The sequence below is a fragment of the Dermacentor andersoni genome, chromosome 10 (genome assembly GCF_023375885.2).
Source record: "Dermacentor andersoni chromosome 10, qqDerAnde1_hic_scaffold, whole genome shotgun sequence".
In the NCBI taxonomy this organism is placed as follows: domain Eukaryota; kingdom Metazoa; phylum Arthropoda; class Arachnida; order Ixodida; family Ixodidae; genus Dermacentor; species Dermacentor andersoni.
This window is the reverse complement of record NC_092823.1, coordinates 54277242-54401443: the sequence shown is the minus strand read 5'-3', so window position 1 is coordinate 54401443 and position 124202 is coordinate 54277242. Positions and strand designations below refer to the sequence as shown.

Sequence of the window (124202 nt, the reverse complement as noted above, 5' to 3'; positions counted from 1 at the left end):
CCGATATCGCGGTTCTTTAAACAGCATCCATTAGACCATTCAACGCGGACAAATTTGATATGTCAATTAGTATCTTACATGGATTTGTTACCTTATGTACAAGGGTTCTGCAAAAGCCGTATTTCCATAATACTTATTTATTTTTTAGATTCATGTGTAAGATATCTTGTCCGCTGTAGATGTACTACTAGATGCAATTCACAGAATTGTGATATCAATTTTCATTGCTGATTTACAGAGTTGTAAACTTCATTGTTTAGTTTTCTGAAAATGTTTATTCTTGCCGCTTTTCAATAAAGTATTGACGACCTAAATCGAAAATTCGAAACAAACAGTCACTAGAATTTAAGTTTTTCTTTTAAATGCGATAAACTTCGTCAAATTCGAATTCTCCTTCTACATGTATTTAGAAGGAGCATCCGATCTAAAGATTCCTCTTAAGGATGAGGCCGAGCTGCAACGTCAGCCTCCCCCCCCCCCCCCCCCCCCCGAACGAAATTTCTGGCTACGCCACTGTGTGTAAGGGTGCTGCTGCGAACGACGAGGTCCTTTTGATGAGCAGTCTTACAGACCGCTTGCGTAACCAAGTAGAAAACAAGTGGAAAGCCGCTTTCAGCATAAATTGCCTTGGTAGAACGACCAAGGATGGAATACCGTGCGTTGCGTGCAAATATTTGAGAAAAGCGCTTCTGAACCGCCGGTCACGTCTCCTAAGTCGGAAGTCGCCAAAATGTGCGCCTAAGAAAACATCGCAGAAGTTGCAAGCATGCACGCGCAAGAACAAACGCCTTACATCAAAAATAACGAAGCTCAGCGAAGATCTCAGTAAGATGAAAGCCGACAGTGCTGCGACCAAAGAAGAAGTGCTTGCCGAGAAGATTAAGCATCTCTCATCGAAGCAGCAGCTTGCTGCTCGGCAGTGTTTTGAAGCTTCAAAGAGGAAAAGTCCACGTGGGATGATCTACGAGAAAGAGTGGATTTTGGAGTGCGTACTACTTCAAATGTTTGAAGTAGTACGTAGTACTTTGCGTAGCCCAAAACTTTACAAATATATGCGAAAGCAAGCAATTCTAACCCTGCCAAGTGAAACGACTATAAGGAAATACACAGCTGAATACAGGGGTGGTTATGGGTTTAATGAACAAATGCTGATCGCACTAAAAAAGAAAACGGTGCCACTAGATGAACTTCACAGGCATGGAGGCATTATCATTGATGAAATGAAGCTCTCCGAGCACCTTTCAGTGACCACAGGAGGAAAAATTGAAGGTTTTGTCGACCTTGGAGCGTGCACACCTGAGGACCAAAAGACCTTGCCATGCAATCATGGCCTTGTTGTAATGTTTGTGCCCCTTGTAGGCAATTGGACGCAGGTGCTTGGTGTCTTTGGTAGCCACGAGAATGTCAAGGGTGAATTGCTTGCGAAAATTGTACTGGAGGCCACAGTACTCGCAGAAAAAGCTGGGCTTCTTATCGACTATATAACGTGTGATGCAGCCTCTTGGAATAGGAAGATGTGGAGTTTTTAATGTAAAGGCATCAATGAAAGAAGTTATCTGCAAGAAGCAACACCCAGTTGACAGTAGCCGGTTCCTTTATTATTTTTCTGACTTCCCTCATCTTGTCAAGAATATTCGCAACCGGCTTCTAGGCACGACTTTCAAGACAACTGATGGACAGGTGTCCATACAGTTTGTGAAGGAAGCCCTCACACTTGACAACAGTGCACTTGCATTGAGGGCAATGCCTGGTATATCAAGTGTTCATGTTGCACCGAACAACATGAAAAAATGAGCTTTTCAGCTCTTTGGACAGGGACCTCTACAAGCATTCTTTCTTTATCAGACACAACTGGAAAGAAGCTGTGGCAGCATAGAAGCTACTGCAAAATTCTTTTCAAGAATGAAGTCGCTGATTGCTGTAATGACTTCTAGGTATCCAGCAGAAGCTCTAGCACCCAATTCTACCAGCGTACAAAAGATCCAAGATATGCTTGAATTTCTGAACACATGGGAGCGTCACACTGACAAGAGGCATTTTCTCAGTGACTCAACTGCAGAAGGACTAAGGGTAACACTGACAAGTACGCTCGAGCTTCTTGACTACTTGAACAAAAAAGTGGGATTAAAATATTTGCTAACTTCAAGGCTTAGTCAGGATAAAGTTAAGAACTTTTTCGGTATAGTGAGACTTTCATCGGGCTGCAACAGTCATCCAACGCCGCAGCAGTTTCTACTGACTGTTCATTGTCTTTCTTTTTACAACTTGGCACGAAGCGTCACGGGCAGCAATGTGGAGGATGATGTGATCAACTCTCTTCTTGAGGCAACCGACAGAGAAGAGGGTACCACTAAGGGAAAGTTTTTGGAAACAGTGAAGTTGTACACAGATGAAAATACAGAGGTTCTGACTACATCTTTGCCAGCAGAAACTGATGAACATGTGTATCATGTGAAGAGAAGCGAGTCAAGGTTAATATATTGCATTTCAGGCTATGTGGCAAAAAAATGCGTGCTATCCGACCAAATGTCCTGATTGCATTGCCAGCTTCTTGCTGCCAACTGAGCAAGGGCACTTGTTGGCTTTTTCTGCATTTGTGCAGTTCAAACATCAGCGTGGTTTGTTGTACCCTTCAGTTGAACTTTTTACATTTATTACACGCCTAGAGGATGTTTTCACTAGTTGTTTCTCTACTAATAAGGTGCACAGTGAGAGTGCAATGGATATCCTGGAGATTATTCATTCTGCCAGGCCCTTGAGTATTGGTTGCAAAGCGCATGCAGAATGCTTGACACCCGTGTTGTCGGCTTTTATGTCACAACCAGCTCCACTTTTTTGTAAAGGGGCTGAACAAAGCCAGTACCTCCAAGCGGAAGTCATCTAAGCACTTGAAGTTAAGCAGGCTGAATTGATTGCATGTTAAACCATTAATTTGACTGGTATGCCGGCATTCCTGAATGATAGCTGCAGTTTAATTAACCTTTGTATTGTGTGTACAGCACAGCTGCTTATCTCTATTGTGAATTTCTTTAAATCCTTCAGTGGGTGTCGCTTTTTATATATTTGTACTTATTAACCATGGCATTGCTAAACATGTTTATTTCTATTGCGAATTTTTGCATTAAGTTCTCAATTTTGTCATACCATGGAAAACCTCTTAATGCATTTCTAATATCACTGTATGTTTGTGTATGTTAGTAACTTCTGCATTGTCTTGACCTGGAACATTTTGTGTATTTGTGTTGTGCATTCTAATAGTACGTGAATTCTTGGCATCCTCATGCCACGGAAGTGCGCAATAAAACTTTGAAGATAATCATTATCTGTTGCAGTTTTTTTATTTATTTCGTCTCATCTATTTATACCAGTAAACACTGCGCACTGCGTGTACCGTCATTTGCAATCGGTGCAAGCAAGCATCTTTGCATCGCGGTTTTGGCCAAAATAGAGAAAGAGTAAACTTCGAACGCTAGATAAATTCGTTTCGCTTAACGGGCGCGTCCTGGGTGCGAATGAATGAAAGAAGTTGCGGAAGTAGCCTTTAGAGTCCACATGCCGCGTAGGCTTCGACGCGCCTCCCCGTAGTCGCCGATCACAGCGCCGCCGCTACTTTCGCCGCCGCGATAGTCGCCCAAGGAGCGCGGTCGTTCTACTGGCTATTCTAGTACATTCTAGTACACTGTAGCAGAGTTGCGCGTAGGTCCGCCATCTTGCCTGGGAAGCAACCAAATCTATGCGGCGAAGCCGCACTCCGTTTTTGCAGGCGGCATGCCTACCATATCGTCGATCGACCGTGGGCGGTTTTGCATCGCTTTTGGACTGCTTTTCCGCCTAATCGCAAACAAAGCACATCGAAACAGCTGGCTGCATAAGATCGTCAAGAAAAAGGCGCCGAGATCGGTCTCCACCGAAGTTTAGGCCTAGCGTATCCGCCGAGTCCGTCTGCACGCTCTCGGCGCGCCTAGGCTCAGGAATCAAGAATGTTTACAGTGCCAGCACAAGTAGCGATAAGCGCCGATGTGACGCGTCATAAACACAGGTATATGTGCTGTCCCCGAAGGTTCCCGGCACTAGCCTGCATTTCTGTGACGAAGATATACAACGAGACACACGTGTCGACTGAAAGGCATCACTGAACTAAGAAAACGTTGCATATCCTTCGCGTGAAGAACAAGAAACAGCTATCCAAATCAGTAGTAACAGCCCATACAGTTTCCCGGGTCGGCGGTTCATTTAGGACTGTGTTTTCGCAAGGGAAAATCGATGTTGTGGCACTTCCGAGCATGCTACTGAATACGGACAGCAAAATTTTCTTTGTGGTACAGGCGTGAGTTTTAGTTGCTGGGCGATAGCGCATCTACCATGACTGAGCGAGACATCTCTGTGAAACTAAACTGTTTCTAGATCCTAGACATGGCAAATTATCCACTCATGTTCGCTTCCTGGCGTGGTGTAGTGGTAAATTACCGGGCTTGGGGTCTGCAGGTCCGACGATCGAATCGTGGTCGGACCTTTTCTTTTTTTATTGCACCAAAACGCTCTCCGTTGCTTTCTGTATTCCAAAAAAAACAAAAAAAAAAAAAACATGCGGTGTCTAGGCACCACGTATTTAACGCGCTAGAGCTATTTTTGGAACCAGTGCCCAGCGCCTCCGAGTACGCCGCGCCTGCCCAGCGCTAGGGTGACTACCAGCGCCCCAGCATCCAGCGCGCGGCACTGGGCCCATAATCCGGCGCTGCACTGAACACTGGATAATGGGTACTGGGTTTTGCATTAGGGATACCTGCTTATGTGCCAAAGCTCTCAACGTGTAGGCAGTCTAAAATATTACTGATGAATCAATTACCAACCATTAGTATTCGACACTGGTACCCCATATATTAGACTTGCTGTAGAAACGTACTGACCTACTACTAGCAGGCACTGAATATCAGTCACACTTGCAAGTGCCACTTCATTATGTGCCTTTTGACTGCAGGGATTCCAAAGCTAACCTTCTGTGGGAGTGTAGTGAAAGTTTTTCTCTCACAGGATTGACATAGCTACACTGACATAACTACATAGCCAGCTCTCCGCAGCTAGCCCGCACGCGAACAGCGAACGCCAAGATCGGCCGGATTCGCTTTGAATTTGACTGCTAGAATAGAACTGGCAGAACTTTCTAAGTTAATCAACAAGCGTAAGACAGCGGACATAAGGAACTATAATATGGATAGAATTGAACAGGCTCTCAGGAACGGAGGAAGCCTAAAAGCAGTGAAGAAGAAACTAGGAATAGACAAGAATCAGATGTGTGCGTTAAGAGACAAAGCCGGTAATATCGTTACTAATATGGATGAGATAGTTCAAGTGGCTGAAGAGTTTTATAGAGATTTATTACAGTACCAGTAACAGCCACGACGATAAGGTGAGAGAGAATAGGCTAGAGGAACTTGAAATCCCACAAGTAACACCGGAAGAGGTAAAGAACGCCTTGGGAGCTATGGAAAGGGGGAAGGCAGCTGGGGAGGATCAGGTAACAGCAGATTTGTTGAAGGATGGTGGGAACACTGTCCTAGAAAGATTGGCCGCCCTATATACACAATGCCTCATGACCTCGAACGTACCGGAATCTTGGAAGAACGCTAACATAATCCTAATCCATAAGAAAGGGGACGCCAAAGACTTGAAAAATTATAGACCGATCAGCTTACTGTCCGTTGCCTACAAAGTATTTACTAAGGTAATTGAAAATAGAATCAGGAATACCTTAGATTTCTGTCAACCAAAGGACCAGGCAGGATTCCGTAAAGGCTACTCAACAATAGACCATATTCACACTATCAATCAGGTGATAGAGAAATGTGCGGAATATAACCAACCCTTATATATAGCCTTCATTGATTACGAAAAAGCATTTGATTCATTCGAAACCTCAGCAGTCATGAAGGCACTACGGAATCAGGGTGTAGATGAGCCATATGTAAAGATACTGGAAGATATCTATAGCGGTTCCACAGCCACCGTAATCCTCCACAAAAAAAAGCAACAAAATGCCAATAAAGAAAGGCGTCAGACAGGGAGATACGATATCTCCAATGCTATTCACAGCATGTTTACAGGAGGTATTCAGAGATCTGGAGTGGGAAGAATTGGGGATAAAAGTTGATGGAGAATACCTTAGCAACTTGCGATTCGCTGATGATATTGCCTTGCTTAGTAACTCAGGAGACCAATTGCAATGCATGCTTACTGACCTGGAGAGGCAAAGCAGAAAGGTGCATGGGTCTGAAAATTAATCTACAGAAAACTAAAGTAATGTTTAACAGTCTCGGAAGAGGACAGCAGTTTACGATAGGTAGCGAGGCACTGGAAGTGGTAAGGGAATACATCTACTTAGGGCAGGTAGTGACCACGGATCCGGATCATGAGAATGAAATAACCAGAAGAATGAGAATGGGCTGGGGTGCGTTTGGCAGGCATTCTCAAATCATGAACAGCAGGTTGCCACTATCCCTCAAGAGGAAAGTGTATAACAGCTGTGTCTTACCAGTACTCACCTACGGGGCAGAAACCTGGAGGCTTACGAAAAGGGTTCTGCTGAAATTGAGGACGACGCAACGAGCTATGGAAAGAAGAATGATAGGTGTAACGTTAAGGGGTAAGAAAAGAGCAGATTGGGTGAGGGAACAAACGCGGGTAAATGACATCTTAGTTGAAATCAAGAAAAAGAAATGGGCATGGGCCGGGCATGTAATGAGGAGGCAAGATAACCGATGGTCATTAAGGGTTACGGACTGGATTCCAAGGGAAGGGAAGCGTAGTAGGGGGCGGCAGAAAGTTAGGTGGGCGGATGACATTAAGACGTTTGCAGGGACAACATGGCCACAATTAGTACATGACCGGGGTAGTTGGAGAAATATGGGAGAGGCCTTTGCCCTGCAGTGGGCGTAACTAGGCTGATGATGATGATGATGAACTTGTGTCAATCCAGTTGGCTGCAGCGGCGGCGTCGTGAAATACAAAAATTGGCCCGAGCATCTACTTCTCCGCAATGCACGGTTGCTTGACTACCACGTGACGACGCTCTGCCAATAGAGGCGCTAGCGGCGTGATAAAACAGACGCGCCACTCTGCTACCTTTGGTAGCATATACAGTAACTCTAGTGTTGTTCATGGCGTTGCTCCGGCTATCGGGCCGATCGGGCCAGCTCTCCTCTCTTGTTTACGTTTTTCGCGAGACCACGCCGCTGCGCGCAACCGGGCTTCCCGGACACGCTGCCCGCGTCCCGGACACGCGCGCTCCGCAGCAATACTAAACAATCGTTAGCACGTTAGCATGATTCCGCCAAAGAGGGCAAAATTTCCCGCGGATATTCCTTCGTCCGTTGCTATTGCCGTGGCGCGGCACATTGCGTACAGCGTTGCACGCACGTTCATTTCACGACCTTTAGTTCCTCCTGTCCCACCGGCCACAGCAACATCCGGTAGAGCACGTTCCAGATAACGCAGCGCAACAAAACACGGAGACCAACGCAAACCTGCCCGCACGGCGCCTTTGCCACGGTACGAAACCTACGGAGCAATACGTGTGAGCGCACAGAACATGCAGGTCATGAACGGCGTGCGTGTTATCAGCACGACAGAACATTCTCCGTGCACAGGAAAGTAACGAGCGCAGCGTTTTCGAGAAAGGAAATGCGGGCAAGACAGATGAGGATTATTCACTCTAAAAGAAAATTACACCCTTTGGCTTGTATCTTGCCACACAACAATAAACGTCATCTATCTTGTCCGCATTTCCTTTCTTTAGCGCTGCGAGCCCGGTACTTTCCAGCAACGAACGGCATGCACGTTATCAGCATGACAGGGCGTTCTCGACAGGAAAGTAACGAGCGCAGCGTTTTCAAGAAAGGAAATGCGGGCAAGACAGATGACGATATCGTTGTGTAGCAAAAATACATTCCAAAGGGTGTAAACTTTTTTGTAGAGTGTAGGCGAAGTTAACCCTTTGGGGTGTATCTCTGCTACACAACAATAATCGTCATCTGCCTTGCTTGCGTTTTCTTTCTTGAAAACGCCGCGCCTGCTACTTTCCTGTCAGGAATGCTATGCCATGCTGATAACGCGCATGCCGCCCGTTACTGGGAAGTACCGGGCTCGCTACGTTAGAGAAAGGAAATGCGGACAAGACAGATGACGATTATTGTTGTGGCAAAAGGGTGCAATCTTGCTCAAGAGTGTTGTGGGGTAAATATACACCCCAAAGGACAAACTTTTTAGAGTGTAATGTGTTGCAGTGTTGCCCTACCCCCTTCATATGTACTTCTCATGATTCGCCAATTCGTTTGTCGCACTGATTTATTTGTGTATTAAATTTTATTGCATAATTTTATATACCTAGAGCTCCCTTCATTTTTCCGTATCTCCTCCGCTCATGTAATACCCCTTCAAGGGCTTTTAGGTGAACTATGAAATAAATAAATAAATAAGGAAAGAAAAATATTTGCATTTATGAATAGCGAAATATGTTCGAACTGTGATTCGGAAGTTCCGAATATTCGCACACCCCCGTGTAGTTGTGCAAAGTCATGGCAACTTTCCCATATTATGGGAAGAACTAGGAGTCCCAAGGAAAAAAAGGAAATGTACTTTATGGCAATGCGAAACATGGAAAACTTTGGTGTGGTCTACAACATTGTTTTATTTCGTATTTCGCCAGGGGGTGTTCGCATGAAAAACTGGCCGCCCACGATAGCGGTCAGCTAGTCTTATACACCCCTGGCACGCGCAGGCCTCGGCGAGCCCCAACCCACCGACCAGTATGGGTTCAAGCTTTGATGTCCACGTTGCCGCTTTTGGTGTCCTGGAGGCGCCGCCAGTAATGCGAAATAATGACACGTTGCTTCAATTAGTAAAAAAAATACGGTTGAATCAACATGATTACGTGCTGTTGTGATCGGCCTGTGGGGGCTGGCGATCTTCGGAGAAGCGACCTCCGAACCTTTCTCAGCCCACTGCGACGACTCGCTTTGTAAAGACAACAATGTGCCTCCTCGACAGCCCAACGGCGCCGACATGTCTAGCCACGTTCGGTGGACCGAATATTAGTCGATTCACAGTCGCCTTCACGGTTTTCTTGGAGCAAGAGCTCCTGGAAAGGGGTGTCTTGCGGTGCTTTCTCACAGGCCCCAGAGGTCGACACAGTCAATGGACAGACGCGGCGGCTAGCTGCGGGGTCAGCTCTGAGATCAAGAGGCGCCTGTTTGGGTCAGGTGTATCAACCCGTCTACAAGAGCCCTCTCACCTCGGTGTGTTCAGTGAAACCAAAATGCAGAAGTGAGTGTGAACCCTCCCCCCCAAAGGCAGGTCGACTATGATGACTCTCCCATTGGACGAAGGTTGAACGGCGGTTTTCCCTCACCTAGGGATCTAGTGAGGACAAAGTGTTTTTAAGCAGCCGTTGTCAGCTCTTCAGTGTGCTTTCTTTCTTTTTCAGTCATGCTTGACTGATGAAATGTAACGTTCTCCACCCTTCATGTAGATTTTGTAAATAAAACCCATATTCCTCGTTCTCGGTGAGAACAAGTCCCTCCCTTCAACAAGTCCTTAGCGTGGATGAGTCGGATGACAGCATGGGCCAGCTACCGCTTATTTCATGCCCGACCCCAACTCTTACACTGCCAACTTGCTACGCTAAGTTTAGCACTACCACGCCCCACGACTTCTGCCGGCACGCCTAGGGACAAACACATACAACATGCACTACGAAACTCCTCCGTAGTGCCTAGGCAGAGTCATATAATCAAGGAGCAAAAGTCCCCACATTTCCTCTCTCGCAATCGGTCTTACTCGCGCATGTGCGCACACGTCCGGCGTCTCCACAAGTGCTACGCCTCGCTGTACCTACTAACAATTGTAAATACGCAATCCGGAGCGTCCGCTGTTCTTGAAGAGTCTTTTCATCGGCAAAAGCAATGAGGTGTGCAACAGATGTGGACAAAGTGTGTGGAGTCTGAGAATTTCACTCTTCAAAAGTCTTCAGAACTTTACCGCAAAAGTCTGCGGTAGAGGTCATTTCACTGCTGAACCCTTTTTAATCATGAAACTTCACTGCCAACTGAAGTGAAACTTGGCAATAAATTGTTGAAGCGAAGCAGAGTGAGCGGGGCTTCACTAAAGACTCAAGTTGTATCCGACTATAGCAGCGTTCCTTGAATTAGCTGTGGAAGAATTATAGAGTAATATACATTTGCCGAACAATCGCAGTTCTTTGAATCCCTCGTTTACTGCTCTACCAAGTGCCGAAACCAATTTGAATTGTTATTTGGGAAGTTGCATAACAATGTGTGGCTGCCAGTCCCTTCCAACCGCGTAGAGCGCAGGACGCTGCGGTTCTAGACATACTGTGCCCACTGCGAAAGGTTAGAAAAACACCCACATAAGCACAGCAGAGAAGTGGCTACGTCAGGCGGTTTGATAACTGCAGAAGCATCATTCAGAACACACGGAATTGTTCTCCACTTCCGGTGGCGTTCTCTCTACTTTCTTTTTAAATAAAAAGATGTTGATTCCCAAATATTTTCACAAACAACGGTTAAATTTGTTCATTTTTGCTTTTCCTTCCTGTTTGCCTGTTGCCTTGGCTCTCTCCCTTAGTAGATAGCTTAATTTCTCAACTCCTTGCGACTCTTGTTACCAGTTGCCAATTTTGCACGAAAAGTGCTGTACAATTAGGGAAAAACCAGACGAGGTAACGGGTGACATGTCATATTGCCTATAGGTTTAAGGGTTATTGCAGGGTTTGATGATGGACACTGTTTCGCATTATTTTATTTTCCATCTTATCTAACCCTTATCGCGGGTATATGGTTCTGGGTATCTGCCAGCGTCGCGGTGAGCACTCGAGGAAATAATGAAGCAAAACGAAAAGTTAAGCGCAACTGGCGTTTTCTCCAGCTGCGACTCATTCTACGAGCATATAGACCAGCTGACTAAGAACCGAATCTTTTTCCTGGTCCCCCTGGATCAGTCTAAACAAGGAAGGTTGAACTAATGAAGCAACAGCGATGCGCATGACCGTTGAATAGATGGTGACAACTGAATGCATCTCGTGCAGATCGCGCGGGCACCGAATGTACGAGAAAACTGGCTTTCACACCCCAAGAGACGCCGATAACGACCGCCATCCAAAAGGAGTGAAAGAGTCAGCAAAATGTTGACTTCTGAATAGCTTTCAAGTCTCAACATTGATTTGGCGGCGGTTTAGGAATGTGTGAGGAGTGGTGGGGAGCTACGCCGCTTGATGTCAAAAGGAAGGGGGGGGGGGGGGGTGCCCGGGCCCCCCTCTGGGTACGTGCCTGCACTAGCCTATTGAATTCAAGTCGTCCCGACATGCCTAAACGTTCATGCACACTATTTTGCATAGTTTCAAAATGTGAGCACCCTGCGCAAGCGTAAGGCCAGCTTTGGCTGCACTTGTGGTAGCCAGCTACTAGGACCGTTGCAAAGATGGACATTCCCTCGGTTTCCTGCTAGCGGCCGTAAAATGGGCCTTCTGATGATCACAGGACATCCAAAACTAAATGTTGCAAGGAGTTTCAGCAAAGCTGGGTGGTTGGTCATTTGTTAAATGGCTGACTTGCTCCAATGAAAGATGTCTACCGAAGCTTCATTCTACCTTTTCTTTTTTTGCCATCCACGAGAGTTTGGCAGCCTGGGTACCAAAAACTGAACAAAAGCTTTAGTTTTCGTGGCGAAGTATGATCATTGAAACATGTTAATGGGTAGAGGAAAGTTCTAGAGCTCATTACGGATAGCTTGTTGCATTAAGAGAACAAAATGTTAGCCAACGTGAAATGCAGCCAAGAACGTTTTGTCCGAGGTTAATTTAGAAAAGAAACGTCCCATCCAGCCACTGGACATTGTGAAATATTACATACCCTGCCACCATATGTGGCACTCAGTCATGTCGGGTGTTTGTTAGTATTGGATGCGCCTTATTTTCCTTTTATGTCAGTTTGAAAGGGATTGCTTATAACTATAGATGCTCTGCATCTTTAGGAACAGGTATACATCGAACGAGACTTTTCGACCAAACCTTGCAGTCCCGAAAGAGTCGAATTAACAGAAGTCGGCTGTATCGTAATCAAAGTACATATCACCTACCATGATGGCGCTGTGACCGTGCCGTGGCCTCCATGATCAGCTGCCGGAGCTGATTGCGGAGGCCATGGACCGTGCTATAGAGCACCACGTCACGAGTTCGATTTCTAGCCACGGAGGCCGGATTTCGATGGGGATGAAAAGCAAGACCTCTCGTGTACTTTTATTGAGGTGCACCACAATAAAGAACTCCAGGTGGTCAAACTTAATCTGGAGTGCTTTACTGCGGCGTCCCTTGTGGGCCGATACGCTGCTTTGGGACGTTAAATTCCATAAATGAATCAAATATGGCTACGAGTGCTTAGCAAGCGGATCTGCCTAGATCAGCTTGCTTTAAACACGAAAAAAAAAAAGTTCACAGTTCTTTATTCCAGAAACAAAGCAATATATCCAAGTGAAATAACTTCGTCTACATGTTACATTCAGATCATGCCCCGATATCCGAGTACCGTATCGGAGACAAGTAAACCATCCGACGGGTGACCATTCTAACGGTTATCCTACCTAGAACGTCCCAAAGCTATTGCATCTGCACTTTTTCAGTCCCACACAACTATAGTTGCACTCGCAGAAGCTTTGCGTTTCAGCTTCACCGTGAAGAAATGATGTTTTCTCATATCGTCAAATTATAATGCACAGCTGTCATGTCTATACAGCTCATGTGTGCATCGTATTTTGTGCACTTCCTGATGCAATTACGTGGACACTTGGGAAGCGGCAAGCGGGTGGCAAATCTTTGCCGTGCATGGTTCACATTTGTTTCGCCACTGCAGTGGAAAGCAGTCGCTTTTACCCACATCCATCTAGTCTGTGTAGGCCGACATCAGCTGGATTGAGTTGACTGCGATGTCCACAGCAAAGGACTGCAAAATTAGTGGTTTTATCTACTCATATGCATGCACTGCTTTACAAAGTCTTTGAACAAAGACGGGAGTTCCCAAAGGGAGCCAAAAAAGCATTTGAAGTTGAGAAGGTACAGGTAATCAGACCTCCTCTGCATGTGGTGAAAAAACACGCAAAGGGAAATGTGTGATTGAAAAACATGTTTTTCAACTTCCTTAACATGTATTGAGTGTACATATAGATTAGAGGATACAGTATAAAGGAGAGAGCTAAAAAAATTATAAATTAAGATGTTCAGTGCATCCTTTGGCTAAGCATTGCCTTTTCTACAGTAAAATATAAGGTCTCCAAGGAAAAGGGACATAAAGAGAAAATTAAATCTAATTGCCTTGAGCACTTCACACTGAACAAAACTTTGTGAGAGAGAAACAATGAGAGCGAAAAATAAACACACTACACTTGAACCATTACTTGGTAAAAAAGAGAATATTAAGTAGTTTACACTTCAAACAAATCTCACTGAAGGAGACAAAAGACACTCGAAACACAGTTTTACTTTGCGCTCACGTAAATGGACTAATGGTGAACCGTGTTAAAACTGGTCGATGCTGAGAAACATTTAGTTATAAGAAATTAAGCACCACACACCAGTTTTTTGCATACCAGTGTTTATTGTTTATGTTAAAGGGACACTAAAGTGAAAAATGATTTCTTCTGCATCAGTAAATTACCTTTCTACAACACCAAAAACACCACTCTTAAACGATAAGACATTTGGTAAGCCAGAAAAACCGCAAGAATGAAATACGGGTGGCGACGCCTATTTAAGTTCCCGCACCTGGTGGCTGCGGCGTCATGAATTTTTATGGCATCTTCTAGGGCCTACTAATTATATATAGCGGTACATATTGACTACATTGTGTTCTAAAGGAACCAAATATTAAACATGGTAAGTTTCGGGAACCTTTACTAAGCCAAAGCTGCCCAAATGCGAAAACATACTTTGGAATCCCTGACGTCACGCTGGCGTACCGGCGCTGGGGTTTCGGCGCGAAATTCAAATACTGATACTTGGACCTTCATTTTCTCATCTCATAAACCAACTATCTTTTTGAAATGACTGCCTGCGTGGTTCTGGAACAATGCTTCATTAGACTAAACTGATTTATTGTTTCGCTTTAGTGTCCCTTTAAGTAGTGCCATTTAAAATTTCTAACGCATGCTTATCAACAAAATGACTAGTTCATGTCCTGCCATTCCACAACATGGACACGGCATGCAATTATTGGAAGCAAGGTGAAAGTAACCACATGCAGCCCTATGCAATATCAGCGGGCGCCGGTGCCGTTGGCACCTGTTGCACATCCAGTGCCATCTACCAGGGCCACCATCTTTCATCGCAACTTTGTGCAGCCCTCCACTCTCGTCTGTCACACATCCCTCTAGCCACCACAACATGTATTCGTCTGATATTCATGCTTGTGGATTCAGACATTCTTGTGGCTTTGTTTATAAGGCTTTATATGCCTTCACTGTCGTAAATTGCAGAGCAATCTATACTCTATCTCGGGAGACCCCGCGAACACAAATAATCGCTACTAACTGCAAAAACTGAACTTGTCAAGGTGGCCAAATCGAAACCCACAAGTGTCTGAAGGCACTGGCTTGCCTGCGATAAATTCACAACGGCGTTTCATATCAGTTGCCGATGTGTGCGTTCGTGGCGTAACGGTTTCAACATCGGCATTCTGTGCTAGAGGTCCCGTGTTCGAATCCTACTGTCGGACAATTTTAATAATTACTGATTTAGTACGCAGTACATTGTTGAATATGATGAGTTTACATAGCCAAGAAGCCGTTTTAAGCCAGAAGGACAAAGTTTATGAAAGTCCACATACTTCCCATAATTCCCGTGCTGGTTCAACCAGCAGCTCCCGTATACATTAGTGCCCCAAGTTCCCTCTAGTAATTATTGCATAGACCTCTATTGCCTTTCATCCCATGCATCGCAATTCAGTTGTTGCGGGTGTTTTTAAACCGCAGTCTTGGCATTTGAAAAACAGCTATTCTGCCACCTAATATGCACGAGTCTCGAATTAATCAGCTTCTGTCACCATCGATATCACTGTTGCCAGCATCCATGCACAGTAAGAGACTTTGAGATAGAAATATAAAAAAAAATGTCTAGGCATTTCCTGGATGAACTGCAGGTACAGATGATTCAGATGGTAGGCATTCTATCACGCCAAAGGAGAATGCTTGAAAATCGATTGTCAGTGTCTCTAAACTTGTGGGACAGCGTGAGGAAAGCACTTTTTCTTTACTGTAACCCATAGTTTTCTCATGCCCCCATGGACCCCTGCAAAGGTGAAACAGCCTGGTCTCAATTCCCACTCCAGAACATTTAACACCTCCTTGCTCTATGGTATGGTATGAAGAACTTTATTTAGGTCCTCAGGGATCAGTCTGGGACTGATGCGGGCCGCTCCCACGTCGGTACAGAAAGGCCGAGCCCCTTTGCCATCACACGGGCCCTCTGGACAGCCCTGAGTTGGTCCGCCAGCACTTCACTGTGCAGCATCCGCTGCCACCACTGTTCACCTCGAGAACCATCACCGGCCAACGCCAAGCAGCGCCACAGCATGTGTTGTAAATCGAGCAAACCCCCACACTTACAATAGACTGAAACCCCGCAGTCCGGATTAATTTTATTCATGATGACCGGGTTAGGGTACGTTCGTGTCTGCAGAAGCCTTAATGTAACCGCCTGCGGCCTATTTAATTTAGGATGTGGCAGCGGGAATGCCCTGCGCCTTAAGTAATAGTGCTTGGTGATTTCGTTGTAGGTTAACAGTTGGTCCCTGTACTCAGGAGCGGGAGAGGAAAAATAAGAAAAATTGACTACTGTGAAGGGACATGCACCAAATTAAAATATGGGCTTCAACATGCTAAAACTGCACAGTAAGCTACAAGGGATGTCATGGTAGAGGGCTGTGGATTAATTTCAGCCACATGGTGTTCTTTAGTGTTCACCCAAAGCATGTTACACAATTCTTGCATTCTGCCCTCATCGAAATCCGGCTAGGAATTGACTTGGGGGGGCATGGTGCTCAGCAGCATGTCAGACACCAAGCCACAAAGGTGTGTGAAGAGACGGCCGTCTTTGTATAGGATGGATAGAATTTTATTTGGCCTAAATATTACCACTCTTCAAGAACGCCAAGGTACATCCCCAGCCTCACTTTGCATTCCTGTAAATCAGGCGATATGTGTTAAAGAAACACATCCCAAGAGTGGCAACGGCCATTACCATAGTGAACTTATACAAGATCTCGTCGGCAATGCCCCTCTTCAGGTAGACTGGCACACCGTCGTCAGCCTGCAATAAAAAAAAAGAGGAGGGAGGAATTTTTAGTTTGCCACAGCCTTGTATTCATTGACAGGCTTCAATTAACACAGTGCAGCAGTGTTGCCCCTTACCTCAAGGTACGGCAATAATGCTCCTTGGCTATTTGAGCAACTAGGATGAACTATATACTTAAACAACTTGAACAAAAAGAATTTTTTACACCATGGGGGGGGGGGGGGGGATTGTGCATTAATGTTGACCATTTGGGGTTCTTTTAACGTGCACATAATGCATGGCACCCATACATTTTTGCATTACAGTCCCCCCAGAATGCGGTTGCCGCAATGAAATCCGCAATATCGAGCTCCGCAGCATGACACCACAGCCCGTAATCTATCATGGTGCGTAACAATAGAACTAAAAAAATGCACATTCCTTTCAATGCACCTGGTTACAAAAGCTTCGTTCAGAAATCGCAGTGGAGTGCCAGTGATGTTCAATTACCAGTTCAATTGAGTGGCAATGCTGTACGTACAGTTGAACCTTGTTCGGTTGAATCAGACACAGAAATACTTGCATTATATGCAATATTCGTCAGAGGCATATATTCATTACACAGCTACGTTACACTGATATCAGTGAGAAATATTGTTACGTGTAGCTGGAGCCCAATACTATATACAATTTATTTACAGGGAAGCTAATGGAAGGCCAAAATGGCGACGCTATATCAAGCGGGCCCACGTCGTCTTCTTCCTCCTCAGTGCAGCCTCACTGTGGCGGCTGTTCCGTAGCATCACCCCCGGCGGTAGAAGTGCCATCCCGGTGCTTAATCTACACATCCGCAGTGAAAGGTGCCTGGTATCGCTTTAGTCTCGCCACGTGAACGATGTCACTTGCAGCCGACGATGACGCTGACAGGTCGGTGGGGATAACTTCATACGTGACATCGGTCACTTGTCGCACCACACGGTATGGGCCAGTGTAGCGCGACAGCAGCTTTTCTGAAAGGCCCACACGTCGAATGGGTGACCAGAGAAGCACCAGAGAACCCGGAGTAAAGTGAACGTCGCGATGGTGGCAATCATAGAGGCGTCTGTGATGCTTCTGTGAGGCCGGGCGAGCTGGCGCGCGTGGTCGGCGTGTGCGATCGCGTCGCGGGCGTATTCAGTGGTTGAACGCGTGGCCGAGAGCAACAAAGTGTCCAAGGGCAACGTGGGTTCTCGGCCATATGGGAGATAGAATGGTGAATAGCCGGCGGTGTCGTGACGCGATGAATTATACGCGAACGTCACATATGGTAAGTGAAGATCGCAGTCGTGGTGGTCAGTCACAACGTACTTTGAAAGCATGTCGGTGATGGTCCGGTTGAGGCGCTCCGTGAGGCCGTTGGTCTGTGGGTGGTAGGACGTGCTGAACTTGTGCTTTGTCGAGCAGGAGCGGAGGATGTCCTCGACGACTGCCGACAGAAAGCTGCGGCCACGGTCAGTGAGTAATTGGCACGGAGCACCATGCACTAAAATGATGTCATAGAGCAGAAAATCAGCAACGTCAGTAGCACAACTTGTCGGAAGGGCTCTGGTGATTGCGTACCGCGTCACATAATCAGTAGCAACGGCGACCCATTTATTTCCGGAGCCTGAGAGAGCAAACGGTCCAAGAAAGTCTAGACCAACACGGAAAAAGGGTTCCGGTGGGATGTCGATCGGCTGGAGACATCCAGCTGGAAGTGTGGAGGGCTTCTTCCGGCGCTGACAGGGCTCACAAGCGGCAACGTAGCGCCGCACGAAGCAGGCGAGACCCGGCCAAAAGAATCGACGGCATACACGGTCGTATGTGCGTGAGACGCCCAAGTGTCCAGCCAAGGGAGCGTCGTGAAGTTGTTGGAGGACAGTCAAACGCAGGTGTGACAGAATTACGAGCAGAAGGTCAAGGCCGTGTGGCTCGAGATTGCGGCGGTATAATGTCCCCTCCTTAAGGAGAAACATCTGGGGAGAGGCGTCGCCAGGCGTTGACTCCAGATGGTCGATGAGGGCTCGTAATGAAGGATCGCGGCGTTGCTCGTTGCCGATTTCAAGCAACTGGGAGACAGAGAAAACGCAAGCGATGGCGTCCGCATCAGCCGGTTCGTCGACGGGGCAGCGGGACAAACAATCGGCATCCCGGTGCAAGCGTCCCGTTTTATATACCACGGAGAAGGTATATTCTTGCAGGCGTAATGCCCAGCGAGCGAGTCGTCCCGTGGGGTCCTTGAGTGAGAATAGCCAGCAGAGTGCGTGGTGATCAGTGATGACACAGAAGGGGCGTCCGTACAAATATGGACGAAACTTCGCAACAGCCCACACAAGAGCGAGGCACTCGCCCTCTGTGATTCAATAATTGCGCTCAGCGGGTGATAGAAGTCGGCTGGCATAGGCTATAATGCGGTCATGTCCACGCTGGCGTTGTGCTAACACTGCTCCTATGCCATGAACACTGGCATCAGTTCGAACTTCCGTTGAGGCAGATGGGTCAAAGTGGGCCAGAATTGGAGGCGTGGTAAGGAGAGTAGTGAGCTGCGAAAAAGATGCGGCATGGTCAGGTCCCCAAGAAAATAGGGCGTCTTTCTTCAAGAGGTCGGTAAGGGGACATGCGATAGTCGCAAAATCCTTCACAAAGTGTCGGAAATATGAGCACAGCCCTACGAAACTATGAACGTCCTTGGTAGACTTCGGAACAGAGAAGTTCGTAACGGCGCGAATTTTGTCCGGATCAGGTCGCACGCCTCTGGCATCCACGAGGTGTCCAAGGATGGCAATTTGGCGGCGAGCGAAGTGACATTTTGACGAGTTCAACTGGAGACCGGCGCGGCGAAACACGTCAAGAATCGCTGAAAGACGGTCTAGATGCGTGTCAAATGTGGGCGAATAAACGATGACGTCGTCCAGATAGTACAAACAGGTGGACCACTTGAACCCCTGAAGCAAAGAGTCCATCATTCGTTTGGAGGTGGCGGGGGCGTTGCAGAGACCGAAAGGCATCACCTTGAACTGATAAAGGCCGTCAGGGGTAATAAATGCAGTCCTCTCTCGGTCCATGTCGTTGACGGATATCTGCCAGTAGCCGGACCGTAAGTCGATAGAAGACAAATGGGTGGTACCGTACAAGCAGTCTAGAGCGTCATCAATATGTGGCAAAGGGTACACGTCCTTTTTTGTGATTTTGTTCAGGAGGCGATAATCTACACAAAAACGCCACGTTCCATCCTTCTTTTTGACAAGTACGACGGGAGAAGCCCAGGTACTACAGGAAGGCTCGATAATGTCCTTTGCAAGCATCTTTTTGACTTCCTGTTGGATAACAGCTCGTTCAGACGCAGAAACACGATATGGACGTCGGTGAATAGGGTTCGCATCGCCAGTGTTTATGCGATGGGTCACGACGGACGTTTGACCTAAGGGTCGATTGTCAAAGTAAAGAATGTCGCGATAGCCGTCAAGAACGCGGCAAAGGGCTTCAGCTTGAACAGGTGTAAGGTCAGAGGAAACCATCTTCTCAATGTCGACGTCAGTACCGTGCGATGACGTCACGGTATGGGCTGAGCTGTGACGATCTTCCACTGTGAATGGCTCAATCTCATCATCCTGCAAAGTGCTAATTATAGCCAATGAAATCCCCTGAGGCAGAACTTGCGCGGTCAGCGTGAAATTGACAAGGGGAAGGCAGGTGCGGTTGCCAGTTAATTGTCAGCACAGTGTGCGGCACGGTAACACCATGTGTAAGTATAACTGCCGGAATTGGTGCAACCACGTAATTACTGTCAGGTACAGCTGGTGAGGACAAGTCGACATGTGTCACAGATTGAGGCGGTAGGCGAATAAAATCCATGCAGCTCAAACGGCTTGGAGACGGGTCCACGGGGTCGGCAAGAAGAGGCAAGTCAAGGCGAAGTGAGCCGGCCGAACAGTCAATGAGGGCCGAATGATTGGCAAGGAAATCCAGACCGAGAATGAGGTCGTGAGGGCAATGCTCGATGACGGTCAAGAGAACGACGGTTTGTCTCTCAGCAATGGTGAGTCGCGCAGAGCACATGCCAACAATAGCGTACAAATCGTACAACAATTGTACAAATCGGTTCGGGGCGGGCGTCAGAACTTTCTTGAGCCGACGGCTAAAAGCAGCACTCATAATGGACACATGCGCCCCAGTGTCACTCAATGCGCACACAGGAACATTGTCGACGAGAACGTCCAAAAGATTCTTGTTCGTGAGTAAGGCGAAGCGAGGATTTCGTGCCAATGTCATCTTTGCAGCTTCACCTTCAGAAGCTGCACTGTCTAGTTTTCTGGTCGGAGGTGTGGCGAGTAGGTCGGAGAAGGAGCACGGCGTGACGGGGGCAAACGAGATTGACGACGGGAAGGAGAAGGCGAGCGGGAGTAGCGGGGTCGTGTCAGAGGTGTCGCAGGGTCAGATGATGGAGCGGGCATAGAAGGGGCGAAGGAATAGGACGCGCTAGACGGGCGAGGGTGGTAATCAGGAGAATAGCGCATCGGAGAAGTCCAGCGGCTGCGGCAGTGGCGAGCGACATGTCCAATGCGTCGGCAATTAAAACAGATCGGCCTGTCGTCCACTGTTCGCCATTCGGAGGGGTTGCGCTGTCCGTAAGAGGAGTAACAAGAGCGCGGTGGGGATGTGCGGGGAGAAAGAGCTTCCGAGCGTATGGAACGAATGGATTGCAGGCCGACGGACAATTCTTGACGGACGACGGCCTGGATCAAGGAGATTGTCACCGGAGAATGACCAGGTGACGGGAATGAAGGGGCCGCCGGTTGTGCCGCTTCGACCTCACGACGAATGATGCGGGTCAAGTTGTCACGTCGCGACGGCTGCTGGAAGAGGTTGTCACAGGATGACGTAGCAGCTGTGTTGGGAAGTCGCGTTATGTGCTGGGATACCCGGCTGCTTTTAGCATGCTCAAGACTCCTGGAGGATTGCATCGATGCTGGTGACGTTCGTAAGCACCAGTAAATTGAAGGCATCGTCAGCAATGCCTTTGAGGACGCGATTAACCTTATCATCCTCAGACATGGTCCGGTCAGCCTTGGCACAAAGGGCCAAGATGTCGAGAATGTATGACACGTAGGACTCGGTCGACGTCTGTACACGTGTGGCAAGGGCTTTCTTGGCATTGACTTGGCGACCGAAAGGATTGCCAAAAAGGTCGCGGAGCTTCTCTTTAAAGAGATCCCAGCTCGAGATCTGTTCGCGAGTCTGGAACCATGCAAGTGGAGCTCCGTCGAGGTAGAAAAGAACGTCCGCAAGCATAATAGTCTGATCCCACCAGTGACTGGCGCTGACACGTTCGTATAAGCGGAGCCAGTTGTCAACATTAGGATTGCCGACTCCGTTGAAAACACCAGGATCTCTAGGGGGGGAAACGGCGACGTAGGTCGGGGCTGCAGGCGGAGATGGTTGCGTAGATGAAGTGCCGCCAGCAGGAGCCAAAGTTGCACTGTCGCCGCTGCGACCGCTGTGAAGCTCCATGACGGGTACGGGGAACGTCCACCTCCACCAAATTAACGTTACGTGTAGCTGGAGCCCAATACTATATACAATTTATTTACAGGGAAGCTAACGGAAGGCCAAAATGGCGACGCTATATCAAGCGGGCTCACGTCTTCTTCCCAGGGTGTCTACCAAGTTGTCATTTCCAAATTCCCTGAGTTTTCCAGGTTCTTCCCCGAGTGCCTTTGCAAAATTCCCTGAGTGATGCAGAACTATGTTTTATGTCAAGACGGGCTGGAACCATATCGCCCGATGCTGTCACTCTTTAGTAAACATATGAAGATTAAAAAAAAAAAAAAATCGACTTAGTCCAATTTGAATACTAAGGAGTAGTGTTTATGTTATTCAAAAAAAGAATAGAAGGGAGGGGTTAGTAAAATGCACAGCAAATAAAATGTCTTTGAAACAAATTGCAAATCGAGTCAGACATTCTCAAATACAAATAAAAAGGAGATGCATGCAGAAGCAAATATTTTCAAATATGAGCTATTTATACCAATTGATAGCAAGCTCAGTGGTATGAGGCCCGAATTTTGTCACAATTGAGAGTCTCTCTCAACAGCTCATAAGTCAACCTCAACTGTCCTGACATACTCTCAGCCCGCGCACGACGCCTCAGTATTGTGTTTCACTGCTTTAAAGAGTTTATTTTGGTTTGTATGAGGGACACCTGCATCTCGGCATCTGCCAAGAGTGTTTTTGAGCTCAGGCTCCTTGAAAGAAGTGCTTGCATACTTCATTCCTCAATGCGTCGGTCCTTTCTGTTCCCGTGCTACTTTTGTCGCGCGTTCGCACTGCGGACCATTTGAAGCATACTCTTGGTCAGTTTACAGTCAACGTCCAATTCTTCAGACCCCCTAGGGGCCGCGAAAACTTCCGAAAAATCAGGCAGTTCGAAAAAATAAATGCGTCTTTTACTTCCCTTAAAGGGCCCCTGAAACGGTTCGGACAAATTTTGTAGACGCGTAGGGTACAGTTTAAGTAGGACATTCGCACCACAATTTAAGTGAAGCGTTACGTATTAATGGAGCTACAAGCGATTAGAAGTTACTCTCCTCCCTAGCCATGCTTTTCCTCCTCAACTCGTTCGCCGAGCGAGCGGGACTAAGCTCCGCCTTCAATGGTTCGGCGTCACGATGCGACGTCACATCGTCCACTTCCGGTTGCTTTGGAGCCCGCCCCCGCCCGCGCGAGACCTCTCCGCTAGCCGCTTGGCCGTCGACCCCAAGCGGAGCTATCTAAGCAGCGTGCGTTGCGAGCAATCTGTCGTAGCGCCGAACGTGTCTGGTATTCCGGTAACCACAGGCAAGCTGATCATTTCGGCAAATGACTGCAGGCATAAACTCAAGCTGACGAAGGAACTGTAGCGTAGACGTACCTGAGCGGCCTGATCGGTCTGCACGGTGCAGACACTTGTTGGCGTAGCGCTTAACCAGCCAAACAAAGCGCTAATATTGCTCTAACCAAGTGCAAAACATTTTAAACATTTATAAAAACAACGTGTTGATGATTACACTCCTGCGAAAAATACACACCAGCAGCAAAGAAGAATACACTTCGTTGCTGCTACTGTGTATGGTTGAGCTCTGTGCCACCAGGTGGCTGCACCGTGCAGACCATTCACATTTGCCCTTCTGCTCATCTCATGGCTCGTCCCGTTACGGCACAGTCGAGCGGCCAGACCCTCTCCCCTTGCGCTTGCCCTAATACCGGACTCGCGAAACGCTATTGCGTTAGTAATCTTCCGGTGTAAAGTGACGGCCACAAACGCGCAAATCCTGGCGCCGATCGGATAGCGGCTGTCCGATGCGCAGCAGCCAGTTCGCTCGTACGCTGCCTTGCAGAGGGACACAATGTCACAGCTTGACATATTGCCAGTCGCTACTTTTGCAGTCCACAAGGCAACAAAGTCGAATCATAGTGCTCGCGAAAAGACAGACCGACTCTGACCGCGGAGCTCTCGTCAAAATGGGGTACGTTGTATACAAGCAGACGACCATTGCTGTTTGCCGGAAGTGCTTGGGTGTACTAAAAAATTGTTCTTGTGCAATTCTCTTTATGTTACTTTCTTTCTATAAAAACAAATTAACTAACATTCCAACTATTACGAAGATCATTTGTTTACCATAAAGTTGGAAAAATTATCGATAACGTGCCCTGATCAGCCGATCGGATTGCTCGCCCCACTGACGTCATGTGGGTGATTTCAGTCATATGGGTAGGGGCGGCTTAAAATTCCGCCGAGCAGTGCGCTGCGATCGGCAGCGATGTGCATATTTAAAACCTTAAAATAAATTACACGCTATACGCGGAGCACTTAGATATGTCAATTAATGATCAGAAGGACCTACTCTAACGACTCAGTACGTTTGTAGAAAATTGTCAAAAGCGTTTCAGGGTCCCTTTAAGGGCTCAAATAGATAGAGGCACGTCTGGAAAAGCTCTGAATGCCTGTCAGTACACTCATTAGGCATAGTGGTGCTCCTACTGTGACAGGAGAGGGCGGGTGCACGCGTGTAAAATTAAGGAATACATACTGCGTCCCGTGACAATTGCCCCTTCCTACGCTTGTTAAGCTTCACCGCGTCACGCGACTGTGCTGAGGCGAAACTAACTTTCAGGAACCAGCATTATGGAATGCGCCGTGCTTTCCGAGCTTCGAAGCCAAAATTATTGTTGACAGCGGAGAAATGAAGAAACACGGCACCGAACGGCAAGAAGCTTAATAGCGAACGTCGAAGCAGCTAGGCGTAGCCTTGCCGCAGTGGTGGCTTTACGGCTTCCAGCGGATCTGCATGCGATAGCGCCGGTTCGAGGCGGCGAGGTAATCAAAATGACAGCGGTGGTGGATTTGATTAATGCCGTTTCGGACCTGCGGTCATGCAGGACGTCCGGAAAATGGGACGGCAAAGAGTTCCTGCGTCCGAAATTTCAGACGTTCTCATACTTTGACTCTATGGGGTACGTGGTGGCGCCGCGAAGCCGTCCAAATTATCGGGAATCCGGAAAGTCGGTCGTTGACTCTACACTGGCAACTCCTCCAGCCGACGACAGGACGTCAAAAACGATTCGTTACGATTCCTGTCTGTTACTCAAGCCAGAATTACCGCGACTTTCGACCCTTTCAATAAAATTACAGCTAATTTTCCCTGATAGAGGCACAAATTCCCTGAGTTTTTCCAGACTACTAAAAATCCCTGAGAATTCCCGGTTCCAGGTTTTCCCGCCTCACTGTGGCGGCTGTTCCGTAGCAATATTTTAGATTTACTTTGTTTTATCGGATAATTCATTACATCGAACTGCACTGTCTTCATCCGATACGAATTGTTGAGTTAAGGGATGCTCCAGAATACTGGGGTTAACATTACTGAATTGATGCCTTTTATATGAGAACATCTATGCATTTAGAAGGATAAGAAGCACAACTTCGCGGCTATTTTTGGTTTATTTGCCCAACAGTATCGATCAGTGGATCGACCTTCTGAAGCTCGTGAAGAAGGTCGGTCCATTGACCAAAAATGATGGGAAAACACATTGAAAATAACTGCAAAGTTGTGCTTCTCATCCCCATGTATGTATGTGTGTGTATGTGTACACACACACACACACACACACACACACACATATATATATATATATATATATATATATATATGTATATATATATATATCTTATTTGGCCGGAATGCTACGTTGACCTTGGACACGTTGGTGTCTTCCTCTGCATGCCTCCCTAACAAGTATGCTTGAGGGGCTATTGCCCGCGCCGACCATGTAAGCCAAGTTGCCCACGCTCGATTTTGCGAGTCGCAGATCTGCCAGAAATTTCAGTACAATAGCCATCACAGGACTACCCAATTTGCCCCTGGGTCCCTTGCCCTCCTCTGGTCTGCAACAAGCCATCGGGCTTTCTGAAAAGTATGCCACCAAGTGGCCGTCATAACGTACAAAATCGCTCCATTGTCTTGATCCCCATCGGCTCAACCCTGCAATGACATCGTGCATGTTGTCTGCATGAAGCCTTATGTCCCAGGCACTGATTAACCTTGCGTGTAGTGGATTTTGTGTACGAGTCCTGACTGCTGCCAAAGTATGCTATGGCAAGTAGATTCTCCCACTTGTTTGCGCAGGATTTCACCTAGCACATTTGATGACGGGAAGGTACGCATGCATTATAAGCAGCTCTGTATGCATTATAACCACTGTACAGTGGAGGTAGTGCGAAGCTTTGCGGAATGTGGTTGTGGAAGAGCCTTCTCCTGATGGATCCGCCATATCTTCAAGACAAAATGGATTGCCCCCATGCATGTCTTACGTAGCTTTAGAGACTGTCCTTTTAATACAAAAATGCAACATGACTGACGGTACAATAAATATAAGTATGATTATGATGACCTGCTAGAATATCTACAAAGAAACAACCTACCACCTTGCCTTTCTTGCAATGAAAAGTCCACTACCTTGGAATAAAGTTGCATAAATTTAACATTTTATCAGCAGTCCTTAATTTGTGCTCCTCATCATGAAAACTTGTATGCTTAATAGCTGTTGTGCTTACAAAGCTTCCTTTTCTTTTTTTCTCTGCACTGGATCAAGTTATGTGTGAGTTCTCTGTCTGGTCTTCATTCCTGTTGACATGTTTACCTGAACTACTCTTTCATCTCATATACCTCCACTGTTTTAGCATTATGTGCTCGCAGACTTAACACACAACTATGCAATTGCCTGAAACTGATTGTCAAAGTACCGTATCTGCTAAATTGGCAACTTCGTTAGTCATAAATTGGCGCCCATTGATGTACACCGGTGCACCAAGACATGGGCTGTTTTCATATTGGTTAATACTTGTTACAGACATTGTTTTATGAACAATTGGTGTTCTCCCGTTACTGCAATGCACTCTAGACGAATTCTACGGTTCTGGAATGGATGAATAAAACTAACACAAAACTGCTTCTGTAGCTCCTTGATTTGGGCCAGTGTCCTGTACTTCCTAGCGGGGGCTACCGCCGTCGTCTTCAACTGAGGGGCCCGTCGGGCAACAGTCGTCAGGGTCTGTAAAAGAAACATTCACGTGAGATGATTCGTAGGAAACATCTGCACTGAATCCACGCAATGAAAAGATACTGCGCGCGCGAAGTTGACGTTCCTTCACGTCTCCAACGTTCATCAAGCCGTACTATCACCATACGACACAGCTGGCACGAGATCACACGGCTTCAATCCAATGCGCTAGAGAAACTGCCTTCACAGAGACCGAAAGCGGTCACCACCGCCTACAATGGCGGAGAGAGTGGATACGAAAGGGCGTGAAAAACTACTGAAAAAGCCTACTTGAGTCCATTACAGGGGAAAGTACAATTGCGAGTATGTAGTTCACATGAGGACGCAAAATAGAAAACAAATGCCAGAAATGAACAGCACGAGCGGCTACTACGAAGGCAACATGTCCGATTCTACGCAATGCGGTGGTCGGTCACAACGACGCGCTCAGTACGGAAAGCACAACTTATTTATCAAGTACGAGAGGCTATTGGTCGTTATAGACACTTGATACTTACGCGGGCGACGTTCATGGCAGCTGTAGTACTTTGAAGGAACGATTTACAGCACAATTAGTCCTCAGGGAGAACGTCCTCGGTGCCCTCAGAGCGGAGAAAACCGGGAGAACTGACGCGACACCAACGGCAGGTAAGCTAGACACAAAGAACGAAAACCAAGAAAGGAAGCGACATAGACTCAGACCAAAAAACTATTAAATTTTAGGGAACAAAATTAGTCGTGTACCTCAGCCGTGGGGGCTTGTTGACTTCTTTTGGGAGGTTTACGGAAAGAAAATCCTTCGGTTTTTTTTTTTCGGCATTTAGCGCAATGTCAAAAGGCGTCCAAACACATTGGGCGAGGGTCGATCGTCGCTCTCTCGCTCGCTCATTGCGAATCGCTGCGGCTGGGGGTTTCCATCATTCGCGTCGTCGCAACTGATTGTGAATATACCCAGCGGCGATCAGAGCGAGCCCCGCCGCCTCGGCCACAAGTCCGCCTATGCGATGACAGAAACAGTGAATTCCACAGCGCTTGTACGCTCAAGCAATGGCCAAGTTTCGAACCAAGCGCAAGATGAGGTGAGCGACTCCTCTTACGACTCCGGTCTCCCTTTCGCCCCCTCCTCATGTAGTGTTTTTTTTTTTTCTTCTGTCTTTTAATCCGCGGCGGTTCGCCGTGTCGGTCAACTTTCGATTTCCTGTGATCTGTGCACGTCGCATTGCGCGGATACCGGGCCCGTTTGTAACGAGAATGAATTGCACGGTTTTTCCAAAACCAGCGCTGTTCTCTGAACTCTACTGTGTCGTCTGACTTTGCCGTAGTGCTGGAGCGGAATCGGCCGAGGGAAATTCCGCTTCTGCAGGCAATAGTCAAGTGCTCGCTCCAATTCTGTTCGGCAGGTGTTTCATTTCCTGCGTTTATACAGTGGAGCACGCTGTACCTGGTGTTGAGTAAACGTGAGACGGGGCATGCCCCATGGGATGGTTTCGAAAGTGCAAGTGGTACTGGCCCATTCATTAGTCACAATAGGGAAAAAAGAAAAAGGAGCGTCGCTTGCAATAATGTCTAGTATTTCTGGTAGCGTGAAGTATAACTTGGCGGGAAGAGGAAGAATCACGTTTTCGCTTGAACACGCAGTCGTCGCAATGTCCGAGGTTAAGTCAAGGCCTTTAGAAATATCCGTGCACGCACCGCGTGACTCCGTTTGAATTTTTTTTTCTTCGAGATATTTCGTTTTGCTTCCCAGGCGCGACGCGCCATTAGTGTACTGCTAGGGCTGTAAGCTGCGCAGTCTGTATCGGCATCATAAAAAGAAAAATGACCTGCTGAGATAAAAACGCGTGGTAACTTCGTGACCTTCGTACCCGGTCTCATTTTCATTGATTATCGTTGTCTGTGAGCGGTAGTTCGTTGCGCCCAACCGTACACGGTGAGTCGGCGCGTTTAAACAGTTAAAAAAAAATCGTAATAATAAAGTGAAGTTGTGCAGCACATGACCGTGCTACAGTCGGCGCCGCAGGTGTTGGCTTAAAGCGCAGCGCCAGGGAAAAAAAACATGGGGCAATGGCTGTGACGTCACGAAGAGCGGGACGCATAGTGGTGGCACGTTGCCGTTTCCTCACGCGCCACTGTTCAAGGCCGCATCTTTCAAGTGGTGTACTCTGTGGAGAGTTTACCATCACTGGGAAAGTCCTGTGGATATGTCAGTTTTGTAGCTTCTGTGGTTGCATGTCCGACACAATGCGACCATAGGAGTTAAGGCCGGAGCTCACACGAGATGGAACCCTTGCTTTCGGCAAGCACACATCATTTGGAAATTGGAAATATTTGTGTGGAAAGCAGCACAGGTGCTTGGCTTCTGTTAGTGTCCTTTTCTAAGGTGGTTGGCAGTTACTATGAAAGATCTGCTCTGCTGAACAAAGTTACCATAAACATGAACAGGTAAGTACTTAATCTTTGGTAGTGAAGTACAGGAAAAGCTGGCTTGCAACACCCTATGTTGGCACTGCTGTAATTTATTGAGCCCAAGCTTAGGTAACTGGCCGTTAGCGTGCCATTTACACATCTCAAGGTGTTTAGCCACTCCAGGCAAAGTCAAATTATTGTGTTATTATCCACTCTGGCACCAAATTTAGGTCTATCATATGAAAGTTAAATCTCGTGTCATGAGGCATTGTTAATTGCAGTGGGAAAAGTTAGCACGAACGTTTCTGGGTGCCATTTTATTGCTCCGTGACCGATGACGGATAAGAAGATGTGGATAAGAATGCAAAATGGAGTGCAGTTTGCATACAACAAAATTTAACACTATTTGTAGCATGCCGGGGAGTCGTGGTGAGGGGTTGGGGCGCTGCACCGTTCTTGAAGTGCCACCTGTTCGACAGCAGTACGAAAGATTTCTGCAGCCTTGAAGAGAATAGTTCAGATCGTGCATTGCAGAGATTGAAGGATCGAATCCGGGTATGGAAGCCACATCTGGATGGGGGTATAATCCAAGAACACTCATGAGCTTGCACTTGGCCGCATGTCAAACAAGCCTATCTAGGAGTTCAAAAATTATTTGTAGTCTTCGTAGATGTGCCATTGACACCATCACTGGATGTTGATGCTAAAGCTGCTTGCATGTCCCTCACTTGTCGGTGAAAGAATTAGTCGTTTTGTTGGTGATGGATGATCGCGTAATGCGTAGCCCATGAAAGAGAGTTAAAATGATTGCTCTTGTGTGATTTGAAATTATTTGCTCTTGTTTGATAAATGTTGTATCACATTTCTGTCTTCTGTAGGCCCCAGCAAACAACAATGAAAACCAGGAGAACATTGAGCAGGCACCCCAGCAGCAGCCAGCCTTCTCCTATTGGTCAGTCTTCAAGGGCCTGCTGTTTCGGGCAGCCATCATATACTTCATGACCAGCTGGTTTCGTGGCCAGCCAGCCAATCAGAATGCAGGCGGCGGGAGCGGCGCTCAGGGAGTTACGCCTGCATCATCTAATCTCTACCCAAATGGAACGGTCATGGTGAGAGCTCTCGGATAAATCTAGCCAAATATATTCGTGTGAAATTAGTTTTAGAGGGGCCCTGAAACACTTTTTGAACATAGTAAGAAAACGCTGCTGATCTATCGTAGAGGCTGCTGTGAACATGTGAGCCAAATGTTACTGCACTGCACGCAGCAGGAAATTTACAGTATTGTGTCAAAACAGCGAAAAATTGCTTGCTCTCGCTTCCTCAATGAAATTGTGTAGCGTCACCATAAGGCAGCTGGACCCACCAACGCTATTGGCTGATTTCGTGATCGCAAGAGCATTCTCACTAATGCATAACTGCTAATTTTTAGTTAAACATATGAAACACATATATATGGCCTGGGATCTCAGAAAGACAGAGAAATAATTTCAATCTTTGCACTCCAGGCCTACAGAGGAAAATTGCGCGTAGTTGTGTCTGCTGCGTCTGGCCACCATGAGGTGTCGCAACGAGCCTTATCGCTGCCTCAACAGTCAACCTTTGGGCGGGATTTTGCCTTCTCGGCTTCCCCACCATCTAGCTTCCAGCCTGCTAGCGGGTATGAAAAGAGAGAGAAAGCCAGCTATCAGTGCGATAACTGCACCTGTAGAAGTATTTTTCAAATGTTTGCAGCATGACATTCGTGAGACAATGTCCTTTAATAGTGAGGCCGTTCATTGGTTAGGTAGAAAAGTGTTTCAGGGCCCCTTAATTAATCATATCATAAGAAGCCAACAAACACTGACACCAAGGACAACATAGGGGAAATTACTTGTGCTTAATAAATGAAATAACGAAACGATAACTTAATGGGGGCTCCATAATGTTAGTTTTAGGGCCCCTTAATGGAACAGTAAATCAGTTACGACTGGTAAAGTGCTTTTTAAAGACTGTATCATCATTATTTTGGTGGAAAAATGGTGGCATATTGCTAGATAAACAGAAAGCTGGAACTTCCTTTGTTATATTTTTTTTTTTGAGCGGTCACTTCTGCACTAGTGCAGCAGTGTGATTTTACGGATTTCAAGGTATTTTCAAGTGTTCTGACCATGTTTTTGATACAGAAAAAGTTCTCAAAACTTCTTAGGTCAGTGTTTAATTCCTTTAGAATGTAATTTAGCCCTTCTTTACTGCTAACCAATAAATTAGACCCAGGTGGGTGCTGTCAAAGTCCTCGACATCACTGCAAGATGGTGTGGAAACATTAGCATTGCATCGCCATTCACCTCATTTTGATGCCTCTTTTGGCTTACCCAGCGTCCTGTCATGGTTAGAAGGGCCGTTTTATGTAACTGCAGTTTACTAATACAGGTTAGCTTGATGTTCCTCTTTAGTGTCCCTTCGAAGATGCTTTCAGGAATAGTTTGTAAAACTGAATTTGCTTAGCCCATTCACTACAAAAGGCTGCGGATCACTGGTGCATGGGGAGTTTGATTTTTCAGTAGAGGCAGACATTGAATTATTCCAGATTGCTTGATTATTACCATTTTAGAGACTGCATGAGGTTTATGTCGTGCCAAAAGAGGACTTGGTTGCAGAGAAAAGTGCGACTGAAGGGGCCGCACCATTGTTATGCTGCTAAACTCACTCGCGATGAATGCATAGGGCTTCACATTAGATATCGTATTTGCGTGAATATAACACTAGTTTCTTCTCTATCTTTTTTTTCAAAATTTCTGGCTGCAGTCACGCCTCGTGTTGTACGTATTCGAGTTCGTGAAACAAACATAATGCACTGCTTTTGTTTTAATCTCACTCACTTGCGGTGCCCTCTGTTCCCACCGTCACTTTGCCTCTAGCAAGAGCGGTGAGCTGGAAGTTGCCACGGTGCATTTTGCCCCGTCTTTCTTCGTTCGATTTAGAACGCTGTTAGCGCTGCACCAGTGTGGTTGCAGCGTATTACAATTGCAGGCGTGAGCAAGACGGTAGGCACGTGTTGTACAAGTGTGTCAAGCCAGCAGTCAACCGTGCAATCCGTGAAAGGGTTTGCCGTGTGTGATTGTGTCCCGGACTTTTCAGGAGTGCTGTTAGTCAAATAACCTTGGAGGGCGTTATAAAGGACAACGCTGTTCTCGCCGACAGTGACTTAAGACGTCGGCACTTGTCCTTGCACTTTATTTTGTGACGCCAGTTCGCAGTAACGATGAATAAAGCCGCATCCACTTTTATGCATCACTTCCGTTCTTTTTTTGTCTGTGTGTGTTATAATCGTGATATACTCTTTTTCTGAGAGTCAGAATTTCCCCCTGCGTGTTTCCCTAGGGGCAAATCCCTAGGGAAACATTTCCCTAGGGGCGAATCTGTCAATAGGTACTGTCCACGTGTGCCGTTTGTACAGTTTCTCAGCCATTGTGAGAATAAATGATGGTGCATGCATTTGACCGTGCTGGCGATGCAACGAAGGCGCACGGCTTGTGTGGCACACAAGCGAGAGTGTGGTGGCTTGCGTTTCTTTCTTTTTTCTTTCTTTTTTTTTTGTTTCGAGGATTTCGCACTCCTTTGCCTTTTGGCGTAGACACCCAGTAGCCAGGTTCAATTGTTATAACCAATTATGCAGCGTGGGAACTTTATAGTAAGTGGTTTAAAATCCACAGGACACACAAAAAGTTTACTGTGCCACAACTTCTCATTGTTACATCCCATATACTGTTAAAATGAGCATTGAAGTGGGTTCAACTGTGTAACGAACACATCTCAAAAGCTTAAGCTCATCATAGACCAGTTTGTGTCGGATTACCTCATATAGTAAACTATATTTAGTGCATAAGCCTGTTTGTTATAAACTTATAACCATATTCCACTTAGAGCCCTTGTGGGGCAAAGGGGTTACCAGGAATATAACTTTTTGTAAACTTGCATACAATCAATCCTTCTACCCCCAAATGCCGAAAAAATGTACGAAGTTTCCCAAATTTTTTTTCTACGTCGCTCTGATTCTGGAAACGTATTACTTGGTTGGTTTTTAGTTGGAATTAACATCAAAATGTAAAAAAAAAAAAAGGATGCTCTTGGGGGCAGCTTTCTCTCAATGCCGACCTTAACACTTGTCATTGGCAGTGGGAGCAGCACAACATCGGGCTGAATGAGTGTGATTTGTTATTGGTGATATTGATGCAACCTCCCATGATGATTACAGCTCGGGATTAGGGGTTAAAGGGTTCATTCTGGCTTGTGTGTCAACACTCAACTTTTCAGCACATTTTGTGGACACAAAACAGTGCCATCTGGACAATGCTTTTGTCAGTGTATATTTTTTTTTCCGTCGTTATTAACTCTCACAGTGCTTGTTGTTGGACAAGCGTTGCATGAGCAGTTTTTATAACCCGTAGCTATATTTTAGAGTGTGCAGCTTGGAACTTATAGTTTCGTTTTTGTCCATTCCTCCCTAAACTGCTTGATTGCAGGACATGTATGTGTACATCGCGGAGGACTCAACCTTTAACCGATTTGATGACCCAGAAGCCCTAGTGTGGAAAGAGCCAGGCATCGTTTATGGCGACTGGTATGGAGGACCCAACGGGGACTCCATTTACACCAAGGACACGAGATTTAGGCCGTCAGAGGCAAGTTACCTGCCTTTTAATTTCACTTATTTTTCTGCAATTCTAGACGCAGCCTTATGTCTACAGCTCTCACTGCGTCCTGGTGTTATACCATTCCTTCTTTCTTTCTTTCTTTCTTGCTTCCTTCTAAGAGACTTTCAAAGAATATGACAAACCAGTTCTGCAAAAGCCCTCAAGGTGCAGGAATATTTGTGAAATGGAAAATTGTCATTCACAGGACCAGGTTGAAATTTTATTCAACTGCAGAGCTTCCTTCCTGAGAAACCCTAAATCAACTTTTTTTTTGCGGCTTTACGCTACTGTCAGATGGATGACGCTTTTTCTTTTTGTGAGATTTTCAAAGAATTGCTTGTGGCAGGTTGCTCAATTTTAGCTCTCCACGTGCATAGCCGGAAGAGATGGACATTATTTGTATGACAAATTGTTATGCTCAGTTAGGCAATTAAGAGTTCTGCTGAATAACTGTTCAACTTAAGGCGCATATCGCACTTCAGAACTGAAGCTGGATGGTAATGAAGTTCAAGTTTGTTTAACAAAGATCCCATGACTGGCAGAAGCTTGAGATGTTCACTGCCGAAATGCTCTGCGTAATATAGTGGTGTCTGAGATAAAGGAATGCTAAAGAAAATTTTATACATAATTAATTTGCTTTGAAATATTTGTATCCAACCAAACATAAAATTTGACTCAATTCAGTTTGCTTCCTGTCATGTTTATGCTGTCATAGGGTTTTCTTTATTCATTTTTTGAGTTGAGGCTACCCTCTCACATAGCTGTTATTCGACAAGAGGTAGGTGAAAGGAGTCATAACTTTATTTTATCTGCATTTCAGAGAGTGAAAAACAACGGTACGATCTTTCTGCACGTATTCTTCGTATTAAACGGCTACTCACCCGATCCCAAGGCAGGGAAGGACTACTCCCAGATGCATACAGTCTATCGCAAAAAGCGTAAGTGTACAGATCTACAAACTTACCGTCCAAGTGAATGCAAATAATGACTTGTTTTGGTGCTCAGATAACCATACTCAAAGGCTATTATTGGTTGCTTGTGGCTCGTCAAGTTTAACCAATATACTTAAACAGAGGCTGTAAAATGAATTTTTTGTTGTTTGCATTATTTCTACCTAATTTTACATCCACTGTCTGACAATCTTAAGTTGAAAATTGTTGGTTCATAAGGGTAATTCCATCAACTTGTCTAGGCATTAGAAAATCAGTATTGGAGCCACCATTTATTCATTTTAACTTAACATGGGGTCACATGGTAGGTTATACCTGGTTCCATATGGGTAGTAAACACTCTGTCATCTGAATTGATTTCATGTGAATTAATTTTCATCACAAATTTTTAATTACTCTTAACAATTGTCATTGCCCTATGTTACTCACACAGAAAACTACGTATTTTGCAACGTATAGGGAAAAAGAAAGACAAGCAAGCAAAAAACCCTTCATAGAAACTGTGCTGCTTGGTAAAATAGCTCATGTCCCTTTTCATAACTTGTTCCTCCTGTTAGTACTCAGCCTCCCTCCCACTTCAGGTAGGGAGTTCAGTTTGGTTTTTTTATTAGCTTGCTCGCTATCTCAACTGCAACAATTCACATTCAGAAGTGAGACTGGCCCAGTGACTTGAAACTTGCATCAAGCATTGGACCACATACCAACTATGGCAGAAACAAGGCAGCCTTGTGTAATTGGTTGCCCTGGCTAAACAACTGGTTCTTCTGCGCTTATACAGACGATCCCAGATATATGAACAAGGACGTATGGAATTACTGGCGACATAGAACAGTTGCCACGTCCTGTTGGAAATTCCATGCAGGAGTATAGTGCTGTTTTACGCACGTACCAAACTCCCGTTCACTGCTGAACCTCGCCCCGGCAAGTGCGCCTAGTAATGGGGCTGAGATCACTTCTTGCATCATCGGAAATATTCAGTGCCGATGAAATGGCAGCCGTTTCGGCAGGTGCTGTCAAATAGACAAATTTGAAAGGCAGTAGATGCCACGGAGGAAAAAATCAGCAAGGTGTGCGTCTCAGTTTTGCTCACTGCAAGTGTGGCTGACTTGCGCAAACTGCTGCCGTTCGTTGTCGGCAAAGAGAAGGTCGCCGTGCCGCTTCAAGAATGCGAAAAAGCATCCTGTTCCGGTATGCGTCCCACAACATAGTGTGGATGACACTGAATTTTTAAAACTGAGTGTCTCCACGCACGTGGTGCTGAACTGGAAATGTCAGCATCACTGGGTTTGTCTTCTTGTAGACCTGGTGTCTCCACACATGGCGTTTTAGCGTTCCGCAAGCAGGCGAAAGAGCGGTTTTGATTTCGTAGCGTCAGGTGGTTCCTTTGTTCTCACCACTGAGGAAAGCTACATTTTTCATCTGGCATCAGCACAGATGTTAGGATCGCCTGATTTATCTTGCACAAAACAGACAGTAACTCTTCCCAAACATTATGTTATGAAAATGCAGCTTGAAACGTCACAGCTGTGTGAAATTTTAGTTGAAAAATTGAGCAACTTATGTGGAAAAAGTGTGTATGTGCGAATTTCTTATTTACGCAACACTGTACATTGTACAGTACTCTGCATAGGCTGTACTTGGTTGTGCACTGAGTGAAGGGTCAAAGGTTAGTGAGGCGATTCGAGTGATGTAAATTTTAGCCCACGGGTCATGTATTGGGACTGGGGTGTGTGAACATTCTAAACTTTTGGCTAATGAATTAAATAGTCCCTGTTCGTAAAAGCGAATATTTTTTTTTTGGATAGTTGTTGAAGATTTCAAAACCTCAACTGTGCACAATCAAACATGGAATTGGAGCAAATGTACGACACCTGTCATCCCCGTGGGCATAGTACAGGCACAAAACGAGAACTTGTGCAGTGGAGCAGGCTATGTCACTCGGGGAGCCAGACATCACCGGCTCTGCCGCGATAATTTGCAATTTCCAAAGAGTCCTTTGCAAACAAACTGCTTACTTGTTCCTAATGCTTCATTTGTGCTCTTAAGAAACGCTTCATAACGTACAGTGTGTTGCCTGAACCTCGCTAATGTTAACGACTACTAGAATGTGAACATAATTTTATATTAATTGTGAAAATGGCTCTTCACAATTCAGAAGTATTCAATATTCGATTCAGTTTCAAAATTTACCACTACGTATTAGCACACGCCTAACTGGGACCTCCTTCAGCTCGTAAAAGTTTGGGTCTTCCGCCAAGACTGTTGGCGCTGCATAAATTTTCTACCATGCGGATGCGTGACCCCGTGCCCTGCCTGCAAGGTCTCCTGAATTTTTCGTACTGTTCACAAATGTGGGCTTGTTTTACGATTTTTACTGATGTTGCATAATATTTATTAAAAATATTTTTTTGATGAAAGCACTTTGCTTTTCAGTCTCTGAACCTAGGGTTGATAGCCTTATGCAATGGGGGTACTTGCTTCAAGCAAGTTCATACAGAAAATTACTGAAGCAGGCGATATCGGCAACATCTGAGTTGCGGAAAAAGCCGCTGTGATCAAAAAGCGATGTGTGACTTATTGGTATTGTGTCCGTCAGATTTCACAGATTTTAACGTTTACAGGTCGGCAGGCATGCCGTACTGTGATTTGCTTTTTTTTTCCTTTTTCCGGACTGCGTGCTCATCCATTGTTTTTTTCTGTTCTCTTTTGTTCCTAGAGTTAAACAAGTACAAGAAGTTGCGGTACAAGCGCACCCAAAACTTGCTCACTGGTGAGACGGCTGCGACACCAGAAATGATAGAGGTGCGTGCCGAACTTACACCGTCTCAGTGCAGTCTTTCAGCATGTGGTAAGTGTGCTGAAGACAAAAAAGAAAAAAAAAAGCATTTCAGGGCAGTGGCAGCACATAAAAAACAGTCTGGACTGTGGGGTTTTATTTGGGCCACACCTGCAAAGGAAAAGCCAAGCACGTTTAAAACGGATGTTACTGCCGCACAACATTTATTTGTTATTGCCTTGGAGCAAGCAGTTAACCACACCACGTTGCATTGGCCTTTATATGCAGGGTCCTTTGTTTCCAAATTTTATCATTTTTTTTTAAAGTATGGGGGTTTGAATCAGGTGTTCTTTTTTACGAGGAAAAACCGTGTAGAAATTGCAGTTTTTATTATCTAGCAGACAAAGTCTGGGATATTTCTGCTGCGAATGTATGTGAATCCTCATTGGAAGGCATTATTTACCATTTTTAAAGCAACCACGAAAACAAAGAAATAGAGTTGTGGATGGCAGTTCCTTGTTTACGTTGCTCTCTCAATTTTTTTTAAACGAAGGATGAGAAAGCCCAAAGCACACAGGCATGCAAAGCACGCCTGTGTGATGCTTCTTCCTTATCTTGCAAGCCATTCTTCATGTACATAATCATTTGTATTTTGAGCAATTGTATGTCCACCCTACACTTGTTGGGCCTCTGAATGTGCCTTGGGGTCTTGATTTCAATGTTCCAGTAATCACGACTGGTGTTAGTGCCACAAACCTCCCCACTTCGCGTAGACACTGCGGCTCTGTCATCAATGCCTTTAGACTCCTGTATTTACTATTTACTTGTTTGCCGTCTCTGGTGATTTCTTGATGTCCTCACCTGTCTGTTGCAGAAAGCTGAGGCCATGAAAGAAGAAATCTTGTCCCACTGGCACCCAAACCTGACCATAAACATCATAGACGACCACACTCCGTGGACACAGGGCCAAGTGCCGATGCCCGTCGATCAGTGTGAGTTGAATCCGTCTGCCCGATGATGGTAATGCGCTTGAAATGCGATGGAATCGCAAGTTAGGCGAATTGGGATGTGTCTGCATAAAATCCGTGCTCTGTTTATAAACATAGCAGGTAATAATATGAAGGCTAGAGGGACTTCTTTCAATTCGCATGTGTGACCCAAAAAATTAGTGTCGCCTATGGAAAAAGGATATAGGCACACATGTTGTAATTTCATCGTAAAGTTAAGTCTAATACTTTTATGTCACAAAATATAGTGTAATTATTTTATAGACAGCATTGGGAGATTCGGGACGCGATCAGAGATCGTTGTTTGAAATGCGCGTTCAATTTGCATTCAGTTTTGCCTCGCGCAATTGGCCTAGGCCAATCTCTTGATTTAGTGTCTTCTTTCTCTATTCCTTGCCATTTCGCTTTTTACTTTTCCTGTTACTTTGGAATGCATTGGCTGGAGATAACTTGCTTACCACCAGAAAGAGTTGCATAGATCAACGATTTTCTGTGCAGCTCAGGCACTATATTGCATTATGCTCACAAGATACAGAATGACAGCCAATCAGGAAGGTATCACTTATTCATGTTCTAGTCACCAAAAGTGTCCCTGCAACATTTCTTGGACTGCAGAAACAATGAAAACCTGTGTTTAATGAAATCGTCAGTTTAACGAAGTTTTCAGCTTCAAGTGTGCTGTTGTATGAAGGTCTGAACATGTCATAGTACAGTTGAACCAACTTATAACGATACCGGTTTTAACAATATATCGGTTATAACAATGAGAAGCTGCTGCACCGTCAACTTTTGTATGTTTCCCGTGGTGAAATAACCCGCTTACTACAATGCCCAGATGCCGCATTATCAGTTATAATGATGAAGTGTGGCTGCTGGGTGTCCGAGCCGAAAGGTAGTGAAATGCGAAATCCTTGAAAAGAAAATGAGAAATTCAAGCCGCTGCATGATGGGCCGCTGCTCCAACAGCCACCGCACGCTCATTTTCCAGCCATCTCCGCGCGGCTCTCTCCCGTCGCCCTACCACCCCTCCGAACACGAATGGGCTGCGCCCATAGCTCTACGTCGCCCCACCCTTCGAAACATGAATGGACCACGCCAACTGCACCGCAAGCAGATTGCTCGAACTTTGATCACTGGCTCCTCATTCAGTGCAGTTCTGTGAACAGCTTAATCGGTCGCATTCGTCTTTGTTGGTTGCGTCGAAGTCGTTCCTGGCCATGCGGTGTATCAGCTTCGCTTGACTCGCCGCCGAAACAGAAGATGGCTGATCCGCCCACTGATCATCGGCAATGCACGACGTTGCTAGTGAAAAGAAAATGCACAGCTATGGATTTGAAAACAAAGTGCTTCTAACCGATATGGCGATCGTCGCGAACATGCTTGCATAAGATAGCGACGGCAACAACGGAAGTGATGACGCGGTAGGGCAGGCTGCCTCAACATTGTCCTCACAGGAGGCCCGGCAGATGATTCAGGCCATCCGGGGCTTCGTTTTCCCGAGGAACCTTCCGCTGCACTATGTGGAGCACCTGGATGCCTTGGAGAAGGATGTCAGCTAGCTTCGCGTAAAGCATGCATGGCTGATGGAGATGGGCTTTTCTCATGCAAACCAGTGAGAAGTACATGGCGAGATGCTTGTGGTGATCTCTCCTCAGCGTTTCTTCTGGATTTCTCAAGCTGTCAGGCTGCCGCGGCAGCCTTCCCGCAATTTTTAGAGGGCCCCTTTTGGGGCCATCAAAGCAATGCCTCGGCGGTGCTCGCATATCGCTTGCCATTCGCGACCCCTCTTTGCAGTTGTTATAGCAGCGCCATTCTTTAACGCTGACAGTTGAGGCTTGTTACACGTGATCGGAGCACACAGGAAGCAGTTAAATGAGTGAACACAATCAGCAGCCAAGCGGTGGAAGGCAGTGTGTAGAGGCACTGGCCTCGCCACCGATATAGTTTTCTCACATCAGCTCTGCCATTTTTTCATGCAACCCGGTTATAACAATTATCGGTTATAACAGTGGAATTTTCGTTGCAATGGAATATTGTTATAAGTGGGTTCGGCTGTATGTCTATGCCTGTAAATGAAAATTTGGGGTCATTAGGTACAATAATGAGAGCGGAAAGGCAGCGTAGCGTCTGAGAGAAAGTTCGTGCTAGTGAAATTTATTCTAGAGAATTATGAGTGCAATTTTGGTGGAAGACAGTAGAAAGTTCAATGACCTTAGGGGTGACATTACTTCGTCATTTCACTGTATCGCAACAACGCAGTTACATTTGGTAGTCTCGTGTACAAGTTATGACAGTAAGTGATTCAGTTGGCATTTTACAGTATGACATGGTACTTACAACAGTACTAAAAAAAATAATGATTAGCTGCGAACTTTATCTACTTTCAGATGTAGAGTTTGAACCTACCACGGGAAAGTATTACCCCATTGTGTATCTGAATGACTACTGGAACCTTGTTCGAGACTACCAGGCCATCAACGACACCACAGAGTGAGTTCCAGAGATTTCAAAACTGATAAAAGCAAGAAGCCTCAGGCTAGAAATGTAGCATGTTGGAGAGTTCGCATGTGCGAAATGTGTTGTTATTACCTGCTAGTTCAGAAATACGAGGCTGGAATGCCATTACAGCTGAACTTATCAGAAATAACAAAAGTGAATCTAAAATTTGGTTGGCCATGATTTATTTCAGGGATAATTCTGCTGCTATAAAACGGAAAAGCATGATCCGTGAAAATACTAATTGCAGGAAAGTGAATACAGTAGAACCTCGTTCACACGCATTGGAAAAAAAAAAGCGCGAGAAAAGATGCACTAACTGGGAAAGCGTTTGATCTGAAGTTGCTGAAAAGTGTGACTCTCAATTCCAGTTGACATTTACGTATTGCGAAGCGCTGCACAGATTGTTGGAGCACGAGATGTTGCATGCGCTCAAGCTGGTGGGACCCATGCGACCCAAGATGCGCTTTGTCGTTTTTGTGGCTTCTGCAAGCTTGAGATTGTGCTCCTCGAATTTTGTCCGGGTCAGCAGCTTCTTCGAGTGGGGTGTATTGGCGGGAAGTATTAATGTGTCCACTCAGGAGCAGATTGTTGCAGCACGAGACTTCGACGCACGTCAAGATGGTGGAGCCTGAGCTACCTGTGACGCACGTCATTTTCTTATTGCTTAGGGTTTTAAGATGGTGACGAGAAACTGAAACGAAATCAAGCTGGCGGACGCCGCCAGAATACGATGCCACCAGACCGGTGCATGAAACTCACTTCATGCCACCTGTAGCAAGGAATGGCAGTGTTTTTGGGTTATTGACTAATAAAACTGTGCAGTAGTCTTCCAACAGCGCTGTATGCCCTGTACACTGTGTAACAGATGAGCAAAGCTGCTTGTCATAGTAGGGTTGGCGGCGATAGCTGAGAATGCGACATGCGATGACCTAGTAGGAGACTTGCTGGTACTGAGTGCTTGCCAGCGCTTTCACGAGATGGGCGGATGAGTATTGCGGGGAAGCTGCTGCAGCAGGTGGCTACTGTTCTCGGTTGTGCCCGCCTTGCGCTTTCTTTTTTTGCTTACATGGTAGCTAGAGGCCGGGCAACATATCATATAATCGCAGTTTGGCAATGCACTGAACGTTCGTGGTGAAAGACTGTTTTCCAGGAACGCATGAGCCAGTAAAGAAGCAGTGTAAAATTTGTGTAATATTGGGTCATTTTTTATGTTCTCGATTGCGAGTGTTGTCGGTGAGAAACCATAACTAACGAGATCGTATCAACAAGGTTCTGCTGTATCTTTTTGTGTGTGCGTGTGATCCAAAACAGTAGCTTATTGGCTGGGGCTTTGCGCTGCTAAGCTTGAGGTCGTGGGTTCGACCCCGGTGGTGGCGGCCATATCTCGATGGGGACGAAATGTAAAAATGGTTGTGTACTTTGATTAAAGTCCACGTTTAAGAACCTCCGTGGGTCAGAATTATTCCAGAGTCACCCACTATGGTGTGCCTTGCAATGAGACTGTGGTTTCGGCACATGAAACCCCAGAATATAGCCTAAAGATTAACTTTTTTTTTGCTGGGTATTTTGGCAGTAAGAATGCCAAACACTTGCTTGAAATGCCACATTCTCGATGCATGTATGCGTCTTGGTTTGGCTGGCCTGCAGCCAGCAAGTCAATCTGCCACCCCAGTGGGATCACACCGATTGTACAGTTGCGTGTTAACGGCAGCGCAAAGCATGTGCTTGTAATTTAGCGTTGTTCTTGTGCTGTGTATTAGCACTGGAAGTTGCCACTGGGGGATCAGAGTTGGCAGGAGATTCTTTGCTGACCCGTTTGAGGCATGAGGCTTGCATTCCTTTCGCAATGGACCCGATCATAATTTTTTCCCCGATCAGCATGTATGCTTTAAAATACAGGATCAAAGAACACTGCACCTTTGTCCTCTCACGCTGCAGGCTTCACTCTGTCCTCTGTGTGCAGGTGGCTTGACCTTCAGCTGACCTTCCAGCCACTGAGCATGTTCCGGTGGCAGCTGTATGTGGCGCAGGGCATGCGGTCGCTTTCCTTCTTTGGCCAGGACCTGATGGAGGAGTCGGAGGAGGACAAGGACTCGCTCAAGGAGGCCTTCCTCGAGACTTCGCCCTACCTTCTGGCCATCACGGTGGTCGTCTCGCTGCTGCACAGCGTGTTCGAGTTCCTGGCCTTCAAGAGCGGTGAGCGGCAGCTTATGTTGATTGTGATTGATTCATGGGCTTTAATGTCCTGAATGCAGAACTGGGGCTACGGGAGACGCTGTAGCGGAACACACTGCACCAGTTTTGTGTGCCTGGGGTTCTTTATGGTGTGTCCTAAGACAGACAGCTCCACAGACAACTGCGATTCCATGGTCCGTCCAGCTGAGAATAGCATCCAGACAACGGACGAGGCGAGCAGGTGACAAAGCCGAAAAGATGTTGTTACTCTCTACCCCACACTTTCCGCGAATGCTTGCAATGGACTGATTTTAGAGATAGCGCCAAGACGGAGGTTGTGAAAAATGGATGGTTAGCTGCCTTGGCTGCTGTTTTTTCCCACTTGGACAATCGCGAGTATTGGTTACCTTGAAAATAGTCTGTTGGTAAAAATGCAGCACTTGTTGCCCGACATGGAAAGCACTCTAGGCTGAATCCACATTGTTTCACTGCCAGAATCTGGATGTGAGAAATAGTTTGGCATTTTCTGTCTATGCGCATTGTGGACAAGGTGCTGTCAACAGCAAGTGATGACATGTCGTCACGTGATGCGCCTTCCAGCATGGAAAATGCAGACTAGTTCCATCATGTAGGTACACTCTGGCGGCATCGTATTTCGGCGTAGCCCACGAGCTCGCTTTCGTTTGTTTCCTGTTGCTGTCCTTAAACACTGATCTGGGCCTCGCTGATCTGGCGAGGCCCGCGGCTTGGGCCTCGCCAGATCAGCAGGCCTCAGCGTCTTGTCTCGTGCTGCAATGATTCACTCAGTGCTTCGGATTACATAGATGTCTACTACAGTTGAGCCTGTAAATTTTTTTGTGTGATTTTAGATCATACATTATTCCGGATTTTACGTCTTTCTTTTTTTTCACGTCCTTTTTTTGTTCAAAACTTGTTAACGAGGTTCTACTGTACTACGCCGAAAAAGGAACCCTTTGATTGATTGCAAGAAATTTCTTGAAATTTGTTAGAGAATAAGGGAAATGTTTCTGCAAGAAAGGTATTAGGAGATTGTAGTTCAGTGCTTGTTACAGCATTGAACAAAAGAATAAACTAATCTCATAGAACTTGTTGTTGAGCTAATTAGTTTACACTTGCAGGTTGAACAAGCGCACACCTTAGGACAAGGAAGCAGGCACAAGACAAGTGCTGTGTGTGCACTTAATAAACCTGCAAGAAACAAATTATAAAGCGCAACCAATGCAGAGCCATTGGGCTGCTGAATGTCTTGTTGCTATAACATGTCACTGTCACAAGCATTTTCTTTTTCAATTCTGGGGTTTTATTTGCCAAAATCGCAAAATGTCATGAGGCATACCACAGTGAGGTGCTCTGGATTAATTTCGACTACCTCGGGGTTCTCTATGGTACACTCAATGCACGGTTCACGTGCGTTTTTGCATATCATCCTCATCGGGATGTGACCACTTGCCCGGGATCGAACCCGCGAATGTGATTAACATGTTGCTATAGTAACCTTATTGTTATGATAACCTGATATTTAGCTTGAAGCCAGGAAGAGAATCGGCTGCTGCTGACGGCAGCAGCAAGGTTCTTGCTTAGTGGCCCCATACGTTAAGAATTGATGCTGTATTTTTCAGAACATGCTTAAAGTGTGCTAAGTGTGTGTTACTAGTTCACCGTAGTACATTTTCATCATTTGCAAAGTGGACGTGCACTTCCGCTTTAGTTTTAATCACTTTTAGTATTGAGAGAGCTGAACTGGCCGCCATGGTGATAGCACAGTGGACTTTACGAGCTGTAGGACTTCACACTTTTTGTTTAGACTTTCTCGCACATTTTCTCACATAGACATCCAGTTCTGGCGCAACCGCAAGAGCCTGGAGGGCCTGTCGGTGCGTTCGGTGTTCTTCAACGTGTTCCAGTCGACTGTGGTGCTCCTCTACATCCTGGACAATGACACCAACACCCTCGTGCGGCTCTCGGTGTTTGTCGGCCTGCTCATAGACATTTGGAAGATACACAAGGTGAGCACGATGTTGACCACATGCGTAACAAACGCAGTGCTATCTTCTAACTGATGTTTATTGAAAAATTAACAAAATACTGTCTAACGACTTTGTAACAAAGTGCATGGGACATCGTATTGCTACCAACAGAGCAAGCTAAGCATGTCCAGCAGAAGAAAACCCGAATTTACACGATACTTAGCCCAACAATGTTGCTAATTTTCTTTTCGGGACCCACCGCGGTAATCCAGTGACTATGGTGTCACGCTGCTGAGTTCGAGGTTCACAGGTTTGATCCCACCTGTGGCAGCTGCACTTTAATGGCAGCGAAACGCTAAATAACCCCAGGTGGTCAAAATTAATCTGGAGTCCTCCACTACAGAGCCATGCAAGCTGCACCTTGAAAGCAATGAGTATTCTTATCGCCTCCCTTCTGAAAATTCTTAGTTTGGGTGTGGGTCATTATCACTGCTTCCTTCCTTGTCCTTTGCCTCTTTCCAGTCGTGGATGGTGTCGACAATGTTGAAGGTTGCCAGTTTCGAGCATATTGTGTGCATACGTTTATGGGGGAAAGGGGGGGTGGTATATTAGCTAGTGTGAAATACGAGCCCTTCCGCGTAGTCATTGTTGTCATTCCCTATGTGCGCTGCAGCTCAGTGATGGCTGTGGATTGCAGATTCGATGCCACTACATCCATCTGGTGTAAAGTAACAAATCAGCCATTGGAAATTTCTAAGTTCCTTCTTTGTGATTTTGTTGTAGTAGTGCATCATTGTAGGAGTGTTTACAATACATATGAAAGATATAATTTGCTCGGGACATGTGGAGTAGATTGTTATATAGACTATTTTGTTGCAGAGGCAGTTGTTGCAGTGGCGTTTGACTGTATGCACTGACAAAAAAAAAATATCGGGCAAACTGTGCAAAAAAACAGAATCAGCGATCAAACAACCTTGCTCAATGTTTTTTTTTGTCTATGTAATCAGTTAACGTTTCAATAAATGTCATTTGGAAGTCAGCGCCGTGTTTGTTGTATGCATCCCTTTCACTATTTCTGCCCCAGCTTTAATGTGCATTGGAGAGTTTAAGCTGAAAATGGCATTTCTGAAAGTGATTGATCCAGGTTGTAGCGCCAGTCTCACTTTCTCTTTAAAAGGTGGTTTGCAATGTTTTGATTGCAACAAACTTGTTTGCAGGTGGTGAACATTACAGTGGACAGAGAAAACAAGCTTTTTGGAATGTTTCCGCGGATTCACATGACCGACAAGTGCACCTACGTGGAATCCTCAACGCGAGAGTATGACATGGTCAGTATCGTCACCGTGGGTGCTGCAAACGCGCATTCCAAGTCTGAAACCAGCAGTATTGTTTACAGTTGAAATTTGTTGTAATGAAGTAGAATAGAGGAAGCAAACATATTCGTCTTGTATGATACTTGTCAGAAAAGTAGCTCCTAAGGTTGGTGTAAGTATTGCTTATGTCACACACTATCTGTGTTTTCTTCTTTCATCCGCATTAATGAAGATTTCATGCAACACTGTGGCTTGGGCGTGCCCTTCTCTCTAGGATGTTTCTATTGAAGGGCCCCTCACTAGGTTTGAGCATTGCAAACAGACAAGTGCAATGCGTAGACCTTGTGCTGACAGTTGTGCCTGTAAAGTGTCAAACCACTCCATGGTGCGAGAACAGGTCAAATTTATCATGGTTGCCTGTGTGCTAGGCTTGTGTGATTATTTCACATTTTTGAATGTTCGATTGAATATTATGCTATTCGATATTCGCTTTGGCTCCAATTTCAGTATTTGAAATGAATGAATTACATAATTTTCCGCTGATTAAGCTGCTCCCCCCCCAATTACAACACCCTGGAAAGAAAAAGAAAGACCGCACATATAACCCGTTGCAATAACTGCAGAAAACCCAAATTTTCGCAAAATGTCTCCATTCATGGATGCATGAATTGTCTGCATTGTTCTCAAACGATGTAAATAAGCCTTTTTCTTTTTTAACAGGTGGATTCCACGCAGCCTTTCTATTTCACCTTGTTTAAAAATGAGAAGATATTCAGTTCGATACTTCGAGCTTGTTCTCCTCAAATATTCAAATTTAATTTGATAGGAGATTTCGGTGTTTATTCCCACCCCCCCTGGGTTACACCCGTTCAACCCGTGACTTACCCACCACAGGTGGCGTTCAAGTACCTGTCCTGGGCGCTGTTTCCCCTGTTGGCAGCCTACTGCGTCTACTCGCTGATGTACCTCGAGCACAAGAGCTGGTACTCCTGGGTGCTCGGTGCCATGTACGGCTTCCTGCTTACCTTCGGTGAGTGCGGCGCGGTGCGCCATCATCTGCGAGGTACTGCGGCTCAGTGGCTAAGATGAAAACCAGTGAGGAAGACTCTCGCACAAGATACGAGAAGTCAACTCGCCCAGCAAGAGGCACTTGCCGAGTCAAGCCCAGTCACTGAGAGACTGTACCTCGTTTCACAGTGACTGTGGCATGATGCAACATTTTGGTGGGGTGGAATGCAAAAGTCTTCGTGTACCGAGCTTTTCATGCTCGTTAAACCTTTTGAGGGTCACATTTTTTTCGCAAAGAAGTGTCCCCCCGGGGCAACATTTTTTAATTGCAGATTTAAATTCTTCAGAGCAACTTGTTTCGACAAGAGAAGCCCCGAATTTTTAGGTGACAATAATGTGATGAACATTCTTTTAATAGTTGAAGTTTAACACATAGTTCATTCTTGAATTCGTGAATAAACTACCATAATTACTTTTTACAAATGGGATAACATTCATACATCTTATCTGTATGGTTCAAATAGGTTTGACATAATTGGGACTCGTATCCTGAAACATTCCATTAAATTTTTAAATATTTGTCATGCGTCGGGCCAAGGGTGCCATCCCAGCAATAACAACGCTGCGGCTGCCGAACCAATGATGAAGGGTGAGAAGACTGGAGAATGACTTGGGTCATTGGACAATATGGGCACAGGGATGTGTGGTAGTAGCTTTCGTCACAAAAACTAAACGAGCAAAAAACTTGCAGTAATCAAATGTTACATCTCTAGACTAGATTCTATCAGTCCTCTTGTGTCTGTCAAAAAAGGACCTACGCACAGCAGTATTTCTGGTTTGCTAGTGCCCTCCTGATAACAAAGTAATTGCTTGCTTGCGCAAGAGCCACGGGGGCAAGCATCTCAAGGTAGCGCTTTGAGTTACTAGAAAAACGACAGAAATCTGTTTTCCTGACGTCCTTAACTGGAAATGACATGTGCAAGAATTGCGATAGTAAAAATTGCGAGTGTGAGTACGTGGCAATAGGCTAAACGAAGCGGAAATGCTTCCTAGTTGCCGTGATGGTAGACGCCATGCAGTGAAGCAAAAGAACTTGTTTTGATAGAAGCCTAGAAGTTCCAGCACAATATGACTATATTCTAGAAGTCATGAAGGGTTGCAGTGTATCCGGATCAACATTAGGCAGCAGTTTGTCCGAACGTGTTCTTTTTAAAAATGTCTGGTTGCCGCCGTACACGTAGGGTGGAGACCCTCCAAGAGTTAAAGAATCGTAGCAACTGAATTCCTATTTTGAAAGAAATTGAATCCCCTAAAATGGTGCTTCTCAAAGTCCCTGTGTTGTTTTTTGGATATGGACATGGCTGTCCAACTATTATCAGTTTATGAATCTGCTTGCTTCCTGGCCAATCTCGTCATACAGTTAAATGTCGTTACTGTGATCTTCATATTTAAAGATTTTTCAGATGAATGAAAATTCGGAAAATTACCAGCCACAAGCCTGTTATAATGTCAAAATATTTCAGCACTACAACTTCCAAAGCACGAAATATTTCATAATAGCAAGATAAATTTTAATCTTTGTCTGTGTTAGTAGCACCACAAAACAAGTTTGAAGCCAGAAATATTGGGCACATTTGCAACTTACGAAGCTGTGGAAAATTAGGCACACCACGTCAGCAGCAGATATTTCTGGACGGCTGTGATTTACAAATCTGTGCCAGCCCTATGACAGTCACCCATAGCAGTGCAGAAATAGAAACGGCACAAATCAGCACAGTCAGCACTACGAAGACTGCTAGAACGCCCCATTGCATTGCTCACAATTCTGACAATCTTTAAGGACTGAGAAAGAAGTTGCCGGCGAAAGGTGGCTTTGCCTGAGAAGCCACCTGAACCCAAGGTTGGTCGACAAGTCCGCAAATAACGCAAAGAAAAAATTTTGGATGCCTGAGGTCCGCAGTAGCATTTGGCGACAGTGTGCAGTATCATCTCAGGTATGCGTACAACGTAACTGCTCACTTTGCACTTTACTGACAGCCACTGCAGTTATCAACGAGCTTACATGTGGCAAGCATGACGGCAGAATAAACTTCATTTGGTCCCTCGTTAGTGTTGCCAGACAGTTGCCATTATGGTTCAAACGCAATATAAAAAATTTTAAATACTAATTTTTTACTGCATCAAGTGTGCCCAGATTTCGCCCAGATGTGGGACGCATAATATTTAACATGCAGTGCACACAATTCAAGCTTGAAAATTTGGTGTCATCATCCCTTTAAACGTGTTCAATCAAAGTTGATTGCTGCACGTGAGCTGTTGGGTGAGTGCTCATTGCAACTCCAATAAATTGCTAGAGCAAGTTGTTGCGGCACTATATGTGTTTTGATCTACAGCATGCGCCTGGCACAGGAGTAATGAAATTGTGTCACTGGAGTGGCGAATGTTAGGTTGTGCATGCGGGCACGAGACGTGCGATTTCCTTCCTTGCTGCTGTGTCCATCAGCTGCTGTGCAAGATTGTAGATGCTAAAAGCTGCCCAGTGGAAAGTGCGACCTTTATTGTCTACTGAATGCGCTTGAAATGTAGACGCATGTCACCACGTGTGCCTTGGGACAAATAGACTCTACATAAGGGTCAACTCCACACATACCACCAACCCCACTAATTTGGGATGCTCATTAGCTGTCATGCTCTTTGCCAACTAGGATGTTGACAGTGTTTGAATCCAGCACATCAAAGTACATTATTAGTGCAAGATTCATCAATATACATTTCCAAATGAAAAAAATTTTTCATCTTTTAAGTGCAAGGCAACAAATTTGCACACATGGCAGGAGTATTGGATGATGCATCTCTATAGCCTCTTAGTTGTGTACGGATGTTGATGTCATGATGTTAGCAATTTGCTGGCGCCCTCCACAGGCGGTATGTTTCCTATTGTGTTCTAGCATTCTTTGTCAATGAGAGGATACATGCAGCATGTAGAACGGAGCGTCTGGTATGTTCTATGTAGTGTGCTCCGCTGTGCAAGAATAGCTTTGCCTTGTGTGTCTTTTGCAACGTGTACATTGAGCATTAAACCATCAAGCTGCTCTCGAAATCCTGTACATCTTTCGCTGTGGACGAAACAATATTAATGGTGATAACCAGCGTGCTTTATGCTGTGCATAGTTGTCACGGCAGTGCGACCAAGTCGAGGACATGACGAAGGGACACGTGACAGCGCTTATTTTTGATTGAATCTGTTAACTGTGAAGTGCTGTTGTGTGTCCTTTCGCTGCACTTTTGTCTCAGACGTACTACGATGTATTTGTTTGTTTGTTTATCGATATATTTAGCCTCACTTGAGGGCCTTTACAGGGGTGAAAATACAGGTCATAACAGTTGAGAATGATTTCACGTGCATCTTTCATGGTTAACAAAGCGTTGCATTGATTACATTTGCAACAAGAAAAACAGTCCGTGAAAGCAGGGCTCCGTGAAAAGAATAATTTGCTCAAAGCACTCCTTTCCTGAATAAGCAAATCAGTCTAATTCATTCAGAAAACTATTACTGAAAAGGAACTAACCAAATAATCGGGAAGCATGTTCCATTCTTTGATTGTGCTAGCAGAAAGAAAAACTATACGAGTGTTCATTCTGGGAAAGTTGGAAGAAGTCTGGCCTGTTAACTTTAATTTCATTATGAATAGTGAGAAACAGGAGTTTTAATTGGTCAAACATTGTCCATAATTCTAAAGCAGGAAGGGAAGGGTTGCGAATCGGCATAGTTGAGTCGCGGAATGACAGTGGGGTTATTCATTAAAGATAAACCTAACAGCTAGTTGCCGAACTCACTCCAGTTTATGGCGAATTTGTTGACGGGGGCCTAAACTCTCTCGGCGTGCTCTATGATAGCTGTAATTAGGGTCATATCAATGCCAACGTGCCTTGATTTTATTATTTCTGTTTGTGCTTTGTGCAGGCTTCATCATGATGACACCACAGTTGTTCATCAACTACAAGCTCAAGTCAGTGGCACACCTGCCCTGGCGTATGCTGACGTACAAGTTTCTCAACACCTTCATTGACGACATATTCGCTTTTGTCATCAAGATGCCCACCATGTATCGGCTCGGCTGCTTCAGAGATGGTGAGTCTCGGACTTCCAATTTGGCTCATGATTTACTCGTAATTCTGGAGTGCGCAATTGGAGATGTGTGGTACAGAATTATTACCCGAAATGCAGTGCACACTTGTGCAGTATTTCTACATTGGAGCCCTGTTCGTACGTTTTAAGAAAAAATGCACCAAAAAAACATACGATCTGAAGTCACTGAAAAAGTTTTGGCAGACGCAACTGTAACTGACGTCTACGCAATTCAAACTGTTGCGTGGGTTGTTGCAGCGCGAGGCGCCGACACGCGCCGAGCTGGTAGGGCTTCGGCAAGCTTACGTTTGCGCTCCTCCAATTTGTCCTGGGTCAGCAGCTTCTTCCGGAGGGACATTTTTGGCAGTTTTGACCTGCTCGCTTGGCAACAATTGTTGCAGCATGACATGCCAGCGTGCCTTGCGTTGGTGTGGCTCGAGCGGCCCGAGAGGCGATTTGTCATTTTGGAGGGCAATGGAAAACCGAAACGAAATCGAGCTGGTGGGCGACAGCTGGAATACGATGCTACCAGAGTGAAACATGACACTCGCTTTGTGCCACCTGCAGAATGATTTGACGGCGTATTGGGCTTGTCCCCTATTAAATGCATGCAGTACACTTGCAGCAGCACGCAACAGCACGAGCCGTGGAACAGATAGGCCAAGATGCTTATCACAACAGGGTTGGCAGCGCTAGCTGTGAATTCGACATGCGACGACCCACAAGGAGATTTGATGGTACCTGAAGGGAAAGCAAAATAGAGGCCAAGGAATTCCCCCATCTAAAATTGCTAAACGCCATGTATCCCACTCGCTATAGGGCCAACTGTCCTTGCTGTAGCGGCCTACCCACCCTAATGCATGTAATCGGGAGCGCACTAAGCATCCTCATAGGCCAAATAACAGTACTGCAATCGAGCAGTGGGACGCACAGGTCGCCCGCGCCGACCTGGCAAAAGTCCTTAATTAGCCAGGTCGGGCAGGCGGCAAAGGCCAGTGGGGCCCTGGACTGAGGGACTCCGGCCACCTCTCCTTTGAATCTTTTCCACTCTAATAAAGTTTATCTCTCTCTCTCTCTCTCTATATATATATATATATATATATATATGTGTGTGTATACATATTAGTGCATACTGGCATTTTCTTGTGACATGGACGTGCGAGGAAGCTGCCGTGGCGGGTGCCTACTGCTCTCCATTTCGTGTGCTTTGTGCCTTTTCTTGTTCACATGGGATCTAGCGGCTGGAAAACGACTCATGCAATTGCACTTTACTGAAGTAGTAAATGTTGGTGCCGAAAGGTCGTGGTGTTTCCCGGGAACGTATTAACTAATAAAAAGAAGGTAACTGTATTGCCTTATCTTTCGTGTTCTCGATTGCGAACGTTGGTGCCGGGAAACCTTACAAAACTAGATTGTATCAACGAAGTTCTACTGTACTTGCAATGTAGAGCAAAAAACTCCTCTGGAAAATTACATTTAAGTTTTACCTGCAGACGAAGTGCATCACAAACGTGAAAAGGTGCGAGGGGAAATTACCCTCTAAAAGACATTTTATTCATAATATTTCCTGCCTGGTCATTTCTTCACATGTTTTCATGTATTTTCCACCGTAATAAGTATGAACTAGGTAACTGGCCCAGCAACAAGTAGTGATACAAAGCTACTTGTTGCTGGGCGTGTTTGTTGATACTTGGGAAAGGCATCGTAGTGTACATTAGGTGCACACCAGACCCGCACTTTGGATTCACTTAATTTGTGTTACGATATGATATGGTAAATGATACGATATGAAGAATGTGTGCCAAGGGACAGGAAACGCAATCAATGATGGCAGAAAATTAGTTGGGGCGATAAAATTAGAAAATTTGCAGGCGCAAGGTTGGAGTCGGCTAGCGCAAAACAGGGGTAATTGGAGATCACTACGAGAGGCCTTCGTCCTGCAGTGGACATAAAAATAGGCTGATGATGATGATGGTAATGACCTTCACCAAAGCACATCCACAATGTGTGGTGACGGCGAAGAAGCATCATACGTGGAAGGGAAAACAAGTGCACTCGATCACATGACATCATGCTGTTCAAGCCGCGCAGGTCAGGCTGGGTCATCTACTAAGTCTTTTGTGCCTTTTTTTTTTCATCTTGTTGCAGACATCGTTTTCCTAATATTCCTGTACCAGCGCTGGATCTACCGTGTGGATCCGACGAGAGTCAACGAGTTTGGGACGAGTGCAGTCGACGATTCTGCGGCGTCTGGTTCGGAGCAGCCCAACGGGGCCCTTCCGTCGTCCGACGGAGGAGACGCCTCCACGTCAGAAAAGCCAGGCGACCTCAAGAAGAACGAGTGATCTCCCACCACATCAACCACCTGTCACCGTGCCCTAGTTGTCTCTGTGTTTGGTCGCGTCTCTGTCATGTCTCTCGCTCTCCTTGCGGGTGACTCCTTGTTTATGTAAAGTGTGTTCATTTGCCAAAAAAAAAAAAAAAAGTTATGAGCTGAGAGGACAGCTGGTTTGGCAAGAGTAGTGGCAGACGGGTCCAGAGGAGCCTCATCTTGTGAATGTTTAAGTAACAGACACAAAAAAAATGGAGACTGAAATGAGAAAGAGGAACAGGAAGTGCAGTGGTGGTATAAAACAAAGCTAGCTGTGCACTGTGAACTTAAAAACTGTGCCTCGTGTCATCAGAAAAAAAGAAACACCTTTCTGCACAGAACTGTGATGTAAAGATTTTTTTTAATCCCTTGCTTTTGTGCCTTGTTATATGAATGTACAGTTTTTTTTTTTGTTTTAATGAAAATGAAAGCAGGTTTACTGTTTTTAGCTAGTTCGTTGTTTTTGTTGACCTTTTCATTTTTTTGTTTTTGCTGATGGGCTTATTTTGGAGTTGAACACTAAAGAAAGCCATTTGATGGCCATAGTTTAGACGTCCGAGAGATGTGGTAGGAGCGCTTTTCTGGCCGAGAGTGCATTGTGTGATGAACAATACCTTCTCCAATTCCTTCATTCTTTTTTTGATGAAAGAAACAAATGAATGTCACACATAGACGACGTTAAATTATTTGCTGCCACAGTCTGTCGTTAAGATGTTATCTCGCACATTCTGTGCTAGTTGGCTCAAGTTTAACTTTTTTTTTTTTCAGTGGTCGTGGCATTTATTGCGAATTTGTGGAGCACCATAAACAGTTGTATTTGTGCGAACTGGCATATGCACAAAGAAAAATTCTTTTCGTATGTTCACCGCGTGTGAAAGTGAAATTTTTCACGTAGCAGAACAGTGAAGCTACCCATATGAATGTCTTAAACGTCATTTATGCTTTTCTTAAGAAGTGGCTAAAGAATAGAGGACATTCAAAACATTGCAAACAGGCTTTCCTAGTGTTCTGAACACCCCAGGCATGTTCGGCACGTTGAGTGTCACGGAGGTTAGCAAATGGCATTTTTCGTACGACGTGGTGCATTGTGGGGGAAGCCTGCTTGTCGTGTTTGAATGTCCCTGTTAAGGAAAACAAAAAATATTAAAATAGAAGTTCACAAAGTGGAGATATGTTTAGCACACGGTTCTCTCTTGTCAGCACTGTGCATTTTTTTCCCGAGGACGTGCCCTGTGCTTTTTGAAGCGCAGGTTAAAAAATTTTTGTTCTTCTTCTGTACATAGGATCCATTGTATGTAGTGTAAAAAAAAGAGAAAAAAAAGGAAAATGCAAAAAAATAAAAGGCTGGCTCTTTGTACACGTGGAGGACCTGGTTTTTGTGTTAAACCTGGTTGGGAGTCTTTTTTTTTGTTATTTTTGCTTTTGCTGCATCTTTTGTATACCCATGTTTACAGTTGCGACGACAGCATAATTAAAACAAGCCCCCATGCCACAGGTTACTGCATTGTGTAGTGTTTCTTTCTTTGATCATTTGTCCTATGTTAGCTGCAAAGTCTCTTGCCTGAAACGAAGGCACCCACAGAGTCTTACAATGATAGCTACAGGGATGTCTGTTGCTGTCATGTGTGCTTTCTTTTAGAGGGTGCCCTAATGCCAGGGGACGGAAGGTTGGACTTGCTTTGAGAAATACTTGGCCTAAAACAAGGTCATGATTGCGTGCGTAAAACTAATTAAACTCCTGACATATATGGCTAATAGTTCTTACACTTGCACCAGTTGTTATCCACACGTAATATAACAAGTTAATAAGAAAAAAAGGAAGCAAATTGAAAATGATCTACACATGTGCAGGGATTGCCTTTGATACAAATTTACTGACTTGCGGTTGGTATTGTTCACATTGGACATAACTGTACACCCTATGAAAATGCATGCAGTTTAATAAATGCAAGTACATAAAGCATGAACAAACAAGGCCAGACGAGAATGAGATAAGATGCCTCTGCTGTCATCCATTTGCAACATACGAATGCACGAACTTGAAATGTCCCACCAGCTAATCTGATGAAATGTGTTAATAAATGCTTACACGTGGCAAAAATGGCATCTTGCGCAACGTTTTCATCAAGCCTAAACAATTTTCACAGATAAAACATTGGCAGTTGGACACCTTTTTTTAAAGTGCCCTGGCTCCTCGAAAGAGATGTGCTCAGGTCAATATTTCCCAGCATTTTCAAGCTTGCAAAAGCTCCTTGGCACCAATTTTACATTTTAAGGCGATTGTGAAAAAAACTGTGCAGTCGGATACGAGAATAGTTTGATGATGATGTTTGGGGTTTAGTGGCGCAAGAATAGTTTAAATCGTAGTTTCATACATAATTACTGGAAAGGAACTTCGTGTTGCAGTCATTAAACAGCTATGGAATAATGTATCAACTGCATTCCAATTTTTTTCCTTTTCATGCTTTGTCAGTGGCCTAAGCACTGCTACACCTTTGTTTTCACAAGGATTGGCCAGTTGCAAGTGGTTGATAATTAGAAAGGGAATGGACTAAAGCTAATGGAATCTGCTAGGGTTGTGTGAACACATGGTGATTTTTTGAGACCGAGTCAAATCGAATAATGCCAGGAGTGAATCTAATCGGATGGCTTTTTGAGTAACAAAGAGCCATTATCACAATTAATATAAAGTGATGCTCACATTCCAGTGTTTTTAAAGTTAGCAATTTTCTGTCATACAGTACGTTATGAGGCGTTCATGAAAAGCACACATGGAGTATTAGGAGTAAACAAGTAGTTTCTTTGCATGCAAAGAGCTCTTCAGAGAGTGAGAATGATCACTGTATAGGGGGGACTGTAAAGTATGGCTACCGAAGCCACATAGCCTGCATGTGGCAGTGTAAATTCTCATGTTTTTGTCATACCATGCCCGCAGGGGTGAAAATTTACCGTAATTTTGCTCTAATTTTATGCTTAATTAGGTACAGTTGACGTTTCAATATATTCGAAAAGTGATCTAAAAGATATTCGTATATACAAATAGTGACTACACGATTCGAAGACCGGATTGAATAGGACACTATTCTATTTGTTATTTGAAAGTTTCAAATATTTGCGCACCTCAAATCCTTGCAATATACCAGCCAGGATGAGGCACGCGTCGTGCCTTGTACCATGAATATGGCTTTGATGGCTGGCTTCGCAAATTCTAGTTGCTTCAGTTCGCTGCAGTGGGAAATTTGTCACAGCTTGACAGCTTAATGCTGTTTTTTATGTCGCGCAATATCATTTAAGCAATGTTTTGCCAGTGCAAGTTTCAAAGAAATCATTTTTTTTTTGCAGAACGCCTGGCCTACATACTTTTGATAATAATAGGTGTGCATTAGGCTGGAATAGGGGCCAAACTTTTATTGAAAGCTTCCTCCAGCAACTGCCCTAGACTAGGACTACATCACTGTGCCTGGTCTTTATAACCGGTGTGTGTCACCCAAGGCATAGGTTAGTACATGTAAAGCATGAGGACATTGCTTTCAACAAGAAAATGGCTTTATTCAGCTTCAGCCAAAACAAACAAGACATCAAAAAAGACCCCTAGCACTGCAGCTACTGTGCTGAAGCAGCAATGTGCAGGTCGACACAAACTGCTCCTGCAGCTGAAATGCGCTTTCACCTCATCTTCAACACTTTACTTTCATTACCACTGAAAAGCTGAAGACATTCACTGAGGTTTGTTGTACAATTGACTATCACACGCTCTTAAATGAGTCAGTTTCCTCCAGAGGTTCTTTTTCTTTCGTCACCCAGTTGCATGACTCGACAAAGCTCTTCTGGGATACTCAACGCTGTCTGAATTTTTCATTTCGATCGAAACGGCGGGCACGTCTCAATGTTGTTACACTGAAGCAACCGTGTCCACAAGGATTTATCAACATCTTTAATACACTGCAGGTCAGCATTTGGCACGCATATTATGTTAAGCACAGGTCACTGATAAACCTTTCGTCATGCTGAGTGCTGCAAAATTAATTTTCAATGAAAGCATGTTAATGAATGTTATACTTTCTGGAATCCAGGGAAAACATGGGGAATGCAGGAGATGGAAATTCAAGACTATGAGCAAAACGTGAACAAGGTGAATGCGAGAGCCAACATTTCGACAAGTGGACTTTTCTTCAAGGCGACGTACGCTTACGTAAACAAAGATTTGTTTACGTGTACGCTTTGTGTACATGTACGCTTACACATACACGTACGTTTACGTGTAGGCTTTGTTTACGCGCAAGCGTAAACAAAACGTACGTCGCCTAGAACAAGACAAGTCCACTTGTCGAAACGTTGGCTCCCGCATTCACCTTGTTCACGTTTTGCTCATCATACTTTCTGGAAGTAATGCAAAGCACAGCAGTAGATGGCAATTCGCAGTGGTCTGCTGCCACGGGTGCACATTTTGCAACAACTGAAACCCCTGTTTGAAAGGGCCTGCAGTATGCGACACTGCTGAATAGGCATTAAGTAATGTGTCTGGCTTTGCCACCAATGATTGAATTCAACACAAATAACAAATAGCACGAGATAACACTTTAAAGAAAATGCAAATGCAGAACATGTTGCATTAATAAAGAATCCCGGTATAAATGACTCTTCCAGACAAGCCGCTTATTCAATCATGCTTCAACTTTGACAACATTTCATGGTGCAGTTTGCTTAACACCACGTCTGAACCAAGTACTTGACCCCTACCCCCTTTCCATGTTTTACCCATAATAAGTTAAAATTATCCATTGCGTGCGTCAGCGTTGTAGAGGAAGTTCAGGTTTTCTTTGGGGAAAAGAACAGTGGCACTGCCTGGCATTTTTACACTGAAATGCAGTGTGTGTTGTCGACAACCATATATGTGACAGATGCTGCCTCCATTCTTTTAACTGAGGCAGTTCATTTTTTCTGTGTCCCACATTGCGACAGACGATGCTCATTTCCGATTTCTTCTACATGAACATGGGCAGGCCCTGCATGCAGACATGGCATCAAAACAAAATGCACCATGAAGCACCACTTTTGCAGGAAACGTTAGCATGTACAAGTCAGCAGCTTGACCAGGACAGTCACTTATACCTTGCTCTGTTACTTGCAAAACATTCGGCATCTAACGCTCGCCCCTATCGGTGGCCCGAGCCAGCAGCCTTGCAGAATCGGCAAATCCGACAGCACAGAGAATGCCATTCACATGGCCAACAGTGACCTTGGACACACACGATTGGTGGACAGTGTGCAAAGACTGTGTAAAAATGCTACACAATGCTACCACAAGGCTATGTGCAACTACACACTCCAGTGCACACCTTGTCGAAATCGTCAGCGACCTTCCAAAGAACACACTAGGTGAAATTTTTCTGGCGAGGTTTATCAGTGATGGTACATGATACCTTGCATTAGCAGGTGGAATGGTGTATGCCTTGCGTCTGTAGGAACATTTCTCTTCCCATGAAAGTGGACACTTTAGCTTCCATTCAGCAGTAAAGAGCACCTACAGTGTAAAGAGAAGGAGGACACTGATATTCAACAAACTGGCAGGAGCAAAGTTAGAATGTGTCAGCTGCCTGGATCTGTATTAAAAGGAATCATAGGTGTACTTCTTGTTGGGCTGGCTGGTGGCTACTAAACGAGGGGTGCAAATTAAGACGAACACAGATGAAGAAGGCAGGACGAGCGCTCATCCTGTGTGGACACCAAAACATCAGACAATTACGAAACGCATTTGCGATCAAAAAGCGGTGTGTCACACGTGAAAGAAAGTTATGTATATATATGTCATGCCGTTTCATCTAGCGTTAGTTCTCCGCGCAATACGACGTAATTATTACACGGAAGGCATTGCAGATCTTGACTTATTTAGCAGTGAACAAGGACAGTGACAAGTTATGGTGACCAGTGGCCACAGTGCACCACTTCCGCTTGGGACCAAAACATTGCACATCGCACGCGGGAAGCACAAAAGTGGGAAAATAATATGTGCTCTGACGTAACCTTACCTTCACATGCTGTAATAAATATGAATTAATTATTACAGAGAAGGTGTCAAAGATCAAGAACAACTGCGCTGCGAAAAGTGTGGAGCGGGAGTTTCTACGACCTCACTACTTGCATGGCTTCTGCAGTGTAACATGCTAGGTATACAACCGAGTACAATGCATAGGAGAGGTTTTGTGAACAGGTGGCGTCCACATCGCACCCTCCTGCAATGGCTCCACCAGAACAACGAAATGCAATCTAGCAAGCCGCACTGCAGGTGCCAGAAGTGACACCATGGAAACCACGTTTCGAGCGTCGCCTTTACAGGAACAGTGATTTCTGCTGCTGCTGAATACGACTTTGCATTATTCTAATACCAATGAGAATCGATCCATCTGCATCCATTCTACAATATTCAAGGGTGTGCAATATGCAACTAATAAAGTGGACTCGTCATCCATGCATCCTGAACATTTAATTTACAGCGCACGTTATTAAGGATGGAAGATTTGCAAGGTTTATCCATTTTCTTCAACACCTCAATGTTTTGTGGGCACCACTACTACACAGGAAGTACTTTCAAGAACCACAAAGCATTTGTCTCTCCTCAGAAAAAGTAGCTATGACTTGCTTCTCAAGAATAGCAGTTATTTAGCAGCAGCATTTCTTAGGCGAATAATTGTTTGACTGCGTAAGTAAGTGCAAACCAGACAAGGAATCACGGACAAAACAAGTGAAATCCTTGTATGGATTCTGTTTACTTGTACAGTCAACATTGTCAACAAAAATGTACCAACCAGCCAGCAAAAATGTTCTCGCTAAGTAGATATAGACCCAGAAACCTCCAGAGATTTTGAAATGATTGGTTCTTATGAACACACTGGCTCCTTGTGTAGGATAGCTTGCGAAATACGATGTGATGATGTCCATGTAGCTATAAACCAAAATGTAATGTTTTGCTGCTAATACTGTGCAACCTAATGCAACTTGTGACATTATTACAACATTAAAATGATAACACTCAAAATGCTGGAGGGCTAAGAATAGCATGAGGTGCTTCAAAAAAAGTATAAAATGTGAAAAATAATGCATTTTCAAGGCATGCATAAACCTATGCGACACCTTTGCTTTGCAATATCTTTTTATACCAGGTACTGTAGAGTGACTCTCATTGCCTACAAAGCAGTCAAACAAAATAAAGAATAAGGCTTTTAAAAAGGACGCATGGCCTGAGGACAAATCTGGCAACCCCCAAATTCTTGTGCCAGCTCATTAGGCTTATCGTGAAGGTGCCACTAATCTAATGAGTGTCAATGCAAATTCTTCACGTGCAGTCGTCAAAAAGCTTCAAAGCCATTGAACTCGTTGTGGGGCTGCGTGCCAGAACTTCCGCAAAAATTTTTGCAGTTCCAAAGTTCTGGATACTGAGAGACGGACTCCTTCTGTTCGCCCTCACACTCTACATGTCCTTCAGCGAAAAGGAGTAGCCGCTGAGGGTGATTAAGTCTTTCTGACTTTATTTCAATAAAAACAAAGGGACTAAGTGAGTGAAATGCACATGGATAGATGAGAGAGAAAATTTCTTTCCTGAGCTTGAGAGTGCCAGACAAGCTACTGAAACAGGGCCTGTTTTTATATTTTCGTTTGTTTCCTTCAAAGCATTTCACTATTGCTTTAATGCATTTGGCTAGTTTAGGATACCATCAATGCATTGTGGCTACCTCATTTTCGTTAAAATAGCATGGGGATTAAAACACTTCTGCTGTCGACTCACTATTACTACTAAGTGAACAGGCTTCCTTCAAATGAGGGCACACCCTGTACACAGCTGCACAAGTTGTTTTTGTCATCTGTTCGCACATCGCTGCGTACATACTGTCGAAGCCACCTGTGTGCAAGGGCCGCAGGAAGCATAAACTCAAAAAAAAAAAAAAAAAGAAAATAAAAAAGAGAACCCGAACGCCATGGCACAAGCTTTACCAGTACGAAGAGTATTAATGTTTTATAGTGAGGAGCTACATGCATCTACTCAGAGGAGTTTCAAGGAGGCAGCTTAAACTCATGTCATTAATGTTGCGTTGCCGAGGGGCACAAATATAAGTCGCTCTCCCGGCCAAAGTGCCGGTTTGCTGCACTCAAGCTTTGCACATAAGTAGAGCCGAGCATTTTATTTAAGGACGTCGTACGTCTGGGCATGGTTTGCTCCTATATTTTGTAGAGAAGAAATGAACAATTCATGCCACATGTGAAAATGCCAGATGAATAAAGGGGGGGGGGGGGGGGTTATGTGTGATGATGGGAAAGCAAAACCAGTCTGCATTCTGCAAAACGCCGCAACAGGCATTTTGCCTTCTTCGGACAGATGACACTGCCATTCCTATTGCAATAAAAATTAATTGCTTGTCTGGCGTCACCACAAATGTGTACTCCCAATCTGCTTTTGACAAAATATGCAAATATGAAGCACTGAGAAGAAAGATGATACCACATGTCCTCATAGCAATGTGCCTAAAGCAGAGGCAACAGAGTAGCAGTTTCATTCTCCAAGCAGCAGATAGTACCACTGCTAATTTCAATGGAAAACAAAAAAAAAAAACATTTGTTTCGTGTGCTAATACTACAGGCAATGCATATTCATTATTTTGTTAAACTCGCAGAAAGCTACGTGTGGCCACGACAGCAAAGCAAAGAAAGTGCGTCACAATGTTGCTGAAAATAGCCCCATAACTTTGTTTGAAATTTCTGATGCGCAAATAGAACACATAATTACTTTAATTGCAGTGGCATGAAACCCGAAAGTAGGCATAATATTCCCAAAACAAGATGAACATTTAAAAAAATTTTTTTAGATTGCCCTTATGTACATGCAAGATCACTGCACATTTTACGAAAGTTCCAAAAGCAACAGTAGTGTCCATTTATTCTAGCGACCATTTCTCTTGTAATTGGCCACCACCACTCAACTTGCCTCAAAGACATACAACAAACTTAACAAATGTCTGTTGGGAACAGACAAGGCAAATGGTGTGCAGTGGTTCTACCGGTTAAATTTTAACTGCCTTCGTAAACAAACTACACAATGTCAGAGCAAATGAAACTGTTGCGAACTTGCCCAGACTGCTCTTGGCGTAGTAATACATGCGCAGAAGCTCCCTCCGCAGAGTTTTGGCTACATAGCCAGAAAGACCTGTTTACGACTTCTGGGAACGCTACAGCCACTATCGCATTCCCTGACGTTCCGCTTCCCCACATGAGGTGTGTGCGATGGTGGAAGTTGATGTGGTAGCAGCGCAGCTACAGCGAACAATGGTGAGAGTGTTACGATGCGAGCGCCACCTGCTGGTGCAAATAAATCGGGCATCAGAGGAACTTGCTTCCCCTACTTTGGATGCAGGAGTAGTATCCATGAAACAGGTACAGTATATGAAACAAAAGTATACACGAAACAGGTAAGTAGTACTGCATTCAAGTGCACGTTAAATGAAACACGCCTGCCTGGTTCTGCCTCGTTGAAAAAGTGAATGTCAGCAAGCCAGCAGTTTAACCAGGAGAGCCATTATACTTGCCGTCTGAGCAACGCAACATCTGCTGTACTACTCTTCATTACAACTTCTCTGCCACACCCTGTTGCGGCTTTCACAAGTGGGTTCCATTTGAGCAGCACACAGCGACTCCCTTCACATCCTTCGTGGTAGAATGTCAGAAACTGTCACCCGAGTTTACTAAGGCTGCAGTAGAATAAATGGCACATACAACCGACAACTACTTGCAAAACACTAGCATCTACCTTGCGGATGCTTTGAGGCATAGTCCAGAACTAAGGGTGAGGACAATTTGTTCAAAAATGGATGCAGAGTAACCTTATGTGAACAAAATCGGCAGTACAGCTGGCATACACAAAGGAGGCGAGAAAAGGCAGTACTACGAAAGATCAAATGAATGTTTAAAGGCAAGTGTAGGCATTGCTCCCTGAACAGCAACCAGAAAAACAAGAAAGATAGGGTTCACTCAGGAAAAAAAAAAGCAAAAATAAACTTTTTTTTGGAAGCAGTTAGTTATTAAATCACACAGTAATGCACATGCCGTCCCGTCTGCTTCTGTAATATCTTTCTTGTTTGAGTGTTTTCTTGTAAGTGAACCCGCTATATTTTTTTTTGTTCCTTCAGAGAGAAAGGCAGCAATACCTACACTTTGCAGCCTTGAACGATAAGTATTTAATTAACAGAAAGTGCTGTCATTTCTGAATCTCTCTGTACACCACATGACATAGTGCCTTGGGCTTCATGTCATCATGGCTAAAGCTATTGCTTCTTGGTAGCGTCTTAAAGGTGTAAAATAGTGCAAGCAAGCCACGAAACATGAAGACAAAGGTGCATAGTGGATAACACATGGGACTGGTGTTTCGTTTTATGCTCTTATCTTCATAATTTGTGTCTTGTCTACACACTTCAGCACCTCTACAATGAGCATCAACTACTTCGGCACTTTGCCCTGAAGCCATTTGCAATTCTGCATCCTTTTCACATAACAGTGCGAGTTTTTACACACACACACATGCAATCACACAAACACACACACAAAAAAAAAGCACTTTTGCACTAGGCAATGTCATTTGCCCACTAGGGGTAAAAAGGAAAACAAAAAACAATACCAGAGGCTTGACAAGACACTCACAGTCTTGCAAATAAAAACTCACTATGAAAATATGAGTGTGCTTCATACTACATCATGACTGAAAGACGCAAAGCAGGGAGTAAGGAAGAAAAAAAGAAAGAAAGAAATAATGTAGCATAGAAACTTACCACAGGACTGAACTCTCAACTGAAGTTTTAGTGACACAGTTAAGCCTACAGGCGTATATACACGTTCCATGACTACAAGAACACTGGCGTCGGCAAACAACTCATTGCTTCTGCTAGAGTTGAGCAATGCAGCAGCGGTGTTGCATTTTTCATTTTTTTCATGCACCCTGATCGATGTCTTGTTAAAATTAATAAGGGTGATATTTTCTTAATGTGTATTCCACAGGAAAATTTGTAGCAGTAAAACTAAAACTAAAAGTTCAACCATGCAGTACACTTTGCTGTGGCGAAAATAAGGAGCAGCATGTTTTCCTCTTGCACATTTAAATGTCTGAAACCCAGTCGAGACCTAAGCCCTCAATCAAAGGTCCAGGTAGCTTTTCTGAAATGACCGACAAGATGCATCATTAGACTTGTGTCTATGTGCTGACATGTGGGCTACGGAATGTCCATTTCTCTGACATTTTCTGTGAAACAGTGTCTACACATGGAACAATCTACAAAATTTCAGGTGACGGCTTCAGGCCTGCGGCATATTCCACTAGATCCCTTTCCTTTTCTTTCTTAACACTGATCTGCGTCAGTTGTGCAAAACTTGCCGACTGAACGAAGTCGCACGCACAGAGGAGAAAGTAGCGCTCAAAGCCATAGCCTATGCCTATCAAAATCACAGCAGCCATATCCTAGACCTGACTTCACCACAGTCCAAAGGCTCCGTAAAGCACTTGGGCAGGTTCGTCGATGTGTTGCACACTTCGAGGGCCGGCTGTCGATAACCGCCACCGGAGACGAAAATGCCGAGGTCTCCCGATGGTGTGTCCGCCATCTTGCTTTCGGGTGCTCGTTGCTGGCCCCCTCTCGAATCCCTGGGTTTCTCGCCAAACCCCTCACAGGTGCCGGCACTGCTCTTCCAGGTGATGTTGGTGCCGCTCATGCCCGTAGAGAGGGCATCTTTGAGGAGCTCGAGATTTTTGACCTATATTGCAAAATACACGAGTGACAAAATGAAAGGCATAACGTTAGCGAGAATTAAAACAGGGGTCATTGCATGGTGCCCCAATAACCTTCTTACATGTCAGGCTTGCGGTATGCAAGGAACGGCAAGTTATTTAAGAGTAGAGTTTCGGCTAATGTGCTTTGTGCCCAGAGCAATCTGGTGTCATTGTGGTTCAAAAGCATACTGTAGTATAGTGTCGCCCCCTGTCAGATCTCTGTGTCATCGCACATGTATGTTTTGTAATTGCTTAGCTAGATGGCACCTCCCGATTGGTCCAAGCTTGTCACATGACAGAAGGGGGGTGCGCCATCTAGTTAAACAACTACAAAACATACATGTGCGATGACACAGGGATCTGACAGGGGGCGACACTATACTACACATACCTGTGCGACAAAATGTGAAAGTAAAACAGTATTGCAGAACTTCGTTGATATGGCCTCGTTTCATACGATTTCCTGCCGCCAAAGTTCATTATTGAGAACACAATAACTCACCCAATACAGTTAGGCTTCTTTTTTACCAGTTAATACGTTCCCAGAAAATGCCATCTTTTGGAACCAATGTTCAGAACTTTGGCGCACTGCGATCGTATGATACGCTTCTTTGGCCACTAGATGACAGATGAAAAAGGAAAGGCATGAAGCAAGCGTGATCGACAGCGTAAGTGCCCGCCGTGGCAGCTTCCGCGCAGTGCTAACCTGCCTGTGTCAAATTTGGCATGTACTCAGTTTCCTCTTGCGACGCCAGCGAATCTCCTAGCGGGTCTTCAAACATTGCAATCACAGCGATCACAGCCCTACTGTTATAAGCATCTTGATCTATCTGTTTCACAGCGTATGTGGCATAGTGCCATTGGAAGCACACTGCACGCTTTTAATAGCCGATAACCCAAACGTGCCACTGTTTCCTGCTACAGGCAGTGCGAAGTTAGGGTCATGTTTCACTCTGGTGGCATTGTATTCCGGTGTCGTCCGTCAACCCAATTTCATCTTGGTTTCCCGTCACCATCTCAAAACACAATGCAATAGGGAAACAACACAGCGTGTCTTGGGTCGCTCAGACCCCCGCCAGCTTGATTTGTGTTGGTGTATCGTGCGGCAACAATTCTTGCCAAGTGGCCGCGTCAAAACTTCCAGCGAAAAAAATGCACTGCACGAGAGAGCTGTTGACTCGTGGCACAATTTGGACGCTGTAGGTATTTGTATAAAAAAAATTTTAAAAATTTAAAACTTCAATGACCGAATTGTAAGCTTGTGGAAACCACAAAAATGACAATGTGCGTCTCGGGCCGCTTGAACCCTGTCAGCGCTACGTGCTTCGGCTTTTCGAGCTGCAACGATTCTTGCAATGCTTGTATTATGTACATGTCAGCTATATAGTAGCGTCTATCAAATGTTTTAGTACAATCGAATCATAAGTTCCAGTTTCCCTCGCATTTTTTTACAAGAATGTACGAAAGATGTTCTAGTGTATACTGAATGCTGCACTTATATGTGTTTTGTTGTTAATATTACTTCTGAGAAGCAACATAAATAATTTATCAGCCAGTTTGGAACATTTTGCTTTGTAGGCAGATTCACTTCAGTTCCTTTTAACAGCAATGACAAAATGTTCCTGTTCTATGCCTACAAGCTCTCGAACTTGAACTGAATTGACTTTATTTCCTATTTTTACTTAAAGGGACTGATAACTGGCCAGAATGTGCTATGAGATGTTGAAGGAAATGAAAGGACCATAATTTATAGTGATAGAATTCAGCATGCTGTTTGTGATTTAAATAGTACTTATAATTTTAAATTGGCAAAGAAAGTCTTAAGAACCAGTAAGTGGCGAGACCTGACGGTGAAATCTTGGTACTTCGGATGTATTCTATGAGATTACTGTACGTAAGTTGACTGTCATTAGGTACAGCATAATTATTGTTTAAAATTGCATTTGGTATATTATTAGACACGCATGCATTTTTCTATGCTTCGGAAATAATGCACGCTTGGCTACGGCAACACGCTGAACTCCGTATCATGGTTAAAGGCACCGTTTCATTTTTGATCCGGTTGGTTTAATTTTCAGAGGTAAATACCAAGGGAGTTGGACAGGAAACCATGAAAACACCTAGCTGTTGTCGCAGAAATAATTTAACAATTTGGAAAACGCGAATCGCAGGAACACTGACTTGATAAACAAAATCATACTTTGTTACAGAACGGCCACACGTGTCGTCTGCCTCCCACTAATGCTGGCGTATAATTGCTATCCCGCTCACCTATCGCCGTTTTCAGCATGCTTCTAGTGATTGACTACATCCTCACTGTAGACCGAAAAAATCTGACAAAAAATTTTCCATGGCGTTTTCCGTGTTAGCACTTCATGATCAGACACTCTGACCGGTAAGCTTTTCATTGCACTAAAGAAATGGGTGCCATGAAAATTGGTTGTCAGTCCCTTTAAAGAGGGCCTGGGAACAAACGCTGCAGGAACAGTTTAACGATCCCGCTGACCCCTGCTTATGGATGAAAGAAGAGAGTCAATGACGTTCCAATTGATATTTAGATGGTCAGCTGCTGATGAGCAAAAAATGTGATAGTGTACAGCAGATAAGTGATGGTATGTTGGAATAACTGCCATATGAAGCCAACAGACAAGGAAAGCATAGGAGGAATTATACTCTCACTTTTAAAGGAACATGTGGCTACACTCACCTGAGCATCAATCTGGGTGAACTGCCACATCCACAGAGGGTTGTAGAGGAATGGTCGAAGGTCGAAGCGGTTGTCGTCCGGGCTGTATGACTCAGCGTGGTATGACGGTGTGATCACAGTCATCTTGTGACGGTTGATGGAGTAGGTTCTGAAGAAATGCTTCACTTTTTCTGCAACCTTCAGTGTCAGAACAAAAGATTATGCAGATACAATGCACATGCTAAAATCTATGTGAAGTCGTTAAGTAAATGCTATACAGCTAAATGCAATTTATACAGGTGTCTTCATTCTCATTTTCTGCAACATGTAATCTGTCGCAATGTTTCATGAAAGGGAAAAATTGGCATCCACCCAAATTGTAGTGCGAAACTACAAATGAAACCCATACGGGTTTCTCAGAAAGCCATAGTTCTCTTTCTGAGAAACCCGTATGGATTTCCTTTGTAGTTTCGTGCTACAATTCGGGTGGATGCCAATTTTCCCCTTTCATGTACTTTCCTCCACCTTGCGGGCTTCCGCAGAACTGATTTGTTGTATTCAACGTTTATGTTCAAGCATAGCGCAGGTCCCAACTTTAATGTCATGCAACACTTATGTTTATGCACAGCACAGATCACAACTTTAATGTCATGCAACACTTATGTTTATGCACAGCACAGATCACAACTTTAACACCACACAATGTATATGTTTATGCAGAGCACAGGTATCAACTGTAATGTCACGCAACGTTTTTACGTTTATGCACAGGTCACCACTTTAACGTCATGCAACGTTTATGTTTATGCCCAGCACAGATCAGAACATCATGCATGTTTACGTTTTGCATAGCACAGGTCAGGACTTTAACGTCATGCAATGTTTTTGTTTATACCCTACACTGTTCATAAGCTATGCCAGAATGCAAGCGCTAAGTTATGCAGATGCACAGTGTGAGGTGACACGGTGATGGCGTAAAAATGAAGGCAATGTATGATGCTTGCTGAGAGAATGGTGCTGACACGTTCATGCACAGAGAAGTACCACATATACACAAATGCATTTAAAGGGGCCCTGAAACACTTTACTAACTAATCATAGAATGGCCTCACTGTTACAAGATGCTTCATGGATGTCATGCTGCAAAAATTTTTCGTATTTTTCAACTATAAGTGGAGTTATTGCACCAATATCAGGCTTTCTCTCTCTCTTCATCTCTGCTAGCGCGCTGGAAGCTGTACAGCAGAGAAGGCAAGAGGGCAAAGCCCCTCCCAAAAGTAGAGCGTAGTAGTGATGAAGGGACATATCGTGGCATCCCGTGGCGGCAGTGGTAGGCGCTACGCTACACAGCACACTGCTGCTATCACAGAGGCCACACACAGCAGATGTAGTTACGCGCAGAGCAAAGATTAAATGATTTTTGCGTTTTTTCAAGATTGCAGACAGGTATATTTTTCATTTTTTAAACTCAAAATTAGCAATTACATATTACTGAGAAGGCTCTCCCGATCACGAAATCAGCCAATAGCGTTGGTGGGTCCAGCTGCTTACGTTGATGCTACATGACGAGATTGCAGAAGCGAGAATAAACAATCTTTCCCCGTGTTTGACAGGAGATTGTAAATTCCATGCTGCATGCAGTGTAGTAATATTAGGCTCGCATGTTCACAGCAACCTCCACGAAAGATTCTCAACGTTGTGTTACCATGTTCAAAAAGTGCTTTAGCGCCTCTTTAAGAGAATTCTATGCCTCCTGTGTCACAGTGGTACATACCTGATGGCCCAAGATTGGAATAGCCCAAATATAGGAAATTTCACAAAATCAAACAAGCCGCTCAGTATTATGCGGTATTCCATTGAGGTCTGTATGCATTAGAGATACTTATGAGCTGACATGATAGGTGCAAATTTTATATCATGATTTATTGTTTTATTACAAAGAACAGAGGTGTGCACACTAGTACTACATTGTTGGTCCGTGTACAGTGTTAATACATATACTGGCTTGCTGGAGCAACACAGAACGCTTACATAGTGTTTTTGTGTTTTAGTCTACCAAATTCCTTAGAGATTGCCTAAAAACATAGTGCAAATTGAGCAGTTGAGGTGGATTACCTGAAGATCCTGATGTTACTCACACGACAAATTGCCATGTCCCGCTATTTGCTTATTCATTTTATAGCCTTCCAGTTATAAGGTTAAAAAAACACTTGTTCCAATTTCGCTGGGTTGTCTTGCTGCTATGCTAGGCAGCATGAGTATCAGCATAGCAGACAACTGAGTGAACCAGAGCGAGCGCCAAAACATCACAATGTCCTTCTCCGATGTGACCACCTTGTGCGTCATGACTTCACAACATGTGCATATCCTGGGAAACGATAACGAGACCGGTTTGTAGAAAAGTTATTACAGTAACTTAATTACAGAGCGCTGAGGCTTGTCTGTGTTTTTCATAGGGTTTCAAGGTCAAGGACCTTCATTTGAGGGGCCCTTAAACCCCTTCTGATAATTTGAAATACATTCACGTTGCTCCTCTCTGGGCTTTTCCAGTCTTCCCATGTCGTGATGTTAACAGGCTCACGCATGTGATGTCACCAAAGTAAAAGCTGTTGATTTGTCCATATACATATGAGGGAGATCAGTTCCGATATGTCTGCTAGCAACTGTGCTCTTTCCCATTGTCTCACTTGCCGGTTGGGTACCATCAACTGATTTCATCTTTTGTAGTGTGTTTTGTATTGAGCGGTGGAAACAGCACACAGCCGGAAAGTGTGAAGTCCTGCTAAGCAGAAGTGAATGGTGTCCTCAAACAAGAGAGTCAACGTGACATTCGGTACCAGCAGTGTCCCCACGTTTTCTAGAGAAGTATGTGGCGAGGAGGGGAGAGCAACTGTGGGGACGGTAGCAAAAGCAAGAAGGAAACCGCTCCCTCACCTTTGAGCTTGAGGCAAAAAAATGTGGCAAAATAAAGTCTAAAATGTTATGCCAGAACTCCTTTAAAGAATCAAACGCTGCTTACCTGAAACGGTGTCCACTTGTTCTGCCACTGGTGGACCAATTTGCTGAACATCGAGTATGGCCCGCAGGCAAGCTGTTTCCTCAGTCGTCCATACGTGCTAAGTTCCTCGTACGTCATCCCCATGTCAGCCTGCGTAGATCACGTCTGCCAGTCATTGACTGACTCCAAAATGCTGCCTCAATTTGAGGCGCACAACTAAAATTTTCTAAATGAGCTGAATAAGGATGTTAGAAAAAGGCAAGCTTTTAATATCAAACTGAATACTATATGCTTTCCTGATTCTGAAAGTAAGTACTGTATAAAGAGAGTATCATTATGCATATTATTTGAATAAGGACATTAGAAAAAATACCACACTTACAAAGATAGAGAGGTTTAGGCCTATTGTTGAACCAACTATGACAAAAAGACAAAAAACAAGGACACTACACAGGAGAAACAATAACAATAAAGAATCTATCAGCAATTTCTACAGTGTCAAGATGATAAGCAGATTGGTAAAAGAAATGGAAGAAACAATGTGTAACCATTTTTCTAACAAATGAAACTTTGCACTGTTTATATAGAGAAGTTATTACATCCCCTTTTCTAACTTTTTGTTATTTTGTACTAGACCTGTCTGAAATGTATGCTGGCTATTTAGTGGGTTGTGTTGGAGTTGCAGACTCTACATTGTAACATATTTGTTTATGCAGTTCACATTACGCTAAACCAACTACCTGGCCATTCACACCAATTGCATTTCATGCATCCTTCCATTCAGCAATTAGTGGACGTAAACCACAGCAATTCCCACAGCAGGTTGAATCCAAACTCAGTTAAACAGTATTCAAAGCTAAGACAATGAATTAACGATCAAACATACCTCATCACTTTGTACGGTGTGCCCGTCTTTCAGCGGCGTCAACTCCGCAGTCGGCGTGGCCTTGAGTATGCTGAGACAATTTAAAACGGTTGCAACATGTCCTCATTTGCATGTACATCACGTGCCAAGTGCTTCAGGTGAGCGTGCAACATATCAAACTACTCACTCATTGAGCGCCGACAACTTAAAAGTTTCGCAGGCATATTTCAGGAACCGCTTCAAGTCAACTTTGCTGATACCTCCTATTGGGTTGATGTCCCCGCTTGAACAATCGTACTTGGTCAGGTAGCCTCGAAGCCTGCGTGAAAGCACATGACAGGTTCGGCAAGCTGGAAATCTGTAAACATAAGTGATCGGACAAGGCTGCTGCGCAATGCCAATGTTGCCATCAGTTGCATGCAGTGGTCTTGGCAACCGAACTACAAATGTGAGTGCATGCTCATTTCTTGTCCATACATAAAAAAAGAACTTCACAGAAGCACACCAATCCGAGTAGCTTGCACATCAGAGACAGTGAACCACTGTCTTCACATTCTCCTCAACAGTTTTTCCATAAAAGCAGCTTGGCGAGAAATTGAAGTGACCTTGTAAACTCATAACTTTTCACAGACCGGCGTCTTACCACCTTTCGCATTAAAAAAAAATACTCTTTGTGCTAAGATGGCGATATGTTGGCTTTGGTAGTGAATGAATTAAACTTAGGACACTTTAAAAACAACCCTAAGGGGTCCCTATAAGGTTGAATTGCCGCATGTTTGTACATAGTCTTGAGAAATATGAGCGAGAACATCGGATATGTTTTCAAGAAGCAACTTCTCATGATGTGCAAATTGAAATGCGGCATTTTAAGATGCAGCAGGTAGCTTTCCCTCTATTCTTTAGTGGCAATTAAGCACTTTTGTGCTTGGAGTGGGTGTGTAGCCCCTATAGCATTTTGAATGCAATATTTTTTGTTTCCTTTCATAATGCTCGAGCGGGCACACGTACACTGGAAAGGCAACATACCCTTCGTCCACATTGCCAGTCGCAAGAACCAATAGACCACCAGGTCGGTCTCGAGCCCAAAGAATGAGCTGCGCAAACAAGTAAGCCAGGACCATTCGTAGCCTGGCCTGGACATTCTGCAGGGCCAGATCTTCTCGTGAGCCGCCGCCCAGGACACGAAATTTGGGAATGCGACCCGTCAGCGTAGAAAAGATCGCAACAACGGCCGTCACAGCTGCGTCAATGGCTACTGTCATGTGATAGCTGCAGCAAAAAAGGGAGAAACGCAAAATGAAATTCGGTGTGGTATGTGGTAGCGACACTTCACAGCAAAGTGTATGGCAGGAGCAATGCTTGAACTGCATTCTGCAGACTTCACTGGCCACCATATTTTGGCAGTTAGGACCATAGAAAAATTCTCTGCCAACCAATGAACTTTAGATTTCATTGCACCACACACAACAAGAAGGGTTGGGGAGGGGAGGATAATATGCATTTAGGTTTGCTCTGAGCACACACTTGTTGTTGGATACATACACACATTATTAACAAAAAATTCACAGTGTCTCTTATGTTATCCCTCAGATGACTTCCGGCGAAAGCCCAAGTGCCGATGCATTCAAGACATTAAAGAGGGACACGTGACGTACACGCCCCCCTTAATTCCCTTAGTCATCCCTCTTAATTCGCTTACTCATCCCTCTTAATTCAGTTACTCATCCTCTTAATTTGCTTAGTAATCCCTCTTAACTCCAAAGGTCCAGTGTTCGACTCCCACCCAAAGTCGTGGGTTTGAGTGCATTAATTTGCTCTATCTTAATTAACTGTGTCCTAATTCACCTTCAGTAACACCAAAGGTTGTGGGTTTGCATGTCTTAATTAACTATATATTAAGTGCATATGCCTTAACCAACTTCACCATAATTACCACAATAGTGGTAGGTTTGACTCTCACCAAAGGTCTAGGCTTTGACTTTCACCAAAGGCCGAGGGCTTGACTCTGACCAAGGGTCGTGGGTTCGAGTGCCTTAACTACAGCTTAATTAACTGTGCCTGAATTAGCGTCGCCTTCATTAACACCAAAGGTCATGGGTTCGACCCCCACCAAAGGTCGACGGTTCGTAGCCGTCACTAACACCAAAGATTGTGGTTTTGACTCCCACCAAAGGTTGAGGGTTTGTAGCATTTTTGCACCTTTCATGTTGTCAATGCGTTTTCGCTGAAGGTCGACTAACTAATGAGACATATAAGGCTTTCACCTTAATTATTTCACGTTAGACACAGTGCTCCAGCTAACAAGTCTGGGCTGAATGATGGCTCTTGGCACATGCGTCCATTGTCTCTTTCTCTTCCTTCTCCTCTCCCTTCTTTTACATGCATTTCCAAGCTGTATATAAACGGTGTTTTTTTGCTGCCTGCGATATTGGTCTGAGGTTCATCTCGTACGTGCCGGCTTAGGCCAGCAGTACGTAACACACAGCAAAGTTAGAACAGCAGAGACCGACAACATTGTTTCCAGATCAGTGACGTTATCAGTGACTCTGCTTTTGCTGATTTCACCTTGTTCAGAGACTTCACTAAATAACTCGCTCGAAGTGGGTATCCCTCTGGTATATGCTGTCTTACACTGCTACAAGAGGGCAGCACAGGCTCCATCACAATTTCTTTAATGCATGCATTTTCGCAACATTGTGCTGCCCCACCTTTTGCCAGCTTTAAAACATTTTTGTGTACTGAATTTATTTTTCATAAAGTTCTAAGCATTAAAATAGTAGAACGAGCCCAAGTTCGTAAACATTATGAAAAATTCGCGAGAGTTGGTAGGTATAGAAAAAGGGTAGCCTGGACATTGAACTGCGAACAGTTTAATTTAAGGGTTCTAACAGCTCAAAGATGGTTGGTTGTGGCTGCAGGCATGGTGCAAAAAAAAAAAAAAGTTAATGTGTGTGTCACATCGTTTCTTGTAGTGCAGGTCAGAAGTACTGACCTCCGATTGGTCAGTACTCCTACAAGTACTATATAGTCATCCAAGTGTTGCTTTATCCACTTTAACACAACCTTCCAAGTAAATTTAAAGGTCCATTTTTTTTTTTGAACGAACACAATGCAGTTTTTTTCTTGCCACTGTAACCAGGCAAACATGTTTCTCAGGAGCAGATGCACCATCTCATCACCTTCCGATCTGGTTGGCCAGGTCCTTGGAAAGTGCTCGCGTCTCACGCGACGAGTTCTCTGTGCCCATGTAGCACGTGACAAGGACTCGGTTGCAGAGTTCTCGCGGCTCCCTTGGCACATATTCAGGGTCGCCCACGATGCGCCTGGCGTCCCTCAACACGTCTGGGTCTGGGATAAAGAAAGCAGCACGTTGTGCAGAGGACACCGGCTCAACGACAAAACTGGTAACTAACGGATATGCATTAGCTGAACTGCTAACAAGTAGTGCATCATAGACAAGATAACACATACTGTGAATGATGGGATCGTCACCAAATTACCACATAATATACCTGATTCTAATACACTCCCGAATACAACTTGCGGTTAGCTTTCATGTTTTAGAGTTCGAACAAAGAGAAAAAATTGCACCGATACATAATGTGCACCCAGTTTTATATGTGAAAAGGAAAAATTGTCATAAACCTGAAATGCAACATGAAGTTAAAAAAAAAGAAAAAAAAAACACCGTATGGGTTTCTCAGAAGAAAAGCCTTGCGGTTGAAGAAAAATTCTTCCTGATACAAGATGGGTCTCTTTCTTTATAAGTTTGTGCTACATTTCGGGTGTATCCCCAACATTTCCCTTTCATGTACTTTCCTCCACCTTGTGGACTTCCACAGAAATCATTTGCGAATTTTATACCATGTAAAAAGTAGCATGCCATTTGTTTTTGTTGTCAGAAAAGCGTGAGACCCACAGAATTTACTTTCACAGAATGGAAACTTGTTCACGCTTATTCGCCACAGTCGTGCCCGTCACACAGCCCTCTATCGGTGTCTATGGGGCAAGGCATGTTGCGCTTCATGCAACTTCATGTGTCCAATATTTTGCACTTCTTTAATGACTATACCACAATTGTGAACAGTACGGGGGCCTGTGCTTCGAGATTAACCACTATACCAGCTAATCCTGCAATGTGCACAATTTTTCGGGAACACTAGAAAGGTACGATGTGGCTCTGTTTCCATTAGCTTAGTATGTAAAATAACTTCTCTTTCATGTGACTTTTCACAATGAAAGTCGAGCGCTGTCATCGTCACGAAAACTTCCGCTGTTGCCATCTTGCGATGATAATGGCGACAATGCTGGATCCGACGGCAGGCTGTTGCCAACCATGTGAAGGGTGGTTTTGTCTCGTATCGGATCGCAACATGCGGGCAATGTTCAGACCCATTTCGTTGGGAAAGAAAGTATGCTATAGAATCGGGTAAATACAGTGAGGTATGCGCACTTCAGATGAACTTACCGCCATTCTTCACGGCTGCACAGACGAGGCGACACATGGAAAACACGATTGTTGCGACGCTGGCGCTGTCGATGCCACCGCTCAGCGGGACAAAGAACCCGCCCTGCCCACTGCGTCGCAGGTAGTCCCAGAGCCAGCAGGCAGGTCCCAAGCTGCACATCAAGCCACAGTGAGCTTGGCAATGTCATGGTGGTGAAACAGCGCAACTGACAACAGCTGAATAGAAAAGCCTAAAGTTTACAGGGGACAGCTGTTGTCCTGCGCAATTCCTTACTCTTTATTTGCCGTCTGTTGTGCCGTTTCACAATTACGAATGGACTCCAACTTCTCACTCTCACCTCGATTGGCAATAGCGCTCGAGTACAATACAAATGCAAGACGCAGGACATAGATAGACGCGACGAGGACAAGCGTTGTGACGGATGGGCTATTGGCGAATTTCCATGGCGATAAGACACAATGCATAATGACGAGATGCAATAACAACAAGCAAAGACGAACAAACTAGCCCAACCTGTCACACTTCTATTGGCAATGCCAGCAACCTGGCTACATGATAAGCACAAGGAAAGCGCAGTGCAAAACATGTTATGGGATGCTTATACGCTGCATTGGCGTACATGCTGCAAGAGTGCTGCACTCCAACATCAGCTATTGGCATGAATTTTTAAAATGAACCCAAAATGTGTTCCAACCCTTGTTTGCCATCATTATTTGGTCGACAGCAACCGTATGTATGGATGAGCTGAATGACCCACGCGCTACAACTTTGAAACTTTGTCTAAGTGCACCTTCAAACGTCAGTCAATGCCTGCACTCTATCTCACCAATTCCACGCGGTGAAACCTGTGCATGCTGACAATCAACCAGGAATGAGCGCTAGTTGTGTGTCTCGGTAAAGGAAGAAAGCTCCCGCTGTGTGTGCCACTGTTTTTGTCATTGCTCCATTAAACTGGTTTCACGCACAGGAGGGTCAGCGATGGAGAACAGGTAAGCCTTTCTTCCAGTTTTCATTGCTATTCACTTGACAAGAGCGGCAGCTTTTCCAGCAATGTACGGAATTCGATGCCCTAGTTAAGACACGGCTACACACAGCAATTTCCAGTAGAAAAATGTGGGAGGTATTCCACTCCATTTCTTTCTGCAAAAGGTTTCATTCCAGCATGAGATCACAGTTCGCTTTCAACAGGAAGTGGGCAAATGACTTGAGCATTTACCTCTAGAGTAAGCAGCTATAATCATGTCTCGGTTACTCACGCGATCTCTTCCTCTGGTGTTGGGAAGGCCCAGCTGATTATTGGACTTGGTGGAACGGACATGTCGGCAGTGCTGGAGAGGGCGTAGTCGACCACAACGCGTGGGTAGCCTTCCGATTCTGCCCCCTGAAATGATTGTCAAGGATGTTCACAGCAAGTGCGATTTGTGAGACTAAAACCTGCAGTGTTTTCTAAAGTGATTACGGCAGTAGTGTGATACATTAAATGACAACAAGTCATGCACTAAAAGAAAGTGCACGACTTAACAGCAATCCAAACTTATTCTGCTTTTTATTTATCATACTACAACACTGAAAGTTGCCAAGTTGAAAGGGTAGAAATGTAATTCCACAAACGTTTTTTTTATTTTGCTCTGAGACTTTCGAAGTTTGAGCGTTTCTTGTGTTGTCAAATTTTTAGTTATAAACCTAGTGGTCCAAGCATGTGTGGTGTTTGTGTCCATGTCCAACAAACACTGGTATAGTCTCAATGGCCATAGAAACATGGTGAGCTAACACAGTGAGTTAAAGGGCCCTGCAGCATTTTTTGAACATGGTGAAAAGACTGGTGCAGTCGCTAAGTAATAGTATAATGAGCCAAATATTCCTGTATATGCAGCTGAGAGCCCACAATTCTACTCGAATTATTCACCCGATCTTTCTTTCAACTTTTTCAAAGCCTCACCACTTCTTTTCTTACTTTTACATGCGAGCAAACGAGATGGCAACTTGATGGATTTCTCAGACAATCATAGCTAACCAATCCCTCGAGCAATAAAAATGTGGAGAAATCAGTCTAATCAGTGACGGGAGGGTGACACTACCTGGTGGCAAAAAACGATACCAGTGAGATGGACGGTATGACATAAGGTCGCTCCACAGAATTTTGCTGTCCCGTCAGTAAACAAGGTTGGTGGCGAGATTGACGAAGCATGGTGAGCATTATATTCCCTGAAGCGCAGTCGCAGAGCTCAAATTTGAGTGCAGTAAAATCTATTAAAAGGGGAGGCTTGTCAGCAGTACCATGTGGTTGTTGAAAACAATACAAGGCACATCCAAAAGCTTTTGTCTAGAAATTATTTTGGAGGAGGTGTCCTAATAGACACATTCCACACCCTTCAATAGTGTGTGAGTGCTCCTTAAAAGGTCAACTGTGACAAAATTTCGTTTTGGCTAAAGCAGTTATGAATGATAATTATACACTATAGAAGCAATCTTGGCAAATCTGCTGGGTCGGTATCTTGCCTATATATTTGTGTATGTAAATTACACCGGCAATAAAAAAGAAAAGGTAAGTCCTGGGGATAATACAAACTGGTCCCAGAGATATTGCTAACGGAGGTGGCCTGGGGCAACAAAGTACATTAAACACCAAAAGCAGATAAAAGAGTGAGAGGCATAAATATGCACAGAGTGCGCATGAGACAGAAGCATTGAGCGGAACAGGAACATCTTCATTCCGCAGCAATGTGGGATTCAGAATTCCAATGCACGTTGGCTCATAAACCCTTTAAGGGTGAAGAGCAGCATTAAGTGGCGGCGATAAGCACCAGTGTGCATGACAAGATTTACGCCCAAAAAAGTAAAGCGGAGCAGTTCCAATATGCAGCAAAGAATGGCTTGGAACTCGCGTTCCAAGCCATTCCAAACTAGACTCTGCCTTTGCGGGTGAAAACAATTACTGCAATTGAACTCGTGCAGGCTGACTTTGGAGTGCAATGTGTGTCGTATTGTTTTTCGTTGGACATGTCTGCAGTGTTGGAGCATCGCAAGTTTTCGTTGAGTGAGCCGTTTCTCAGTGAAAACGTGTTCAACTTTGTTGTGCGTACTATATTTGCAAATGGTTCCTAGAGAAACAATGGCGTTCGTTGCATGCACGCACAGAGGCACAATAAAGGAAAAGTAGCTTCGCGCATGCCAACCCCCATAGTTCTCGGGATCTGCATAACTTATTTTAGTTTCGATATTATTACAAATGTGTATTTTTGCAAGCTTTTCACAATGCGTTCCCCCATTCACACTTCAAACGTAAAGTACACTATCTGGAACTAGGCTCTTTATGTAGTGCAAAATTTTGTTGCAGCTCGCCTTTGAGTGCTGACAGCAAAGTTTTGCCACTAAGGGTGTGATCACCAAAGGCTATGCTATGTTAAAACAGAAAGTGGTAAGGAACGTTCAAAATATCAGCTTGCTGGCCCTGGGATCACCTGCAAATAAAAGGCTTGCAACAGGAACATTTATCAAATTTTCCCTATACATTATTTCAACCGTGACGAAGCACTCACTTTCAGCGTTCGACTTCTGTTCTTTACTTTGTAGGCTCTGACGTCCTCCAGGTCTAATGTAGCAGTTGTGACTTCCTGTAAAATACACACACACACACACTCAAAAAAGGTTTTGTACTTAATCTCACTTTACTAAAAATTAATTAATTCTACCTTCCTTCAAATGAATGAATTTGTCCAGCTTCCAACCGATGTCATGCCATTCTTCCATTCAAAGGATCATTAAATAGAAAAATCACTTAAGCTACACTAGTAAATTACACTTCTGCAACACACACATTCCTAATGCCAGAAAAGGATGCAAGAACAACCTACAGTTAGTGACATTGCCTTAACGGTGGCGCACCAGCTTGCTGCAATGTCATGGATTTTTGTGGTGTCTGCTTGGGCAAAGTTTATTTATTTATTTATTTATTTACTCATTTATTCACATATTCTCAGGCCTGGGAGGCATTTCAGAGAAGAGTGGGAGTGTGAACAACAACAAAGAAGTATAGGAGATGGTACATTTCATTACAGCAGCTCAACTGCAGACTCGAAGGATACAGTTAATTTTTTAGTAAATTCTTGTGTTGGCAAGGATGGGCTACATTGCATTCGAAGAGAGACGAAGTGGGCATGTGCAATTGGACATGCACCCATTCTAGGCAAATCGCTCAGAGAGGATGCGTCAGTGGGACACAAGGCACTTTAAATGTATTTAGACATGTGCTGTACTTCTCTGTGCATACACCTCCTTATCAATAGTCTATACTTGACAAGGATCATGCATCACATTCATTCTCGCGACAGCTGATGGCCGACAGCTGCGGGCAACCAGGCTGTGCTCATGCCATGCACTGCCAACTGAAACACGTTTCGAGTCATTTAGGATTCCAACATTGTGTTGGATCTACATGTTTTTAAGTACCTCAAAAGGCCCTTTTGAGGGAAGGAGGGGTAGTAAGTAAATAAAGTACACATGGGCAAAGCCCAGACAGTTCAATAGAATGGCACAAAAAGAAGTAATATACATAGTAACACTATCAAAATGAGGACAGCAGTCATTTACAGGTGAATGAAGAAAATCACAAGAAAAATAATTCAACAAAAACAAGTTCAACAGTCACAATCAAAAACATTTACTGTGCTACAATGGCATATATTGAAACCTATGTCAGAATGACATACGAGCACTAGAGTTTTGGCACGAGATCAAGAAAGTGGAAGCTTGGGTCTTCATTTTCACTTTTAGTAATCAACCACCTACCTCAAAATTAATGAAACTAGAGTTTTGAAAGATTGCTTATTCGTGCATAACGATTTAGTGTTTCTTTCTGGTGTCCCTTTAAACACAGTCACAGAAAAGCGATGAAGCTAAATATCAAACAGCACTGGTCACTCTACCATCACAAGACATTTGACACTCAGCAAAACTAAAGAGCTTACTTACATTATTTATAACTATTTACAAGGGTTAGAGTTCCAAAGAAGCATGTGGGCTACTAGAGATGCCATGGTGGAGGAGGGCCTTGCATTTAGCTTGACCTGGAGACTGGAAGCACTGACAAAGTCAGCCATCACCAGCCCCCCCCCCTCCCTCATCCCCTCAGCCCCCCCGCCGTCGGCCCCCCAAACTGCCTCAACTTTGTCCACTCAAGAGGTAGCAACCCTAAACCCACATTGTTATTCATACTACTGAAAGCTAACGGACAAATAGTGGCATTGAGATTCAGAAAAGCAAGGTAGGTTCGCAAATAAATGCTTACGACTTCTTCCAAGGCAAACTGCTTGGCTATGGCAGCAAACTCGCCGTTGATGGCGATGCTGGAGCAGCCCTGGTAGTAGACACGTTCACCATCGCAGCCTCTCAGGTTGGAAAACATGTAGATGCCACCGCACTGTCAGAAGAAAGGTGACACAACCAACTGTAGCTTTAGTTCTAAACACGGAAAAGCTGCTGGCACCTTCAAATTCTAATTAATTTGGATTCAAATGTCGTAATGTAGATATGAATAAACTGTTTGGAGTCATTACAGTAGTGTGGGGTTCAGTACAAAAGTATGATTGCAGGTGCAGCACCATTCTGTCATTATCTAGAAAAAAATAAATTCTCTATACAATGCGAAAACCATCGTTGCTTCATTAAATGGTTCATAAACAGAATAAGTAAGAACAATATCTAAAGGGCTAGCATGTAAATAGAATATGTGGTGTACAATACAGCATGTGATAACAAGGTGCAAAGTATGAACAGATGTATGTAATCCAGTAACATAGTATGCATGAAATTTACCTTGTGACAACAGGGATAAAAAATATTTTGCCAGTAGAGCTTTTGCCAAATTGCCGCTAAAAGTTGCCAATGAAACTTTTAGCGGCAATGGTAGACTGTTTCTTGAATACCTGTTCACATTGTGTGGTTAGTGGCATATATTTCTTCCAAGGTTATCTGTTCAGACAAAGTTATTACAGTTTATCATAGTAAAGTATTGTTGTTGTAAGTGGACTGCATAGAAGAAGCGTTTGCTGCAGCACTTGAACACAATTCACAGTTGTGAATGTAATCTATAATCTATAATCAAGAAATGAAACGCTCACCTTCGCTGTAGCTGACTTGATTCTGTCACACACAACATAGTTCTTTCGTAGCTCATGATAAGATCCACTTCCATTGACTATGATCTCAGCACCGTCCAGCGACGCCATTATGTGGGAGCTGATGTCATTTGAACAAAACAAATACGTTTTCCTTCTTATTAACAGAGACTGATAAGCAGCACGGGCATCAACAAAGTAATTGACCTGCCTGTTTTTAATAGCACACCTTTAATGCTGTCTGCCTGCACACGACTGCATGAGTTTGTGTATTGATAACATCCTAAAGGGCATTTTGGTAGTACTGCAAGTTAAATTTGATAATAAAGTTACTTTTAATCAACTTTGCTTTGCTCAAATACACGCTGCACAGTATTGAAAGTCAAGCAGCTTTGCAGGCAATTTTGCAACAAGTTTCTGTGACTTCAGGTTTTCTTGCTGAAGGCGCCTGTCAGGGTTCTGCGCTATGACAAAAATATGACAACTATGACAACGCTATGACAACAGCAAATATTTCCGCTTACGCATCTGCCAATGGCAGACCCTTCTTATATTTACACACACGGTTTCCAAGAGAGTTACAGTTTCACTTCCTGAACACGATGCTACATTTAGCAAGTGATGATCAGAATACCAAGTTGCAATAGCTTTCCTATAAGCAGGACTCTCTCGCTGCTGCCAATTTTGCTTCACAGTTACATCCTAGTTTTGTAAAGAAAAAAATATTATTTCCAAATGTATAATAAATGCTGCATACATGAGCTCAAGGTAGAAAATGGATTTCTAATACAATCGATTCCCATTAATTCGACCACATTTAATATGTCTTTTCGGTTAATTCGAATGCACGAGAAAGTCCCGAAAAGCAACTAAGCATTGCTATGGAAGGAAAACTTGTTTAGTTCGAACGTAAAAGCAAAGCTGTTTCGGTTAACTGGATTCCTACCAACCCTCAACGGTGCCCCCTTAGGTGTGCAATGGTTACCAAAAGGTTGAAAACACAAATTCAGTAGATGGTGCCGCTGCTTCCCTAGGCATGAAGCTGTTTTACTTTACTTTTACTGTTCTTTTTAGAACTTTCAGAAGATTTCTTTTCTATCCAATCCTGATGGCAGTTCTTAAACATGATGGTGCTCCCTGCTACATGCTGATTGAGTGACGCTTCAATTGGAAAAAAAAGCAAAAAGCGTTACAGACTTCTTATAACAATAAACAAAGATCTGAATATGTTCATTTTGCCAGCATTTGTTAATTTGACCAAACGTTCAAGGGGATGGGAGTTGATTGTAGTTGGGCACATTAAGCAGATATACTCATTGCTGACTACCGGACAAAAATTTACGTCGTATCTCCTCAGGGAGTTATCTGAACGATGCGCAAGCATTTCGCAGTAATGATGCGGTGTTGAGTGCTTACACTCAGCACTGCAGCGACATGAACTGCTGCAGGAGGCGGCACAACATAAATTGATGAGGCAAGCAAACTACGGCAGGTGGCGGCTCCAGGTGCGCTGATGAAGTCCCGCTTGAAAGCGACAGCTGCGCCACAGTTCTGACTCACTAAGTGCGCGCCTGAGTGCACACGTAACGTGGTCACAGAGAACATGCTTGTGCCGTGTTGCTTGCGCGTTCGTTGTTGTATTTTTCCCCAGCTCACTGGCTCTACCTTGAAAGCGATCGCCTTAAGCGAAGGAGGGAGGGACGGACAGACAGTTTTCTCATTGGGTAACCATAGAAATGCTTATGCATTTAAAAGCAATCTTTCTCTTAGCAAAACTTAAGTGCCGAACACATACGACCAAAAGCTTCTGGAGGTCACAAGCACACTGCTATCGTGGTGCCGACAAAGAGGTCTATAGGAATTAAGCATTAAGATGGGTTTGCAGTCGAGTACCTCAGGGGATTCCAGAGCTCTTCGCAAATTTCAAATCCAATGCACGTATCCTTCGTTGAGATGAGGGCGTCCCCAATTGGCACCACTTTCTGCAAGATTTGAGAACATAAGCAACGTAATGAAGGTCACCAATCAGTTCAGCTGCTGTTTTAATGCATTTCGCAGAGACCAATGCCATTTGCGGTTACGCATGACTATGTTTCAGCAATGTTGTGAGGAACAGAACTAAAAGCAAGAAGTTTTTTCCTTTTTGAGAAACAGGCATGTGAGGAGTGAAAACAAACCTGGTCAGTTATTTCGGAGATCATGCGAGGCAGAAAAAATTCCTCAACACGATGAGGCTTCTGCCACGGCGTGAACCAGCGCGACTCGCGGTAGCAGCCGTCATCGCACATCATGAGCTTGGGGCGAATCAGCAGAATTTTCCTGCAGAATTCGGAAACTTTGGCTAATAAAGCGTCAAAGTGATAACAAGTACCTGCTAGTGCAAAGTGCGATGTACACATTATTCCAGGTTCATAGGAGGAAATGCGTTATCATATGATGCCTCGGAAAACTCACTTGTTTAAGAAGATGACTCTGCAGTTATAAGTGACGTTTCTGTGCATAACAGGCCTGCAAAGAAAGGGAAGACAGAGTTAAATATATATTTCTTAGCTTCTGTTCATGATTTGGCAGTGTCCTAAAAGCAAGAAGTACCATACTTACTCGATTCTAACGAGCACATATTTTTCAACAAAATCAACTAAAATAATGCAAGTGCGCAAGAATCAAGTATGAAACCAAAACTGCAATACGCGGTGTCCAAATTCAACCCCCTCCTCAGATCTTGCATCCTACCTTCCATTGTCATGCTTTGCTGTACTACAGGTTTTGGAAGTTCATGTGAGTGCTGGAAGTTTGTCCCCACTGGACACGACCTATAGTTGTTCAAGTTGCACTTCCAGTCACCTCAGAGTTTAAAGTTCCTTATTCTTTTTACAGCATAAGCTGTTATGGGCTCATTCCAATAGACATTTTGGTCGGTGATATTGTCTGCCACGGCCGCCTGTGTCCGTCACAGCTATCACGAAACCCCGTATGGAGGATTGACCAAGGAATGGTTGGATTGTCTCGAGGAAGAAAAAAGTGACATGCCTCCGTCATACATACATTAAAAACATACATGGCATAGCTGATTAAATCAAGCAGGCTAGGTCACTGTTTGTCACCAGCCCGTTTCAAAGGGGATGCCAATAAATCATCATAATCATCATCTTCGTTAGCATTGTATTGTGCAACTTGTCACGCGATGTGAGATGTGTGCTGCGGAGCGTCGACAAGTGCACACTTTGCATTGCACATGCACATTATTACACCAGGTGGCATGTCATGTAGCAGTTGCATAGGTAGTGCTACAAGGCAGTTTGCATTTCCTATCAAGTATGTGGCTCCTACCCACTATGGGGGATTGGCCAAGAAATGGATGGATTCTCTTGAGGAAAAAGAAGGAGATCAAGATGTATACAAATGCTAGAATGAGAAACACGTATAGCACGCCTGATTAGATCAAGCAGGGTAGATGACTGTTTGTCATCGCCACATTTCAAAGAGGATGCCAATAAACCATCAGCAGCTGCATCGAATCGCGCCACTTGTCGGGCGATGTGACATGCACGCCGCATGGCGTCAATACGTGCAAGCACTGCATTGCAGTTGCATTGTATTCCACTAGGTGTTCCAACATGTAGTGTTTACATGTAGCAGTTGCATGTTGCATGTAGCTGGACCTGGTTGATCCAATCAGGCTAGATGACTGTCACCACACCGTATCAAAGGGGAGGCCAATATATCATCATCATTAATGTCATTGTATCGTGCCATGGGTCAAGGGATGTGACACGTGCACCGTGTAGCCTCAATACCTGTATTTGCTCTTCAGTGCATTTTATGGCGCCTCCTCGCAAGGTATGAGCCACTGCTGAAGAAGCGAATCATTGAGCTATGCGCATTGCCACAACCAGGCAACGTCGGGCTCTGTAGATCGCTGTGCAGAGAGCAGCACAACCCATAGCTTGCCGTTGACGTCAGGCGGACAGTTCAGATCATTCTCGTGAAAACGACGCAAAGAGACTTCACAATTGAGAGCACTGTATTTTCCATTTTTGTCCTTGAAAGATCTGGACAATGAGTCCTCGTTACAATCGAGGGCTGATTAGAATTGGCGCCTTCACTAACCCTCAATATGACCTTAACAGTGGTGTAACAGCCACCTGACCTTTTGGAGCACATCCTGGCAGAGGCAAAATGCTGAGTTGGTGCAGCAAAAAGCAAACCTATACATTAGGTAGTCTCAATTATAACTGAAATAGTTAATAACCATAACAAAGTCGGCTTTATGCACATCAATGAAGCATTCGAAATATAAGTTACCGTACTGGTTTCTATAGTACGTAATTGAATGACTCTCCCTGTGCCCATATCGCAGTATAAAGCTGCTTCTACTATTTCAACTTCCAACAGGCGTTCGCATGTTCACGGTGCTGGTAGTATTTCTGGTAATGCTTACGAATGCCTGGGAGATTCTCGCTCATCAGCATGCAACCAGAAAAAAATACCCTCCCCCTCACCCACAAATCAGTGGAGTGGAAGCCACCAGCTGGCACAAAATTCAGACTGGGGTATTCTCCCACCTTAAATTACAGAATGCCATGTTCCCCACTCGCTACAGGCCCGACTGCCCGTGGTGCGGAGGCATACCAACATTACAACACATTACTTGGGATTATGAATCGCACCCGTTTGATAAAACACACCACACAATGGAGCAATGGGAGGCGCAGCCAACCAGCTCAGACCTGGCGGGACAACAGTCCTTCATAAGACAGGTCGAGTGGGCGGCCGAGGCCAGTGGGGCCTTGGACTAAAGGGTCTCCGACCACTGCACGTAAATCGTTTAAGTCAATAAATGTTTCTCTCTCTCTCTCTACCTCTTGACTGTCTCTACATTGTGACAATATGGAGGACAGGATGTAGAAGATGGTTGAAGGAGGAGGCAAAAGTTCACCAACTTACATGCCAATGTCGACCATAATCCCCTCGCATGTCGGATCACGGAGCAGAGACGCAAGGACTTCCCAGGAGTGAAGAAGAGTGTCGCTTTCATAGAAGTGGTCGGCACATCCATATCCCCTGAAACGGTGAACATGTCAATGAATTCATTCGTAAAAAAATGTAAAAGTGTAAATGCCTGACGTTTCTGTGATATACAATCTAACTTAAACTGTCTGTATTTCTCTAGTGATTACACGGTAGCTTGCACTCTCCTTAAAGAGGCCTGACAGTGCCAAGTTCACCTGAGCACTATGCAACAAACGACAGAAAAAAAAATACCTACGTTACTTCTAGTTCAGGGCCTGCTCGAAAGGATGCACCCCTCGCTTTTGCCTCTTTGATACCTTAATTAAAGAAGAAAAGTTCAAAGAATTAAGAAAAAGGCACTGCTGAGTTAGCAAAAGGACGTGAATGATGCGTGCGACTGAAAGATGTATTCACTTTTGAGAATTCGCTTGTAGTTTCCATCAAAATCCAGAGCCCACTGGTTAAGCGTGCATACAGCGAGAGTCACTTTTCGTCCCATTGCGACCTGCGAACAAAACAATCGACAAGCTTAGGTGATCAGAACACGTTTATAAGAAAACGGCAAAGCTTGACTTCGCGATCCACGCGAACTAAAAAGGCAGAGAGCGAAAATACAGATGGTATACACTACCGCACTGTTAGAGTAAGAAGCAGTTCTCGAGTTCCTTTAGAAACTACTACTACGTGTTGCTCGTGCTGTTTGGACGGCACGCATTGCGCACTGAGTCAGCTCAAGCATTCCGCGCAAGTCAAGGTTGCACAGCATTGGTTTCGAAAAATCCTTGACGCGGCCTTCAACGTATCTCACTAGCACGTAATGACTCTGTTCACGGGCAGCCGTAACTGCGAATTTCCGTAGGCCGTCACATTGACAAAAAGCTCGCGCTCGCTCGCGATTGTATAAGAAGAAGCCAGGGGATGGAAGAAAAAAGCAAGTACCGCGCCACTTGTTCAAACAGTAGCGGCGCCCGCGAAAGCGTCCTTCTTTCTTTCCGACAAAACGAAAACAGCTGTCGCCAACTCGTGCGTCGCCGCATGCAAAATAAAAGGCGTCATACCGCGACGGATTGAATATGAAGCACGTGCGCGACTCACCGAATGCGCAACACAGAGCCCTGATCAACGATGCACGAGGCGCGAAGCCGGTATTGCTAGCGGGAAAGTTTACTTTCGAGGCACGCAAAGTAGAACGAAGCGGCAGGTAACGCGTCGACGGCACGCCTCCATTAAAGCAAGGTTCACGCTTTGGTTTGCGTTGGTTCCTATGGATGGCGCCACAGTACCTAAGATTTAGTATGGTAGAAAGGTGGGCTAGATCAGTCTATATTGTTGGGCCGGTTGTGTGAGGAAGCTCTTTAGCTCGGACCCAACTCCGACGCGGCCTATTCAAACACATGTAAAAAGCAAAAACGTTTTTCTGAGATAACCCCTTGAGCGATTTTAATGTTATTTGTTGTATTTGAGAGAGAAAGGTAAAATATAGTGACTGTTAGAAGCGGAATTTTCATTTAAGGCCTGAGTTTTCTTAAAAAGATTTTCAAAAATTCGAAAGCTTGAAAAAATATAGAAATACGAAGTTTACAAATTAATTACTCTACATCAAGAACAGATATCGCGGTTCTGTAAACGGCACCCATTAGATCACTGAAAGCGGGCAAATTCGATATGTTATTTTATATCTTACGTTAATTTGTTACGTTGTATTTTCATATTACTACTTTTTGTAGATTCATGTGTAACATATCACTTTTGTCCGCTTTAGATGTACTATTACTTGCAATTCACAGAACTCTGATATACTTTCTTTTTGCAGATTTACAGAGTTGTAAACATAATAGTATCGTTTCCTGAAAATTTTCGATCTTCGCCAATTTTTAATAAAAGATTGACGACCTAGATCAAGAACTCAAAACCAACAGTCGCTAGATTTTGAGTTTTTCTTTTAAATACAACGAACCTCGTCAAATTTGGTGCAGTGGTTGCCGACAAAAACGAATTCTCCGTTTACGTGCATTTAGATAGGAGCACACGAGCTAAAGCTTCCCCCTAAAGAAAAGAAAAAAAAAAAGCTGGTGTCGCATTTATAGAATTTCTCTAGGACAGCTGTTTGGAACAAGGTCGACTATTTAACCTCTTCTCGCTTTATATGTATAATATTGAAAGCAAGCGTATCGGTCCGAGACTTCACTGTCGGTTCAGAGCGCGCAGTAGGATCTGCAGGAGATCGCTGCCAGATTTTCGGAGGCCCTAAGTTGGCGAATTCTGTCGATCAGAGGCACTAGGGGGCACACGTATGGGCACGTTCCTGAGGTCCCTAGATAAAACAAGTCTTCACAAGCTTTCACTTGTTTTATCTAGGGACCTTACGCGTTCCGTGCAGGGAATTTTCCCTTTTTCAGGGAATTTTCGGCCGCAATTTTGGACGAAGGGGAAGAAAGGAAATCTTTGTAATGTTGCAGGGGATTTTAGGATTGATAATGTAACTATTGCCTCTGAACAGGTCATCACTTTGACGATCCAAAGCACACATTTTAAGCACTACGGGCCAAACTTGGAGTCGGTCAATATTAAGGTCTAATACGTAATATTCGATGTTGAAAAGTCGATACGCAGTTTACTGCTCAGAAGCATTCAAAAGCTGCAATCACTGTAAGTTGATACGAGAGCTTTGTCTACGCGGAGGATATGTCGGGAACCGACATTAGAATTAAAGTGCCAGATTAGAATTTGAATTCTCATATTGCTCTCCGACCGATATGTTGAATAATGTGTGCGATGTTTTTGAACACAACTTTCTATTATAATATGCGCAGTTGACCTTATTATGTATATCCTATGTGTGTATGTACAGAGATATTTACGAAGGTCTTTTAGAAAAAGTAGCAGTTTCGCCAGGAAGGCGAAGCATCGATTGCGATAGCAAACTATCAGACAGCCATAAGGAGTAAGGATATCACTTTTATCGGCCGCACAAACTAGGGATGGTCGATTTATTTTTTAAATCGATTAATGATTACTCATTCATAATTTCCCCCTTCTCGATTAATCGCTTTCGGTGCATGGTTTTTCATCCATTAATTGATTAAAAGAAAATTTTGCCGGACACAATTAAAAAGGTTGAAACACCGTTATGTAGTTTTATAAGACCCTATTTTATTGTTTGAGAGGTGGAACCAAGTTTGAAACACAAGTGCATAAACGTTTGATACAAGATAATCTTTAACTTGTTAAACACTAAATATATTTGGCAATAACGGCTTTTGAAAAGATAAATAATATATGTTATAAAATGGCACTTTGTGCCGAATTAAATAAGATACATGGCACTAGTGAACCCCTGCACAGTGTAGTTAAACAAGAAAACAGAAAATGGCAAAACGTGAAAGGCAAACTCCAACTGAAGTACGCAAGAAATTGCAGTATGCACAGGGGAAAAGGAAATCACTGGTTTAGGATTTTAATGGATGTCAACTGGCTGGGATGTTCGGGTGAAACCGACACCTTCTTTGAATGGCCACACAACAAACATGCGAGAATGGATGATCGGACGCTATAGATTTGCTGGAATCGACATGAACTCTATCGCTATGTCAAATACATACTCCAAACCGGAGCGCACGCTGGGCTTCGTCTTTCGTGGACTGGGAGTCGTACGACGTTCAACGACTCCGTTGCTATAGTACTCGTACGCCTCAGGCTTCAGGCTGCGTGGTGGCGTGTGTGGTGTGTGGGAAGACAGGGCAAGCGCCAGGCTTCGCATCACTCGGGACTGGGAAAAACAGTGGACAGTCACTCCTGCGCCGGCATTCCAGTACGATTTCAAAAATTTCGCGCCCCTCCTATCAAACTCTCGAAAACGATTAATCGAACAGATCTCATGGATTAAGTCGATTAAATGAAAGGTGGACATCGATGAAGACTAATAGTTTCACGGGAAACATTTAATCGATTAATCGAGTAATCGCGTTCATCGATATATGACCAACCCTAGTATAAACTTGTAAACATTTGCTTGCCAGCTAGATTAACAAGCACGCTGTCAGCACGTACACAGCAAACATGAACACATCACGCTCGATGACCGCGGACACTCGCTGTCGAAACGCTGGCGTGAACAAGCGCGGCAGCAGCAGCGAGCGAAGTGACCTTCGTGCTGTCTATCGCTTCCACGCAAACGGAGCGCCGAGCCGTCTGCGCACCTAGACTCTGCCCCTAACGCAGATCGCTCTCAAGATACGGCCGCGCGACCACGCGCAGCTGCCACATAAACAGTTGCAGTCGGAGTAGAACACCGCCCCGCTCTCACCCTCCTCCCCGGTGCCTCGCGCGCGACGGAAGACGGTGCGCTTCCGCCCCGCTCTCCTCCCTTCCGCGCGGGCGAGATTGAGCCGCGATCGTCCTTTAGCCATCGTCGGCTCCCCTCGCACGTTTTCACTCGCACATGCAGCGTACGGCGCGCGGCGACAGTATTATTGCTCTTGGACTTTATACGGAACGTCACGGCGACGGCAGAAATGTGACTGTAGTGTCCATATAATTGCTATCGCAATAATGATGCGTAGAAAATTTTTTTCTAGAGTTCCGTATTCTGTGTCTTGCGTCGGCGGCCGATTTGGTTTGTTGGGTGCAATTTTTGGGCTGTCGCCAAGGTCTACTGGGTCAACGCTCCCTGTCTCGTGTGGCAAGTGACAACCCTGAGTTTCGATAGAGGCGGTAGTATTAAACACTACAGCCTCACTCGTGAGGACGAAATTAAGGCTATATAATATCTTGCAAGCGGTGTCGATATAAGAGGAAAAGGACGTCGCCACTCGTTTCGGAATACCACAAAGCTTGCTCTTCATATTTGAAGTCGAAAGAAGCTACCCCCGACTCGCTAAAGAACAGAACAAATTCCAAGCGAAAACAATTAAAACTAACATACGATTTTACCGCAGATAGTTATTACGCAAGTTGATGGTGCGCTGGCCTAAATTTTTGGGGAAAAGGGGAATAGGTGGTGTCCAAATCCAGACCCCCATAGGGTGGCGCCCTCTGAATTTAAAATGCGGATCTTAAAGGCTATGCTTTTGCTGGTTGTATGCGGCGGAAGCGATTTTGAAAGCCTGAAATACGTCATATAGAAGTCGGGTTTTGGACACCACCTATGGTAAACGGGGTAAAGTTATTCTTCCGATGATTCCTGCTTCACGGGCGAAATCCCACAGTGATTGCAATACCCGATTAGCGTTGGCCCGCGGCGGGAATGAAGTCCATTGTTCATACGATGACAAATTAGAGCTGACCGGGGCAATCCCACAAGCCCCTCCGTCCACGCGGAAACGTAGGTGGAGGGGTTTATCCCACACAACATGCTTTCTTGCGAGAAAGGCGCCCGTGTTCCACATACTCCATAAAACCATACCCAGCCTGTGCCTGTTGCATATGATACCCATAATACGGCTAAATTTGCAAGTGACGGCGTAAAACATGACAAGGATGTGCTGCCATCGTTACAATCAGCATAGTATTGCAGGAGTCAATGCAAACAAAGTATGCATGCGTGCAACTCCTCACGTGATTCACTCGAATCGTATTTAGCTTCCCTACTTTACACATTACGAGTGTTGGACGCGACAGTGCTGCTTCTTGAATGCGCGCATTCCCGTCTTTCAGCTGTCGCGAGCCGTGGTCACATGCATGCCTGATAAGATTTATATAGAACTATAATCGTTACATTCGACGCTTTGCTTAGAAATTGTAAATGCTTACAGACGTTGCCACCATCCGCATTACATAATAAAGCGCGCAAGTGTAAAATCCAGGCTCATAATAATGAGGTGACATATCGACTTGTGCTCGCAAAATAAAAAAAAGATCGTCAGCATGTTGCACTCCTGTCACATGAAGGCGAAAGTCTGCTGCACGAGTGGTAGTGCATTAAGTCATACGATCAGAGGGGTCAGACTTCTTGCAAGACATAACGAGCCGCATGGTGAAGTACACGTGTGGCGCTGTTGGTCCACCTCCTCACGACACATGCGAGCACCCAATGCACTACCTAAATAATATTTTTCTTTCTTTCTTTCGTTTCTTCATTCATATTGAGACGTTGAATCTTTGCTTGCTTACGGGGGTTGTGAGCCATTTCTGATAATGATTGTTTTATCTCACTGGACTAGATACCGCTTTTTGCGATTTTGAGTCATTGCAACGAGGCTCTCAAGGCTCTCGCCTTAATAAAAACTGAAACGAAAGTGAAAAAAAAAAAAGAAGCGCTGCTGGCATTTCCCCGTGAGCGCGGCTCCTATATGCAAGGGGGTGGGGTAACTTTCCCGCATGACTTTGGAGCCCAAGCTATAGCGTGCCTTCGCGCAACTGTGGCTCCTTAAAAGGAGTCTATGCAGTAACTCTACCGTGTCCCAAGCAGCAGCGCTCCTAGGGCCACTGGCGGCATCGGCGCGAAAGGCGACAGCGACCGGTGAGGGAAATGCTCCACGCTTATCACACCTACTCTTTCTACCCACCCCACTTTTCGGATGAGAATTGCAAATCCGCCTCTACACGTGCGCATAATTTTGGCAAGCAGCGACAGTGCTTGCACCGGTGGCAATAGCCCAGTGGCTATGGCCACGTATGGCGTTGCGCTGTTGAGGTCCAGGTCGCGGATTCTGATGCCGGCCGCGGAGGTCTTGTTTCGATGAGGGCGAAATGCAAAGAAACATTGTGTACCTGGATTTAGGTGAGCGTTAAAGAAACCCAGATGGTCGAAATTAATCCGGAGTCTCTCCCACTACAGTGCGCCTCATGATCAGATCGCGGTTTCGGTACGCAAAACCTTAGAATATTTTTTAAGCGAAAGTTTCTTTCCCTCTCCCTTGACTTTCCCACTGCTGCTGCTACTGTCTGGCACACTGCGTCGGGGGGGGGGGGGGGGGGTTGTTAAGAGCTTGTGTACACATGACACGAGCGAGCCAGAGAGGAAAGGCGACGCGAGAAACTCGTTGGGACCCCACCGCATCGAATGTGCACTTGCCCTCTGGAGCTCCCTGGGCATCGCCACATTAGCCTCTTGACAGCTGTAATTATTCGTGACTCCCCTCAAAAGCATTGGAGAAACTGCAGTACTTCCCTTTCTTCTAACGTGTGAGTCCAGAGGGGACGTAGATAGAACTGCTGAGAGGAGGGAGAAGAAGAGACAGTTCCCATACAAGGGGGGCGGGGAGGTGACTTGAGAAGGCAAGGAAACCCTACTACTATACGACAACGGTTGCGGAAAAACTGGATAAGCTTAAGTTGAAGGTACGGTACAGTAGGTTCCTGCTATTTAGAAAAAATAAACGCCATGCAAATATATAAAGCGGACAAACTACGCCGGGTGTGCAGAAGCAGAGCTGCATTAATTAAAGCGCACCGTAGGGTTCGGGAGACACTACGGAAGCGGTCGACCGTCAAATCAACATTTCTGCGCCTGCCGGGGTAGCTTTGCGGCTATGGCATTGCTAGAGGTCGCGGATTTGATTCCGACAGTGACAGCCGCATTTCGACGAGCGCGAAATAGAAAACACACGTGCACTTTGATTTTGGGACACATTAAAGAACATCACGGTATCAAAATTAATCCGGAGTCCGCCACTACGGCGCGCCTCATAGTCCGATTGTGGTTTTGGCACGTACAGCCCCATAATCCAATTCAAGTTTAATACTTCTGCCACGATACGACGTGCCATGTGTGGTAATGACAATGCTGAACCATCTCAGAGGTTATGAAATATGGCGCACAACAAAGGATCGATAGGTGGGCTAGTTGGTAGTGCATTATAATAGAAACTTCGAGCGCTAAAACACATACAGCACGAGTTTCTTTTTCTACGTCCTGTGGGTTTTAGCGCTCGAAGTTTTTATTATGGCGCACAACAACGCCTCAAACAAAGGCCTCTCCCTGAGTGTTCTGTACACTACGCAGACAAACAGCAGTGGTGCACGCAAGGTAACGTTTAATACCAACTCACCACTCTCGTGTTACAATATACGTGTAAGAAATTAAGCTTTCGTCGTCAACATCACAGCTAATTATCATCAATCAAAGCAACCAGCACAAGAAACTTCGCTCAAATCGATTCCAACAGTGCGTGGAATCTGCATAATTTTTTTTAGAGTTCACGCATATTTGGGCTCGTACTTATTCCTCAAGTAGATGCAGGTTCACCCAGAATGCATTGACATATGCGTGAATAACATGAACAAAGTGCTTCACCTGGTATCATTCCATTGAGATTATTAACGCGGCCTGTAGGGCTAACGCAAAACGCCAATTTCCAGAGCTTCTAAGAAATGTCTTTTTCTTCTTTTGCGAGGCTGTAGAAACGTGTGAAGACTTTCTTGCAACTTAACCATTGCGCTGCAGTGTAATAGTTCACTTACACAATCTCACCTTAACCCCCATTTAAGAAGTTTACGGAAATCGCCTCCAGTCGATTGTTTCTTTAAATCAACGATAATAATCATTTTTGACACCACATGTTGACAACCAAAGTGCACCGATTCCTGGAAAGCTATATCAATGCTGAAAAAGACTGCCACGAAATTTCACAAAACAAAAGAGAAATAAAGTTCCAATTTTCATTACCTTTAAAGAGAAAGTGGCGTGGTCGAATACGTAGGCTCCGACTTCTGCGCGGTAAAACACGCGGTAGAGTTGCGATTTTTAAACGTTTGGTCGAACGCTCTCTTTCGCTTCACTGAACGGGGAGCTCGTATATAGCGTTGAAACGAGAGTCTCTCGACAGATGAGGTTACATCAAAGGCACCATGGCACTTCTTTAGCTTCATCTCAATAGCAGCACCCCCCCCCCCCCCTTCCACTCGTTTGAGCTGCACAGAAACAGCTGATAAGACCAGATAAAACAGGTGCTATCAGGCAGCTATATAGACATCCTTTGTCGTAAAAACAGCGACCATTGCCCCAAGATTCTTTTTCCGCGTGCACACCTATCCAGTCTACCTTACTTTTCTTTCCCGCAATCTTCCCTGAAATGTTGTCATTTCTGCGCTACTCTTGGATTACCGAAATCGACGTTTTCGACAGGTAAAAGCGGTGTGTTCCTAAGTGTGCTTCCTCGCACGGCATAACCGTCTAACAGCTAAGCCATGCGTATTCCAAGCACCTACTTATGTGAATTTAGCGTGTAACCGTAGAACGCGATAAAAGTTGAAGGGGATGGCGTCGCTCGTCTGTACGCTGTGAATGACCAGCAGTTATAGTGTTAAAAGTAAAAGCAAATTAAGTGACAAGGTTTAATCCCGCGAACCAACGCGCAGGCTACGATATACACAGTGTAGAGGGGATGCTTCGGATTGATTTATGCCATCTAAGCACACGAATCAAAATACAGGAGATTTTTTTTTTCAGTGTGCGTTTGTCAGAATGCGATCGCGGTGGGAGGGAACCGAACCCCCTACCTAGTGGCGCAGCTTTATAGCGTACGGTACGCCATATTTTTGTGACTACGGGCAATGAACGACATGTTTATTGTGTCCACAAACGCTGCAGCCGTGAAAGGTGCGAGCCGGAGAACGTATGCATGGCTTCAGTAATCTGACACCTTATAAGACCGCCGCACTATAGGCGCGTAGCCAGAATTGTTTTTCGGAGGAAGGGGGGGGGGGGGGCTAAAGTTAAATTATTCTCTGTTAAGTTTCCCATGCTTGGTGCATAATAATACAACTATTGCCTTGAGCAGGCCCTTGGTCTGCCTGCAGGCGTGTACCATCCTGTGCTTGTCTGGGGCGGGCGTTCGAAGGACATGAGCCTTTGTTCATAGGCGACGTGCCAGCATAAAAGGCAGCAGGGCGCCGACCGAAAGAAATGGGGGGGGGGGGGTTGAAGCTCGGTTAGCCCTCCCCCCCCCCTCCTGGCTACGCCACTGCTACACTACGCTTAGTGAATAGTCTGGTAGGTAAGGTAATGTACATCGTAGCACCGATTCTTTACGAAGGGGACTGTTCGCGTTCCTTGGCGAAGATTGCACAAATGTAAGGTGTGTACAGTTGAGCAGAGCTATGACAGGGGCTAATGCATGAAGGAACATGATCAGTGGTTAGATGTATTTTCTATATTTCACATGCTAGACAAATAGGTTACAGTTTTTATCTCCTTGTAATACTTTCTTTCTACTGCCTCGGCAATGGGAAATCTTTACGAACATCTCGTCCAACACACTCCACCTTGTTATTGCTCTGAGAACTACTTTAAGGACTGTGCTACCCACCGTGGGTGGTATAACTTTGCGGTTGAAAAGCGAAAGTGTCCCTGCATTGAGGTTTCATCCAGCGTTAAACATGCAGCCAAACTTAGCCATTCCCTCACTACGATGTCCCTTAATTACAGCTCAAATGTAACTTGAGCAAGAGAAAAAATAAAGACAATAACAAAGAAGCGAAATGCAAGCACAATTTTTTCGAAGTAGTACCAGCCAATTTCTAATTTCATCGTATTACCCAATTCTCTACCGTCCTCACCTGTGCTTTCTTTCTCTGGCACTCATTCTGTAACTCTAATAGACGACCGGGTATATCTGCCCTACTACGTCTTACATGGCCAGCCCAGCTCCATTTTTCTCTCTTAATGTCAACTGGACTGTCGTATACCCTTGTTTGCTCTGTTATCCAGATCGCTGTCTTCCTGCCTGTCAAAGTTACTCCTAGAATTTCTCGTTCCATCACTCGCTGCAAAGTTTTAACTTCTCAAGCTTCTTTGTTAACAATTTAGTGTCGTAGAATGCAATTATTATAGATAGCGGTAAGCGCTTGGTCATAATTTGTTAACGCCTGCCATATGCGCTCTATGGTATGGTATGAAGAACTTTATTCAGGTCCTGAGGGATCAGTATGGGACTGATGCGGGCCGCTCTCATGTCGAGACAGAGAGGCCGAGCCCCTCTGCCGTCACACGGGCCCTCTAGACAGCCCTGACTTGGTCCGCCAGCACTTCACTGTGCAGCATCCGCTGTCCCCACTGTTCACCTCGAGAACCATCACCGGCCAACGCCAAGCAGCGCCAAAGCATGTTTTCTAAATCGAGCAAACCCCCACACTTACTACAATAGACTGAAATCCCGCAGTCCGGATTAATTTTATTAATTATGACCGGGTTAGGGTACGTTCGTGTCTGCAGAAGCCTTAACGTAACCGCCTGTGGACTATTTAATTTAGAATGTGGCAGGGCGAATGCCCTGCGCCCTAAGTAATAGTGCTTGGTGATCACATTGTGGGTTAACAGTTGGTCCTTGTACTCAGGACTAGCCAAATTTTATTTTCCGGCAAATTTCCTTGTGATGATCAGGGCACCCTGAGAGTAATTGACATTTGAGCGCACTCTTGCATATATTTAATAAGCAGACTGGCGATAATGAATTCTTGTTCTCTTTCCAGGCTATTGAACATTACCTTTGCGTCTGCATATTAATGTTCAACCGTACTCTCACACTTTCTAGGTTAAGGTCCTTAATCACTTGTGGCAATTCGTCCCCAGTGTTGGTGAACAGGAGCCAATGTAACCTACAAACCGGAGGTTGTTGAGATATTCGTTGTTGATCCTCACTCCAGAGCCTCGTATTCTGGGGCTGTGCGTGCCGAAACCACGATTTGATTGTGAGGGACGTCGTAGTGGGAGACTCCGGATTAATTTTGACCACAAGGGGATCTCTACCGGGCTACAAATGGACAGGACACGGGCATTCTTGCATTTCGCCCCTATATAAATGCGGCCGCCACGGCCGAGATTCGATCCCGCGAGCTCGTTCGGAAAGTCCCACCGGGGAGTTTCTGCCGTAATTTTTTCAGTGGCACCACCGATTGTGTTTGTACGATGAGAGTGCGTGCTATGTTCACAACCCTGCCCGTAGACAAAACAGAGAGGACATTGTAGACTTATCGTTATGGAGATTGGGCATTGGATTGAGTGGGAATGATAAAGACGAAATGGTTAAGTTTTATTAAATATGACCCAAGAAAAGAAGCCTTGACGGCAAATACAATGATGTCAGCTGTAGTGTGCGCGAAAGTAAATGCGTGCAGTAAAAATGCTTTTGCGGATGGTGTTCGAGCTGGTAAGACGTCGTAAATAGACGTCGATCTCAGCCACGACGACTGATGCAGCGCAGCAGGACACATTGGCTGGAGCTCTTGCCCTGTTGTAGATCAGTGCGAGCGCAGCCTTTACTGCGCAGTTGGGAGGACTGCTGTTCCGTGTGATTGTGCTGGTTATCTCGTTCCTGCATAAAAGAAGAGGGGTTGCTGGCAAACATCCGAGCATGTTGAGGCACATCAAAGCTAGCGTGACTGCAGTATCTGCTTTTCTTTAGCTTGCTTAATTCCTCGCGAATGCATTCATTTCAGATTTGTTGTGTTCCAAAATAGGGATGTTTTTATTGATTTAATATGAGCTTTAGCGGTTCTCATTCATGTTTGAAAAGAAAAAGAAGAAATTAGGCGGGTCTGGCGCTTGCGCTGCGAAACCGACATACAGCTGTGTAACGAATAGATAATGCACCTACTAAAGGTACGAATGTAAAAAAACAAAGGTATGTGATATATATATATATATGCTACCACTTGCTAGCATTACGTGCAGAAGGAGCTATGCTATTCCTGCAACTTTTTTTTTATATAACCTGAATTTTACATAATAGAAGATATAATCCGTGGCGGTGCCATGTTAAGACATGACATGATAGGTGTCATGTTAAGACACGACACCTATCGTGTATGTCTCTTAAACTGGTGACGCCTCTAGCATTTTTATCTAAGTCTCCTCTCATAGTTCAGCCACTCCCTCCAACTTTGTCACACGTGGTCTAGGTTTCCCAATATGCTACTTTTGAAATATTGGAGCCATTTTTCCCGTTTGGAGCTAAGTAATTACCCCGAAAGAAAAAAAAAACGGAGCCTCATTTTTTTTATTTGTTTTTGCAGAGATTCCACTAAAGCAGCACTCCAAATCCTCCTGAACCAGTTAAATATTTTCTGCGCATCCACAATAGCTGTCCTGAAAAATTAAACAAAAATATTTTGCGGGGTCAGACTTGTGGACATAGAGCGCGAGTGCCTACCAAAAGCTTTGCAAAAGAAATTCAGCGCTTTAACAAATAAAATGCGCAGGTGAGTTGTATGAAACGGTGCTTCATCGTAACATCCGAAATAGAAAAATATGGGCACTCAGAAGCAACGCCGGCATTTCTTTGTTGCGGAGAGTTTGCTAAACGAGACTAGAAAGACCCCCTAGGATTATTTATATTGTTCCGATAATTCGTTGGAAATTCACCGAAGGATAGCTTGTTCGCAGTCGTCTAGAAATCCGCTATCAGATAAAAACGCACTTTGTCCGTTAGACGATTCTAGCATTTGTTAGTAATAGAGAAAAATTCGGACCCTCACCTCACTGCCGAGCCCCACCGATAAAGGGCGCCATGACCTCAGCCGGGGCTGGACTGCCCATGACCACGTGATCATAGCACCATGCGCTGGCCCTCACCAAAACGCAGTACGGTCTCCCTTCCGTTGTCTCGAAGTCCAGCCAGTTGTCTGACGTGCGATGTTCATCACAACCAGACATGTCTGGCTCGGCGTCACATGGCCAGTACCAGTTGCATATCCTCACCGTGTATTCACCGAGGCCGCCGGGCACGTTTGTAGGCGGTTCCCATTGTAGTCGGCTCAGCGACGATGATATCGGTAGTACGGTCAGGTTGTTCGGGGAGTCTGGGACTGTAGCATGCCATTGAAGAATACGCAGATTTAACGCACATTTTTGGGTCCATGGGAAGTGAAGCTATCGCGAAGCGTTTAATGAAACGCTAAAAAATTTGCTCACTTCGTTCCTGCGTCTTTGCCACGAAGAAAATTGACGCTCACACGTGTGCTCTCTCGCACCCGTTATTACGTCTCAACATGGCCAAGGGCCCTAATTGGACGTTTGCCGCGAGTTGTTTGGAGAAAGCTTCACAGTCTACGAGGATTATTTCTTTTATTACAGGTGAATCTCTCGAAGCTGCTGCTGCATAGGAATAGAAGACATAACCCTTGACAGCAGTGAAACTTCTCAAAAAATAGCGACCACCACAGAGCAGAGGAGGAAGGCATTAAAAATGGTGGCTATTACTGCTAAATAAACGATTTAGGACAAGCCTCGCGATAAGGCAAAAAAGGTCACCTGGCCCGGGGATGACGATGCCCTCGAGGACAACATCAGAAGATGTCCGCTCAGGAGGTCCCCTTGTGTATCCACGTATCTTGAAGGTGACGTCGGTGCAGTCCTCAACGTGATCGCAGGTGACTCGCGTCTGGTTTGCTCCGACGATGGAGCCATTTGCACAGGAGCCGAGGAGATCCGGTGCGACAGTGGCATTACTGGCGCCGCTGCTGTCGGTGACCTCGACCCGGTAGTAGTCGAAGTCAACCTCGGGCCGCTCCCAGGACACCGTGAAGGATCTGTTCCGAGCCGATATCAGTCTCAGGTTGACCACATCAGGAAGGCCTGTGACGAGATTTCAATGGCCATGATGACATCGAGCAAGCCACGGCGCTGCAACGCGCCTTTGAGAGAGCTGATTTGTGGATGTCGAGTGCCCGGGCTTACCGAAAACGTTTCAAAATAAATTTAGCAAGTTAACGAATATAATGTGCAGAGTGAGTACGGCGAAAAGCTGTTTCTTCGTAGCATCCCCAATTAAAGATGCGGCCACTTAAAAAGAACGTCTGCATTTCGTCCTCAGCGTGAGTTTGCTGAACACTGGCTCCAAAGATCCACTACGATCCTTCGGACTGTTCCTAGAATTTGTTTGAAATTTGCGGAGGTTGTTCGTAGTCCCCTACAAATTCGCTATCAAATAAAAGTCCACTTTGGTCGCTAAACAACTCTAAATGTCCTAAGTATAGCGAAAAATTCGGGGAAGTAACAACGCTGCACAGCCTCACCGAAAAGGGGCGCCATGACCTCCGCCTGGGCAGGACTGCCTGTGAGAACGTGACCGCTGCACCATGCGCTGGCCTTCACCACGACGCAGTACAGTGCCTGTTCCGTTGTCTCGAAGTCCAGCCAGTTATTCAACGTGCTATATTCAACACAGCCGTCCAAGTCCGGCGCGGCGTCACACGTCCCGTACCTGTCGCATATCCTCACCGTGTATCCACGGAGGATGTCGGACACGTTTATAGGCGGTTCCCATTGTAGTCGGCTCAGCGACGGTGTTATCGGGAGTATGGTCAGGTTGTTCGGGGAGTCTGGAATTGTAGCATGCAATAAAAACAACAAAAAAGATCCCGCTGCAGTATCAGGCATGTTTTAGGTGTTTACGGTTAAAAGCTTAAGTAACCGCTTTTGTAAAGCAAGTTCCGCGCGCACGCACGCACGCGCGCACGCACGCACGCACACACACACACACACACACACACACACACACACACAAACACACACACACACCTGTCGGTGCCCTGGACACGGACGTCGTAGATGGGGACGTCATATACGATGACGATGAGTGCTCACCAGGACACGTGCAACATAGGGAGCTTTCCTACACACATACGCTCAAGAAGTGTGCAGAGAGGTGCGTATGAAGGTCCATAGCGTGGCGTGCGTCTTAGCGCCCTCTCGGGACAAACGCGGCAAACGCGTTGTTCAACGCAGTGTGATATCGTTCTCGTGGTGGACCTCTTGTCTAGCGTTCGTCTACGTATAGCTGTCACTCCGCCCATGCGCCGTAAATCACATGCGTTGACAAAACGGACACGTGTACATGCTCGCGCACAGCTAATGAGCGAACACACCTATCGCACCGGTGTGTATGGATGTTAATGACCTATAATATGTACCTAAATGGTCTGTCATGGTGGCCGAATGGTTGAACCGACAGAGGTGGATCCTCAGTACATCATGCGCTTGCTGCGGCGCCATAGACAAGCATGGTCACTTAATCTTGAACTGTCTGTCCTATAGTAATGGTGGGCTGCACTTTCAAGAAACTGCACCACTGTACTTTCAGTCACTGCACCACTGTACTGCGCCATTCATTACCTCTCCTGCAGCCACGCCGTCTCCATGTGGCGGTGGTGGGAGAGGGCTCCGGCACCGCTATAGATGTACGAGTCAACAGTACTGTTTTCTACGGAATTGCAGAAGGCAACAAGAAACGCTACGTAAATGTCCTAAACTGTGACAATTACACCTTTAAACAAATCATTACTTTATTAAAACGAATAGCTTTCTAGAAGCGTTCGGCTATTCACTTACATTGACGATCACCTTCTATGATTCCTGCACAATTCTTTTTACGTCTGGTCTATGCTCTCAAATCGTACTCTTCCTTCTTCTATAGGTAATATACGAAGGTGGATTTTATAACCTTTTTCAGTACTACGTGTTTCAATGGCATACATACAGGATGTCTCAAGTATCATGTAGCGATTAAAAATGAAACAATGAAAACATGTATTATTCTACGCGAATACGACCAAGTGCATTGTGTTTAGACTTGTCGAAAAACGACCAGTAAATTTTCTTAACTGGATGCACTTAGCAAATAAAATTAATAAGCCAACTTTTCAATTGTCTTAGAGAGAGAGAGAGAGAGAGAAGCAAGGAAGGAAAGGAAGGGAGGTTAAACAGACTGAGCCTAGTTTGCTACCTTACACGTGGGGAGGGGGATGGGGGAGTATATTAACTTCCAGTGTCAGGTAGGGGCTTGTGGAGAATCGTAAGAGAGGTAGCATTTAAAGAGTTTCCATCAAGGTGCACATTATGTGCTTTCGTTTATCATGAAGTACGGAAAAAGTTCGGCAGCATCCTACACTCCTGCAACACGGGAAGGCCAAAAGCCTGCTGCACACTTTGTAATGCATTAAGTTACACGATACGAGGAGTGAGACTTCTTGCAAGACATAACGAGCCGCAGTATGAAGTAGATATGCGGCGCTTTAGGTCGTACTCCTCAACGACACATGCGAGCGCTTATTGCACCATATATAAAGGTGCAGCATGCTTGTCGCCAGTAAGCGTTACACATGCGTAACGCAAGCCGAACGCAATTACGTTGCATCCTCTCGGCAGGGGAAAGCAGCACTCGTGGTCGAACGCCTTGCTCCCGCCGCTTCGCACGTCGCACCTCGTTTCTCCGCCGTAGCGTACTTCCGAGGCCAACCACGCAATCCGCTAGGCCTCGAGTGAGCGTCCTCCACTGCCGTCTCTCTCGCTTCGCAATCGACTCAGTCACCGCAACCGCCGCCGCCGCCACGTGACGACAGCGACGCAACGCCTGTTTTTATGTCTGCGCGCCTCGCTCGTTCCCCTCTCCACCCGCCGCTCGCTCGGAGAAGGTCACGTGTTTTATTTTTTTTGGACCACTCGACTAGACGCCGCGTTTTTGTCAAGGCCATCGCGAAAAGAGCCACTTAAGGCTGTCGCCTTAATATACAATGTCACTGCTATTCCGCGCGCACGGCATAGCAGCACCATCAAACAGCATGAGCGGGAAAGGAAGCTGTTCATCTCACGCTCGCCATTCAGGGAAGCACATTTCCTTGACCTTGATACACAGTAACACCAGCGAGCTGTTCGCGCGTCGTGGAAAGAACATGTGTGCCTTCATCGCCGCCGCTCGGCCCAGTAAGCGATGGGCAGCTTGCTTCCGGCACTGGGACAGATTAATGGCGCCGCTATTCCGTTCCCACGGGTGCGCAGTCATATGGTATGTTTCCTATTTTGCGGGTTTTCTCTATTTGCCGAAAACAAAGGCGCTATGTGTATACAGCGCTCGGTGATTGAACGCGACACCCGCTGGCTGCATGGAGGCCGGCGCTTTGTGACGACGGCTGGGGAGAGGGGGGAAGTCAAAATGCAGTCACAATGCATCACAGGGTCTCTCGCTTTCATTTAATAATGATAAAAAAGAATGCATCAACTCCGTATGCCCAGTGGCCACCGGCGGCGCAAAAAAGGGTCGGCGGCCACGGCTTCTGGATGTCGCGTTTCAATTGCTGAGCACTGTACATTGCTTGAAGTACCACATTTTGACATGTAGAGCTAATTACTCTAAAATAATTGGATGTCAAGAACTAAACATTGCTGGCGATTTCTCAACAAGGCTCTAAACAATATGCACTAGGTCTTAGTCGCGTATAATGATCAGTGTTCTGTTAAAACTCGGTGCATGATAATCGTGACCCTTTCTATGTTAGCAAATTCATTTGTGACTACTTCAATTGTTCCTAATCGTACCATACGGAAGCCGCACCTTTCGCGGTAACCTATAGTGTGCTTCAGAAATCAAATGTTTCTATAATTTGTTTCTTGAGCGGCTTCCCAGCCACCTTCACATTCAGATGCAGGAAAGAACAAAGTTACTGCTGCATAGAAATAGAAGAAATCACCCTTGACAACAGTGAGGTCTTCTCTAAAATAACGAATACGACCATAAAGCAAAGAAAAAGGGTAGTAATAAGGTGGCTCTATTACTGCTAAATGAAAGATTTCGGACAAGCCTTGATTAGAGAAAAGAAGGTCACCTTGCCAGGGGATGACGATGTCCTCGAGGGCAACTCCCGAAGATGCCCGTTCAGGAGGCCCCCTTGCGTGGGTACGTATTCTGAAGGTGACCTCGGTGCACTCCTTAACGTGATCGCAGGTGAGTCGCGTCTGGTTTGCGTCGACCATGGAGCCATATACACAGGAGCCGAGGAGATCGGGTCCGACAGTGGCATTACTGGCGCTGCTGCTGCCGGTTACCTCGACTCGGTAGTAGTCGAAGTTGGCCTCGGGCCGCTCCCAGGCCACCGTGAAGGATCTGTTCTGAGCCGATACCATTGTCAGGTTGGCCACATCGGGAAGGGCTGCGACGAGATTTCAATGACCATGACGACACAGAGCGAGCCACGGTGCTCCAACGCACCTTTGTGGGGGCTGATTTGCGGATGTCGATTGCCTGTGCTTACCGAAAACGTTTCAAAAGGAAATTTAGCAAGTTAGAGAATAAAATTTGCAGATGAGTACTGCGAAAAGCTGTTTCTTTGCAGCATCCCCAATTAAAGATGCGGCCACTTAAAAAGAACGTCTGCATTTCGTTCTCAGCGTGAGCTTGCTGAACACTGGCTACAATGTTCCGCTACGATCCTTCGGAGTGTTCCGAGAATTTGTTTGAAATTTGCGGAGGTTGTTTGCAGTCCCCTAGAAATCCGCTATCAAATAAAAGTCCACTTTGGTCGCTAAACAACTCTAAAGTTCCCTAAGGATAGCGAAAAATTCGGGGAAATAACAACCCTGCACAGCCTCACCAAAAAGGGGCGCCATGACCTCCGCCTGGGCAGGACTGCCTGTGAGAACGTGACCGCTGCACCATGCACTGGCCTTCACCACGACGCAGTACAGTGCCTGTTCGGTTGTCTCGAAGTCCAAGCAGTTACTCGACGTGCGATGTTCAACACAACCGCCCAACCAGACTGAGCCTAGTTTGCTACCCTACACATGGGGAGGGGAATGGGGGAGTGTTTCAACTTCCCGTGTCATTTAGGGGCTTGTGGTGATTCGTGAGAGAGGTAGAAATAAAGATTTTCCATCAAGGTGCACAATATGTGCTTACGTTTATGGTGAAGTATGAAAGAAGTTCGGCGGCATCCTACACTCCTGCAACACCTGAAGGCGAAAGCCTGCTGCACCCTTTGTAATGCATTAAGTTATACCATAGGAGGAGTCAGATTTCTTCCAAGACATAACGAGCCGCAGAGTGAAGTACATGTGCGGCGCTTTAGGTCGAACGACACATGCAAGCGCTAAATGCACCATCTAAACGTGCAGCGTGCTTGTCGCCAGTAAGCGTTACACATGCGTAACGCAAGCCGAACACAGTTACGTTGCATCCTCTCGGCAGGGCAAAGAAGCACTCGCGGTCGAACGCCTTGCTCCCGCCGCTTCGCACGTCGCACCTCGTTTCTCCGCCGTAGCGTACTTCCGAGGCCAACCACCGAATCCGCTAGGCCTCGAGTGAGCGTCCTCCACTGCCGTCGCTCTCCCTTCCCAACCGACTCAGTCACCGCAACCGCCGCCGCCGCCGCAGCCGCGTGACGTCAGCGACACAACACTGGTTTTTATGTCTGCGCGCCTCGCTCGTTCCCCTCTCCACCCGCCGCTCGCTCGGAGAAGGCCACGTGGCCTTTTTTTTTGTACCACTCGACTGGACGCCGCATTTTTGTCAAGGCCATCGCGAAACGAGCCACTTAAGTTTCTCACCTCAAAGTAGAATGTAACTGCTATTCCGCGCGCACGGAATATCAGCACCATCAAACAGCCTGAGCGGGAAAGGATGCTGTTAATCTGAGGCTAGTCGTTCAGGACAGCGCGGTTTCTTGACCTTGACACACAGTAATCGCGCCGGGAGCTGTTCGCACTGGGACCGCTTCCGGCACTGGGACAGATTAATTGCTCCGCCATTCCGTGCCCACGGGTGCGCAGTCATAAGATATGTTTATCCTATTTTGCGGGCTTTCTCTATTTGCCGAAAACAAACCCGCCATGTGTATAGAGCGCTCAGTAATTGAACGCGACACAAGCTGACCGCATGGCGGCTGGCGCTTTGTCACGATGGCTGAGGAGATGGAGGGTAGGGGGGGAGTCAAAATGCAGTCACAATGCACCACAAGTGTCTCGCTTTCATGTAATAATCACAAAAAAATGCATCAACTCGGTAAGGCCAGTCGCGACTGCGGTGGCGCAAAAAAGAGCCGGCAGTCACGGCTTCTGGGTGAGCCCTGCACATTGCTTGAATTACCACATTTTGACGTGTCTTACTATTCTTTACAACTGCCTAATTAACATCTTGATGTTGCAACAAATAAAAAGCTAGATAATTACTCTAGGAGAATTGCATGTGAAGAACTTCATGCCGCATTCAGATGCCCATTCAGAAGCCGCACCTTTCGCGGTAACCTACAGTGTGGTTCAGAAATCAAATGTTTCTATAATTTGTTTCTTGATCGGCTTTCTAGCCATCTTCACATTCAGATACAAGAAAAAAACAAAGCTACTGCTGAATAGAAAAAGAAGAAATAACCCTTGAGAACAGTGAGGACTTCTCTACAATAACGAAGACGACCATAAAGCAAAGAAAAAGGTAAGTAAAATGATGGTTATTACTGCTAAATGAAATATTTCGGACAAGCCTTGATTAGACAAAAAAATAAATAAGAAAAAATAACGTCACCTTGCCAGGGGATGACGATGCCCTCGAGGGCTACTCCCGGAGATGCCCGTTCAGGAGGTCCCCTTGCGTGGGTACGTATTCTGAAGGTGACCTTGGTGCCATCCTCCACGTGATCGCAGGTGAGTCGCGTCTGGCTTGCGTCGACGATGGAGCCATTTGCACAGGAGCCGAGGAGATCCGGTTCGACAGTGGCATTAGTCGCGCTGTTACTGCCGGTTACCTCGACTCGGTAGTGGTCGAAGTTAGCCTCGGGCCGCTCCCAGGCCACCGTGAAGGATCTGTTCTGAGCCGACATCAGTGTCAAGTTGGCCACATCGGGAAGGGCTGTGACGAGATTTCAGAGGGGTCAAGATATTGGTCCCCCCATAACGCTCTCTGCATCCGCCAAATGCTACAAACTGCGGGAACACACTCAAAGCTCATCGGCAGATTTGTACCATATCTTAACATGAAAGGGTGCAAAGAGCGAAACGGCAGGACGAAGTGCGAATTAAATTTGCAACGCCCAAGCATGGTTCTACGTTAAGGGTAATTAGAACTTGCTAACATTTATATCTGGCCATAAGGAGTAGTTTTGTACAAGAAAAAACGAACGAAATGGTATTTGACTCATAATTATAATATTACTCAAATTAATTAATCAGCAATTGGTTTGCTGAACTACGCCAAGTATCCTTTGCTTAAATCTGTTTTGAGGTATCAAAACGGCGTTGCATGTATTATATACATTGGACTATTGCAGGGTTTAAAGAAACACAGCGGTATGTCTGTCAGTCTCGTGTATTGTTGTATTAATGATTTTCCCATTACAGCTGTACATACTTGTTATCACTTTATTTCGGTGGATAGCATTTTCTTCCAGAACGAATTGTTAATAGTTTGAGCGCGTTCCGCCTTTAAAACTTCACAAAGTTTCATTCATGAACCCGAACATTTGTCAGACTCTGCTGACGCGCATGTATCACGCCTAGAGCGTAATCAATGCAATGTGCAAGTGAAGATTCGCCAGAGGTAAGTTTCACAAACTACTACGCTGGATCTTCCGGTATCAAACGTCAAGGTTATATTTATTGGCACATTGAACTGTAATATTTGAATCGATGCCCATCACTTAGCTCCCGAAGTAGAGGCTAACAGCATCGAGGAAGATCAACGAAATACTTTTCGTGGATATGCCGGATCAGGCTGTAAGAAAAAAAAAAAAGAAAGGAATGGGCTACGTGATACGGCGATGGTACCACGGTGTTTTGTTAGCACTCACCTTGCACACGCTGGTGAATTTTCCTGTTAGCTGTAATCGTGTAATTAGTCAAAATCAACTGCCTAAAGTTTACAATTACTGGCATAGTTGCACAAGCTTGAACGTAAAGTCCTGCGTCACATTTGAAAACAGTACATTGAACAGTTTCCAGCTCGCCAAATTTACCACAATCATTTTTCCCCCGTTTCATAGATGTATAGCGCAAAATGCGAGAAAAAAATGGGAAATGACGGCTGGCCCGAGCGCAGCGCTCTGAAAGGGGGACTTAAGAAAATCGACACTACGCGTTGGCTGATACGGCAATCGCGGAAAAGTGACAGAGCCACGGCGTAGCTGTTGGCTGATAATAGCGAGCAGCCGCGGCTTCCCTTTTGTTGTGTTTTGTTTGACTTCAGTAATATTTCTTAGCGCCGTCCTATGCCGGTGCTCAATGTTCCGGTAAACAGCGTGACGCGGCCGCTTGCTAGTAGCAGGAAGCAAAAGCTACACCGTTGCCTTCCCCACGTCCACCACCACGTCAGCCAACGAGCAATATATAAGGGCAAGATATACTCCGGCGTAACGCGCGGCGCGGTTAAGCGACGTCGGTGAAAGGCGCGCAGTCTACAGTCCGGCGTCACGGCGTAGCCGGCGTGCCCAGGTGCGCTTGGCGAACTCAACGCCGCCGGCGCGGACATAGAGCGTGTTCTATTTCACGCGGCTGCCGCTAGACCAGAATGCACTGCGCGCTGTAGCGGCAGCGAGCAGAAGGCAGAATGGCGGCCTGCGGTGCGCGTACTGACAGTGCGGCTGCGGTTTTGTCAACATCCGTGTGTGATGACAGCGCGAGTGAGGACGCCTGCTTGAAGCGATTCGCAACCATCCACGTCTATACGACGTGAAACGCATGGACTACCGCGACACAGAGCGGAAGAACAACGCGTGGGAAGCTATACGAAAGCAGTGTGGTCTCTCCACAGGTAAGCTGCATTTCGCAGCTCCTGTACTAGCTGGTGGGAGTCGCCGAGTTGAGGGCGCTTGTCGACTAGCTTTCGCATGTACATGGTCCGCTTCCGTTTTTGACGTAGCCGAAGTACTAGCAATATTAGTGCGATGTTCTGGCTGCCAGGCACGGCGGCCGCATTTCGATGGGGGCGAAGTGCGAAAAACACCCGTGTGCTTAGATTTAGGTGCACGTTAAAGAACCCCAGGTGGTCGAAATTTCCGGAGTCCTACACTACGGCGTGCCTCATAATCAGAAAGTGGTTTTGGCACGTAAAACCCCATAATCTTTTTTCTGGCTGTCAGGGCAAGTTAACGCCATGCAGCAAAAGTTTTCGTTTTAGGCGCACAAACAGTAATAAGGTTGGTGGTAGTGAGCTTCGATCCTACCACCCTACGCTCAGAAGCCGAGTGTCTTACCCACTGGTTGGCCGAGCGTCTCGGCGCGCTCGCTTGCTCGCGAGAAGTGAACTCGAAGAACTGCTCAGAGGCTTTCAATTGTACATTATAGGTTTAATATTCACAACTCATTAGAAGTGCTCAGGTGTCCCTGAATTTTTTTTAATATGCAGAAATCAATCCACTTTGCCCGGCAGCTCTGAGTAGCCAGTGCCAGAGCGATTGGCGGACAGCCCCACTTCATTCGTTTTCGAACAAGACAGTCTCCGGCTATCCAACCCCCGCCTCACAAGAAAAAGAAAGTCAGTTTTGTTCGGCATAATAATGAATCCTTGATGCATACAACCCGCCGTGGTTGCTCAGTGGCTATGGTGTTGGGCTGCTGAGCACGAGGTCGCGGGATCGAATCCCGGCCACGGCGGCCGCATTTCGATGGGGGCGAAATGCGAAAACACCCATGTACTTAGATTTAGGTGCATGTTAAAGAACCCCAGGTGGTCAAAATTTCCGGAGTCCTTCACTACGGCGTGCCTCATAATCAGAAAGTGGTTTTGGCACGTAAACCCCATAATTTAATTTTTTAATTGATGCATACACGTCACTTTGACGTTGTGAGTTTTCGCGGTTTTGTGACGTCGGCTGACAGACAGGCGAAACGGGCACCATCTATGAACTTTTAAATAGCGTAGAGTTATGGCAAAAAGTGTAGAATAGAAAATAATTATTTCTCTTTTGTTGGATCTAATCTGCATAAACAGTATGTACTACAGATCATAGCAGATGGGGAGTTGTGGCGGTTTTCGTGACGTCGCGTGACAGACAGGCGAAGCGGGGGTGGCCCGAAAAACGTTTCACCGATCGTGGAGTGCTGAGTGCACAAATGGGATAGAAATAGTTTGGAGTAGCTTTGCATTACAGCGCCCCTGACTTTGTACAGAAACATGTTAGAACCGAATCTTAATAAGGACATTTAGTCGTATGCGAAAATGGTGCGTGACTCGGCAAGTGACGCTATGAGACGTATGGTTCGGATTAATATTAGTTTTCTCTATAATTATGACACGGTAAGGTGTGGTGTCTTAGATATTAATGACGTGTGAATGAGCTTTAAATCATCTTGTTCACGCCGAACTAGAAACTGCAGCTCAGGATATCTGCTTACAAAGAAATCAGCAGTGCCTCTGTAGAAGAATCGAACTGCCTCTGTAATTTAACCGATAAACCCAACTGTATCAGTGTTGTACAAAGCTAAACAAAAATGCGTATGCCTGAATAGCCTATACTTCATGAAATGAACTCTAGCAAGTAATGAACAACCTTACCGGACTGTGGAACACACTCGCTGTGAGTAGTTACCTAAAAGAGAAAGTGAATGCTTTCATTAGGTATTAGATTGCTAAACTATCTATATTACCAACAGGGTCATACGTTATTAAAAGGGAATGCTTGATAATGCTTGAATGCTTGATAAATAAGTACAGTCATTTGCGGTAATATCATGATAGCTTTCTAGATTGTTCCATTTTATTTCGCTTCTCTTTCGCTCTCTCTCATTGTACAATGTTAGCTAATGTTTGTTGCCACACCAGCACCACCGGCTCGGCTCTTGAACCAATGACGAAAGGCGAATATAATGAAAAGGGAAATTAACCGCTACAAAATATGGCTCCAGTCGGTTATGCACACTGTATACAGTGCAGTTATGTTTGCAAATTGAATAGTCTAGGCTCTTGCAAACGCCACATTTTGACCTTCTTTCTGAATAAATTCTACTGGTTCCTTCAAAGGCATTGCACTTTGCGTATGAGCATACTTCTATAATAAACAGCAAAAGTAAGCAAAAAAAAAGTACTACTTACGTGTGGATCGCGTTGGATCACGAAAACATTGAAAACAGGCCCCACAACAATTACGCAGGCGGGCAAGATCATTTTTACTACCGGTGTACGGTTCCGCCGGGTGCTGACGGTATTATGAGCCCCCTGTTGCGGCGGCGAGGCGGTGGATTCGCCACCAAGACTTCCGGGAAACGTCCCGGAAGCATCCGCCCGTGCGCGTAGACCGAATTTCTTGTCATCGTACTTTGCGAAAATGGATCAGGTCAATCCTTCTCCCATTTTCCCCCAAGAACGGTAACAGAATGGATCGGTGTAACAAATGTGCCGAGCGTTATTGCAACGTGTCTGCAGTAATGTCAATGTTCATTTTCGTGTCTACCGCGCATGAGGCCACCCACAGTCTCGAATTGTGGGGTTCTACGTGCCAAAACCATGATTTGATTATGAGGCACGCCGTAGTGGGGGACTCCGGATTTATATTGGCCACCAGGGGATCTTCTAACGTGCCCCCAATACGGGACACGGGCGTTTTTGCATTTCGTCCCTACCAAAACGCTGCCGCCTCGACCGGGATTTGAACCCGGGACCTCGTGCTTAGCAGGCCAACACTATAGCTGCTAAGCCCCTGCGGCGGATGCATCTACAGTCTGCAGTATGTAATAAAGAAGAGAAACAAATTATGATGATTCAGGGCACGCGTTCGAATCTATGTGAAGCGAATATTTCGTCAAGCGCTTTAATTGAGTTCTAGAGAACTAAATGTCATGCGTACAAGTTCCTTTAGTGTCGTCCCACGCAACGCTTACTATCATGAAATATTTAGGTTCATGCACCAAGCACGTCAAAACTTCATGGTCAAGTAACGTTGACAATCGTACAGCCTGCCGTTGACGAGCAATATGCCAAAATGCAAACAGGAGTTCATGCTAATGCACGCTGTGAAACGTCGATGCAGTGACGTCACGAGGACGAAGACGGTGTTTGATGCTCGTCGAGAGAGGGACCGCGGGGAGAGGTGTGTTCAGAGAGAAACGCGACGCGAAAGGCAGTGGGTCAAATATTGACTATAATTCGTCCGCCGAGAGCACGTGCTCCCCGTAGCGCACGTGCTCTCGCACGTGCTACGCGACACGTGATGCACGCGCCAATAGTCTCGAAGAGCTATACTTGGCGGTGACACGAGAGGAGCGTGCGACTGTGCGCGCGAAGAATGAGCGATTTTGGCCTGACGAACCTGCCCTCGCTGCAGGCACTTACCGTCCTTCACACACACACACAAACTACCATGGAACGTCCTCCAAGGCCTAAGAGTCCCGTGTACCGGTAAGCTTAAAGGGGCCCTGGAACACCATAAGATCATAAAAATATAACCATAAAATCTGATGAAGTGATTTTATGGAGCGTTGGGTAAGGTCAAGATGTCTCCGTGTGCGCAAAATGTGCTCCTCCGTCAAGGGCAGGAGTCCAGGCGATCTAATGTGACTTTGGGTGTCTTTAGCTCAGTCGCACATTAAGGGCAGACGCGAAGTACGCGAACGATTGTTTCTGGAGTGCGACGGACGCAACACCCTTACAATAGTGTACCTTGGGTTTCAATAGACTGTGCATCAAGTTCATTTTAGTCTAAATAACATCATTTCAACGTCAATCCCTAATGAGTACGCTTGGCAGAGATTTCGTAGGTCATAGTTAAGAAACAGCCAATAGACTCACACTCGATACGAATTTCATTGTCAAAACTTAAGAAAGCGTCAAGTGACTAACACTCGGTACACATTTATTTGTCTATGGGAGAAATGCCAATTGGCTCACAGTATACACACATTTGAGGGACCAGTTATTGAGTCAGTTCACAGTGTGAAAACCACAAGTCGATAATCAAAAGGTATTTATCAGAATCAGATTTTATTTTGACAGAATTGTGTGCTGTTGAATGAGCCTATTAGATTACTATGAACGTACGAGCATGTTCCCGAGATTTACCGTTTTACTGCATAGAACAGAGAGCCCCCACTGGCGCTACATTGTAAGTCGGAACACCATGACTAATAAGTAGGTTGAAAGATTTTAGCGCAATCAATGCTTGTATGCTAACGAGACATGCGTATCAGCTTGCGTAGGGCTTGACCTGTTGTTTGTTTAAGATGTGCTTGTGTGTTAAAGGTTATATTGTGTAACCCAGTGCCATTGTGTCCCGGGGCCAATTCATAATGTGAACCTCAATAAACGCTGCTCAGTTTTTTTCTTCTCCACTTTTAACGACGCTATTAAAATTATTATAACTAATGTCGAACATACGGGACATCGCCGTTTCTCCCGGAATTGAGCTAAGGTCACTTTTTTTAGAGTGAGGCTAGCCTACAAGTTATTTTGACTGACTCCAAAAACTTTCAATCGACAAACAAAAATATATTTTCAATTAAGGCACGGTGGACCAATCTGTTTATGAAACTCCGAAAGAAAATGCCATAAAAAATTCAATTTACACACAATGCAGCATTTGAAGAAAAAAAAAAAAACAATAGAACTTCTAATAAAGCTCGGAAGAAACTTTTGTGAGAGCAGCCAGGGTTTTGTTGGCCCGTCCGATGTTAAGATATCGGCGAACAGACTTCCCGTAACTTGATCTTTGAATATAGGTGCGTACGTAACGTCGGTGTTTCATGGGAAATGACACTCGCGACCTGACCTTCTGAGCAACATTCTTCCTCTAACCCACCTTCCGTCGTTCACAAAATGACCGTCGTTCACAAAATTTTACCGGACACAGTTTCCATGACAATTCTGAATTTCTGCTCTGTTACATCAATGACGCTTCGAATACAATGAATCACTGGCCGCAAACGCCACTAAAAACTGAAAAATTGAACGCGAGGATGTGTGCGCGGGCTCCGCAATAATAAACATTTTATCGCAAAGATCACGTGCCCCGACAACTTTTGTGGCCGACTGTACGTACAACCCTTGTCGCGCCGGTCTCCCATTAAAGGGCTAGCGCTAGAAACATGGAAGAGAGTACTCTAACTCTAACCAGTACTCTAACTCTAACGAGTACTCTAACGAGTACTCTAACCAGCTCTAGAAGAGAAACGTCTTTTTCAACGAAGCTGTTGTTTTCACGGTGTGTCTCGCTTTGTTGCACGTCTGAGCAGCGCAATAGCCGAGGGGAGGGGGCGGCCGTAAAAAAGAAAGAAAGAAAGAGAAATGCGGTGCTGGGTTCGAATGACCCCCATAATTTCTCCTGTCCCCCTCCCCCTCCGTCCCGCCTACTCCCAATAGTAAAGACACGACGCCGCTCCTCAGTTGCCGGCGCGAACATTTCCTTACATATACCTAATTAAAAAAAATGAAACAAACCTTGTGCGGATATATTTTCCCATTAAGCCACTGTAAAGCAGAGCGAATGGCTTCACCGGATGGCGATCCGTTCACCGGAAGAGGAAAAGCAAGCGCCAGCGGGATCGTTGACCTCTCCGCCGCGTTCGGCTCTCCGTAGCGATAGCTTCGCCCCATAGATTGTGACGTTACCTCGAAATGCCATTCTATATTGTGTTTACACCCTTTTGGTTATGCCGGAAGTGAATTTTTAGGGCTGGCTTGAGCTGGATTAGTACGACGGAGTGTTGCGATTGCTGATTCGGTCCGGGGATAAGCACGATGTGGCTTAGTGGCGGCGAATCACGTGGTACACAAGGGCGCCGCAGAAGAGCTGCTTCGTCATTGTTTGCAGCTTAGGCGTGCCAGGTTCGTCTGCGGACAGTAATTCGACCCGTCCTCTGAAATCCGTTGTAAGCGGAGTGAAAACATAGAGATGACATACACTTATTTCGCAGCGCAAGAACGTGACAACTGAACAGAGAAGTCAAGACAAGACAAGAAAGACAGAATGTTGGCGATAAACCAAGTTGAGTGGATAGTCAAGTGAACTTAGGATCAAAAAAGAATGGTGAATTCAGCCCTAGATATTCGCCGACAAGGACTCACAATAAAAAAAAAATATTCACTAGACGCATTTACGCGGAAACGGATGTCTCTCTATCCGGTGTGAATCGATGGCCTGTCAATTGCGTGTAAGAAGAGTCACAGGTTCTCAGGCCTTATTATAGGTGGCGAGGTCACCTGGAGTTCCCATGTATCCTACTTGGAAAAGAAAATTCTGTGGTGATTTATCAGTAAATGCGAGAGAAATGCGTTAACCTTACGTCACACGCTTCGAGGTCCTGGATTTAGGATTTCAACCGCTTTCACCACATTGCAAAGTGTTGTTCAGGAACTCCTTCGACACACGTCCTGACTCTTCGAGGAGCCAATGCGACTGATGGCGGTCCGTCAGTTATAATATATATATATATATATATATATATATATATATATATATATATATATATATATATATATATATATATATATATATATATATATATATATATATATATATGGACAACAAAGCAAACTTAGGGAGCCGTTTTTTATTAGTAGAAAGCATAAGCCAACAAAATGATTGTGACTATGTACATATACATACAGACACGCTCTTGTAACCTCTCCCTACCCTGCTCTACCTTTACCACGTGTTCAGCTTGCCGAACGTCCCACACATAACCTTTTTCTAGTTTCACAATCCTAATGCTAACGCATTAAAAGCTCACTTGTATTAAAAATTTGTTTAAATTCGTAGTTGGAAAATTGTCCAGACCATCTGTGCGCTCGATGTTATTGCTATACACGACACTTTGTCTGGGATTTCTGCGATAGCCTTCCTGTCTTGTCCAACACATGAAAAAACTATTCTTCTGTCACCATAGAGGGTACAATCCCAAGCACTTTGAACATTCCTTGGCCTCCCGAATTGTACTTCGACAGCTGCAACGATTGTCATTGCACAGGAGCATCCGATCACCACTCATGTTTTTGTTGATACGCTAAGAGCGCCCATTCTAATCTTTTCACGGCTACCATTCCACCTTTTAGCAGGTTTGCAGGCGCGAAAACCACGGACTACATTCTGTGACAATGTGACAAGACACCGTGACTTTATCCAGCTTCAAGCTTGCGAAATGCCCAACATCGGCATTGAAGTGTCTCCAGCGAGGTAACGTGTGGCTCTCACTTTCTGGGATTGCTAAGAACGAGGCCTTGTCACCGATAACCCTGAAGCAGTTGTTTCCGATTCTCCTAAACAAGCCCCATTTTGACCGCATGCACATTTACATAGACGATTCCACCTGTTCCAACAGCTCTACCGGAGAAATGGCTGTTCCATCGGACGACGTCTCTTTACAGTTTAAGTACTCCATGGAGGAAGGAAAGCGTAGGAGAGGCCCTGGCCAGCACGGACGTGTTGGAGAAAGTGTGGCCAAAGTCACGTGCTGTTTTTTCGCAAAGGATAACTGGTACTGGTACTGCAAACTTCAACGTTTCCATAGCAACCGCGTGCCTGAAGCTCTGGCTGATGCTCTCGGCCTCTGAAAAGTCAGATAAGATTTTTTTCCGCCCGTGTCTTTTTCGCAGCATATTTTGTTCGCGAGCCAAGCTGACTTTGGAGTGTGGCGTAAAACTTCAAAGCCGTGTTTTGGGTCTGTGAGTGCGAGTGTCAGCCGACAACAGACACACTGAAGAAATCACGGCACGGGTCTCCGTCGACTTCTTCAACGTGCAACCGAAAAACACAGGGGCGCGTCTGCTTCACTAAATATGTTACAGAAGTTTTGTAGGTCTTGTTCTGACGGGCATCAGCAGTCCCCATTTCCGGCTGCTCGTAGCAATGCAAGTTCAAAGCTGACTGGGGGTTCAAAGGGAGATGGCACACCAACATGGTTGCACTACCGACTTGAAAAACTTGACGTCAGGGCCTCTTACATTTTTTTTCCTACATGAAGTACTCTCACAATACCACGTAGACAGCAGCAGAACTTGCGGCTGCTCAAGGTACAATCAATCACGTGCACTAGCAGCTGCCAAATCGTTGAGCCACTTTCTGTGATTCGTAAGCAGCCCTACAAACTGTGCGGTTTGCCTTACGTCACAGGTTACACGAGCAGCTAGCGTATGAAATAAGGCACGCTCATCACCGATTGCTTGAGAAAGTACGCGGCACTGTATTTCGATGGTTGCCAAGCCACTGCGAAATTGTCGGCAACGACAGCGCAGGTAGACGGGCGCGCTCTGTTCACCAAACGCATCAGCGAGTGCCTAACCACTCTCGAGGTCAGATGCTCCGCGGCGTCTTTAATCACGTACTCGCCACATCGCACTTTTACGATGGAATTCGCCGGGTTTTACCAACTCACACTTGCATTCTCTCGACCCTAACTCACTATTTGTCCTGTCACCCGGCATCTTCCGTCGCGAAACAACTTTATTTTGTCGCATACGGTTGGGCGTCGCATTTAAAAATGCCTATTTAATCCTACTAAATCCTACTAATGGGAATGACCAACCGTGCCGCGTACAATTAGTGCGGGTGCGACGGCACACTAGGACACCTTCTGTGCCACTGCCCATTCCTTGGCGCTCAACGTTATCCTCGACGAGCTAGATTCGGCCAGCTCGATAATAGAGCGCTCTCCGAGAAAAAGATCCTGGGATCATGGCCTCTGCATTCTTACATGCACAAGGTCACAAAGGCCCTTCTGCGCTTCTTGACGGCGAATGGACTGTACAAATGCTCGTGACAGTCTTCTGCAAATCTGCTCACATTGACTGGTACTTTATTGTTTTTCTTCGCTTTACTTTTCGTCTATTCTTGCCATTTCCCCCTCCTCAATTGCAGGGTAGTCGACCGGGCCCGTCCTTGGTTAACCTCCTTACATTTCCCTCTTAGTTTGTCTCTCACTCTCTCTAAACAATGCTGGACAGCCAGCTACCTGCAAAATGGTTGACATAACATCGTTTGACACAGTGCGTGGGATCTGTCCAATCTTTTTCAGGAAGAATGTCGACCGAAGAGAAAAAAGTACACAGTAAATTTAAGGCTACACAGAAAGACCAGTGTTGTGATACATAAATGCGTGCCGTGCGTACCTCAAGGTCCTAAGCAAAATCAGTGAAATGCTATAAGCCGTAAAAGAAAACGCTAGAAATGAAAGATAGTGCTAGAAATCAACGTAGGGTGAACTGGATCTACAAGTTCATTGTGAACAATGAGTTCATGCTCACCTGCATAACTCGCCTCCGCGGGCCGCCTGGATTCACATTATATCTGATGCTTGCTTGCACTACATGCGGTACCAGGTAATCTCGCTAGAATTGCAGCTTGGGTTTGTCGGTTTTCCATCCTGGTGTCAACAGCGCAAAACGTAGATGGGACGCGAGACGAGGCGACGACACCGCAAGCGCAAATACAGGCTATCGGGCCGCTTCAATTCGCAATATATCGGGCGTTTGTTTCTACTACATCTGGTGCCTGGGGCTACTTTAATTCGCACTGTATACTTTGCTTACACCATGTCTGGTACTGGCCAATCACGACTGCGTTATTTGTCATCACAATAATAATAATAATAATAATAATAATAATAATAATAATAATAATAATAATAATAATAATAATAATAATAATAATATCCTTATCTTCGTTGCAGGCCAAAGCCCTCTCCCAGAGATATTCAGTTACCCCTGTCTTGCGGTAGCTACTTGTAACCCGCGCTTGCAAATTTCTTAATTTCGTCACCCCACCTAATTTTGTGCTCTTCTCGACTGCACTTAACTTTCCTTGGCGCCCATTCTGTAACACGAATGGTAATCCGGCTATCTGCCCTACGGGTTTCATAGCCTGCTCAGCTCCATTTTTTTTTCTCTTAGTATCAACTAGCAAACCGGCTTTCTCTCTGATCCACACCGCTCTCTCCCTATTTCCTAACGTTACGAATGAAGTTTTTCGTTGCATCGTTCCTTGTGCGAACCTTAACTTGCTCTAAAGCTTTTTTGTTAGCCTCCAAACCAGTGCCCCACATGTTAGTACCGGTAGAATGCAATAATTTTGTACTTTTCCTTTCAACGACAACGCTAAGCACCCAGTCAGGATTTGGTAATGCTGGCCATATGCACTCTAACCTAATGCACTCTAATTTTTATTCTTTTTTTAGAGAAAGAGAGAAACGAAGAGAGAAATGTTTGGAGGTCAACCCAGGACATGCCCGGTTGGCTACCCTATACTTGGGGAGGGGAAAAGGGAAGAACAGATAAGGAGAGAAAAAAATAATAGTCAGTCATTCACAGCCAGTCGCAGAGGAATCTTCACTATCACAAGCGTTCATATAATCCAGTGTCCTTCCTTCAAGAAACGCAGAAGGGCTTTTGTGGCCTTTACAATCTTTGGAGACTTGCGGTGTTGCGGTTGCCGTGGCGTCTGTTGCCGTGGTCTGCTCTTCGTGCCCCTCACGGTTTTCACTCCGAGCTGGCTCATCGTTGTGTCTAAATAGGGCACTAGATGTATCCTATTACGCACAAGCACCGCGTTGGGTGTTTCGACGACGTACGAGCGGGGCTTGGAGGCTGGGCTGAGAACAGACGCCGTATCCTTGATGTCTCGAACCCACACCGTATCACCCGGTTGCAGCGGAGGAAGTACGGTCACGGCATGACGGCGATCGAAGTCTTTCTTCTGCCGCCCTCTCACCTCTTCGTCTTGGCACTTCACATCGTCTGGCGCAGGCCACTTCGGGTCCAGGCAGTCTACTGTCTTGGGAAGCAAAAGTTAAATAGACGCCTACGCAAAAAGATTGCAGAACTTAATAAGCAAATAGATGAACATAGCCAAACCCTCGCTAGGCAACAATGGGACGAAGTATGCAACGCCGTCGACGGGCAAATGAGGAGCGGAGCAAAATGGAACATCCTCAAGCATCTGCTTGGGGACAAACAATCCAAAGCCAATCAGAGGCTCACTATTGATAGGCTCATCCATAACTTAAAGAACTCTGGCATGACCGATAAACAAATTACAGACGAGTTGGCCTCGAGGTACCTCTGTATCGAACCCGGCTCAAACAATAACTACCTCTCTGCGACGCACGAGAATGAAACGGACCCTCTGGGCTCCCCTTTCACGTACGCGGAGGTGAGAGAGGTATTATACGAACTCAATTGCAGATCAGCACCGGGTCCCAATGGGATCACAAATAAACTCTTAAAGAATTTGGATGATGGGGCCATCGAGCTCCTCACAAACAAAATCAACGAGGTTTGGGAGACAGGCGAGGTACCACTGGAGTGGCGTAACGCGACCGTAATCCTCATCCCGAAGTCAGGGAAACCCTTAGAGCTTGGCTCGCTCCGGCCGATTTCACTCACTTCCTGTGTGGGAAAGGTCGCCGAGCACGTCATTCTCAATAGGGCCACTAAATTCACAGAGGAAAGGAATCTATTTCCGTTTAATCAAATTGGATTCAGACCATCCATGTCCACACAGGACGTAATGCTGCTTCTAAAACACAAGATTATTGACAAGGCCTCCAGAGACACCAGAGCCGTCCTGGCACTGGACCTAGAAAAGGCCTTCGACAAGGTAACACACTCTCACATACTCGAATCGATTAAAGAAGCAGGTCTAGGAGAAAAATTCTACAAGTACATCAGCTCCTTCCTAAAGGATAGAAAAGCCACTATTCGCCTAGGAGCTCTGGGCTCGAGAACATTCGATCTCGGACCCAGAGGCACCCCGCAAGGGGCAGTCCTCTCCCCGTTTTTATTTAACTTATCCATGAGAGCTCTTTCCCAAAAGCTGGCCGAGATTGAGGGTGTCGGTCACGCCTTCTACGCCGACGACATCACAGTCTGGTGCGAGGGAGGTAGCGACGGGTACATCGAAGAAAAATTACAAAGAGCGATCACAGTCGTTCAGGAGTTTCTCGCGAAGGCAGGACTCTGCCTGTCGGCTAAGAAATCGGAACTGCTACTATACCGACCCACAATCGGTGCAAAGAAAGGGACACCTCCCAATATCTCTATCACCACCGAGACCGGATCCGTCATTCCGGTAGTAGACAGAATCAGAATCCTGGGCATGTTCCTGGAGGAGGACGGCAGTAATGACTACACCTTAGAGCGCATCGCTACCAAAGCCGATTCCATGACAAAGTTAATCACGAGGGTGGCCAACAAAAAAGGGGGGCTATCGGAGGATAATCTTAGGCGACTCTTCCACGCCTTCCTAATCAGCCACATTAACTATATAGCCCTGGCCCACAAATGGAGCAGAAGGGACGCGGCTAGAGTAGAAACAATCATTCGCAAGAGCATAAAAAAGGCACTGGGTCTCCCACAGAGCACCAGTACCGAAAGGCTGTTGGAGCTAGGTGTCCACAACACCTTTGAAGAGATAGTCG

At 45.2% G+C, this 124202-nt stretch overlaps 5 protein-coding genes across 6 annotated transcripts in view; 1 reads left to right on the top strand and 4 right to left on the bottom strand.

The window, feature by feature from the left end:
* Positions 1-16149: 16149 nt before the first annotated feature.
* Positions 16150-27569, bottom strand: LOC126543770 (cytochrome c oxidase subunit 7A2, mitochondrial-like). 2 transcript variants are annotated; one of them, XM_072284857.1, is made up of 4 exons: positions 27442-27569; positions 26825-26935; positions 16298-16366; positions 16150-16238 (listed from the first exon to the last, which is right to left on the bottom strand). In XM_072284857.1, exons 1-4 carry the CDS (start codon positions 27454-27456, stop codon positions 16188-16190), a joined length of 246 nt encoding a protein of 81 aa, XP_072140958.1. In that variant the 5' UTR covers positions 27457-27569; the 3' UTR covers positions 16150-16187. The 2 variants fall into 2 exon arrangements, with proteins under 2 accessions (XP_072140958.1, XP_050046836.2); XM_050190879.3 differs by having other exon boundaries at positions 16150-16366; positions 27442-27567.
* Positions 27570-27787: 218 nt separating this feature from the next.
* Positions 27788-55717, top strand: LOC126543769 (putative lipid scramblase CLPTM1). Its single transcript, XM_050190877.3, has 13 exons — positions 27788-28002; positions 30208-30438; positions 33832-33990; positions 34823-34940; positions 37669-37754; positions 38603-38720; positions 41123-41225; positions 43198-43430; positions 45261-45436; positions 46615-46725; positions 47605-47740; positions 51683-51850; positions 53996-55717. Exons 1-13 carry the CDS (start codon positions 27928-27930, stop codon positions 54190-54192), a joined length of 1911 nt encoding a protein of 636 aa, XP_050046834.2. The 5' UTR covers positions 27788-27927; the 3' UTR covers positions 54193-55717.
* Positions 55718-57746: 2029 nt separating this feature from the next.
* Positions 57747-89389, bottom strand: Nadsyn (NAD synthetase). Its single transcript, XM_050190875.3, has 19 exons — positions 89264-89389; positions 88583-88673; positions 88425-88485; positions 88103-88219; positions 85610-85663; positions 85333-85474; positions 85049-85137; positions 83159-83276; positions 82327-82458; positions 80579-80653; positions 78296-78420; positions 77039-77190; positions 75750-75918; positions 73597-73839; positions 72758-72889; positions 72592-72661; positions 71727-71855; positions 68729-68905; positions 57747-66005 (listed from the first exon to the last, which is right to left on the bottom strand). The coding sequence occupies exons 2-19, from the start codon at positions 88665-88667 to the stop codon at positions 65697-65699; spliced, it is 2379 nt and encodes a 792-aa protein (XP_050046832.2). The 5' UTR covers positions 88668-88673; positions 89264-89389; the 3' UTR covers positions 57747-65696.
* A 10742-nt stretch (positions 89390-100131) lies between these two features.
* Positions 100132-109715, bottom strand: LOC129388286 (uncharacterized). The gene is made up of 6 exons (XM_055078437.2): positions 109396-109715; positions 106709-107032; positions 103124-103429; positions 102360-102683; positions 101585-101914; positions 100132-100422 (listed from the first exon to the last, which is right to left on the bottom strand). Exons 1-5 carry the CDS (start codon positions 109688-109690, stop codon positions 101586-101588), a joined length of 1578 nt encoding a protein of 525 aa, XP_054934412.2. The 5' UTR covers positions 109691-109715; the 3' UTR covers positions 100132-100422; position 101585.
* A 12413-nt stretch (positions 109716-122128) lies between these two features.
* LOC126543435 (uncharacterized) overlaps positions 122129-124202 on the bottom strand; it is a 3353-nt gene continuing 1279 nt past the window's right edge. The window contains exon 2 of the mRNA XM_072284685.1: positions 122129-122557. Within this exon, the coding sequence (XP_072140786.1) occupies positions 122129-122557 (429 nt within the window). The remainder of the gene's footprint in view (positions 122558-124202) is intronic.

What these genes read in the sequence shown, in the direction of transcription:
- LOC126543770 (XM_050190879.3), bottom strand. An exon ending in AGCTACAGAAGCAGTTTTGT is followed by an intron (nt 16,367 to 26,824) that starts GTTAGTTTTATT and finishes TTTTTATTGCAG; the next exon opens with GCTGACGACGGTGTGCCAGT.
- LOC126543769 (XM_050190877.3), top strand. Translation starts at nt 27,928, where the DNA reads ATGACAGAAACAGTGAATTCCACAGCGCTTGTACGCTCAAGCAATGGC. An exon ending in CGAGATTTAGGCCGTCAGAG is followed by an intron (nt 33,991 to 34,822) that starts GCAAGTTACCTG and finishes TCTGCATTTCAG; the next exon opens with AGAGTGAAAAACAACGGTAC. An exon ending in GCCGATGCCCGTCGATCAGT is followed by an intron (nt 38,721 to 41,122) that starts GTGAGTTGAATC and finishes ATCTACTTTCAG; the next exon opens with ATGTAGAGTTTGAACCTACC.
- Nadsyn (XM_050190875.3), bottom strand. Translation starts at nt 88,667, where the DNA reads ATGGGACGAAAAGTGACTCTCGCTGTATGCACGCTTAACCAGTGGGCT. An exon ending in TCTCCGAAATAACTGACCAG is followed by an intron (nt 85,138 to 85,332) that starts GTTTGTTTTCAC and finishes CAAATCTTGCAG; the next exon opens with AAAGTGGTGCCAATTGGGGA. An exon ending in ACAAGTGGACACCGTTTCAG is followed by an intron (nt 68,906 to 71,726) that starts GTAAGCAGCGTT and finishes CTGACACTGAAG; the next exon opens with GTTGCAGAAAAAGTGAAGCA.
- LOC129388286 (XM_055078437.2), bottom strand. Translation starts at nt 109,690, where the DNA reads ATGTCGGCTCAGAACAGATCCTTCACGGTGGCCTGGGAGCGGCCCGAG. An exon ending in CATCGTCATCCCCTGGCAAG is followed by an intron (nt 107,033 to 109,395) that starts GTGACGTTATTT and finishes ATCTCGTCGCAG; the next exon opens with CCCTTCCCGATGTGGCCAAC. An exon ending in CATCGTCATCCCCTGGCAAG is followed by an intron (nt 103,430 to 106,708) that starts GTGACCTTCTTT and finishes CTACAATTCCAG; the next exon opens with ACTCCCCGAACAACCTGACC.